The sequence below is a fragment of the Leucoraja erinacea genome, chromosome 18, assembly GCF_028641065.1.
Source record: "Leucoraja erinacea ecotype New England chromosome 18, Leri_hhj_1, whole genome shotgun sequence".
Classification (NCBI taxonomy): Eukaryota; Metazoa; Chordata; class Chondrichthyes; order Rajiformes; family Rajidae; genus Leucoraja; species Leucoraja erinaceus.
In genome coordinates, this window is record NC_073394.1 from 1,776,689 (window position 1) to 1,916,529 (window position 139,841).

Below are 139,841 nucleotides of genomic sequence, written 5' to 3' on the forward strand. Positions count from 1 at the left end.
GTTGTGCAACGATCTATACGGGGGCGAGATTGTTACCAGCGTCAGTAGCACTGGGTTTCCTGTGAACATTCTTTACAGCGCAGTCACGGCATTCACAAAGTAACTTGTTTAGTAAAGTGTTTTTGAGTTGTTTCAATTTGACGAGGGGCATGGAGCCAAGGTCTGCAGCTGTCTTCCTCAAGTCTTTTCAACTTCAACATGTTGTTTCACTTTGCTGCTTTTGTAATGATGTCGGCATGTTAAACATCGTTAGATTGGTTTGTTTCTATTTCCAGGTCCTTTTTGCATTTGGAGAGAGTAAATCTTCAAGATGGTGCCGGTGGTGGGGCCAGAGGAGAGGGGAGGTGATGGTGGTGGGGCCAGAGATTCATTCCGATGGCCGGCTGGAGTGAGCCGCTGGAGGCCCTGCAGAAGCCTGGGGCTCGCCTAGATCAGCCACTGATGGAGGCCCTGCAGAAGCCTGGGGCTCGCCTGGATCAGCCACTGCTGGAGGCCCTGCAGAAGCCTGGAGCTCGCCTGGATCAGCCACTGCTGGAGGCCCTGCAGAAGCCTGGGGCTCGCCTAGATCAGCCACTGCTGGAGGCCCTGCAGAAGCCTGGGGCTCGCCTAGATCAGCCGCTGCTGGAGGCCCCACAGAGGTCGGGGACGAGCGCATGGATCGATCGCGGCTGACAGTGGCACAGATCGGCGGTGGAGGACACCGACAACATCGCCAGGCCAGGCCAACCCCAGCAACTCCCACCCAGTGCAGTCGCAACAACAACGGGCCTTTATGGCCAAGTTAAGACTCTACATTTTTAAACACCAGAACTTGAATGATTGAAGATGGCGCCAGACAGGTGAGGAATGTTGTGTACTGTCAGTGTAATCTACTGTTGGTACACTCTTGTATCAAGTATGATTGTGATTATGTATAGTAAGGTTTTACTGAATGCGATGTAACAAAACAAATTTCACTGTAAGGAGCTACATGGACAATAAAGTCCTGTTGATCCTTTAAGAGACCATTGATATTGATGCTTCCCGACATGTCCTCCCAATTTACAAGCTCTGGACTTATGTACAGCCCATACAACAGAGAACAGTACAGCATAAAAACAGGCCCATCGGCCCACAATGTCCATGCTGAACATGATGCAGACCAACTCTTACAAACTTAAAGCACACGGCATTGGGGGTTCAGTATTGATGTGGATAGAGAACTGGCTGGCAAACAGGAAGCAAAGAGTAGGAGTAAACGGGTCCTTTTCACAATGGCAGGCAGTGACTAGTGGGGTACCCCAAGGCTCAGTACTGGGACCCCAGCTATTTACAATATATATTAATGATCTGGATGAGGGAATTGAAGGCAATATCTCCAAGTTTGCGGATGACACTAAGCTGGGGGGCAGTGTTAGCTGTGAGGAGGATGCTAGGAGACTGCAAGGTGACTTGGATAGGCTGGGTGAGTGGGCAAATGTTTGGCAGATGCAGTATAATGTGGATAAATGTGAGGTTATCCATTTTGGTGGCAAAAAACAGGAAAGCAGACTATTATCTAAATGGTGGCCGACTAGGAAAAGGGGAGATGCAGCGAGACCTGGGTGTCATGGTACACCAGTCATTGAAAGTAGGCAGAGAAGGTTCACCAGACTGATTCCTGGGATGTCAGGACTGTCTTATGAAGAAAGACTGGATAGACTTGGTTTATACTCTCTAGAATTTAGGAGATTGAGAAGGGATCTTATAGAAACTTACAAAATTCTTAAGGGGTTGGACAGGCTAGATGCAGGAAGATTGTTCCCGATGTTGGGGAAGTCCACGACAAAGGGTCACAGCTTAAGGATAAGGGGGAAATCCTTTAAAACCGAGATGAGAAGAACTTTTTTCACACACAGAGTGGTGAATCTCTGGAACTCTCTGCCGCAGAGGGTAGTTGAGGCCAGTTCATTGGCTATATTTAAGAGGGAGGTAGATGTGGCCCTTGTGGCTAAGGGGATCAGGGGGTATGGAGAGAAGGCAGGTACGGGATACTGAGTTGGATGATCAGCCATGATCATATTGAATGGCGGTGCAGGCTCGAAGGGCCGAATGGCCTACTCCTGCACCTAATTTCTATGTTTCTATGTTTCTATGTTTCTTAGCAGCATGTACATAATCCATATCCCTCCATCTCCAAGTGTCTATCCAAAATCTCTCAAATCCCACTATTTCATTTGCGTTCTCCAGAGATGTTGCCTGACCCGCTGAGTTACTCCAGCACTCTGTGAAACGTCACCTATCCATGTTCTCCACAGATGCTGCCTGACCCGCTGAGTTATTCCACCACTATGTGTTCCATGCAAGATTCCAGCATCTGCAGATCCTGACGCCACTATCTTAGTCCCAAATATGTTAGTCAATGTTCTTGCTTGTTTGAGATAAGGTACCATTGATTCATTTTGAATGATTGGGTCCTTCATTGCCACCAGGTAAAAAAATCTGCAACTCCGCACCCAAAGGCATAGGGGATGAAACATAGACAACTGGTGCAGGAGTGGGCCATTCGGCCCTTCGACCCAGCACCGCCATTCAATATGATTACGGCAGATCATCCAAACTCAGTACCCCATTCATGCCTCGTTTAGTTTAGTTTAACGATACAACGTGGAAACAGGCCCTTCGGCCCACCGTGTCTGCGCCAACCACCGATCCCTGCATACTAACACCATTTCACATTTACACCAAGCCAATTAACCTACAAACCTGTACGTCTTTGGAGCGTGGGAGGTAACCGAACATTTTGGAGAAAACCCACGCAGGTCACGGGGAGAACGTGCAAACTCCGTACAGGCAGCGCCCCTGGTCGGGATGCAACCTGGGTCTCCAGTGCTGCAAGCCACCGTGAGGGATTCCCCCCATAATCCCTTGATTCCGTTAGCCCCAGGAACAATATCTAACACTCTCTTCAATACATCCATTCAATTGGCCTCCACTGCCTTCTGTCACGAGGGAGTTAGATGTCAAGAGGGAGTCAAGAGGGAGTTAGATGTGGCCCTTGTGGCCAAGGGGATCAGAGGGTATGGAGAGAAGGCAGGTACGGGATACTGAGTTGATGATCAGCCGTGATCATATTGAATGGCGGTGCAGGCTCGAAGGGCCGAATGGCCTACTCCTGCACCTATTGTCTATGTTGCTATGTCACTGCAGATGGATCCTAGTTAGATAATAAACGCTAGCCTTGCCGACATTGCCCAGATCACCACTCAAGATGAATAGACAGAAAGTTCAAATCTAGCTCTTGGTGCAAAAAGTTAGACGATGTTCTGCATCATGTTTTAGAACATGCCTGCCGGTGAAGCTGGAAATCCCTTTGTAGTTCCCAGCGTGCAACCCAAGATCATGCCCGCAGGCCCAGCTGTGCAACGAGTGTACTTTGGATACAACCCAAAATGCCTCGATGGCGCATCAACAAACAAAGCGATCAAAAGAATGTACAACAAGATTCTACAAACTTCAAGAATGCACTCTGACAATAGAGAAGAATGAGACGTTAACATGAATCTTCTGAAGAGCTGAAGCAAATAATATCACCCTGATGTAAGGCACATTATCATTTGGAATTCACGGCTTGAGTGGGAACCTCTAGTACTAATAACCCTTTAAGAAAGATGACAATGCACCTAGAAGTGGAAGGTGAATCACTCAGACATTTCTTTCTGGACTTTGATCGATTGCTGCAACAAACTCACATATTTGAAATATGTATTTTTGAGAAACATTATGCTTGAAACTTGAATAATCTTTCTTCAGCAGAACTCCAGGATAAGAAATGATCAAAGATTCAAAATGTTTGGCAACTTTATTGCTAAACTCTTCCTGCATGTAAATATTTTTGGCCAGCTGTTGTCTAACCAGCAGCATTCTTACCATAAGTTCACTTAAAAAAAAAGCCCCATACATTTATCACTTCCCATTTTTAATTGAAAACATATCAAATGGCATTAAATGAAAGCTTAGACAGAGCACACCAAGTGCCCTCCCCACGGTCATAAGGAATAGGAACAGAATTAGGCCATTCGGCCCATCGTCTACTCTGCCATTCATTCATGGCTGATCTATCTCTCCCTTCTAACTCAATTCTTCTGCCTTCTGACACCCGTACTAATCAAGAATCTATCTATCTCCGCCTTAAAAAATATCCACTGACTTGGCCACCTCAGCCATCTGTGGCAAAGAATTCCACAGATTCACCACCCTCCGACTAAAGAGACTTTAGTGTTTTCTGTGACTCTCAGGTTGGGCAGTTTGAAAATACTGCTTTGCCCTAACAATGTCTCCACACGGACTCCTCCTGAAGGCAGAACTGTTCGCTGCTGTGCAGACTATGCTGGATTCACATATTCCTTGAAATAAGGCAACAGGAGTTTTGTTGCTGGGAACAAAACACAAGGTGCATCCACAGTGGCGCAGTAGATAGAGCTGTTGTCTCACGCCGACAAAGACAAGGGTTCGATCCCGACTACGGGTGCTGTCTATGCGGAGTTTGCACCTTAGAAACATAGAAAAATAGGTGCAGGTGTTTGCCATTCGAGCCAGCACCTCCATTCAATATGATCATGGCTGATCATCTAAAATCAGTACCCTGTTCCTGCTTTCTCCTCATATCCCTTGATTCCGTTAGCCTTAAGATTCTAGAGATCAATCTAACTCTCTCTTGAAGACAATGATCAGTGAATTGGCCTCCACTGCCTTCTGTGGCAGAGAATTCCACAGATTTGCAACTCTCTGGGTGACCACGTGGGTTTCCTCCGGGTGCTCCGGATTCCTCCTGCATCCCAAGGACACGCGGTGGGCCCTCTGTAAATTGCTCCTCGTCTGTACGGTGTAGAAAATAGGATAAAGTAGAGCTAGTGTCAACAGGCGGGGACTGACTGGGCCCAGTTTCAACGCTGTATCTAATTACTTCAATTACCAATTAGCTTTCAACTAGTGCACCAGTCAATATAATGTAGCCTAATTTGAGGAAGGACATTCTTGCTATTGAGGGAGTGCAGCGTAGGTTTACAAGGTTAATTCCCGGAATGGCGGGACTGTCATATGCTGAGAGAATGGAGCGGCTGGGCTTGTACACTCTGGAGTTTAGAAGGATGTGGGGATCTCATTGAAACCTATAAGATTGTTAAGGGTTTGGACACGCTAGAGGCAGGAAACATGTTCCCGATGTTGGGGGAGTCCAGAACCAGGGGCCACACACACAGTTTAAGAATAAGGGGTAAGCCATTTTGAACGGAGACGAGGAAACACATTTTCTCACAGAGAGTGGTGAGTCTGTGGAATTCTCTGAGGCAGGTTCTCTGGATGCTCTCAAGAGAGAGCTAGATACGGCTCTTAAAGATAGCGGAGTCAGGGGATATGGGGAGAAGGCAGGAACGGGGTACTGATTGGGGATGATCAGCCACGATCACATTGAATGGCGGTGCTGGCTCGAAGGGCCGAATGGCCTACTCCTGCACCTATTTTGTCTAAATAGTCCTTGTTAAAATAAGAGAATACCCAGTCAACCAGACAAAATTATTAACTTATTTAAAACAGGCTATACTCACAAATATTCAACTTGAGCCAGGTGTAGTGAAGATACCTTTGGTGGAATCGATCTGTGAAAAACATTTTTTTTGTCAACCAGCTTCCACAGTTGCCTGTGTCTCTGTTACCCGGGCTAGAGGAGCCCTGTATACCAAAGTTCTCATGACCCTACAATTTGGCAAGAGAAGGGAGGAGGACAAGTCAAGAGAGTTTTATTGTCATGTGTCCCAGGTGGACAATTAAATTCTTGCTTGCTGCAGCACAACAGAATATGTAAACATAATACCGAACGGGAGATAAAAGCTCAGTGTGTCTATATACCATAGACCACATATATACACAATAAATACACAGATAAAGTGCAATAGTAATAATAGACTGTTTTTGTTCAGAGCTTATTCGATGTTGTTTAATAGCCTGATGGCTGTGGGGAAGAAGCTGTTCCTGAACCTGGATGTTCCAGATTTCAGGCTCCTGTACCTTCTTCCCGATGGCAACGGAGAGATGAGTGTGTGGCCAGGATGGTGTGGGTCTTTGATGATGTTGGCTGCCTTTTTGAGGCAGCGACTGCGATAGATCCCTTCGATGGTGGGGAGGTCAGTGTTTACAACTTTTTGTAGTCGTTTCTGCTCCTGGACGCTCAAGTTGCCGAACCAAGCCACGATGCAACCGGTCAGCATGCTCTCTACTGAGCACCTGTAGAAGTTCGAGAGAGTCCTCCTTGACAAACCGACTCTCCGTAATCTACTCAGGAAGTAGAAGCGCTGATGTGCTTTCTTTATAACTGCATCAGTGTTCTCGGGCCAGGAAAGATCTATGGAAATGTGCACGCCCAGGAATTTGAAGCTCTTGACCCTCTCCGCCATCGTCCCGTTGATATAAACATGATTGTGGGTCCTTATCCTACCCCTTCCAAAGTCCCAAATCAGTTCCTTGGTTTTGCTGGTGTTGAGAGCCAGGTTGTTGTGCTGGCACCATTTGGTCAATCGGTCAATTTCACCAATGATGAAGGAGGAATGACTGAGTTGGGACTTGCCCATATCCCTCTAAACCTTTCCAGTCCATGTACCTGTCCAAGTGTCATTTAAATGTTGTTATAGGTCCCGTCCCAACTGCCTCCTCTGGCAGCTTGTTCCGTACACCCACCACCATCTGTGAGGAAAAAGTTGCTTCTCATGCTCCTATTAATTGTTGACCCACTGACCTTAAACCCATGTCCTCTGGTTCCTGCTTCCACTGTTCTGGGTCAGCAATAACATTAAAATATTCTCAACTTAAATGCACCTGGCCAAGCCACAAACTACTTCTGGATTTTACCCAAACATGATGAAATCTTGATGAAGTTGTAAATGAGATTGTTACAGAGATGGAAAGAGTGACAAACACAAACGGTCCACTAGGTGTAAAGATTTAAAGTATTACCAGACCAAGTGGGACCCGTTGGGTCCTGTCCCCTCAACGCACAGTTGCGAGGGGAGGGGGCGGCCTGCAGCGTCACACACACACCTAACCACCCACCCCCCCCACACACCCTCACACATACACACACACACTATCCACCACAATTGATATTATATCAAAATTATTTATTCACTCCTTTTACCCCATGCCCCGCCCTATCCACTCACGCATAGCCCCTAACTCGCAGGCGCGGCTAGAGAGGTAGAGGGATAGAGAGGGTCAGAGGCACAGAGAGGCACATACAGAGGGACACAGAGGCAGGAGAGCTCGCTGCCATTTGGATCTGGAGTTTCCGGATGTCCGCTGCCTTTCGGAGCTGGGGTTTCCGATTTGTGGCGTCTTTTGGGTTAACGTAACGTGTCAGCTGCTTTAATCCAGAGCTGGGGGGGGGGGCTGGGCCACAAGCAAAGGCATTGTGACATCATCAGCTCGCTTCAGCAGTTAGATTTAAAAAATATGTCAGATTGGTGAACAATTTTAGTAGAAAAACTCGGGGAAATAATAAATCAAATTTACAGATGGGTCTTTTGAAATCATGAGGTAAATCTCTTCCGGAATATGTAAATATTTCACCGTTACCGCATCAACTTTTCGAGATGTGAATCGCACGTGAAATGACACACACACCAGGCACGTGCCTACCATGACTAAAATTATAAAATGATGATTATTAAATATAAAGTAAAGGCACGGGAGAATTATGCCTACCTAAGAGATCGATCTCTTAATTCTCCGTGCCTTTCATGTGCAGTACATGTAATACGGGAAAGTGTGTGCAGCCCGCGTGCCGTGGACGCTGCTTCAAGCCGTCAATTTCAAGCGGAGCTGAAATTCTGCCTTTGTAGCGTGGACTGTGTACTGCGCATGCGCAGCTCAAGCCGCTGTAAAGTGGGAAGCGGTTGTAAAAGGACAGCGCCTCTGGGGGTGGGGAGAGCTCCTTTCACAGCGTGTGTGGAGTCTGGCCAGGGGTAAAGTTGCGGGAGGGCAGGAGCGTTGAGAAGGAGGGGGTCGGGATCGTGCCAGAGCAAGCAGCTCAAGAGCGGGTCAGCGGGGGATGGATAACAGGACAGCGGGCGATGGAGCTTACTCCATGTGCCAGTGCGAGTAACCTCAATTGGTCCCATGTTCGCGCTGACACAGGAGTGTCCACTGCCCGCTGTCCTGTTATCCACTGCCCCCTGACCCACAACGCTCTATGATCTTTGCGCTTGAGCTGGTCCCCTCACTGTTTAGATGGAAAGCACTGACAGAGGTAAGCGGGTCTGGCAGAAGGCGCTGAGGTCCCGGCGGCCGCTCGTAGCCACGCGAGCTGCTTCCCTCCCCGGCCACAATGCAGTGGCTCCATGCCCGGAGCGCCGCGGCAGTGGTGAGTTGCTGGCATAATCCCCGACCCCCTCCTTCTCAACGCTCCTGCCCTCCCCGCAACTTTAGCCCTGGCCAGACTCACCACACGCTGTGAAAGGAACTCTCCCCCCAATTGGTCCCTTGAACTAGTATTGTCCTTCAATAAGATCACATCGGATTCAACTTGTCCCGGTGTGCTCCCGTTTTTCCCACCATCTTTCCACCCCCCACCCATTCCGTAATTCAGAATGAAAGAGATTTGGAAGCCTTGGGCAAATTGAATTGTTACTTTCTTTATTTTTACGGAGAGAACAATCTGCGCATGCGCGGTTTAAGATTTCTTTTAAAGCCGACTGACTGCCTACCCTGAGTAAATACTCATTGCACGTGCCTGACACACACCCACACACAGAGTTTATATAGTATATGATATCAATGGGTCGATGGTGGAGAGGGTCAAAAAGTTCAAATTCCTGGGCGGCCATATTTCCAAAGATCTTTCCTGGACCCAGCATACTGATGCAATTATAAAGAAAGCACATCAGCGCCTTTATATCCAGAGTAGATTATGGAGATTCAGTATGTCAGAGGATTCTCTTGAACTTCTACATGTGCAGAGAGCATATTGACTGGTTGCACCGTGGCCTGGTTTGGCAACTTGAACTTCCAGGAGCGGAAAAGACTGCAAAAAGTTGTGACCACTGCCCAGTCCATCACTGGTTCTGACCTCCCCATCATCGAAAGGATCTATCGCAGTCGCTGCCTCAAAAAGGCAGCCAACATCATCAAAGACCCACACCTTCCTGGCCACACACTCATCTCTCCGTTACCATCGGGAAGAAGGTACACGAGCCTGAACATCCAGGTTCAGGAACAGCTTCTTCCCCACAGCCATCAGGCTATTAAACACAACATCGAATAAGCTCTGAGGAAAAACAGTCTATTATTACTATTGCACTTTATCTGTTTATTTATTGTGTATATATGTGGTCTATGAACTTTAATCTCACGTTCGGTATTATGTTTACATATTCTGTTGTGCTGGAGCAAGCAAGAATGTCATTGTCCATCTGGGACACATAGAAACATAGACCATAGGTGCAGGAGTAGGCCATTCGGCCCTTCGAGCCTGCACCGCCATTCAATATGATCATGGCTGATCATCCAACTCAGTATCCCGTACCTGCCTTCTCTCCATACCCCCTGATCCCCTTGACCACAAGGGCCACATCTAACTCCCTCTTAAATATAGCCAATGAACTGGCCTCGACTACCCTCTGTGGCAGAGAGTTCCAGAGATTCACCACTCTCTGTGTGAAAACAAGACAATAAAGTCTCTTGACTCTTGACTTGTCCTCCTCCCTCCTCTTGCCAAATTGTAGGGTCATTAAAACCTTGGTATATCGGGCTCCTCTAGCCCGGGTAACGGAGGCACAGGCAACTGCGGAGGCTGGTTGACAAAAAAGGTACAGGAGCCTGCAAACTGTAACGTCCAGGTTCAGGAACAGTTCCTTCAGGTTATTAAACACAACAACAAATAACTACAACAGATTATTATTATTAGTGCACTATTTATTTGTTATTTATTGAGTATGTGTGCATGTGTATATATATACACACACTGAACTTTTTTTTCCTCCCGTTATGTACTATATTTACATATTCTGTTGTGCTGCAACAAGTAAGAATTTCATTGTCTTATCTGGGACACATGACAATAAAACTCTCGACTCGATGCCTAATGAGATAATAGACACATGACATCCTATAGATTAACTGAGAAAGTACCCAGTCAGATTAAAATTTGTTTATTGGTCGGACACAAGACACTATTTTACAAAAAAAGTTATTTTCTATATACATGCACAACAATCAAGACGGCTTCTAGTGACGATAGCTTTTGAAGGAAATAAATTCCAGCCCTACGTTTTCTACAGCTTCACATTACATCTGATGAGTTGGTCCAGAGATGCAGGTACGAATGAATGTACTATGTGACCTACATCTGTTCAATTGTACTGCCTGGATCTTAAACGCCTCCGTTTGGCAACGTTATTTGTGAGGCCTTTGTAAATGAGGTCTCCGTCATTGACGTGACTGCTTCTGGCCAAGTAGCTGTGGGATTGCCCTGTAAATATAAGATTGCAAAATTAGCACCGGGTTAAAGCAATCCAAAAATTTCACATTAAAAATAAAAAAGTACACACCAAACCTCAGATTCAACATTAAAGCCTCTTGGTTTCACCTGCCGCATTCAAATATGGTTGGTTCTAAATCAGACGTGGATGAAGCATAGTTATTCCTGCTACACACAGAACTAGACCGTGGATACCTTGAACAAAACAATGTATCAGAGTTGAAGAAAGGTCCTGATCGAAAATGTCACCTATCCATGTTCTCCACAGATGCTGCCTGACCCGCTGAGTTACTCCAGCACTCTGTGAAACGTCACCTATCCGTGTTCTCCACAGATGCTGCCTGACCCACTGAGTTATGGTGCAGCAGCATCTATGGAGCTAAGGAAATAGGCAACGTTTCGGGACGAAATCCTTCTGGAAATAGGCAACGTTTCGGGCCGAAACCCTTACGGGTTTCGGCCCAAAACGTTGCCTATTTCCTTAGTGCCATAGATGTTGCCTGACCCGCTGAGTTACTCCAGCACTCTGTGAAACGTCACCTATCCATGTTCTCCACAGATGCTGCCTGACCCGCTGAGTTACTCCAGCACTCTGTGAAACGTCACCTATCCATGTTCTCCACAGATGCTGCCTGACCCGCTGAGTTACTCCAGCACTCTGTGAAACGTCACCTATCCATGTTCTCCAGAGATGCTGCCTGACCCGCTGAGTTACTCCAGCACTGTACGCAATATCCCATCCTCTGCCTTAATTTAACAATGAACATTACAGAGATGCACAATTTAACTGCAGGATCCTTAAACTAGTTAACTAACTTAACTTGGCTTTTAAATGCTGTTCCAAGTCACCCGTATGGAGTTGTGAAAGAATTGGTTACCTTGCCGTGTGGGTTGATGAATGGCAGCAGGAGGCACATCTTGACGCAAACGTTTTGTTGCAGGAAGCCCCAGAATGCCATCGCTTTGCCCCGGGAATCTGCATCAGAGGAGAAGATTGTTAATATAACCATATAACAATTACAGCACGGAAACAGGCCATCTCGGCCCTTCTAGTCCGTGCCGAACACTTACTCTCACCTAGTCCCATCTACCTGCGCTCACACCATAACCCTCCATTCCTTTCCCGTCCATATACCTATCCAATTTATTTTTACATGATAAAATCGAACCTGCCTCCACCACTTCCACTGGGAGCTCATTCCACACAGCCACCACTCTCTGAGTAAAGTAGTTCCCCCTCATGTTACCCCTAAACTTCTGTCCCTTCATTCTCAAATCAAATAATCTTTGAATTGCCCCCGGATATGCATTTCTAAGAAAAGAGGCAGAGAAAATGAAAAACTAGACAGCTAGGGTATCATTTAGTTTAGATTGGAGATATAGCATTAAAACATGCCTTTCGGCCCATTGACAATAGTTAGAAACATAGAAAATAGGTGCAGGAGTAGGCCATTCGGCCCTTCGAGCCTGCACTGCCATTCAATATGATCATGGCTGATGATCCAACTCAGTATCCTGTACCTGCCTTCTCTCCATACCCCCTGATCCCTTTAGCCACAAGGGCCACTTCTAACTCCCTCTTAAATCTAGCCAATGAACTGTGCCTCAACTACCTTCTGTGGCAGAGAATTCCACAGATTCACCACTCTGTGTGTAAAGATTCACTACTCTCCGTGTAAACTGTGTTCTACATTCTCCCAAGTACACACCCACTCAATACACGCTAGGGGTCATTTACAGAGGGCCAATTAGCTTACAACCGTTGCGAGGTACGGGAAAACTAGAGCCCCCGGATAGAAGCACACGCAGTAGTCACAGGGAGAACGTGCAAACTCCACACTGACAGCAGCAGAGGTCAGGATCGAACCCGGGTCACTGGCTCTGTGATGCAGCGGGTCTACCCGCCGCACGCCTACCACGAGACAGGTAGTGTAATTTACAATTAAAATATTGATTACGATTTAAAATTCTCGACTTGCCCTGTAGATTTTCTCTTTCTCCGAGCAGCAGAGGTTAAAGACATATAAGAAGGTTTGCTTTTGGTTTCACTTGTCGACAGCAACGAAGGCAGACCCAGCCTATAATTATACATGAAATACTGATCACAACATGGAAACAAATATATATTTAACTTCAACCAATTACTTTATATTTCATATTTAGAGTCACAGTCATCCAGGCCCTTCGGTCCAACGCCGATGGCAATCAAGATGCCCCATCTACACTAGTTCCACCTGCCCACGTCCCTCTAAACCTTTCCCGTCAATGTACCTGTCCAAATGCCTTTGTTAATTAAATTGTTGCTTATAGTACCAAATTATTTTTACTTTTAGGAAATCAGTCCACGAATAAAACAAGCAGAAACCCAAATTGATATAAGCAAGAAGCAAGAAATAAGATTTTACTTGCAACTTAAAGCAAAAGCAGTTTGATGTATAGTGTCTCCCCATTCTGGTTTGGCTCAGCCACCAAGCACAACATCCGGAGGCTGCAGCGAATCGTCCCATCAGCAGAGACGGTTATTGGCAGCAACCTTCCCTCCATTGATGAACTGTACACTGCAAGGGCCAGGAAGCGAGCGGGCAAGATCATCTCCGACCTGTCTCACCCTGGCCACAAACTCTTTGAATCACTTCCCTCTGGAAGGCGACTCCGGACTGTCAAAGCTGCCACAGCCAGACATAAAAACAGCTTTTTTCCACGAGTAGCTCTACTCAATAACCAAAAATCTGTAGCCTCCTTTTGCTCTGGTATTTTATTTAATTCACATGTTTAATCGATAATGTTTTATTATTAATGTTTTATGTGTCATTCGTAACTGTCACTGTATGTCATGTTGTCACTTGTGGGCGGAGCACCAAGGCAAATTTCTTGTATGTGAATACTTGGCCAATAAACCTATTCATTCGTTCATTCATTGGTGCAGTACAGACATACGTCAGTGTACAAGTGCAGTCTCATTTCTTTGAGAAGGCTGGTCTAAGAGATGAAGAAGCATTTCAAATTTCAACTTGTGCTTCCGACATCTAATGCTGACTGCATTTGAAATTTGGAAATCATATGCACACAAGTGTCAAAATTAATGGACTTATGTTTGATGTTATTTTTATTCAGGATTTTGCAAGTTGGTTGCTCAGCACAAAGCAAAAGAGAGGCTACCATGGACATGCAAACGAGATGCAAATATCACCTTGCTGGGGGTGATCAGTGATGTTAGACCACAGATATTCTGTACTCTCATTCACACTCGACCCGAAACCTCACCTATTTCTTTTCTCTCAAGATGCTGCCTGGCCCACTGAGTTACTCCAGCACTCTGTGGAACGTCACCTATCCATGTTCTCCACAGATGCTGCCTGACCCGCTGAGTTACTCCAGCACTCTGTGTCCACTCTTGTTCTCATCTCCGGCAGAGAAGTGGCTGGGTTGCTAGTGTAAATGCTACGATGCCTACCTGACGACCCTTCTTCAGACTGACGTCGAGACCCTTCTTCAGACTGATGTGGAGGTGGGGGAGGGGCGGGTTCCCGCCCCTCCCCCATCTCCACATCAGTCTGAAGAAGGGTCTCGACCCGAAACGTCACCCATTCCTTCTCTCCACAGATGCTGCCTGACCCGCTGAGTTACTCCAGCACTCTGTGAAACGTCACCCATCCATGTTCTCCACAGATGCTGCCTGACCCGCTGAGTTACTCCAGCACTCTGTATTTTCTGTTTTGGTTTGATCCATACATAACAATTGTATTCCCTAACTGCACTAACAGATATCAGATTCCTAAGCTCATTTGGGATTAGGAGCAGAGTTAGGTCATTCAACGCGTTCCATTTAGGTTCAAAACTTACCGGGAGAAGGCAGGAGAATGGGATTGAGAGGGAAAATAGATCAGCCATGATTGAATGGTGGAGCAGGTGCGATGGGCCGAATGGCTGAATTCTGTAGGAAGGAACTGCAGATGTTGGTTTAAACTGATGATAGACACAAAATGCTGGAGTAACTCAGCGGGACAGGCAGCATCTCTGGAGAGAAGGAATGGGTGACGTTTTGGGTCGAGACTTCTTCAGACTGGCTAGGGATAAGGGAAATGACGTGATGTAGTGGTCGGATTGTGATTTGTCAAGAGTTTTAGGGCACTGTAATCTCTGGAATAGCACCATGCAAGGCTGGAACAATAGACAATAGGTGCAGGAGTAGGCCATTCGAGCCAGCACCACCATTCAATGTGATCATGGCTGCTCACCCACAATCAGTACCAATCAACACATTGAAACAAAGTGTAAATAAGGCTGGAAAGCAAACCTTTGCAGAAAGCTTTTGTGACGTGTGGATTGCTTGCGTGACAGGATGTGATCAGTGACGGTATCGGTCTCACTCGGAAATGGATGTTGAGTTCTTGCACCCAGCGCGGACTGGCGGCTTTCTTCCGAATCGTACGCGACGCTTGTCACATTCTCATCCTTCCCAGGGACAGAGTTTTCCACGTCGCTCAAATCCTTCTCCAATGCCTCAACGTGGCAACCTGCTTTGTGGAACAGCACGCCTGTGCTGGGTAGCTGATAGGGAACGTGATCAGTGTCTCTGCAGGCCTCTGGTGTGTACGATATAGAAGCAAAGCCTTCTTTGATGAGGAGATCATCCTGCTGAGCTGAGCAGGGGGCTGATGTGGTGAGGTCGACCAAACTACTGCATGTTAGCGACTGCTCCAGTCTTCGTCTGGAGGTTTTGCAAGTCAATGTCCTGCCTTCTTTCTTCATTGATGGTGGATTTTCCTTTGATTCTGTGGCAAGGAAAGTGCCAAAAATACATTAGCCATAGGTTAAAAAAAAAAATCTTAGACAGGAAGCTTAAGAATAATTCCACATGGAGCAGCATTAATTTCCCAACATGCTGAAGATAGAAGCAACATTTAGTGCAGTCAAAGATACCCGTACACACAGAGCAACAATCTATCTGCTGGAGCATCCTCTATGGAGGGAAATAGACAGTGGTGATTTGGGTCAGAGACCTTCCTCTGGATTGAAAGAGAAGAGAGGGGAGGTAGCCAGGATATACAGCCATGGTAAGTTGTATAACACGCTGGTGAGGCCACATTTGGAATATTGTGGTGGGTTTTGATCACCTTGCCATGGGAAAGGTGTTGTTTTGCTGGAAATACTGTTGAGATGATTCATGAGGATGTTTTCTGGAGTTGAGGGCCTGAGCCATAGAGAGTGGTTGGGCAGGCTCTAGGACTCTATTCCTTGGAGCGCAGGATGCTATGGGGTGATCTTACCAAGGTGTATAAGATTATGAGAGGAATAGATAGAGTAGATGCACAGTCTTTTACCCATAGTATAGGAATCAAGAAGCAGTGGTCATTTCAGGAGAGACAACAGGTGCAGGAGGAGGCCATTCGCCCCTTCCAGCCAGCACCGCCATTTAATGTGATCATGGCTGATCATCCACTATCAGTACCCCGTTTCTGCCTTCTCCCCATATCCCCTAACTCCGCTGTCTTTAAGAGCCCTATCTAGCTCTCTCTTGAAAGTAGCCAGAGAACCTGCCTCCACCGCCCTTCAGAGGCAGAGAATGCCACAGACTCACAACACTCACACACAGATGAGGAAACACTGAAAAAGTGTTTCCTCATCTCCATTCTAAACGGCTTACCCCTTATTCTTAAACTGTGGCCCCTGGTTCTGGACTCCTCCAACATCAAGAACATGTTTCCTGCCTCTAGTGTGTCCAAACCCTTATATGTTATATCTTATATGCTCCAATAAGATCCCCTCTCATCCTTCTAAATTCCAGAGTATCCAAGCTCAGCCGCACCATTCTCGCAGCATATGACAGTCCCGCCATCCTGGGAAAGATTTAATAGGAACATGAGGACGGTGGGTGTATGGAACGAGCTGCCGGAGGAGGTAATTGGGGGATTACAACAACTATTAAAATAAATATGGACATGTACCAGGCGAGGAACGGTTTAGAGGGATATCGCCAAATGTGGGTAGGTGCTACTCGTGTAGATGGGGCATCTTGGTCGGCATGGGCAAGTTGGGCCGAAGGGCCTGGTTCTATGCTGCACGACTACAAATAACAATGGAAGGCGTGTATCGCGAGGGAAAGAAATGGATCTGAAAGGCGATATGCTCAGATCTAACATGACTTTCTATACTTTCATATTATTTGACTTAAAAAAAAAAAAAAAAAGGTATTGGACTTTAATAAAATCAAACTTCATCATAACATTGGAAACATCGAATCAATTGTTTCAGAAGGAACTGCAGATGCTGGAAAAATCAAAGGTAGACAAAAAATGCTGGTGAAACTCAGCGGGTGAGGCAGCGTCTATGGAGCGGAGGAAATGGGTGACGTTTCGGGTCGAGACCCTTCTTCAGACTGATGTGGAGATGGGGGAGGGGCGGGAACCCGCCCCTCCCCCACCTCCACATTAGTCTGAAGAAGGGTCTCGACGTCAGTCTGAAGAAGGGTCTCGGCCCGAAACGCCACCTATTCCTTCGCTCCACAGACGCCGACTCGCCCCCCGATTTTCTCCAGCACACATCTAATCAATATCAGCCTTCTGCCAGAATACAGCATGTTCTTTGCAGGGCAGACTGGCTGACAAACTATTAAAACGATTTACAACACTCCCTGGGATTGTCTCCACATTTAGTTGGGAACTCATCCAAGTGATGTTACTCGAGTCATTCTCCAGCATATTTCTGATCACCAAAGGATTGACGGGAACCACAATATTAATGTAAACGGCAAGAAATCAATACTTGGCATATGCATGTCACAGTTCAGGTCATAGATTTTAATTCATAAATATATATACACACCGATGCAAGGGATTTGGATGATCGCAAAGCATGGACAGAAATACATTAAGGACTTTTCTTCTTTCCACATTTTGCATCTTAAATTATGCGAGGGATAGATGGGGTAGACAATCAGGACCTTCTCCCCCCTCCGTGTGTGTGTTTGTGTGCGGTGATCGTGGTTGGTGCGGATTCGGTGGGCTGAAGGGCCTGTTTCCGCACTGTATCTCTAAACTAGAGGGCACAGCTGTAAGGTGAGAGGGGGGGGGGGGGGGGGAAAGTCGAATTAAGTTGTGCAGGGCAAGGTATTTAACACAGAGGGTGGAGGTGACATACAGTGCACTGCCAGGGATGATGGTGGAGGCAGGTACGAGTGTGGCGTTTACGAATCCTTCAGGCAGGCACACTGAAGTGCAGGGAATAGAGGGATGTGGATGATGTACAGGCACGTGGTCAATATAACGGCATTATGTTCAGCACGGACATTGTGGGCCAGAGCCCATTCATTCACTGTTCTGTTCTGTTCTATTTTATCGTGTATCAGAGGCAGTATTTCCAGAAATATATGGAACTTAAGAAAAATATGCATTTTAGTTAATACTTTTGAGTACAGTTGATTCTTTATTTTCTGCTCACTTTAAACCAAATGTGGAGATTTAATGAAATCAAATGATTTAAAAGTTCCATCTTGCTTGTCCATGACAGCAGCGACAGGCCTTTACGAACATCTGATCCCTGTTATTGTATAGTTTCCCCAGTGGAGTTGAGGAGGAATTGCGACGATGTTTTGACCCATTGAAAAGTAATGGTAACGCCCATGTCGATGGAAAGAGACAATAGGTGCAGGATTAGGCCATTCGGCCCTTCGAGCCAGCACCGCCATTCAATGTGATCATGGCTGATCATCCCCAATCAGTATGCCGTTCCTGCCTTCTCCCCATTTCCCCAGACATGATATTTTGTATGACATTGTGTCAGGCATGTGGAAGTTCAGCTGATGAGTGTACTGAAAGCAAAGGTTGACAAATACTTGGATGTTAAGGAAACGGAGGTTTGTGTGTTAGTGTGCAGGAAAGAGTCATTGAAGAGGAATATGAACCATTATCTTATTCAAGGACAGAGGCATGCACGAGGCTCCCAACTGGCCCACTCATCCTCTCTTGTTAGAGCCACGGAGCAGAGAACCAAGGAGGTGGGCAACAGAATGAACAAACCTTTCAGATGCATCACTGTATCAAGCAAAGTTAGACCAAAATGCTGGATAAACTCAGCGGGTGAGGCAGCATCTATGGAGCGAAGGAACAGGTGACGTTTCGGGTCGAGAGAAGAAGAGTCTCGACCCAAAATGTCACCTATTCGTTCTCTCCATTGATGCTGCCTCACCCGCTAAGTTGCTCCAGTAATTTTGTCTAACCTTCGATTTTTCCAGCATCTGCAGTTCTTTCTTAAACAGTACCAAGCAATGGAAGTTATATGGTATGGCTAGGATGATATATTTCTAGCAGATGCATTTCCTTCATAGGAAATATCTTGTACATTTTGTAGTTAAAGATGTACCAACATTCCATACAGAATACTGTAGTCTTCCACTTTTAAGTTTTGAATCCCATCGTGAAATTTTGTAATTTCCATGTTTTTGTCTAACGGGCAGTGCCGATACTTTAATAATTGCCAAAACCCTCCCCAAAAAAACTTTGATGAAACAAAGCCATCTTGCCCAGGCGCCATTGCCAGATATGAGCGGGCTGCAGGTTGCTCATTGCTGCCTGTCCCGAGCTGGCATTATTAAATGGGCAAGATGACCACAATGGCCCTCGCCTCACCTCACAATTAAAGGACTTATTTTAGAAAGGAGATGAGGAGAAATTTCTTTAGTCGGAGGGTGGTGAATCTGTGGAATTTATTGCCATGGAAGGCTGTGGGGACAAGTCAGTGGATATTTTTAAGGCAGAGATACATGGATTGCTGATTTTTACGGGTGTCAGAGGTTATGGGGAGAAGGCAGGAGAATGGGGTTAGGAGGGAGAGATAGATCAGCCATGATTGAATGGTGGTTAAATTGATGGGCCGAATGGCCGAATTCTACTATCCCTTATGACCACTCAATGTCAGTGTTAGTACATGATGCAGAGGGCCCGTATCACCGGCTACACACATTTTTTTGAAGTGCCCCAAGAACTTAACGACATGACATGATCGAAAAACTACTTGCCATACAGACCATTTTAGTAACAGATATCAAAGAGCTAATTGCAGTGGCCTTTATATGAATATTAATGTTATGTGGTCAACAAAGACCCGAGTTTATTGCTGGGCTTTATTGACTGATCAAAAAAATGCATTCAGCTACAGATGGCCTGAAACAAACGTGATAGACAACACTGGCACATTTCAAAAGCACTTTGATAAGGTAAAGTGGAGAATTATGGCACAAACTGCAAAGGAAATACTGGCAGTGGACCAAGGTGATGGAGACAATTGTACAGCATTCAAACAGGGCCTGTGATCCACACCGTCTATGCCCACCTACACTAATCCCAAATTAGGACAGTCTTCCTCAAAGCCTTGCCCAAGTACTGTCTACGTTGCTCTTAGACCTGGCAATTATACTCGATTCCTTCTTCGTGATGCAGATATCAAGCACTCTGGTGGGGGGGGGGTGGGAGATAAAACTTCCCCCTCAGAACTGCTTTAAAACATCCCTTCACCTTCAGCCTACGCTGTATTTGTTGTTCGATTCCCCTCTCACAAGAAGTATAGTTTGACTAACTACCATCAACACCCCTCACTCAATCTCAGATCACCCCTCAGCCTTCTTGACTCCAGGGAAAACAAGCCCAGCCTCCCAGTTTATCCCCTTATATATAGTCCTCTAATCCAGGATACCTCCAATGGAGATTTAAGGACAATAGCAGAGCTAATTGTCTGTTTTTCAGCAATAACAGAGCACTAATATTTTTATAAGAGACAGCATGCTGTCAATGGCAATTACAGTGAATGATGTAATGTAAAATAACACTTTCATAACAGTTCCTCTCATTTCATTGAAGTTTTCTATTTTCTTCAAACATTCAGTTCCATAGTGAATTACATGGGAAAAAATTAAAATATGTCAGACATTTTAATTAGTGTCTAGCGGTCTACAATGAGCCATTATGAATTTCACCTTTATTCTGGTGTGCTGGGATTTTCAGTGTTTTAAAATAGGGAAAATTGAGTTATTTAATTGTGAAAAAGTTGACTATATTATGAAAGCACCCAATTATACAAAATTTGCCTAAGGTAGTAAACAGTAAAAAGGGTAGCGAACAGCAGGGGGAAAAACAGCTGTAATGGGAAATGGACACGGAAAGGTACATAAAAAGTCATTTATTCTGCAAGTAGCACTTTAATAAATCAAATTAAACAAAGAGGCTCTAAAGAAGAAAGAAAGCACACTACATTATTAGAAACACATTTCGTGTCGTTGCCACACCAGAAAATATTTGCTGATGTTGTTTATCTTTTTGCTCAATTTATTAAAAATACTTAAAACACAAACTTCTTTCTTGTTCAGTTTCTACAAATGGATGACCTTAGTAAGACGTTGTGTAATTAGAAGCAGGTAAAAAGACATGGAGGAGGTAGCACAAGAAATCAACTCGAAGCCATTCGGTGAAGGTTGTGTAGAGCCAAGATGGAGGGTGTCAGTTTTAATCCCACCCATCGCTTGGCACTAGGTACAACATCACCCCCGTTATTAAACTGTGAGAAATCTGGTTGGATGCCACTATTCACAAATTAAAATTGTATTCCTAAACAGATTTCTGTTAGGGGGAAAGTACTGGTCCACACAGTAGTTCATGACGGAAACTAAACATGAAGGTTTGTTCGGAGCTGAAACATTAACAGTTTCACTTTCGACACAAGTGCTACCTGTAATGTATTCATGCATATTCATGTATATGATAACGAGTCGGTGTTCAATATCAGCAGGGAATGCTGGGTAATAAACCTCTCTCTCTCGTGATCCAGGCAACCTGCGTGCAAGTTGCCATTCGTTCTGTCGTCCGGAATATGACACTACCCGACCTGCTAAACGCATCTAAAAAGGAAATGCTGGAATATCGAAGGTAGACAAAAATGCTGGAGAAACTCAGTGGGTGCAGCAGCATCTATGGAGCGAAGGAAATAGGCAACGTTTCGGGCCGAAACCCTTCCGGGTTTCGGCCCGAAACTTTGCCTATTTCCTTCAGGGTTTCGGGCCGAAACGTCACCTATCCCCTTCCGGGTTTCGGCCCGAAACTTTGCCTATTTCCTTCAGGGTTTCGGGCCGAAACGTCACCTATCTCCTCCGCTCCATAGATGCTGCCGTACCCGCTGAGTTTCTCCAGCATTTTTGTCTACCTTCGATTTTCCAGCATCTGCAGTTCCTTCTTAAACACACTGGAGATGGTTCAGACATCACGAAAGTATGCAGACTGCAATAAAACCAGTGAAAGATTGATTTGGAAATATTAATTACTGAGGAACTCACTTAAAAGGGTGACTCAAGCGGTCCCGTGACCCATGACGAAGATCCAGGGGAAAGCCCCATCCATCTTCCCACTCAACGCCCCCACCCCACACGCAGTTCCCCCAGCAGTTATGATGATCAAAAAAGGCATTAACTTTGCATGTCTGGCTTGCAGCCCAGGGTTTACAGAGCAGCAGAGGTCAACTTGACATATTTAAATGACGCATCACATTTTTTCAGGCTACTGCCTTGCGGTGGTGTTTGGTAGGAGCAAAGTGAAATCCATGGAGTATAGAATATAGTTCTCAGCATTGTAGTGTATCAGTTCCACAGATAAAGTCTATGGGGTAGAGGTGAATCGGACAGTGCCCCAGCTTATGGAGAAGCCTGATAACAGAGCAGAGAGAAGGAATAACCAGGGTGGGCCATTTTTGGCTGGGGGGGGGGGGGGGGGGGGGGGGGGTGGGATGATGATTTAGCAACATTTAAAATAGGTGCAGTAGTCCATTCGGCCCTTCGAGCCAGCACCGCCATTCAATATGATCATGGCTGATCATCCAAAATCGGTACCCCGTTCCCGATTTCTCCCCATATTCCTCGATTCCGTTATATCCAATTCTCTCTTGAAAACATCCAGTGAAATGGCCTCCACTGCCTTCCACAGATGCACAACTCTCTGGCTGAAAACATTTTTCCTCATCTCAGTCCTAAATGGCCGAATTTGAGCCAAGATGGACAGGTGGAATAAGGAACAGCGTGCAAGAACGTGCATGGCGAGAGCAAACCAGCTCTCGGGTAAAGCCATGAAAGAGTGTTTCTGGTGCTCGACTTTTCAATGTTAATTCTATTGATTGCATATTGTACTGAGCTGCATGCAGCATTGCAAGATTTTATTTTTAACCTACAGATTGGATATTTTGGTAAGTGATTTAAAAAGTCAAAGAAATCAGTAATATTAAATGTTAATATTAAAGGGCGGCACGGTGGCGCAGAGTTAGAGTTGCTGCCTTATAGCACTAACGGCACCAGAGACCCGGTTTCTATCCCGACCACAACTAGTCCCTGGGAGTTTGCACATTCTCTCGGTGACCACGTGGGTTTTCTCTGAGATCTTCGGTTTCCTCCCACACTCCACTGGCTTGGTATAAGTGTAAATTGTCCCCGGTTTGTGTAGGGTTGTGTTAGTGTGTGGGGGTCGCTGGTCGGTGCGGACCCGGTGGGGCGAAGGGCCCGTTTCCGTGCTGTACCTCGAAACTAAATTAAAATGTATTGACACAAAGAATATTCCACCTACCTATTGATGGTTTTAGTGGATCAGGGGATGTGTTCTTCTTGACTTCTGTGGTTGCCTTATGTGCACTGCCGGATTTTGTTGAATCTAAATACAAAAAATAACGCTGAGCTAATGATTTCAACCTGGTGTAAATGTTCACTTAGAATCACAACAGTGACTAAAACAGGGACAAAGTCATATAGCATGGAAACAGGCCCTTCGGCCCAGCTCCACCCCACAAACCAAGATGTTCCGTCTACACTAGTCTCAGCTGCCCACGTTTGTCCCATATCCTGCTAAACCTTCCCTATCCATACAACTGTTCCCATCTTGAAAATATTTTGCCATTTATATGCCTGAAATAATGAAATGCTGAGAATTGTACAGGTTTATCAAATGGCAGTTAGATCATTCTTCATTATTGGCAGAAAAAAATGAACATTTGCACTGTCTGAAGGGTCTCAACCCTTCATCTTTCGTATGTACATCCCATCCTCTTGGCTTCACATTTCACAATCATCCATCCTTTTGTCTCACACCTTCATGCTTTTTTCATCTCTAGCCTTTGTCCAACCATCTTAGTAATAATCTTTCATTAGTAATAATCTTTCAAAACTCTTTAGATTCTGGAGTAGTTCCTGAAGATTGGCGGGTAGCAAACGTAACCCCACTTTTTAAGAAGGGAGGGAGAGAGAAAATGGGGAATTACAGACCAGTTAGTCTAACATCGGTAGTGGGGAAACTGCTAGAGTCAGTTATTAAAGATGGGATAGCAGCACATTTGGAAAGTGGTGAAATCATTGGACAAAGTCAGCATGGATTTACGAAAGGTAAATCATGTCTGACGAATCTTATAGAATTTTTCGAGGACGTAACTAGTAGCGTGGATAGGGGAGAACCAGTGGATGTGGTGTATCTGGACTTCCAGAAGGCTTTCGACAAGGTCCCACATAAGAGATTAGTATACAAACTTAAAGCACAAGGCATTGGGGGTTCAGTATTGATGTGGATAGAGAACTGGCTGGCAAACAGGAAGCAAAGAGTAGGAGTAAACGGGTCCTTTTCACAATGGCAGGCAGTGACTAGTGGGGTACCCCAAGGCTCAGTACTGGGACCCCAGCTATTTACAATATATATTAATGATCTGGATGAGGGAATTGAAGGCAATATCTCCAAGTTTGCGGATGACACTAAGCTGGGGGGCAGTGTTAGCTGTGAGGAGGATGCTAGGAGACTGCAAGGTGACTTGGATAGGCTGGGTGAGTGGGCAAATGTTTGGCAGATGCAGTATAATGTGGATAAATGTGAGGTTATCCATTTTGGTGGCAAAAACGGGAAAGCAGACTATTATCTAAATAGTGGCAGATTGGGAAAGGGGGAGATGCAGCAAGACCTGGGTGTCATGGTACACCAGTCATTGAAGGCAGGCATGCAGGTGCAGCAGGCAGTAAAGAAAGCGAATGGTATGTTAGCTTTCATTGCAAAAGGATTTGAGTATAGGAGCAGGGAGATTCTACTGCAGTTGTACAGGGTCTTGGTGAGACCACACCTGGAGTATTGCGTACAGTTTTAGTCTCCAAATCCGAGGAAGGACATTATTGCCATAGAGGGAGTGCAGAGACGGTTCACCAGACTGATTCCTGGGATGTCAGGACTGTCTTATGAGGAAAGACTGGATAGACTTGGTTTATACTCTCTAGAATTTAGAAGATTGAGAGGGGATCTTATAGAAACTTACAAAATTCTTAAGGGGTTGGACAGGCTAGATGCAGGAAGATTGTTCCCGATGTTAGGGAAGTCCAGGACAAGGGGTCACAGCTTAAGGATAAGGGGGAAATCCTTTAAAACCGAGATGAGAAGAACTTTTTTTCACGCAGAGAGTGGTGAATCTCAGGAACTCTCTGCCACAGAGGGTAGTTGAGGCCAGTTCATTGGCTATATTTAAGAGGGAGTTAGATGTGGCCCTTGTGGCTAAGGGGATCAGGGGGTATGGAGAGAAGGCAGGTACGGGATACTGAGTTGGATGATCAGCCATGATCATATTGAATGGCGGTGCAGGCTCGAAGGGCCGAATGGCCTACTCCTGCACCTAATTTCTATGTTTCTATCTTCCTCTCAGCCCCACCCCCAGCTTGTGTTCACATTATCTGCCAACGCTTTGTTCTGTCCCTCCTTTCTTCCAGCTTTCCTTCACCCCTCCCCTACAATCGGTCTGTAAAAAGGGTCCCAACCCGAAACGTCACCTATCCATGTTCTCCACAGATGCTGCCTGACTGGCTGAGTTACTCCAGCACTCTGTGTCCACTTTTGTTCTCATCTCCGGCTGGGTTGCTAGTATAAATGCCACGATGCCTACCTGACGACCCTTCTTCAGACTGACGTCGAGGCCCTTCTTCAGACTGATGTGGAGGTGGGGGAGGGGCGGGTTCCCGCCCCTCCCCCATCTCCACATCAGTCTGAAGAAGGGCCTCGACCCGAAACGTCACCCATTCCTTCTCTCCACAGATGCTGCCTGACTCGCTGAGTTACTCCAGCACTGTCTTTTTTTTTTTAAAAACCTTAAACCAATCATTTCTTTACTGACCTCCAGCCATTGGAAGCTACTTCCCCCTAAATTGTGATGCACTTTAAACCCAAAATTCAATTGTTAACCCCGATGAAGCAAAGTGTGTACGTACTGCAAGGTGTAGCCTGGCAATAGGCAAGTTGCGAAAAGTTCATGATTGAGGCAATATTTAGCCGATCAGATATCGGTTCGGGCAATTCTGTAATCTGATCTTCCCAGACTTTCCCATTCTCGTCTTTTAATAACTGCTCCACCTCTGCAAATGTATCCTGGGCAGTCGCTGTAACAAGTCCAGCTCTTTTCAATGTCTGATATTGCTGGTGGAATGCAGGTAGTAAAATATTCGTAAGCCTGTGAAACGAGAGAAAAACAAAAATACATACTACGGCACTGTACATCACTACACGTGGCGATAAACCAAACTAAGCTTAAGATACAACATCTCTAAAACGCTGCAAGGGTTCGCATACAGCATTTTGAAATTTTGTTTTCGAATATCTATTCCGTTTTTGTAGTCTAGGTCCAAATCGAAGTATAAAATCATGAGAGCACAGATAGAGTAAACAGTCAGAACTTTTCCCCACAAGGATGGAAATGTCAAATACCAGAGGGCATTACTTTAAGGTGAGAGGAGCAATGATGTTAAATATAACTACACAGAGTAGCTAGAACGCGCTGCTGAAGGTTGGTGGTGGAGGTGGAGAGGCATGTAGTACCTATTGGATAGGTACTTCAATATGCAGGTAATGGAGGGGCTATGGATCACGTGCTGGCAGATAAGAGTTGTTCTGGGCATCATGTTCAGCACAGACATTGTGGGCTGAAGGGCCTGTCCCTGTGCTGTACTGTTCTATGAATATAGATCTGCCACTCTTTCCAATTTAAAATCACAAGGTTTGTCAAGACTGTTTCTATAACAGCGAGTTAAAAGGATAAAATGAGATTTTTCATTTGGTTGATTGACTGATTACGGTCATGGGGAGTTTAAATTACTACTGAGTCGACCGACCTCTGCAACCAAACAGGCTGAAAACCTTTTACTGCACTTAATAGCAAATCATCATCTTTAAATACTGATACCGAGGCTTCACTTAAACTACATGTTGCAACACCTAAAACCTTTCCTTTCAAAAGAACACACTGCACTTAAATAGTTCAAAACCCTGTTGAAAATGTGGAAGATACAATCAATTTGCCCACAACAGCCAGAGTGGCCAATCATCCATACTTACTGCTCTATCATCTGATAGCCTGCATTTGTACAGAATAGATCTACTACTGGTTAGAACACACTACTGGGCCCTTCAGCCCACAGTGTTTGTGCCAATCTCATCTGCCACAACCCTCTATCCCCTGCACGCTGTGTTAAACGCGTCGGGCAGTGCGTTCCAGGTCCCCACTAATCTCTGTGTCAAACAAAACCTGCCCTGCACAACTCCATCCTTTTTCTCCAGAGATGCTGCCTGACGCCCCCAGCTCTTCACCTCCCACTCCCCCCCCCCCCCCCCCCCCCCCCCCCCATCCATCCATTCTGAAGAGGGGGCCAGACCCAAAACGCCACCCATCCTTTTTCACCAGGGATGCTGCCTGACCCGCTGAGTTACTACTCCAGCACTTTGTGTCCATCTTTGGTATAAACCTGCAACTGCAGTTCTTTGTTTCTCCATTAAACTTTCCCCCGCTCACCTTATAGCTGTGCCCTCTAGTCTCGGGCATTTCCACCCTAGGGGGGAAAAGGTTCCGACTATATACCCTATCTATTCTTCCCAACATTTTTAATATTATAAATCATCCATAATTTATGATCTCTGCGATCCCTAGAGTCAGCTCGGACCCAATTGGGAAGACACGGTGAGTTAAAGGCGTGAAATTGTGAATTGTAACACAGACCCACAGATGTGGGGAAGTGTTCAAGAAGGAACTGCAGATGCTGGAAAATCAAAGGTACACAAAAATGCTGGAGAAACTCAGCGGGTGCAGCAGCATCTATGGAGCGAAGGAAATAGGCAACGTTTCAGGCCAAAACCCTTCTTCAGACTGACAGGGGGTGGCGGGGAGAAGAAAGGAAAAAGGAGGAGGAGGAGCCCGAGGGCTGCGGGAAGGAGAGGTATGAAGGGGAGGAGACAGCAAGGGCTAACAAAATTGGGAGAATTCAATGTTCAATTTTGTTAGCCCTTGCTGTCTCCGTCCCTTCCTCAGCCTGTCTCCTCCCATCCCCGCAGCCCTCGGGCTCCTCCTCCTCCTTTTTCCTTCCTTCTCCCCGCCACCCCCTATCAGTCTGAAGAAGGGTTTCGGCCCGAAACGTTGCCTATTTCCTTCGCTCCGTAGATGCTGCTACACCCACTGAGTTTCTCCAGCATTTTTGTGTACCCACAGATGTGGGGTTGGTCTTGTGCAGCTCTGTAATTTAAATTAATTATTAAGCAGTAAATTTAATTGAAGATGTCATTATGATCAATGCGATCGAGGGATTTACTTTTCTGTTCTACTGTTCACTGGTTTTTGGAGACAAAACAACTGAGCCATGTGCTGGATTTGATGTTTCAAGTCCATTACTTCCATCTTTAAACGACAGCGCTGTAATTCTTGCTTCAGGACCTGTTAACAAAAATATTTTTCTCAGAACAAATGTGCTATCTGCAGTGTACACCTCTTATCAATCAAAATACACAGCTAGACATACACGGAGTGACCAGCATGTAAACACTTGAGCAACATAAAATGTTTGATTGTGGATATAGAAAAGGTAAAAGGCACAAATACAGCCCAGAACAAGTGCTGATGGACCCTCCACATGAAAGCTAAACAGTCTTTGAGTTTAACAACCAAGTATTTTGTTTAGTTCAGTGATACAACACAGGGCTAGGCCCTTCAGCCCACCAAGTCTGTACTGACCAATGATTCCCTGTACACTAGCACTATTCTACACACTAGTGGCAATTTACAATTTTTACTGAAGCCAATCAAAGCCTGTACGTCTTTGCAGTGTGGGAGGAAACTGGAGCACTCGGAGAAAACCCACGCGGTCACAGGGAGAACATATAAACGTTCAGCACCCTTAGTCAGGGTCGAGCCCGGGTCTCTGGCGCGGTGAGGCAGTATCTCTAATGGTGCGCCTTGATGCCGCCCCACGTACCTCAGTGTCCTATTAAATCTTGCCGCTCTCAGCTTGTACCCCTGGTCTGAAGAAAGGTCTCAAGCCGAAAACGCTGCCCATTCCTTCTCTCCAGAAATGCTGCCTCACCCGCTGAGTTACTCCAGCATTTAGTGTCTACCCTCTCGTTCTTGTTCCCCCTACCCTGGGGAAATGACTGCACTCACCCTATCTGTTCCCCTCATGATCTTACACACCTCTACAAGATCGCCCCCTCATCCTCCTGTGCTCCAAGGAGTCAAGTCCTAGCCTGCCCAACCTTTCTCAATAGCTCAGGCTCTTGATACTTGCCAACATCCTCGTAAATCTTCACTGCACTTTTCCCAGCTTAACGTTTCCTTCCTACAGCAAGGTGACCAAAACTCAACACAGTACTTCAAACGTGGCCTCACCAACACCCGGTACAACTATAACACAACGTCACAACTTCAAACACCCATTTGCAGAAATTTCAGCATCTCCTTAATGCCTGAATGTTATGTGGATAAATATTTGATGCCCTTATTGTCCACTCAACAGGTGTAACCAACTCATTTGCGTATTTTGAATGATATTTGTCTGTCACATGGTGGTTTTCAGGGAGGAACTTCCAACACATGGGCGGCACAGAGACGCATTTGGTTGAGCTGCTGCCTCAGTGCCAGAGACCCGGGTTCTGACTGTGTGGAGTTCGCACGGTCTACCTGTGATTGCGTGGGTTTCCGCCAGTGTCCCACACCCCCAAGCCGGTGGGTTTGTAGGTTAATAGGCCTCTTTAAAACAAGAGATCCCCCTATTATGTAGGCAGTGACTGAGAAAGTGGGATAGCCCAGAATGAGTGTTAACGGGTGATCGATCGATGGTCGACGTGGACTTGGTGAGCCAAAGGGACTGTTTCCATGCTGTATCTCTGAAAAAACATACCTGGTGAACCATGGAGTGGAGAGGGAGTGCAGGGACTGGGGCAATAGAAATCTGATTCTTGACAAGCAAAGATTGAAAGATGATTTGTTTCTGGTTTATTTGGAACGGTTAGCATTGTTTGCTTTACCTACCGCATCTTAAAAACTGTGAGTGGACTGCAGAAAATGGCACAGTGCACTAGTTGATGGGTTTATACGTTTAGAAATTTGGTTAAATGTTTTACATTTCATATTGAAGTCTTCAGTCGAGTATAGTTTAGAGATACTGTACAACATGGAAACAGACTTGTTGACCCACCAAGCCCATGCTACAAGGTAGAACATACTAGGTGCAAGTTACCCCAACTTCTCACTCACACCCGACACATTTGGGGCAATTTACAGAGGGCCAATTAACCTACAAACCTGTAGGTCTCTGGGATGTGGGAGGAAACCGGAGCACCCACAGGAAGAATGTGCAAACTCCACACAGACAGCACCCGAGGTCAGGATCGAACCCGGATCTCTGGTGCCAGGAGCCAGCAGATCTTCAGCTGCATCACCGTTTTTGCCCTGTTACAGTGTGCTCTCCTGAGCTAAGAAAGTTAATGCACATGATGCCAAAACATAACTCTGAAGCAATATTGCCAGCTAATTGTACAATGATACTTCCCACTGTACTACCTATCTTTGTCATTTAGTCCAAGATGGAGCTGTACATCGGGCCTGAGAGGGACACACTAAGTAAAACTTTGGAACCAAAAAAACAATATATTGTGCATCCCATCCTCACAGATCGGCAAATCTTTTGACTTCATAAAGTGAGTAAATAAAGGGCCTGTCCCACATGCGCGATTTTTACGCGACTTGCCGGCACCCGTCATAGTCACAGCAGGTCGGCGAAAATTTTGAACATGTTGAAAATCCAGCGGCGACCAGAAAAAGGTACGACTCTTTGGGTGACTCCTCATGACCATACAGGCGTCATCTCGCATCGCAGGGTGAAGTCTGTTTGGTCGTGAATAGTCGCCCAAATAGTCGCCGGGTGACCTCTGTATGGTCGTGAGTAGTCGCCCAAAGAGTCGTACCTTTTTCTGGTCACCGCTGGATTTTCAACATGTTGAAAATTTTCGGCCACCTGCTGAGACTATGCTGGGAGCTGGGCAAGTCGCCGAAAAAAACTTAAGGCCCTTAAGAGGTGATAATTCAACTCCAGTTCATCCTCCCAGGTAATAGTATAGATTTTAACAAGGTTTCAATATTGCCATCTGAAAACAGCCACTCCAATGTTGAAGATCTAATGTGTAAATAAAAGCTGATAAAGATTATATATTTCATTTCTACCTGCGGTGTTTTACCATCTTGGCCCAATAAACAGATCTCATTTTCAACACGATGCAACCAGTTACTGTTTTCTTCAAGCATCTTCTCCATAGTTTTAATTTTCTGCAGAATGTGGTAGTGTTGTGTTTTCAGTGCAGCAAGCTTGCGTTCATACTTGCAGGATGCCTAAACAGTGGACAAATTAATGCACGTTAATCAAGCGGATGTAATAAACTCAGTGGGATGTAGGAGCCCCAGCCCGAAACATCACTTATTCACCTTCTCCACAGATGCTGCCTGACCCGCTAAGGAAATAGGCACCGTTTCGGGCCGAAACCCTTCTGGAAATAGGCAACGTTTTGGGCCGAAACCCGGAAGGGTTTCGGCCCAAAACGTTACCTATTTCCTTAGCTCCATAGATGCTGCTGCACCCGCTGAGTTACTCCAGCACTCTGTGAAACGTCACCTATCCACGTTCTCCACAGATGCTGCCTGACCCGCTGAGTTACTCCAGCACTCTGTGAAACGTCACCTATCCACGTTCTCCACAGATGCTGCCTGACCCGCTGAGTTACTCCAGCACTCCGTGAAACGTCACCTATCCATGTACTCCACAGATGCTGCCTGACCCACTGAGTTACTCTATGCCTACTTCTATAAATTGTGAACTTGTATTAGAACGGGTGTCAATGGTTATGGGGAGAAAGCAGGAAAATTGGATTAGGAGGCAGAGATCAACCATGATTGAATGGCGGAGGAGACTCGATGGGACGAATGGCCTAATTCTACTCTTATAACTTGTGAATTTACTCCAGCACTTTGCAGCTTTTTTTTTTGTAAACCAGCACATGCACTTCCTTCCTTCTCCACCTATCACTCGACAGACTTTGTCATGCCCGCAACCTCTCTTCCAGCTTTCTCTCCCACCGCCACCTGCAGCCCTGACCCAAAACATCACCTATCCACATTCCCCAGAGATGCTGCCTGACCCGCTGAGTTAGTCCAGCACTTGGTATAAACCAGCTGGGATCAGATTCAGATTCAATTTTAATTGTCATTGTCAGTGTACAGTACAGAGACAACGAAATGCGTTACGTATCCATAAACGTAAATAATAAACCAGCATCTGCAGTTCCTTGCTTCTAAGAAAATGTTGCTTTTTTTTTTTAAATGCAGGGATCTCTAATGCAGACAGATAAACGTATGTGTGTGAAACAACACAAACATCACATAGGGGATGAATATCATGCAAATGCTGTGCAGTGAGGATCATGTTCCACAATGACAATAACAAAAGATCTGACTGACAATAACCTTCCGCTGTTTGTAATGGCAGCAGGTGCCAAAACCATCGCGCAAGAACAGCTTTTGCACCATGTTCCCTCACACACAAAGCTGAAAATGTTTGGGTAGATATAATCTACGGAGAGAAATGGTTCCGACCAATTTGTCAGAAATGACAAATGTTTAAAAAAGCAAGATGTATTTTAACAATACAGATGTAGGAGAGGGGGTGGAGTACAAGAGTACACAGAAAGTAACATGTTATCATGTGGAGTGGAGTGCGTTTCCATTATCTCATGAACCCGTCTTCAATATTAGTGACTAAAGATTCCTTGAAATGACATGAAAATCTGTCACTATACATGCTGCCCGAATGTATATGCTGCCATGTGCTGTACATATTGAAGTCATTCATAACAACTCTCTTGCAATCTGACATGAGCTACAATGCAAAATGAGAAACAGGTCCTAAATCCTCCAGGATCCACTTTCATTGAGATTTTCTCAACTTTGCGCAGGAGGGATATTTCTACTGTGTTCGGTGAGGGAGAGGGAGAGGGAGAGGATGAGAAATTTTTGTACATCAAAAAATTCCAACCCTTAAAGCAAGCCATGTGTGGTGTCCATCAGGACCCAGATTGATCGGCATTAAATGAGAGAATAGCACTATCAGCAGGTGAGTTAATTTGAAGATGTTAATCATCTCGAGACCCCTTGTCTACTATAACTTCCTCATTTGCTATTATGTAATGTTGGCAAAGGAGGTTGAAATGGTTCAGTGAACTCGACAGAACATATGAAAATCAGCAATGCATTTACATCTTACACATGATGCCTGCAGTGTAAAAATAAACAGGGGTCATGCCAAACATAAAACAGCTTTTACATCATTGGCAAAGCAACCTTGCATTCATCAAGTTTAGTTTAGTTTAGAGACACAGCGTGGAAACAGGCCCTTCGGCCCACCGGGTCCATGCTGACCAGCGTTCCCCGCACATTAACACTATCCTACACACACAAGGGACAATTTTTCTTTACATTTACTTAGCCAATTAACCTTCAAACATGCACGTCTTTGGAGTGTGGGACGAAACCGAAGATCTCGGCGAAACCCCACGCTGGTCACGGGGAGAACGTACAAACTCTGTACAGACAGCACCCGTAGTCGGGATCGAACCCGGGTCTCTGGCGCTGCATGCGCTGTAAGGCAGCAACTCTACCGCTGCGCCACCCTGCTGCCCTTACTGTAAATGTGTACAATATGTAAAACTACGAATTTCCCAACATCAAAATTTGCAAGTTTCATTTAAGATTGTGTGACCTTGTGATTTTGTAATGCATTTGTGCTGTTTTTTGATTATCGAGGCAAATCATGTAACATTTTGTCAAAATTTGCAAGCGATGCTTTCTGGAGCAAACGATACAAACACTGTGCACACGGGACATATTATATCCAAAGTTATTAATTGTATTTTAACCGCTATATTATTTCACTAACGTCAAGATAAAGTATTTCTTTGGTGGAACTATTTATGCAATGATTGTATTAAACAAGAAAGTGACAGCATCTTTTGACTTGTGTGGCAATGGATGCGATTAATCAATTGTCACCAGCTCATATTATACTTCATTTTGTCACACTGACAAATCATCTCACCCTTTCTGTAGCAGGCTCACATGGAAACAAGCGAGCATGTTGCTGACACTGTTTGTAATAAAATGTCAGCAGCTCCGCCTCCTTCATTTTCAGTTCCAGATCCAAGCAGCTAATCCTGACTTTCTGTCTTTTGAGGAAGATGTCTTCAAGGACTTCTTCAAATCTGGAGAAACGAAGAGAGTTTGGCAAACTGGATTAAGTACACGGCAAAGGTTCATGGCGACCTAAGCAGAAGCAAGGCACAAAGAATTGTTCTTGATCAACTGTTACTAGAAATTGCAACTCCACCTGACCAGGAGCTCGTGTGACCAAGGGCGTTTTCCTGCACATGCTTTGCCATTGAACTGTGGAAGAAAAGGGAGTCTGCAACCAGATTTCATGGCTGACATTTTACCTCCATGATTCATTCCTGCACTATCCCCATATTCCTCGAGATAAAGACTCTAATATGTAAAATGGAGGTTGGATCATGATCAGAAGGGAGTTCATCACCAGGCAGAGAGCAAGCTCGATAGACGCACGGACTGTGCGCCTGTCCTACAAGCGGTGAATTATGATCAGCAGAGTGAGACAAGGAACAGAGCAAACTCTATAATAGTGTATCAATAAATAAAGGGAATTCAAGGAAAAGTCATAAATAGCTAAAATCAAAGACATTTCACTTCAACGCACAGAGCATTTACAAAATAGTTTAGATGTGCAGCTGGAAGCAAATGGATTAGATGTTGGGAGTTATTGTAAAGATGAGGTGGCCTTGTGATTAATGTCGGCAATTAAATGATCTAGGGTGTCTGACATTTAGAACGCATTAATGATTACATAACAGCTGTAGTGGGGAACGATCTTCGTGCAGAAGAACAAAAGCACATTTGGTGTAGAGATTAGAGATAAAGTGCCACATTAAACACTGGCTGGAGTGGTAAAAGGGCCAAAAAGCAACGGAAGGAAAGAATCAAGTAATCAAAAAATCCCATCACAAAGAAAGAGAATGAGAGGAATAGATCGGGTAGACGCACAGAGTCTCTTGCCGACAGTAGGGGAATCGGGGACCAGCAGATATATAGTAGATTTATGGTGAAGGGGAAGAGATTTAATAGGAATCTGAGGGGTAACCTTTTCCACACAAAGGATGGTGGGTGTATGGAGCAAGCTGCCAGAGGAGGTAGTTGAGGCTGGGACTATCCCAGCGTTTAGGAAACAGTTAGACAGGTACATGGATAGGACAGGTTTGGAGGGATATGGACCAAGCGCAGGCAGGTGGGACGAGTGTAGCTGGGACATTGGGCAAGTTGGGCCGAAGGGCCCGTTTCCACACTGTATCACTCTATGATGCAAGCACACCAAGGGGATGTAGCATATTTTTTTATTAAGGCATTCGATATGGGTCCACAATAGAGGCGGTTACATAAAGTAAGCCGGCCAGCGAGAATTAGGACAGGGATAAATATATTAGTATGAAAATCAAAATTCTCAAAACGATGGAAATCTGAAATAAAGCAAATTCCTGAAAATGCTCAGCAAGTTGGGCAGCATCTACGGAAAGAGATGCACTGTGAAGGGATCTGAAATATGTGGATTAAAAGACAGAAAAAAAATAAAAGGAATATCTTCAGGCTGGCAGACGATTACTAGCGAGACGGCCCAGCCTTGGGATCTAAATAATTCACAATTACATTCACTTGGATGAAAAGATAAACTAATATATCCAAGCTTGCCAACGGTATGTCTCGATGGGGTAGTGAGTTGCGAGAGTGACGGAATAAGTCTGCAAAGAGATGTGGAGTAGACAAAGTGCTAAAGATGGGAAATTGTCAATCTATTACCTCTCGTGAAAAAGAAATAGAAAAACAAATGACAACAGTAGCAGTGGTACAACTGGTGGAGTTGCTGACTGACCGCACCAGAAACACTGGTTCAATGCCGGCCTTGGGTGCTGAACGTGTGGAGTTTGCATGTTCTGCCTGTGACCGCTTGGGTTTCCCCCGGGTGCTCCGGTTTCCACCCCCATCCCAAAAATGTGCGGGTTTGTAGGTTAATTGGCCTCTAAATGGCACCTCGCGTGTAGAGAGTGGATGAGAAAGTGGGATAACAGAACTGGTGAGAACGGATCATCGATGGTCAGCATGGACTCAGTGGGCTGAAGGGCCTGTTTCCATGCTGTATCTCTCCCAATTGTTTTTTCCATGCTACATCTTTAAAGTGATGAGAAATCGGTATAAATTGGAGTACATTGGGGGCTTGCTGCATTGATTCCCGAGATGCAGTTTGTAAAAATGAAGGGGTTTCAAACAATTGAAAATGTGAACACATGAAGTCTTGCAGAGTTTCTACAGTACTTGGGTGTGACCACAGTTGGTGTAATGACTACAATTTCAGTTTCTGGTGCTGCTGCACTTGGTTTGGAAGGCAGCACGATTATTTTCAGGGAGGTGGAGAGTTGTATTAAGCAGGGAGGTGGAGTAAGATTGGTCTTAGAGGTAACCTCATTGAGATAAGAGATGTAGAGAGGGGTTATCGGATTAGATGCTGCAATGCCATGTCCTCCACCAGGAAAATGAAGAACTAGGAGAATCTCAGGATGGTACCCATTTACAGCTCTGAAGAAGAGATATTTGTGTGCAGGAGATTCCAAATCCCTGGTATTCTCAAGGACAAGTGGGCTAATCGATAATAATCTAAGGTGAGATAGATGGGTGTTAGGAAATCAGAGCTGCAAAAGTGAGGTGCTGGATCAACCTGACGTGGCACTGCAGGCTTGTTGGACCAAATAGCCCACTCTGCTTTCGTTCTTAAATGAGGCAAAACGTCAGAAGTATTATGAGGTGCATTTGCATGGTGCTCAACGCCATTTTGCGAGGATGTTGCTAGGACTAGAGGGTGTGATCTATAGAGAGAGGTAGAGTAGGCTGGGACTCTATTCCCTGGAGCGCGGGAGGATGAGGGGTGATCTTACAGAGGTGTACAAAATCACGAGAGGAATAGATCGAGTAGATGCACAGATTCTCTTGCCCAGAGTAGGTGAATCGGGGGCCAGAGAACATAGGTTTAAGGTGAAGGGGAAAGGATTTAATAGGAATCTGAGGGGTAACTTTTTCCACACAAAGGGGGAGTCGTTGTATGGAACGAGCTGCCGGAGGAGGTAGTTGAGGCTGGGACTATCCTAACGTTTAAGAAGCAGTTAGACAGGTACATGGATAGGACAGGTTTGGAGGGATATGGACCAAAAGTGGGCAGGTGGGACTAATGTTGCTGGGACATGTCGACCGGTGTGGGCAAGTTGGGCCGAAGGGCCTGTTTCCACACGGTAACACTCTATATGTCCTGGTGTTTTCAAAGGGTGCTTCCTGTCCTGGAGGGAAAATGATGTACTTCACACAACTTGCGAAAAGTCCAATTTCTTTTTGCTTTACTTTTCATTAATAATAAATTAAGGAGCTCAAAATACACGGATCTACGTAATCACATTTCTCGGTATCTATAATTTGTTTTTCAGGTTTTAATTCAATTCATGATCAATTACACATTTCATGTTGTTTGAAATTATTCAAGTGTTTTTGAGTCGTCGTGCAACACGAATATGAATATTTTTGGCTCACAAGTGATTTATTGCATTATTAAATCAAATTCAGATATTACATCTACAAAGTTGGCTAACATCTTTGAAGCAATGTGGAGTGGGTGAATTCCTGTGGTTTGCATACTGAATACTTCTCGATTGTATAGATTATAACAAATTCTATTGAAAACCTCATGGAATAAGGCTTAACTATGAATATGTTGATATGTTTGCAATTAATTGAACTGGAACATGGTGAAAAACCTCTTTAATCTTATCAGAAAAACTCGAGACATTAATGTTTTATTTTAACTTACACCAGTGTAAGGACTGAAAACTGCACTCTGCGACATTTTTAAAAAGTCAGAGACGTGATTATATTCCTTAATCTCACTCTGACGTACATGGTTTGTTGTTGTTGTCAGATTGTTAAAATATTGATGCAGAGAGACATTTACATCTCTCAGAACCACTGTATGTTCCAGCCACTGATGCAAGAGACTTCCCAGAAACACTATTAATACTTCACATTTTCACTGCTACTGTCAAAGCGATAGGTTGTCTTCAGTTCACAAGTTCTCTACTTGTACAAAATATTATATTTCATATGCCTACAAGAGCCTATCATACTTTATGTATAAACCCAAGTGTATAATTTATGGTATTTTAAAATAAATCGTATCTTTTTTTTATTGGACTGGGGATCTCTTTACTCTCGTTTTATTTAGCTTTATGCAAATTTACAGCAAAATCAGAGGATGCGTGAAATACTTTGCCAATATATTGTAAAATACTGGCTTCCCCATCAGTGTCGAACTATTGGTATTTTAAAATACCTTTGTTCATGTTACCTATTTATTGATGAGAGGCATGATAGCCACTGAGTGTATGTCTCTCTGCAGGATATCTGGTATTGATGCATGTCAAAGTCGTATTCAACAAGACCAACCCAACTTCAAGCTCAACTTGTAAAGTTACATTGAGACACAACACAGAACGCCTTGTGTAATGCCGCATCACTATCCTTAAAAAGCATCACTGTTCCATTGTTTAAGAAAGAACTGCAGATGCTGGAAAAGTCAAAGCGAGACAAAAAATGCTGGAGAAACTCAGCGGGTGAGGCAGAATCTGTGGAGAGAAGGAATAGGCGACGTTTCGATTTGAGACCCTTCTTCAGACTGCCTCACCCGCTGAGTATCTTCAGCATTTTTTGTCATTCCTAATGCTTTATTGTTTAAGAAGTAACTGCAGATGCTCGAAAAATCGAAGGTAGACAAAAATGCTGGAGAACCTTAGCGGGTGAGGCAGCATCTATGGAGCGAAGGAATAGGTGACGGTTCGGGTCGAGACTGTATCTGCGCACACATATACCTCTATTCCCTGCCTATGCAAAGGTTTAAAGCTATTAACATGCCCGCTTCAACCACCACCCCTGGCAACACTTTCCAGGCACTCACCACACTCAGTAAGAAACTTGCCCGCATATATCCTTTAAATTTTGACCTCTCATTGTGAAGCTATGCCCTTTTGTATTTGATTTTTCCATCGTTAGATAACGCTTTAACTTCCACTTGATGTGGGTGTTGCTGGTAAGGCAGGCATTTATTGCTGAGTTTCAGGCTGATATATGGGTGCAACAGCATCAACACCAGCCAGTGCTCAGCAGTCTCCTGTGTGTTCAGTTCTGGGCACCATGTTAGAAGAAAGATATTGTCAAGCTTGAAAGGGTTCAGAAAAGATTTATGAGGAGTTGCCAGGACTAGAGGGTGTGAGCTATAGGGAGAGGCTGAGTAGGCTGGGTCTCTATTCCATGGAGCACAGGTGGATGAGGGGTGATCTTATAGAGGTGTACAAAATCATGAGAGGAATAGATCGGGTAGATGCACAGAGTCTTTTGCCCAGAGGAGGGGAATCGAAGACCAGAGGACATAGGTTCAAGGTGAAGGAGAAAAGATTTAATAGGAATCCGAGGGGTAACTTTTTCCACACAGAGTGGTGGGTGTATGGAACAAGCTTTCAGAGGATGTAGTTGAGGCTGGGGCTATCCCAAGGTTTAAGCAGCAGTTAGACAGGTACATGGATAGGACAGACTTGGAGGGATATGGACCAAGCGCAGGCAAGTGGGACTAGTGCAGCTGGGACATTGTTAGCCGATGTGGGTGAGTCGGGCTGAAGGGCCCGTTTCCACACTGTATCATCACTCTATGACTCGATGACATAGAGATTTCAACCGTCAGTACAAACTTCCACCACCTGCCCCGCTGTAGTGTGTACCGCCGACGAGGGGCATCGAGCAAAGGCTACTTTTGGGAGTAATTCCCAGACTTGAAAACCCACCACCTTGGACAACCACCACAAGAGGTGCAAGGAAAAATCAGCACCTACAACCAATCATCCATCATCCTAACAGGATGCATCACGGATACTGAGTTGGATGATCAGCCATGATCATATTGAATGGCGGTGCAGGCTCGAAGGGCCGAATGGCCTACTCCTGCACCTAATTTCTATGTTTTCCTTCAACACCTGACACTCTACCCAGTTTCACTGCATGGATTGGAAGCGTTCCAGAAGTCAGCCCAGAACCATCTTAGTAAAGACAACCACTATACAAGACATCAGGGAAATAAGTTTCCGTAGTGCCAGTGGGGCCCAGATCTATTCCTCCAATCAGATTTTACAACCGTATTTTCCTTCACATTAAAATTCTGGAATAACAAATTCAAATAAACATGGGGCATAACCATAGAAAAGTATCTCCACTGTCTAAATTCCAATTGTATCCAATGACCAAAATAAAGCACTTGGCCAAAAATAAAAAGCACAGTCACTACTCCATCCCCATTCCCAATTAAAATTAGATATATTGGCGGGCTTTGCTGAGCCCAGGACTAAACCCACCCAGTTGAGGCAGGGATTATCCCAACATTTCACAGTTAGCCAAGTACATGGATTGGACAGAAGATAGACACAGAATGCTGGAGTAACTCAGCGGGTCAGGCAGGATCTCTGGAGAGAAGGAATGGGTGACGTTTCGGGTCGAGACCCTTCTTGGACAGGTTTGGAGGGATCTGGACCAAATGTTTTGCAGGTGGGACTTGTGTAGTTGACCGGTGTGGGCAAGTTGGGCCGAAGGGCCTGCTTCTACGCTGTATCACTATGACTGAACATTTTGCGCCTTGGGTTTTGAAACAAATATTAGCTTGCAAGTTTACCTTTTTATTTCACTTTCTTTTGGATTTATACCAAGTAGAATATTCTCCCTCTCATAAGCCTTCAATTTGTCTTTGAGCTCCATAATCTGTGAAATAGATAAATCAAAGCGGAATAACTTAAAACAAATCTATTGTTCAAACATTTGCTGAAAAAAAAAAAGCTTTCTCAAGAGTGCATAAGATGCACATTGCAGCAGGGTAGCAGTGATGGTTTGATTGCTGTCCTGTTGGTTGTATCCCAGGCTGGGTTTAGAGGAGAACAGCCTGCAGATGCAGTAAAAGCCTCGGATCAAATCTAGAGGAGGGGTGCGTGTAATTGAATAGTTTGGCGTCTGCTGCTTTTGGAGATGAGGGGAGTTTAGGGAGAGGGAAGGGCCTTATGTTGCTTTACGCTACGGATTATAGGTTTATGCTGTGGTCAGTGGGTGGAGAAAAGGTGATGAATTGGACCCAAACTACAGTAAAGGGTGAGCATTGGCAATGAGGAAATGAGGGATTAGAGATAGTCTGAGCTACACAGCACTGAATCAGGCCCTACAGCCACCTTGCCCATGCTGACGAAGATGCTTCATCTATGCTAGTCCTACCAACCCACCTTTGGCCCATATCTCTCAAAGCCTTTGGCACAAAGGGTTTAGGCTTCTGGGGAATTGCTAAGACACTGGGTTTGGGATGGCTTGCAGCACCAAAGAGTACAAGGATTGCTTTGGAAGTCCCTATCTAACATCCTGGGATTGACAAAAGATCATCCCAGGAACAACACTCCAAAAGGAACATTGCATGGAAACATGTATGAAGGAACTGCTGGCGCTGGTTTAAACCAAAGATAGACACAAAAAGCTGGAGTAACTCAGCAGGACGGGCAGCATCTCTGGAGAGAAGGAATGGGTGATGCTTCGGGTCGAGACACTTCTTCAGACTACCAGCATGTGCAGTTCCTTCCTTCATGTTTATAGCAAAGTTACAGACTGCAGGTTTTCAGCTTTTTGTGCCTACCTTCTGCATGGAAACATATCACCCTCTACATCCGACATGCAAGGGGACCAAGGGTGACTCGTGTTGGGAAATGCTCAACTAAACTTCCATTGACACAAAACAACCTGAATATGGTTATTCGCACCCTTCAATCTGGGGGGAAAATCTTTCAATCACGCATGTTGAAAACTGAGCAGCATTACAGAGTCAGAGTTATAAAGTGTGGCAACAAGCTCTACAGCCCAACCAGCCTGTGCTGACCAAGTGTCTATCTGAGCCAGTCCCATATGCCAGTGTTTGGTCCAAATCTTTTCTAACCATGTTTCAGACATTGTAACCATACCTGCCTTCACATCCTCCTCTGCCTGCTGATTCCATAAACACACCACCCAATGTGTGAAAAAGTTGACCCTCAGGGTCACCTTTAAACTTAGAGGGCATAGGTTTAACGTGAGGGGAATTATTTGGATTTCCTTTACCGTGGGAAAGAGACTAACCATATCCCATTTCTCTGCCCTTCATCATTTTATATACTTCCCTCAACCTCCTAATCTCAAGGAAAAAAGTCAGCCTCTCCTTAAATCCTCAAGACCTCCAGTCTTGCAACATCCTTATTTTCTGCACCTTTTCCACCTTAATGGCATCATTCTTAACGTTCGGGCCAGCAGAAGTGCACACATGGACCCACTAATGACATGTACAGTTGCAACATGACATCCCGACTCCTGCACCCACTGCCTTGACCGATGAAGGCAAATAAGCCAAATGCCTTCCTCATCACCGTGCCCACCCTTGTCGCCACTCACAGGGCCAGGTCTATCTATTCTACAACCTTCTCCAGCCTTCAGCATTTACTGTGCAACGTCTGCTCTGGTTTTACTCGCCAAAATGCAACACCTGGCACTTGTCCGAGTTTGGCCCACTTCTCCTGTTCACCAAGATCCTGTTGTAATCTTGGCTAAGCCTCTTCAACGTCCACTGCACCACCCATTTTGGTGTAATCCTCAATCTCAAACAACGTTAACATTGCCATCCAAATATTTAGTATCGTTGAAAAGCTACATCAAGGCTGCTAACTTGCTGACAATGTTAACTACATTGTTATCCACGAGGACTATTTGGATAACAAACACCAGTGGACCAAGCACTGACCCATATGGCACTCCGCTGGTCACAGGTTTCCACCCTCCACAACCACTCTCCCGCTCCTTACCCCAAGCTGAGTTTGAAACTGGATTCCATAATCTTCCAGACTAGATGACCACGTGGGATACTTTCAAAGGCCTTAGGTAATCTGACTGAGTGTCTGGGCAGACTTTAAAGGTAGACAAAACTGCTGGAGAAACTCAGCGGGTGAGGCAGCATCTGTGGAGCGAAGGATATAGGCAACGCTTCGGGTCGAAACCCTTCTTCAGACTGGGTTTCGAACCAAAACGTTGGCTATTTCTGAAGTGGTTTGACCCGAAACAATGCTCATTTCCTTCGCTCCATAGATGCTGCTGCACCCGCTGAGTTTCTCCAGCGTTTTTGTCTACCTTCGATTTTCCAGCATCTGCAGTTCCTTCTTAAACAGACTTCTTTAAAGACTGTTTTTCTGGACTCCAACCTGTACAAACTCCAACTGCCCACACTATTTTATCTTTATTTCTCCATCACTGCAAGACCCATATTGACATAAAAAAAAAATTCCCTCCCATTTCTTTACCGACCTATGGAATGACTTTTATTCTTCATACTTCTTTAATCTCTATTCTACCGTTGCTAAATCTTTCTTTTGTTACCCATCTTAATATCTTTACACACTGAACTATATTTTTGAGTATGCTTTTCATAAGCTTTTTTTCCTCTCTTATAAAAGATTTCTAATGCGCTTGGGACCTCACATACAAAAGAAAACGATCAGAGAGTTAACAGATGACTGAAAGTAGGGTCAAAAAGATAAATTGAGAGGATTATGGAGATGAAATGTAATATATTTGCTATCTTTTATGTTGACAATGGAGAAGTGACCTGCGTGTTAGGTGGGAACTACTTGCCTCTTGCCTTTGGTCTTCACAAATCTGTGCGTATTTACCCACGTGGTAATTCAAATTCAAAACATTGCTCTTTATCTATTTAAAAATGGGCAAAAAAGTACAAATTAGAACAAACCTCTAGCTCAATAATATAAACCAAATGACATCAAGTTAATATTTCATCAAGTGCATTTGTCTGCCGAGCTCTATAATCTGACAACATTCTGCACATTGGAACGCAGCTAGACTGTATGTTGAAGTGAGTTCATATCTTTAATTGGCTGGGTTGTTTGGAACTGATTTAGAGCAACATTCAAAGTAAAGCACTGTTTCTAATGGCACCAACTAAATCACTTCAAAGACTGCAATGCATTAAATTTAATGAGATTGCATTTAATTTGTAAATCACTGATAAAACAAAACAATGCATAAAGACCCAATTTAAACAGTCAGATACACTAAAACGTCTGAGTGTTATAATAAAATTCAATTCAAAATTGCTGATAGATACTGTTTATTGTATGTTGCAAATCTAATTGCTGCAAACACCGTCTAAACAGAAAACCTTATTGTCATGGTTTCGTCACGCTTCATGGTTAATTTTTTCCTCTGCAATAAATTCCTGATCCACATTTATAATGCAAAGTGTCACTGTAAACTTTTCACATCATCATTCAAGCCACCTGTCAGCGGTGCCATGACAGCAGTTTCATTTAATATTTCCTTGCTCACCAACCTGTACAATTAGTACTTTAATTTCGAGAAGCAGCTCGGAAACAGGCCCTTCGGCCCACTGAGTCCACACTGGCCAGCGATCCCTGCACATTAACACTGTCCTACACTAGGGACAACTTTTACACTTATACCAAGGCAATTAACCTGCACACCTCGTCTTTGGAGTGGGGGAGGAAACCGGTTCTCTGAGAAAACCTATGCGGTCATGGGGAGAACATACAAACTCTGTACAGACAGCATTTGTAGCCAGGATCAAAACCGGGTCTCTGGCGCTGTAAGGCAGCAACTCAACTGCTGCACCACCCCACAACATTTTCTGATCAAAATGTTTTAAGGTGTTTTCCTGTTTTATTTTATTCGAACAAAATCAAAAAGTATTGAATTTTAAAAAAGACCACCTCCTTTAAATTAGATCCTAGTCATTTCTGTGCATCGATTCTCGTATTTCACACATGCTAGCAATAAGGATGCTGGTTTACCAAGGGAAGATAAAATATTGGTGTAATTCAGTACGTCAGGTAGCATTCATAAGTGATAGGAGTCGAATTAGGTCATTTGGTCCAACAAGTCTACTCCGCCATTCACCCAGGGCTGATGTATCTCTCCCTCGTAACCCCCGACACCCATACTAATCAAGAATCTGTATCCGCCCATTGACGTGGCCTCCATAGTCTTCTTTGGCAATTAATTCCACAGATTCACCTCCCTCTGACTGTAGGCATTTCTTATCTTCCTAAAGGAATATCCTTTAATTCTGAATCCACGACCTCGGGGACTATACTAGTGGAAACATCCTCTCCACATTCACTCTAACCAGACCTTTCCCTATTCGGTAAGCATGCCAGGAGAACATGGATAAGTGCGTTTCGTGTCAGGACCCTTCTCCAGACTGCTGCAATCAGTCTGAAGAAATGTCCCGACCCAAAATGCAGCGTAGGTTCACCAGGTTAATTCCCAGGATGGCAGGACTGTCATATGTTGAAAGAATGGAGCGGCTGGGCTTGTATACTCTGGAATTTAGAAGGATGAGAGGGGATCTTATTGAAACGTATACGATCTTTAAGGGTTTGGACACGCTAGAGGCAGGAAACATGTTCCTGATGTTGGGAGGAGTCTAGAACCAGGGGCCACAGTTTAAGAATAAGGGGTAAGCCATTTAGAACGGAGATGAGGAAAAACCTTTTCACACAGAGGAATCTGTGGAATTCTCTGCCTCAGAAGGCAGTGGAGGCTTAATCTTTGGATGCTTTCATGAGAGAGCTAGGTAGAGCTCTTAAAGATAGCAGAGTCAGGGGATATGGGGAGAAGGCAGGAATGGGTACTGATTGTGGATGATCAGCTAGGATCACGGTGCATGCTTGCAGTGCCAAATGGCCTACTCCTGCACCTATTGTCCATTGTCTAAAACATCACCTATCCATGCTCTCCAGGAATGTTGCCTGACCCCCTCATTGACTCCAGCATTTAGTGTCTTATCATACACTATAACCCACATAGTTGGAAATCTACAATCACATGCTGAGAGCACATGCCGAAAGTCCAAGACAAAAATAGAAAGTGCTGCAAACTCTCAGCCTCTCGTAGCATTGGTGACAAAAGAAACTGAGGAAGTCCCAAGGAGAGCCAGCTCTCCTCATTTTATATCTGTACTTTGTATAACTGAGGGGCTCTCATCAAATCCAGCAATTCCAGGCAGCTTCTCCTTTTCTGTTTGTATCAGAATCGGTCAGAGGGGATGGGCAAATAGAAGAGAATCATACAGATACTTTGCTCACAGACTGCTTGATCCATCTTCACTGTTTTTCTCTTTCCACGCTCACTGCTTGATTTGCTGGGCAGTTCTTGCATTCTCCTTTTCTTTTCAGGATTCACTCATTTACCAGTCCACCTTCGCTTCCTGCCTCCCTCGAACTGCTCCGATTAATCTATTAACAAAATAGCTCTGCGCACAAAAAGCTGGAGTAACTCAGTACAGGCAGCATCTCTGGAGAGAAGGAATGGGTGACATTTCGTCTGAAGAAGGGTCTTGAGCCGAAAAGGCCGCCCATTTTTTCTCTCCGGAGATGCTGCCTGTCCCGAGTTCCTCCAGCTTTTTGTGTCTATCATTGGTTGAACCAGCATCAGTACACATCACGATTGCTTCAATAACCCTGGTAAACCAATTCTTACCTATCCCTTTCACCCATTTCTCCTCCTTCACTGTCTATGCAAGTTAGTACTAACTTTTCTTACTTTGCCAGTTGTGATGGTCTTTGACCTGTTAACTCTGTTTCTCGTACCCCAGATGCAGCCCGACACGTTGAGTGTTTTCAATTCCAAACTCGATTTCAAATTGCACTGAGAAAGGGAGATGGTTTAATAAATACATACACACAAAACTTACCGAAGATTTGATATCTTTAGCTCGATTAGCATACTTTAGTGTGTTATAAGTATCTTCAAATGATACAGAAGATGGGCTGATGGCTGCTATCATTATTGTTTGACAATTTCCTCCCAGCGAATCCTTCAAAAGTCTGGTTAGTTTACTGTTCCTGTAAGGAATATGCTGAATCTTTTTCTGCAGAAACAAAAGGCACATTGTAATACTGAGTGGGGCCATTGAGAGAAATATCAAATTTCATGCAAAAGTATAAGAGAGTTCGGTATTCCGACTGCACATGCCTAGGTCATAGGTCATTCACAATAAACATGCTCGGTAGCTGTGCTGCTGCATGTATACCGACCTGCATTTCATCCGTAGTCAGGATCGAATCTGAGTCTCCGGCGCTACAAGCCCTGAAGAATTACTACTGGACCATCCCCGTCCCCGCCCGAGTGTCTCATCCCTGTCTGGGGGCGGCCGGAGATGTCCGGGGTGACCCTGGACTGACGGGACCACGGCCCGGAGCAGTGATGGCCCAGGCATACAGCCAGCGCAGAGAAGAAGCGCTAACTCCAGCTCGACTCTGCCTGTCTTAACCGACAGCCCTGGACTGATTGAACACTGGCCTGGAGCAGTGGTTAGTTAGCCCTTCTTCTCCACACTGGCTGTCAGCCTGGGACGCCAATGCTCCAGGCCGGTGTCCCGTCAGTCCAGGGCTGTCAGTTAACCAGACGGGACATGCAGAGTAAGGGAATTTGAGAGGGGGTAGGCAAATGGAAGAGAATCATACATATACTTTGCTCACAGACTGCTTGAATGCCATCAACAAGCATTGCACAGGAAACATTATTGACCTGTGTTTGACTGATGTAGAAAAGAACAGAATTAAATGATTTAATTTCCAAAACATCTGTATTTAGAAAGTCATTTCCCTACAACTTCTACAAATCTAGGACCTCAGTGCAAAGGGCACGCGCCCACATGTTAGCCATTATTTTCCTAAACTAATCAAATTGAAGAACAGCTTACATACACAGAATACAAGACAGAAAATACATGTTGTAAAATTCAATGTCAAATCAAGTACGGAAAGCAAAATTCTCAAAAAGTGCCGCATACATTTTAATACAAGACTCCATACTTGAAAAGCAAATTTTCATTATTAAAGAGTTTGTAAGGCAGTATTCATGACATCATATCCATCACAGGTTATTTGCAACAGAACTGATCTCAAATTTATTGTCAAATTTAGCGAGTCAAGGTACACCAATTTCACACCATTCAGTATATTACACGGTTGAGTATTTGTACAAAATACCATTTTAACATTTCCTCTGGACTAATTTGGACAGCAACTTCCTAATTTCTCCATTAAACAAATCACTCACTCAAACTAAGCATTGCTGTCTAAGAAACACTATTATTGTGTTTAATCTCATCATATCTCAATTCAAAATGCTCGATCCTTAATGTTTTATTGATTTGATACCACTAAACCATTTCAACCAAGTCTGAATCTTATTGTTCACAACCATTGGTTGACTTTAATTAATATCCCCAAATGATTTCTGTGAAATAATCTCGATTCCTAATTTTGTCATCCTGCTCTGGAATTGCAAAATAAGTTATCTGTTAAAATAGTCTTGTGAATCATGAGATATTCTGGTTAGTACATCAGAATATTTAAATCATTGCAATGTCTTAAGCACCTTCATTTCACTTTCTAATTTTAACTGTGCCAACACCAGAGTTCCACTCAATTTAGATTAATTTAGGGTACTTTTAATTAACTGCTCATAAATCATGAAGGTTCTTTTCAGTTACATTTTGCATCACTTTTCATGCAATGCCGAGGAATAGGTCTAATTGCCTGGGATTGAATAGATACAGTATATGGCCCCAAACTAAGTATTCATGTATTTCAGCGTTCGTAATCTCAGCAATTGTTATGATTTTATGCTTATGGGCTAGTAGAATATAAAGATAAATAGAATCTCAAATCAATCTGAAACTTGAAAAATGAACAGTTTAGATTATTTGATCACGGATGACGGAACATTCCTACTGCTGATGAGGGAAAAGAAACTTCCTACAGAGATTTGATGGGCTCTGCGGTATGCAGCTACTTTATCAGTTATAGAAATCTTTGATGTAGGCTTGTGGTGTGGAGCAAGTGATGCCATCTGGCTGGCTGAGTTAGATGTGGCCCTTGTGGCTAAAGGGTTCAGGGGGTATGGAGAGAAGGCAGGTACAGGATACTGAGTTGGATGATCAGCCATGATCATATTGAATGGCGGTGCAGGCTCGAAGGGCTGAATGGCCTACTCCTGCACCTAATTTCTACGTTTCTATGTAAAACTGATATGGATTTTGGCAGACAGAACCAAGACGGAAAGACTAATTATATTATTATTTTAAGATCAAGATTCAAGATTCAATTTTAATTGTCATTGTCAGTGTACAGTACAGAGAAAACGAAATGCATTACAGAGAAAACGAAATGCATTCATAATATTTTTGTAACATTTACAGATAGGAAAATTGTAGTATAAATAATCCCAATTGCTATGGACATTTAAAAAAAATTGTGTTCAGAAAATTAGTCAACATGTTTTATGCCCAGAAAGTCTGTTCAATTACAGCGTCAATCTGAAAAAAAAATATGGTCACACTTCATTTGGCAAAATATTTCAAAGTGAACCGTAAGAAAAACAAAAATAGTTGAAGTTTACGTTCATTTTACTGAGTCTGCATAGACTAATTTGGTACAGACTGCAACAGCACATTCAGTGGAGCAGATAATAGAGAACAAGCACTTCTGAGTTTCCATGTTTAATAGTGCATGACATCAGAAATAGCTGTCAGTCATTTTCACAAGCACTTGTAGTACTGCTATACCAAGACCACAAATTACAGCCTATTACCACTTCATACAGCGTAAACATACTGAATGGTGTGGAACTGCTGTATTTTGCATCATTAAATTTGATAATAAATTAAAGATTATCAATTCTGGTGCAAGTAACCCGTAATTATATGGTTTCATGAAAACCTCTATGCAAACTCTTGAACAATTTACATTTATTTTTCCAAGTATGGAGCAGAAGGAGTTTGTGCTTCTAATACAAATTAAGCAGGTGAGAGTAAAAATAATGGGCCTGTCCCACTGAGGGGATTTTCTGGGTGATGACAGGCGACTGCTACAAAATTTTCACCATGTTGAAACATTTTTGGCTACAGTGGCGACAATTTTTACTGTTGTAGGTTGTCGTGTGTGCTGTCGTACGCTGTTGCAGGTTGTCGCCTAACTGGGACAGGCCCATAAAGTTATAATTTAATAGTTTTAATATCCAACTATTGAGGCATTCTTGAAGCATAATTTCTTGAGCTAGGAGGCTGCTGTTTGGCCAAAGTCATGCGAGCACTCTGAATCATCGTGTCAGCTTCATTCCCCTGCTTATTTCCTTGTAACCTATTTTTCCTTACATGCCCATCCTTATCCTCCTCCCATCCACCTACACCAGGGATACACACAGTAGCTAATCAACCTGCTAATATACATCTTTGGGATGTGGGACAAAATCATAGCACGGGCGCAGGGCTCACAATAACAGAGAACCTGCCAAGTTCACACTGCAAGGACTGGAGGGCATGATATAACTCCGTACTGTTGCAGCCTCAATGGATTTGTAGTAACAATTCATTCTACACCGATTACCCATTCCGTGAACATCTCACCAATTCAGAGCACACATAGTCACACGTGTAATGATTTTCATAACCATGCAAATATTTTCAATACTTGGAGAAAACCAATAACAGCAAATCCTAACCCTGCACACACTCCAATTCAGTCCATTTCAATAAAATGTCATGGACACATTTCATAGTTTATTTCAACGTTCCTCCTGGTTATGCATCATACAATTTTCTCTTGTTTATATACAACTGATACCCTTTCAAATGCAAATACAGAAAAATCGAAGAAAGCCAATAGCTCATATAGAATGCCAACATGTTGCTTCTTTCACCATAATTAATCTGTGTAAAATGTGGTTTGCAGTGGGCACTTTGACACATTTTCTTATACAATATCACATACATCCAATTATAAAAATACATTGGGAAATGAAATGGATTCTACAAGTAGTCTGAACGACTTCAGAGCCAAGGGATTTCTCGACTGTAGTGCTATTTCCTTGCCAAGGCCATGCAACCTCTGACACTTCCTGGACTGCACCACAGGAATGTTCTTCACTCAGGACTGAAAGACCAAGAGAACATATACAAGGGAATCAATTTTACTATTAACTGGAAATTCTCCAAAAAACTAAAAATCATATCTGGCACAAAGTAGATAGAGACTGGAGATATGTTTTTTTGTATTACACTTGATTAATAATTTTGATGCATTAAATTGTAGAAGTGACAATGTGAATTTGTGATGTCAATTGCATGCAAGAATTCCAATTAGAATACAAATAGTCTCTTGTCCTCTTCTGTACCAGTTTCCCCATAGCCCTCAGTTCTTTAGTCTTTTAATAGTCTATAATGCATAGTCTTTATGATGATTGGATAGCATGCAACAAAAATCTTTTCACTGTACCTCGGTACACATGACAATAATAAACTATTGTAACAGTGCTTATTCCCATACAGTAAAGGCACATACTCATCCACAGTACTTTGATTTTCACCCTTCAGGATAACATTTGGTGATGGGCAGAAGGGAGGTGGGGAAGTAGGCAAGGAGAATAGACAATAGACAATGATCAATAGGTGCAGGAGGGGCCATTCGGCCCTTTGAGCCAGTACCGCCATTCAATGTGACCATGGCTGAGCATCCACAATCGGTACCCCGTTCCTGCTTTCTCCCCATATCCCTTGACAAAAGACTTGTATCCTTATACCATTGCCCATTATTTCTGCTCATTGATAACTCTGGGAAATCACATGCACACACAAACTAAGCCACTCTCCATTACAAAATCTAATTACTCCTGATTTCATACAACGCATGGACTCAAAAGCAACTTATTTGAATAGCATGATCTTTGTATTTTTGTCCCTTTTGCCATGTCTGCTTTAAAAAGGTCTTTGTCAAACTACAAACAGATAAAGATCAAAAGTGTTGTATTTCTTTACATTTTAGGCTTTGAAACTTTGATATGTTACTCAATAGTTTCAAAGTGAAAAAAAGCATTTATTTAGGAAACTAGCTGCGCCACACAATAAAATTATTCTTGCAATAATCAAAAGGAGAAACTATACAAGGATAAAAGGATACCAGCCCAATTTTACAAAATTAATTGATCAACATTTCCACTGCGCAAACACACTATTTATCAAAGATCTTTGCTATTTATATCACAATGATCAAGTCAACGAGCAGATTGGGGTCATTTTAATAGGATGAACCCTCCAGCCCACATAAAGCTTCAGATTGTTCTGGGGTTTTTTCAAATATAGATGTGCATATTAAAATAGAGTTCAATCATCGTGTGAATGATTAACGATCACCTCAACACAAGAACAATGATTTTAAAGAGCTGTATTAAACTTCAAATGCAAAATGGGAATTGATAGAATCTCTTGGGGTTGTCCTTAATGCTATCTGCCAGAGCTAATGCCTGGCCCCTTTTTGCCCTTCCGATTCTTTTTTTTTACTTTGCTCCTTAGTTCCCGAAACTGCTCCATGGATACACGTGATCCCGGCTGCCTACATTTTCCCAAATTGACATGTTCAATTCTGTCATTGAATATTACTTGCAAATGCCATTTATAGGAACCTGTACCAATAACAAAGGCCCAGATTCTTCGTTAACAAAATCATACAAGCCACCGTCATTGGTATTTAAATAGATAATGAGGCTGCACTGCACTTGAACGCAGAAATACAAGAGTTGCAGATACCTTGTGTCGGCTGCACTACTGCTGCACTCACCAGGACTCAGCATTGATATCATTGCACCTGCTCTCCAACTCATTTGGAGTGCTGGTCCAGCAAGCTGCACGCTTGCCTTAATTACAAAATGATGAGAGTACAAGAGTGAAAATATCCTGGGGACACAAGCAACTGCAGATGCTGGTTTACAAAAAAAAGGCAAAGTGATGGAGTAACTCAGTGGGTCAGGCAACGTCTCTGTTGAACAGGGGTAAATGACATTTTGGGGCAGGGCATGACCTGAAACGTCATCTACCCGTGTTCTCCAGTGATTCTGCTTGACTGCCCAAGTTATTCCAGCACTATCTTCTATAGTGAAAATATCCTACTGCAACTACATAGGACTTGATTATATGTGGGGAGGCAAAAATAATGCAAATGCTTTAGTCTGAAAGATCCAGACCCGAAACATCACCCACCCTTGCCCTTCAGAAATGCTGCCTGACTTGCTGAGTTACACCAGGACATCTTTGTTTTCAATTATGTACTTGTTTAGACTCTCCATCCAAGAATAGACATACTCACACTAGGAGTTCAGAGGGCAGAAAACAGATAACTCTAGTGCAAAAACCTATACCCTCTATGTATTGTAGCTAAATTAAGTTGCTATTATGCTGAAAGAAGCTAACAATGAATTATTGTCACATTATTCATTTCTGGAAAATGAACAGTGGAAGTAAGAGATGTTTAAGTATCTCTACATTTTCTATGTTCTCACGCTAATTGCCTTACTCCAGTAATTCAACTTAACAATATATACTAAATGTAATTGAACCTGCTAAAAATATTGCATGGAGTAATGTACACATGAGGACAAGAATGTAACATATCATTGCTGACCAATTAGCTGCAAAGCATATACCTCAGTTCCCACATAGTGATTTGTTTGAAGAACATAAAAAGAGAAAATACTGGATGTTGCTGCATCAGTCATTGGGATGTGAATATTGTAATGATCTCAACTATACAAAATATGAATTTTAAAGTGTGTATTTTCCAATTAAGGATTTTACCCATTTATCTCTAAAGAACCATGTGAACGACAGGAGATACTTTAGTAATCATTCAGGTGATTACTGAATGGTTTGTAAGAAATGCTAAATGTGAAGTTATGGTTTTTTGGACAGTAGTTATGTTCCAAAATGTTCAAATTACTCAAAAGTCTAATCTTGAATTGGATCCTGGATACAACAAAATTAAATAAATGAAAAGTAAACTTCTTGTCAATTAACATTGATACGTGCAGTGCTATAGAGTAAGCATTGTAGAGAGCTTAGTAACATGGCGGCAAGAGAACAATCTCTCCCAAAAATGTAAAAACGATAAGAGCTAGTTATTGACTCCACGAAGCGGGCTGTTGAACGCACCCAGTCAGCGTCAATGTAGAGATGGTTGAGTGCTTCGAGTTCACAGGTGTAAATATCACCAACATGTAGGAAGGAACTGCAGATGCTGGTTTAAACCGATAATAGGCACAAAAAGCTGAAGGAAGCAGGACAGGCAGCATCTCTGGAGAGAAGGAATGGGTGACGTTTATGGTCGAGACCTTTCTTCAGACAGTCTGCTTGTGTATAATGTGATTTGAATGGATAGCAAGCAAAGTTTTTGCACATATCTTGGAACACGTGACAACAAAAACCCAATACCAATTGTCGTGCAACTGCTCTACAGTTTGATTTACAACTTCAATCTTATACAGATTTTCAGTTAACATACAATCAGTAAACTGTGCAAGTGATTTTCAATTTACACCATAAAGAAAATAAACTTGTCAATTGTCTTCTGTAATTTTAATTTCAAAATTGCATTCTGGTTTACATGTTGATCGAAATAACTTTAAGTGGGTATCTGTGGAATCATGTCCACATGTTAACAAGACAAAAATCAATAGGGTCAAGAGACTGATGATTACACAAGGTCAAACAGCATGATGCCCAGAACAAGTTTCCCTATTGCACTTAACAAGATTGCCCATTTCATTAATAATCTATTTTGGTGAAAACAGATTTAGTTCCAATCACCCAAAGGGAATTAGAAATATAGTAACAATCATTACTTCAATTTAATGAAATAAATGAAGGCACTGTTCGTTTAATGTTATATAGGAACAACCATTGAGCTATTTTCTGGTACACAGGGAAGAGAAGATAGATTTCAAACTTAAAAACAACTCAAAAAAGATTTTGTCAATAACATACTTTTACAAAAGTTTTCTTTCCTGCATTAAAACCTTTGCAAATGACATATCATTTTATATATTATGGGTTCCTAGAGCTTGGAGACTCAAAGCTTTCCTTCTGTTCAATTGGCAGGAATTCCATAAAGGGATAAAAAGAGAAGTAGGAGCCAGGTTTTCTTCCCAGCATCAGCACCAGCGTCCCCAATCAATGGGAAGATTATTTCCATCATCTTCTTATTACAAGTTTACAGAGAGGGAAGGTGGTAGGACAGGTAAATTTTGGCTCTTAGAGAAGAAGTTTGGGCTTTAATAATTGGAAATAAAATTGGTTAGTCATTTCCTTTTGTCAAACACACTAAAATATATTTATAATGGTGAATCCAGGGGAAAGGAAAAAAGAGATATTTTAATCAAAGATCACCAGGGGAAAGGTTTAGAGTCAATTAAAGGCTGATAATTCCCAAACCTTGGTCTCAAACTTAAGGATTTGTTGGAATTGATTTGCAAAATTCACTAGATTCTGGAATGGATTGTTAAACCGTAAATACAATGCACCCATCCAAGAAAGGAGGAAAGAGGAAAACTACAGGCCAATTATTGGTCATTGAAAAGATGTTGGAATCCACGACTAGAGGAGAGGGACGTGTCATATCATAACAGCGCGTAGACCATGCTTGTGAAATAGTGAGTGAAAGTGGATATACATTTAAAGTTCTGAGGATGCAATGATTAAAGGGCCTGTCCCACTTACGCGACCTTGGCTCGCAAATTACGCTACCTCGTGGTCGCTTGAGGCATACGAGCACCGTATGGTCACGTGGGGCCGGTCCCACTTAGAAGCACGGAGTTGTGCGGGGCTAGTCCCGAGATCGCGCGGGTCTCTGAAATTCTGGCAGTGGCCCAAATCTTCGCGTGCCAACGGCCTGTCGGCACGCAGGCGCATTGCGGGCGTACGCAGCGTCTTGACAGCGTACACCTAGCGCGTGGCGTTGCGTGATGACATCACCGCCCGACGCCCAAATTCAGTCGGCCCGCCTCCTGTCCAGATGATTGGCAAGTATGACGCAAATGATGTCACGCGCGAACTTAGCGCTTATTTAGCACGTACTTAGCGCGAACTTCGCGTGAACTCCGCTTCCGTTTGGTCGCGGCAAACGCATGCAAGTGGGAGCAAATAATCTTCCATCACTGCAGTGAGTGGTAGAGCAGGCACAAGTGACCTATTCCTTCTCCTGATGAAAAATCTCACTACAACTGCGCAGGATATTGGCAAATTAAGATCAAAACTATAAAGTAATCCAGATGTTACTGAAGGATGAATAAACTTGTAATGAAGAGAGTTCAGAGAAAGTTCACTGGCTGGTTCAATGATGAGAGTTTAAACAGGTGGAGGCTGCAGTCAGGAAAAGAGGAAGAGTGATTAAAAAACTTACAAAAAGACTGACATTCAGCAAGATAAATGCTGAGAATGCAATTGCCCTCGTGGGAAAGTGTACCACTCTAGAGCATAATAAGATGTCAAGGAAGGAGTTTCCCTCAGAAAACCATAAATATTTGGAGCAGTCTACCTCAGTGACCTGGGGTACTGATTTTAATGGTCAATTAAAAGCAAAGCAAGTAGCTCAGGGCATGTAGGAAGTTCTGGGCACTTTTGGTTTGAATTATGAGGAACAGCCATGTTCATTGTATTCAAGCACATCAGAAGATGTTTTAGTTTTGCCTGTCAAAAACCTCCCTCGCCTGTTCACCCATTACCTGCCAGGCTTTGAAACACCCGCTCCTCTCTTCCAGCTTTCTTTCCCCTGCCATCTATAATCAGGCTAAAGGGTCCCATCTTAAAATGTCATCAATGAACTCTCTGCCACAGAAGTCAGTGGAGTCCAATTCACTGGATGTGTTCAAGAGAGTTAAATTTAGCTCTTAGGGCTAACAGAATTGAGGGATATGGGGAGAAGGCAGGAACAGGGTACCGATTCTGGACGATCAACCATGATCATATTGAACGGCTCGAAGGGCCTACTCCTTCACCTATTTTCTATATTTCTATGTTCTCCAGGGAAGATGCTCGCTAACCAGCCGAGTTATTCCAGTACTTTGTCTATTTTTGTTACCAGCAACTGCAGTTCCTTGTTTCTAGAGTTTAAAAAAAAAAATCAGAAGAGAGCTCGAATCGAGTATTGTACACAAGATTTACAATTTAAAACCATTAAAATTCACTCAAGGCCTTAGATTTCGGATAGCTGACTGATCTTTCATATTCATAATCCAACAAAAATAAGGAAAATCTTCAGAATTAATAACATTTGTAAACTCTACAGGATTTTACCACCAATAATCTATGAATAGCCTGGTTTCTTACCATGAGGCTTTGTAATACTGTGTTTGTTGTTGCCATGGACAACTGGGGTGGGGGAACTGTCTGTACTAAAACCAAATGGTGGTCAAAATTTTCAAAGCAAAACTGGAAAGTGTAGCTATCCACCTGGTTTAAAAAAAAATTGAAATTTCTGCAAATGTTAAAAAGCCTCCTTTTTACTCTTGTATTTAGTTTTCAATTAATATTCATAGTCAGGTAAAAGAGCACATTAGTATTGGAATTACCCGAGAACTTGATAGACTGTCAAGTGTGGATCAATAATGAAATGAGCTGCACAAACAGACCAGATGCAGAATACAATACATACAAAACGTATTCATCATCAAGTTTGTTTATTTTTTATAAAAGACTAAAACCAATGAATATCCACAAAATAATCCTAATTTATTACTATACAACAATTCCTACTCGATGCTCAAATTCAGCTTTTCTTTATTGATACCCTAGTGGAATAGGACTGCAAGGTAGCAGCTCTCATGAATAAGAATCAAAGCAATCTAGCATTACGGATTTCTTTAAAACAAGATTAACATTTTTCAGAAAATATGATCATATCTCTGGGGTACAGGCAGAACTCCCCCAAAGTGACCAGGCAATGTAAATTTTCTGACCAAGGGAATGATAATCTTGCAGCAAGAACACCTGAAACTACCATTACATATTCAAAGGCACACAAAAATGCTGGAGAAACTCAGCGGGTGAGGCAGCATCTATGGAGCGAAGGAAATAGGCAATGTTTCATGTCGAGGCCCTTCTTCAGATATTGAATATTTGTTTCTACATCTGTGAAACTACACACTAACCCAACTGAGATGGAGATTTTGTCACTATGCATACTTGGCGCAAAGCAAACATAACCACCTTGAATATTAAAAAGGCTAATGTCAGAATGGTCGTGCATCCAGATTCCAACTTGGATTCGAGATTCTACCTTGCAAATTGGCATTTCACCCATAGTTTAACAGAGTTAAGAGAATAGAGGTGCCTCCTGCTGCCAGAGTTGAGAATACACACAGGTTCTGAGCGTTCATATCAACATTAACACCGATGATTAAATGGCATATCTACCAACGGGCACTTCACTGAGAATGAATACATAGTTAAATCACTAAACATAGGTTTTGGTTTATTATTGTCAAACGCACAGAGGTAGGGTGAAAAGCTGTTTTGCATCCAAATAGATCAGACATACTACACATCAATACAATCAAGTCAAACTCAAGTACATTAGGTGGAGCAAAGGGGGAGATAAAGTGCAGAATATAGTTTATATGTTAGCAAAAACAAGTCAGCGGATAGGGTAATCAGTCAGCAACAAGTCCTTGCTTCCTTCATTTGAGGATAATCTTTACCACTGATGGATTTGGAGGTGAAAGAATCACAAGCCTATCCAGTGCAGGTGTACACATTTCCTGGGGAACTGCCTATGGGTGGGATTTTTCTTATCTTTGCTGTCTTTATCAAGGATAGACTGTTTATTCTAACTGCCTGGTGATGGTGATGTGGTGCTTTTGAGGGTGGCAGGCATGACGACAGTCAGAAGACACACTGAAGCATTATCTCAAGGAAACTGCTGCGGACTTCACAAGACAGGAGGAGCAAGTGATCACAGGTCAAGCAGGGACTTGGAGATGAACATCTAGTACCTGCTCACAATGCAGTTCAGTATTGTTATACACCAGGATCACTTCCTCAGTACTAATGACATTACAATGGTTTCACCAATAATCCTGGCATTGATTTAGCCAGCATTCCACTTGTTCCAAAGAATCGTTGAGATATTCTTCTACAGGCATTTGGGCAAGTCACCCAACATATCCTGAGGGGTTGCCCAATTGGTATCTCATCCATTTATGGTTAATGTACCCATTAAAGGCTGTTACCAATTGTATTACAGACCCATTCACACATCCTTCCATTGAGGCTGCACATGACCAATACAGTAGTTTCTTCCAGGGGTAATGCACGCACGCTGGATTTTGTTGCTGAATCTCAATGCTAATCCTTGGACAAATGCTTCTAATATGGTAATGGAAGTGCTCCAAAATCTTCAGGGATGTACTGTCCAAATACATATCCAAAATTAAGAATGTGCACATGCATAGATTTGACGGAATAAATGGCCCGTGAAATATGAAGTAATATTGCAATGATCAATTCTGTCCAGACTTCACTTTAATTTTCTTATTACATAATTTCTTCATCTAGTTTAGAGGAACAACATGGAAACAGGCTCTTCAGTCCCACACTGATCATCAATCACTCATTCACACTAGCTCTGTTATTCCACATTCTCATCAGCTCCCTGCTCACTCGGAGCAATTCAGAGGACAATTAACCTACACGTCTTTGGGATGTGGGAGCACCCAGATGAAAAACCCAAATGGTCACAGGGAGAATGCGCAAACTCTACACGGACAGCACCCGAGGTCAGGATTGAATCCGAGTCTCTGCTGTGGAGGCAGCAGCTCTACCCGTTGCAACACTGTGTTGGCTTGCCTCTTGATCAAGTTCAAAACATTAAAACGCACACCAACAATTGGCCCAATCAAACCAAGACAAATTGCCAGTTCCAACCAAGATTCCTATCATAGATCAAATCCGCAGTGTATTTAAAAACTCAAAATGGCATTTAAAAACTAATCTCGCATAATAAAAAACAGCTTTATGCCAGTGGTGTAAACAACAATCACTTTAAAAAAAGTGTGGCTCAATCAAGTTGAGGACAAACAGGAATAAAACAAGATTTCAGCAGCTCCAATATTAGTTACTCGTTGAGAGGAAAAGCAAACCATTCATTCTTACCTTTGAATCTGTTAAGGCGTTGATGACATTTCCCAAAGCCAAGAGGGACCTGTTAATATTAGCCCCCTCCCTGAAGCGGGCTGCTTTCATATTCATAGAACTAATACGCTCTGATCCAGCCAAATCAACAAGGCACATTTTCGCAATTTTTATGTTTTGATTGATGTTTGCAGTTCTATCTTGCTGCCTTAAATAAATCTGCAAAATGAACCATGTAAGAATCCTGCTATGTAAAGCCAGAGGCTACAGGAACAATACTAAAATTGAAGTAGTTCATATTTACAGCATACATTATTCCCCAGTACCTTTCAGTGAAGCACACAGTAGCAGACCGTATAATAAAGATGGTATTTTGGAAAAAACGCAGTAAAACAAGAAACATTACTGAAGTTCCAGCAGAAACACAATGGACTCGCCAGTTTATACATTAACTCTGCTTTCTGCAAAGCTCAAATACAACTAGCCTATGAAGCTACATTCCAATATTATAATTTACTTGTAATTCATGTTATTTAGATTCTTTCAAAAATGATTCAAATGTATTTCATAATAGAAAATGCAAAGAATAGGTGTATTTGGTCAGATTATTCTGACCGAAAGGTCTGAATGACAATAAAGGAATCTAATTCTAATTATATTTACCCAATTTACTCATTCAGAAATACTGAGAAACTTGGCGAGATGCAAATGATAATTCTTCAAATGGAGGACTTGCATTTATAATTGTTACTGTATTGGCAATGTCAAATTGATGAAAGATAGCATTAGATTAAAGTGGAAAGTCTGCACTAATGTTACATTTCAGAAAATCCTTCAGCAAGCAATATTGAATTACATTTCTATTCATAGCAATACCTGAAAGACAGCATGAGAACGTGAAGAATTGGAGTTGGCGTCAGTGGGATGTTGAGTTCTATTTTTATTTCCATAATCTAACATCTGAAGCAGTTGTTTTGAGGATGAAGGCTGCAGAGGATTGTTAAAAAAAAAGAGGCTTTCAATTTTTGTTACATTTTAGCAAGGTAGTGATTTTAACACATTAATTCCGAAAACACATTCTGCAATATTTCTTTTGCATTGTTAATGTTTCAGTTCTAATAATGCTTTCCCCCAGTAGCATGGAAGATGAGGAGCCAATACATCCACATCACCGGGAAGGGAGCAGCACAGCACGCAACCTTTCTGCCATCTCTCTGGTAGGTAGTAGGGAGGTGATTAAAAAAAGAAAAAATAAACAATGACTAGCAGATCAAAACTCCCAATTTAATAATAAACAGATGAAAATTTGATGAGGTCTCAATTTGCAAAGCAGACAATTTTAGCTACCAGCAACATTTTTATTATATGGCTTACTATGTACTGAATGTAGCACTCATTTTTAATTTCACCAATTAATCCTACAGTAGAAATTAGTTTTAAATTTGAAATGTTAATAGAAATAGATTGTTTGGATTAGATTTTTTTTTCTTTTTAGTGCCTATTAGAAACAAAATGGTCCTTTGTGAAGAATTCAGTGAAAACAGCTCACTGTGTCTTTTTTTTTTACAATTCTAAACTATTCACCTCCATCACCAATGTGGTTCCTGGTTGCCTAGCTCCAGTTGTCTATTAACTTGCTCAGGCATCCCATAACTAACAGAGGAAACATTAGATTGATTCTCACACCACTTTCATGTTCACGCTTTCAGCAGGATGACTGGATGGTGAGCAGCGGTGAAACACAGGCCCATTTTACAATACTTTGGCAAGGACATGGAGGGACAGAAGCAAGACCTCTTGCATCACACCACTTAGCCAATCCGATTGGCGACTTTTGCCACGAGCAGACATTATGTAGATACATCAAGAATTACCACCACTCAGAAATTAGGTGAAAGATACGCAACTTTAGTATTTTAAAGAAATACAGATCAAATTCTGTTAAATTGTTCCAGGACACAGCATTAACACTATTATAGTGATGTACCAAGAATAAAATGATGTCCTTCAACATCCTATTTAAGAACTTGAAGTTCCCCACTATCCTCAATATTAAGGGTCATTTATTGCCCTCACTTAGTCAAATGCAAGTTTGCACTTACTAATAAATTATTTTCTTTTAGAAACATAGAAAATAGGTGCAGGAGTAGGCCATTCGGCCCTTCGAGCCTGCACCGCCATTCGATATGATCAAGGCTGATCATCCAACTCAGTATCCTGTACCTGCCTTCTCTCCATACCCCCTGATCCCTTTAGCCACAAGGACCACATCTAAGTCCCTCTTAAATATAGCCAATGAACTAGCCTCAACTACCTTCTGTGGCAGAGAATTTCAGAGATTCACCACTCTCTGTGTGAAAAATGTTTTCCTCATCTCGGTCCTAAAAGATTTCCCCCTTATCCTTAAACTGTGACCCCTTGTTCTGGACTTCCCCAACATAGGGAACAATCTTCCTGCATCTAGCCTGCCCAACCCCTTAAGAATTTTGTAAGTTTCTATAAGATCCCCCCTCAATCTTCTAAATTCTAGCGAGTACAAACTGAGTCTACCCAGTCTTTCTTCATATGAAAGTCCTGACATCCCAGGAATCAGTCTGGTCAACCTTCTATGTACTCCCTCTATGGCAAGAATGTCCTTCCTCAGATTAGGAGACCAAAACTGTACGCAATACTCCAGGTGTGGTCTCACCAAGACCCTGTACAACTGCAATAGAACCTCCCTGCTCCTATACTCAAATCCTTTTGCTATGAATGCTAACATACCATTCGCCTTCTTCACTGCCTGCTGCACCTGCATGCCTACTTTTAATGACTGGTGTACCATGACACCCAGGTCTCATTGCATCTCCCCCTTTCCTAATCGGCCACCATTCAGATAATAGTCTACTTTCCTGTTTTTGCCACCAAAGTGGATAACCTCACATTTATCCACATTTAATACCTTGTGTAGTGTTAATCCCTGGATAACGACTCCATTTTGAGCATCCTCCCGCACTGCCAGCGATCTGGAGTTGGCTAACAGGTCTCGCACTTCCTCATTGTACACCTTAAAAACAAAGTTATAATGCATGCGTTGACACATTTTTTTTTAACAACGTTTTTTTCTCCACCTAATCTACTAATCAACACTCCACTTCCATGTCAATTATATTTATCACTTCCCAAAGGCTTCAATGACCAATAACAGGATTAATAAAGGGAAGATATGAGAATATATTGTCATATCCTATAATGCAGAGAAAATTATATGCAAATTCCTCAAAAGTCTTATTTACACGTTTTTCCTTCTGGAAAAGGCTAAACCGTTTGGAATTTTAAAAACATCTCATTCCAGGAATCTAACCAGCAATTTTGGCCTGATGCAAGAATCACTAATCTGCTGAAGGATGAAGCCAGAGAATGTAATTTTGGTTCTGGATCACACTCCAAAAACAGTTTAACTCCGAACTGATCAAGCTCAGTTGGCAAACAAACCAATTAATCCAATTTCTTATTCTGCGACTAATATGCAATGTATTGGCAATATATTAAAAAAAACAATTCCAGAATAGACAGAACTTCCAGGTAAATGTCAGATTTGGAATTCACATCTAATGTGGAATTTCTCAACTTGCTGGCATGGCAGCCCTTCGGTGGTGATTCCTCATTCTACTGCAGTTAGAACCACAGAAACAATGCAACTATTCAGTTGAAAGGAGGAGAAGGCAGGTGGGGAAGGCGGTGTACTCTAGTATTAGCCAATTTAGATTTCAACTAATTAAGTTTACTCCTAAAATAATTGTAAACAATTTAATATTCACATATACTAAAGTTCATTTTTGTGTTGATGGCAGAACTATCTTTATGGTTGTGAGAGAACAGGAGGGTTTGTTATGCTTTTAAAGCCCAACTACCTGTAAGAACCTTATCATTTAAGAGTGCCAGCAAAACAAAATAATCTTGATGTATACAACAATTTACTTACCACTCAAGATCTGGCCCAATAACCAATAACTTATTTTTGTATTTCTTTAAAGCGCACTCCCTCCAATTTATATATTGTATTATTTATATTAATAAAACTTACATTCCAACTTATGATCAACTTTCTGCCGTGTCTCTCATGTCACAATGAGAGAGCATAGAAAAACAGGTGCAGTAGGCCTTCAGCCCTTCGAGCCAGCACCGCCATTCAATATGATCATGGCTGATCATCTAAATCAGTACCCCCTTCAGGCGCTCTCCCCATATCCATTGATTCCTACAGCCCTTAGAGCTAAATCTAACTCTCTTGAAATCAACGTACAAGGCTGAAGTGCATTTTGCTTTCTCGCTCACTGTCAGGCTTTGGCCTGGGCTCATGGCTGCTCTATGACTACAACAGCCCACCTCTACATTGTGGGAGATCTTGCCAGATAATTGGGCACAGCGTTTGTCAGATGATTTTGACATGCAGCTGACGTGTTTCAGCCTGCGCAGAAAATCATGGCCACCCAGTATAGTCCATAGGGATCTCAATGATCTGTTGTTCCTTAATGACTGGGAGGGTTTTACAGAAAGAAGGGGAAGCTATTCAGTACAGTGTATTTGGGGTGCGTGATCCAATTTTTACAACTATGACTGTAGAGACAGGCACCAGCCCGACAATAAAACATTTGTGATTAGCAGTTTGTTCTGGTCATGCAAGATAAGCATTAATATTTAGCTGATCTTTGCGCTATATTACAGGTCCACCACCAATTTTCCATCACCCTTGGATCCAGAGCCTTGGGGGGAGGGGGCCCACAAAGTCGGCCATGGGAACGGATCTGCCGGCTCCAACCAGGCTGGAGTTCGATAGCCCCAGCAGCCGGGGGGGGGGCAAATTTGGCGAGCGGATCCGAGTGGAAGTCCCGCTGAGGTCGAGATCTGCCGCCTCACCACCACATTTTCAGAGGGGGTTTGACTTCCAGGAGTGATTCCAAGTGCACTTGAGTGGATTAAAGGAGACGTCAGACCACCAGTTTCGTTAAAAATTGGTGGTGGACCTGTGCTAAGGTTAAGCAAGATTTGAAATAAAATGGTATCTACTCAAAACACCACTGAACAATATTCCTCCTTACCTCCAAGTATGAAACTGCAACATCACAGCTTTTCTCATTTTTCAGCCGTTCTATTCGATCGTACATCTCCTTCATAGTTAGATACATCACCCCAGGTTTCTCAGATGATCCCAGCATCGTGTGGGTTTTTCCAGACCCAGTAGCACCATATGCAAAGACTATGTAAATAAAATAATGTTACTGTAGCTCTCTTAAAGCTGGCATGTTTCCAATGAAATTGAGATTGGTATGCTACAGGGATCAGTGCAAGAATATTTTTACACTCATGACAAAGCAGCAATATCCTGCTCCAACTCCATTTACAATCTTACAGATGGCTAAATCTCAAAGAATGCCCAGATGGAGTACAAGAAAGAGAGAGAGAGAACCTAACAGCATGGTTGCAAGGTAACAACTCGCGCTCAAGGTCAGTAAAACTAAGGAGCTAGTCTTCGACTTCAGTAAATTGGGTGGAATACACATCCCAAGCTGCATCCAAGGTGCAGAGGTGGAGACAGTCGAGAGCTTCAATCTGGTAGGTGTAACTATCACCAACAATTTGACATGGTCCAACCACAATGACAGTATGGCCCAGAAAGAAACTTGGGTCTACTTATAACCATATAACAATTACAGCACGGAAACAGGCCATCTCGGCCCTTCCAGCCCGTGCCAAACACTTACTCTCACCTAGTCCCATCTATCTGCACTCAGACCATAACCCTCCATTCCTTTCCCGTCCATAATCCTATCCAATTTATTTTAAATTATAAAATCGAACCTGCCTCCACCACTTCCACTGGAAGCTCATTCCACACAGCTATCACTTCCTCAGAAGATCAAGGGAATTTGGCATGTCTAAAGAATCAATATGCTGGGCTCAAGATAGATCTTCAGAGATGGGTTGATAGATTCTCAGCTTTCCCCTTCTAAAGTGAATCAACTCCTTGGTCTTGCTGATGTTGAGCACGATTTTTGTTCTGGCATTTCAATTCCCCCCCCCCTATACTCTGACTCATCATTACCCATTATTCGTCCAACAATGGCGATGTCATCAGTAAATGTAAAGCTGCAGTCATGGGCATAGATAGAGCGGCGAGTAACTCTTTCTACATCATAGAGAGCATCTTATCAAGAAGCATCACAGATTGGTACGGCAACTCGTCTGCCAAAGACTGCAAGAAATTACAGTTGTGGATGCAGCCCAGTCCATCACAAACTAGCCTCCGCACCCATTCCCCAGTCAAGGACCACTTACACCCCACTCATTCGCTCTTCTCCTGATGAGACGAAGATACAAACGTTTGAAAGTATTTAGCACCCTGTTCAAGAACAGCCTCTTACTTGCTTAAACTGGATTTCCAAACTGCCTTGTTGCAGCCCTAGTACTTAAAAAAAAGACTTTCCCTGTAGCTGTAATACTAGATTCTACACCCCATTGTTACAAGCAGTCCAATGAAGAACGGTTAAGGTGATCCCAGATATGGAGGCATCACCCTGAGGCAGGATTGAAGAATATGGGTCTGATTGAAATTTAGAAGAATGAGATGCAATCTTATTTGAAATATATAAGGTTATTCAAAGGATTGACAGGATAATGGCTGGGAATAGGTTTCCTTCATGGAAAACTTTAGAGCCTAAGAGCCTTCTGAATTTTGTAGTCGGCAGGGCAGTACTCTGCATATCGCCAACTTGGACAATTTAACATTTTAATCAAGCCAATTCACCTACAAACCTGTACGTCTTTGGAGTGTGGGAGGAAAGCGAAGATCTCGGAGAAAACCCACGCAAATCACGAGAACAACGTACAAACACCATACAAACAGCACCCGTATTCGGGATCGAACCCAGGTCTCTAGCGCTGCAAGGCAGCAACTCTACCGCTGCGCCACCGTGACTGCCGTATTATTCTTACATAATAAGAATTGTTTTCCTCTGAATAAGGGATGACTCGTTAAAACCAAGAGGTGGAACAATTCCTTCCCTCAAAGGATTCCAAGTTCTTGGCTTTCCTTACCCCCAACAGCTGATGAGGTCAAATTCATGAATGTATTTGAAGTATGATAGCGAGATCAACTGTAGCTAGCCAATGACAATCATTATCTTGTCTACAAGTCCACGTCTTGATATTTTCAATCACACCTTTTGCTTCAATATTTCTTCATTACAAATTCTATTCTCCGTATAAAGTGCAATTTATTCATCAGATACTCTCACTACATGGTAGTAGCCCTATGGTACATACAATAAAATTTACCTTCAAAGACAGTCGTGATCTAAAAAGCACCATAACATTTTTACTTAAGAACATTAGAATTACCTGGCCTTGTACATTTGATCTGCATCAATATTAAACAGAGTTGAGGAAAAATCGCATTGCCTACATAGTGCTAACTTTCCGAGGCACTCGTGTCAAGCAGCTCCCTGCTGTGTGAACATGGCAGACACTATGCTGATAAAGAGCAGACGTGTCTTGCTAGTTCAAAACCTTGTCACTCCAGATATCATTAGATCCATTGGGCATAGCTGGAAGGCTAGTTCTTGCTTGTATCAAATGGTTTGAATTGGAAAGAAATTCACATGGCTTCCCACACTTATTAATGAACAGATAAATGGCTTTGTGTTGGCTTGTTTCCATTTACTTGTTATACTTTGGTATAATCACTTTGTTATTAAGTTTAAGTTCAAGTGAGTTTATTGTCATGTGTCCCTGATAGGACAATGAAATTCTTGCGTTGCTTCAGCACACAGAACATAGTAGGCATTGACTACAAAAACAGATCAGTGTTTTTGTAGTCAATGCCATAAATAATATTGCCATGCAATAAGTAATATGCATGGCAATATTACTTATTTTTGGCACATGCAACTTAAACAAGTGTAGCTTTTCATCTCAAGCAGCCTGCGATTGGCCCCTCCTTCTCAATGTTTGCAATAAACTCTGGAGTTCAGATTACATCGAACATAACCGCAGAGCACAGGAACAGGCCCTGTGGCCCACAATGTCTGGGCCAAATATGATATTACTTTAGAGTTTCCTGCACTCACTGTTTAGCCACATGTTCAACTGCACTTGTCTTTAGCAAATCTTTAAAGCATCTTACTCTAAACGGAGCTCAAATTACTGACTAGGTAACGGGCCCTGGATATGTTCTGAAGTAGCTGTGCAACAGCTCCTGTCCTGATCTGAATTCCACCAAACACAAATGTTATTTGAGCCTCTGCCATAGTCATGATTTCAATTTTAATTTCAAAAGCGAATCTTAAAATCTACCACCAACCTCAGTCATACCTTTCCTACAAAAAGAATGTAGTCTACAGGAACCCGACCGGAAACATCACCTATCTATCCGAGACGCAGCCTGACCCGCTGAGTTACTCCAGCGCTTTGTGACTTTAACACAGTAGAGTTGTTCTGTTGTCAAGTTCTATAGGGGGGTTGCACGGAAGGTCACTGGGTCATAGGGCTCGACGCACGGAGCTGCTAAATCCAACTGGAAGACATCCGTCACTTCCGGTACATGTTATTAATGCTAGAAACGCGTACTTTCCTACCTGTTAAAAACCACCAAAATGTTGGATTTTTGCGCTGAAAAAAATTGTGGGAGTCAGGGTAAGTGAGAGACATGTACCCAACTTTAGAATTCCGAAAGTAAAGCGAAATGAAGGTATAGAGAAGCGAGAACTGAAGGGACTACAGCAGCTAAAATGCTTGATCAACATTGGAAATATTGGGAATTATCGCGTTTGCTCACTGCATTTCATCAAGTAAGGCATTATTTGTGTTTTTTCTTGATTCCTTCGGTATCTAAAAATTCTCAGAAGTGATAAATCTGGCTGTAAAATTTTCTTCAGATGCATTTTCATTTTGTATGTAAAAACCCATGAGAACCATGGGCGATTTCAAAAAATTACAGCCAGATTTATCACTTCCGAAACTCTTTAGATGCCAAAGGAATCAAGAAAAAACACAAATAATGCCTTACTGTTGATGAAATGCAGTGAGCAAACGGCCAATGTTCGCCAAGCACTCTGGCTGTTGTTGTCCCCTTCAGCTCTCGCTTCTATCTACCGTCATTTCTCCTCACTTTTGGAATTGTGAAGTAGGCTAAATGTCTCGCACGCTTATCCTGATTTCCATAATTATTTACAGCGCAAAAATTGACAATTTCAGCGGTTTTTAACGGGCCCGCTACGCTGGAAACAATGGTAAGTGCCTACCTGCAGTTCATCGCGTGTAATCCATTTGGAGTAGCGTAGCAACAGTACGGGTCATGGTTCGTGACCTGACTGCCGTGAAACCTCCCTATACAATTTCTTGTCATACCATCTGTCAATGGTCCTGAAGTTCCATATAGACCAAAATATGTACATTGTGTGTTTTGTAAATATTAAAGACAACCTTCACGATTCTGTTCAAGAAGAGAACCTCAAAAGACTCATGATCCACCCGCAGCAAAGCCTCATTCGGAAAGTATGCCTCAATTCCCACGAGGAAACATCACAACATTCTGAAGAAGGGTTTCGACCCGAAACGTTGCCCATTTCCTTCGCTCCATAGATGCTGCTGCACCCGCTGAGTTCCTCCAGCATTTTTGTGTACCTTCGATTTTCCAGCATCTGCAGTTCCTTCTTAAACACAACATTTACCTCATCGAGTCCCCTTAAAAGTTAGCATCTTTCATAGAAACTAGTTTCTTATTCCATATAGAGTACACAAAGGACAAACTCTTTACCTCAACAATCAAACCAATAAATCACATCTGAATCACTTCCGAAGTTAATTTCTCCAAGGCCAAATAAATCCAGACAATTCTTTAATACCTCACCATAATCCTGAACATTTTAGAAAGACGTCCCTACTTTGTACAACAAATTCCATGCAAGGGTGGCCAAAATCTATTTGCCCTCCCATTGACTTGATGTACTTGCAGGCTAACTTAGTTTAATTGACAAGGATCATTCCATTCAACCCTTCACAACATCATTCTGCTGTTTTCTCCATTTCTACAATATCCTATCCCACCAGCACCCCTCCTCCCCATTCGTCCCACCGGAGAATAATGCGTGGTTATCCAATTGTCAAGTTTATATGAGCTCTGAACTAAAAAGTCTTCTACCTGTACAGTTATATCCATTGAAAACACTCTCCAGGATTGATTTTGTCTCTTCAAATATATCCCATTGCGAGGAATTTGCATCAAAAACACGGTCGAAAATAAATTGAAGATCCTTGTTTTTATTGCTCAGATACCGGCGTTGAACTTTAGAACGATAAAAGAAGCCGATTTCCTCCTCCTTGGGATCAAAAATCAACATGTGCTTATCAACCACGTGAACAACTTTGCGGTGCTTCCCATTCTTTTCTCTTGCATTTTCTGGGCGAACGCGGATAAAAACCTTCACATGGTTACACACGTAGTCAGTGGAAGACATGATGTGCTCAAATATCTCTGTTCACAGCAGATGTTTCAAGCGTAGCCCATTCACTTAATTCCTGCAAGATAAAACAAAGGAATATTGGTAAAATTTCAACATAGCAGTGCGGAGTCAGGGTACCAAAATAGTTACGCTGCAGTTTGGATTGGGATAACTCTGCCAGGGTCAGGTCGGGGGGAGTCACCCCCTCCCCCCCCCCCCCCGGCCAAGGGTACCATGTAATCCCTTGCTACCTGCTCCATGGTTGGATAGTCAGCGACTAAACCGTCTCTCCCACCTGGTTTGCCAGGTGAGGAAGGGTCTGTGGGCCCCCAGCAGGACCAAAGCAAGACCTGTCAAAGGGCGGATGAGCTCCTAGTGAGCCAACGGCCATCCACACTTCAGTAGAAGTTGCGATCACTGTCGTATGTAGAGTTTTGTCCGAGCCAAGTTTAATAGCCTGATGGCTGTGGGGAAGTAGCTATTCCTGAACCTGGTCGTTACAAATCTTCAGGCTCCTGTACCTGTAGCACGGAGATGAGTGTGTGGCCCGCTGAGTTACTCCAGCATTTTGTGTCCACCATAGACCTCATCCTCTTTGCTCTTACACTCCAGCTTCCATCCCGCTTACCTCAACCACCCACCCACTGAAGGAGAGTCGGTTTGTCAAGGAGGACTCTCTCTAACTTCTACAGATGCACAGTCGAGAGCATGCTGACCGGTTGCATCGTGGCTTGGTTCGGCAACTTGAGCGCCCTGGAACGGAAAAGACTACAAAAAGTAGTAAACACTGCCCAGTCCATCATTGGCTCTGACCTTCCTTCCATCGAGGGGATTTATCGCAGTCGCTGCCTCAAAATGGCTGCCAGCATCATCAAAGACCCACACCATCCTGGCCACTCACTCATCTCCCTGCTACCTTCAGGTAGAAGGTACAGGAGCCTGAAGACTGCAACATCCAGGTTCAGGAATAGCTACTTCCCCACAGCCAAAAGGTTATTGAACCTGGCTCGGACAAAACTCTGATCATTAATAACCCATTATCTGTGTATTTGCACTTTATCCGTTTATTTATACATGTGTGTATATATGGACAGCCTGATCTGTTCTGTGGTCAACGACCACCCCCACCCACACCCCCCCCCCCCCACCCCCACCACCCCCCACACCCACCCCACCCCCCACACCCCCACCCCCCCCCCACCCCCCCCCCACCCCCCCACCCACCACACCCCCCCACCCCCCCCCCCCCCACACCCCCCCCCCCACACACACACACCCACACACACCCACCCCCCCACACCCCCCCCCCCCCCCACCAACCCCCACCCCACCACACCCCACCCCCCCTCCCCCCACACACCCCACACCACACACACCCCCCCCACACACCCCACACCCCACACCCCCCCCCACACCCCCCCTCCCCCCCCCCCCCACACCCCCCACACACACACACACCCCCCACACACACACACCACACCCCCCACCACCACCCACCCACCGACTCTCCAGGCCCGGCCCGCCGCCCTCGCCGTTGCCCCGGTCCCCTCACGGCCCGGCCCTCCCCCGTGGTCTCCCCCGCCCGCCCCAAGCCCATTGCCCCCTTGCGGCCCCGGGCCCGCCTCGCCTCACCTCACCCCACGGTCACGGTCACGGCCACGGTCACGGTCACGGTCCCGGTCCCGGTCACGGGCCCACCTCACCCCACGGTCCCGGTCACGGTCACGGCCCCGGGCCCGCCTCACCCCACCGTCACGGTCACCACCGCTGGTCCCAACGCCGGATCGACCGCTGGAGCATCTTTGATTCAAACGGCCGTTGGTCCTCCCGCCCATTGGCTCCCCCCGCTTCAATCTCATTGGGCGCTGCCGGGCCCGCGTCACGGTGTCGCCGCTCAACCGTCCGGGCGGCGCCGGCACCGCCGCGTACAGGGCCGGGTACAGGTACAGGTATAAACAGGGCCACGGGTACAGGTACATGTATAAACAGGGCCACGGGTACAGGTACATGTATAAACAGGGCCGGGTACAGGTATAAACAGGGCCGGGTACAGGTACAGGTATAGGTACAGGTATAAACAGGGCCGGGTACAGGTATAAACAGGGCCAGGGGTACAGGTACATGTACAGGTATAAACAGGGCCGGGTACAGGTATAAACAGGGCCGGGTACAGGTACAGGTATAAACAGGGCCGGGTACAGGTACAGGTATAAACAGGGCCGGGTACAGGTACAGGTATAAACAGGGCCGGGTACAGGTATAAACAGGGCCGGGTACAGGTACAGGTATAAACAGGGCCACGGGTACAGGTACATGTATAAACAGGGCCACGGGTACAGGTACATGGATAAACAGGGCCGGGTACAGGTATAAACAGGGCCGGGTACAGGTACAGGTATAAACAGGGCCGGGTACAGGTACAGGTATAAACAGGGCCGGGTACAGGTATAAACAGGGCAGGGTACAGGTACAGGTATAAACAAGGCCGGGTACAGGTACAGGTATAAACAAGGCCGGGTACAGGTACAGGTATAAACAAGGCCGGGTACAGGTACAGGTATAAACAGGGCCGGGTACAGGTACAGGTATAAACAGGGCCGGGTACAGGTACAGGTATAAACAGGGCCGGGTACAGGTACAGGTATAAACAGGGCCGGGTACAGGTATAGGTACAGGTATAAACAGGTACAGGTATAAACAGGGCCGGGTACAGGTACAGGTACAAGCAGGGCCACAGGTACAAGTATAAATAGGGTGTTAAAGAAGGAACCGCAGATGCTGGAAAATCGAAGATAGACAGGCCACAGGTATAAGCAGGGGGCACAGATTTAAGCAGGAGCCACAGGGGTACAGGCTGGGGCACAGATTTAAGCAAGGGCCACAGGTTGAAGCAGGAGCCACAGGGGTACAGGCTGGGACACAGGTATTTAAGCAGATGTACAGGCCGGGCCCAAGCAGGGGCACAGATACAGCTTCCTTCTCTCCAGCAATGCTGCCTGTCCCGCTGAGTTACCCCAGCATTCTGTGTCCATCTCCCAGTGCAGAGGACGGGTACAGGGTGTAGAAAGGAGCTGCGGATACTAGTTTACACAGCAGGTGCGCACAAAATGCTGGACCTCCATGTGCAGTGGCTTGGTACAGAGTGCTGGACCTTTCTACACATAGCCTGTGTACAGAGCTGCTGGGTTCAGGGGGACGGTTAGGTGGGTCACTTCTATAAGTATTAGAAAGTGAACGACAACTTTGCCCAAAACAAATACATACATTTTACTTTCACTAAACTATGAAACTAAATTTTGTTAACAGCGTGGGCAACTCAAAAGTGATGTCCCAAGTGAACACTAATTAGCAACTTTTTAGGCATAATATATGTTACTTACCCCAGCTCTGTGCTTATGTTTATCATGGGGAAGCGCTGTGTCTGTGAGGGAAATAGCTGCCCCAGTACAGTGTATGTGAGTTTCCCCAGCACTGAGTGTGTAGTGTGTGTTCATTGTGAGGGGAAGAGCTGCTCCAACACTGTGCGTGTCTCTCTCCAGCACTGTGCTTGTTTGCTGTGGGGGAGAGCGCGGCCCCAGGTGTGTGTGTCTATCTGTCTATCCCCAGGGAGGGGGGGGAGGGGGTGTCTGTGTGTGTCTTCACCCAGCACTGTGTGTGTGTTTACTGTAGCGCTGCGTTTCCCCAACACTGTGTGTGTGTGTGTGTGGTGGGGAAGAGCACCCGGCCGCGGTGTCTGGTACGCGGGCTTTGGGCGGCGGACCGGCCCTAGTTACCAAAGCGCCGCTGATGACGGACTCGGGCCCCGGGCCTCTCCCCCCCATCCCCTTACACCCAGCCCTAGCCCTAACCCCAGCCTAACCTCCCCCTCACCTCACACACCCACCCAGCCCTAACCCTCCTCTCCCCTCTCTCACACACCCAGCTCCAGCCCATCCCCAGGCTGTATTAACTCATCCCCTCACTCCCAGCCCTAACCCCAACCAGGCCGCAGTTAAACCCCCTCCCCCCCCACTCCCAACCCTAACCCCACACCCCCAATCACAGTTCCAACCCAGCACCGGAGACCCGGGTTCCATCCCAACCACGCGTGCTGTCTGTGTGGAGTTTGCACGTTCTCCCCGTGACCTGCGTGGGGTTTTTTTTCCCGGCTGCTCGGGTTTCCTCCCACACCCCAAAGACGTGCAGGTGTGTAGGTTAATGGGCCCTCTGTTAAATTGCCCCCAATGTGTAGGGAGTGGGTGAGAAAGTGGGATAACAGAGCAGTACTGTGTCTTTGGTCAGCACAGATTCTGTGGGCCGAAGGGCCTGTTTCCACGCCGTATCACTAAACTCAACCAAACTAACCAACCCTCTCCCCTGAGACTTCCATGCACCACTTCCCTGAATAGGGAGCAATCTGGGCGATTGAAGGTTACAGCGTGGGAACAAGCATTGTTTAAATATTTGCTTCAATCAGCTCCAACATGCATTGGGGGTTGGTAAAGCACTGCTTGAAAGCCTCTTCTGTAGTCAGTCGCGGACCATTCGCAGTTAAATGTGAGCAGCGTTGTTGCCCGGTCGGCCCCTTCAACATGCGCTGCCATCAGCTGCCCCTCGCCAGGAACATTGCCCTGTCTGCAGCGCTCGGTGCCCGACACCCCGGCACTCCTCTAACAGCAGTCACCTGCCCGACCAGCACAGCTTCACACCATGAGCTTTACTTGCACAAACCCGTGATGGTTAAAGAGATTGTTCAGCACCTATCACCGAAACCAGGGCAGGTGAGTTCAGATTCTGTTGTGTCGAGCTGCTATATAAAGTTTTATCATCAAACACGATGTTCCCGCTAACAGAAGTTCCCCTTTCACTGCTGACACTGCTAAAACTGCTTCCCAGCTACATTACAGCAGTCTGAAAGTAGGGTCCAGTCCTGAAGCGCCTCCTATCCATGTTCTCCAGAGAGGCTGTCTCACCCGTTGAATTCCTCCAACACTTTGTCTTTTTGTTGTTGTAAACCTGCATCTGCAGTTGTTTGTTTCCGCTCAAGTGGGCCAATTGGCCAGTCTGGCTTGTGCTCAGCATATATTCAGTAAATGATGAATCAACGTAAGCTTTCAAATTCCAAACATTGTTGTTTAATCAGAATTTAGATTTTGTTTTAGAATTATTTTCTCACAGTGTTTCTAATAATGTAAGGATCTTAAATTCACTCAGCGGGTTAGATAATGTTGATGACTTTTGATTAGAAATGGACTTTGTTGGAGTTTATTAAATACAGAATCAAGCATAAATCTTGAAACAGGAGTATGGATCATTGATTTTTTTTTTAAGGCTGAGATAGATGGGTTTTTGATAAATATCGGTTGTGAGGAAGAGGTGGTAAAAGTGAAGTTGAGGTTTGTTCAACCATGATCTTATTGAGGGACAATAGTCAGCTCCTGGATCTTATGTCGTGGCAGAACAATAGTAAAAAAATGTGAAACATCTGATAATATTTACAGGTACAGGTAATATGAATGCAAATAATAATTTATAACTCCAAAATGGAGCTGTATGATTTTAAAATTGGGTTGCATTACAGTATCCTGACGTAGGTGTCTACAGGCAATTACCTATTGCCCATAAGTCGGATATTTGTGACCGCTTTCACTCCTAAACTGTGAATGAGGTTTCAAGTTTGTGATTTCCATGTTAACAATATATTACAAAGAAGAATTTTTACATGGGTTTAGTATCAGTATTTAGTGAACACGCAAGGTTTGTTAACTATCTTCAAACATATACGTACTAACTCCTTTCTCTGAAATATGCAATAAATACATTTTGGATCTTTAAACTTGGACGTCTTTGAATATTGACTTCTCTAAGTAACCCTTGCTTTCCCTCCCTCTCTCTCTCTCCACACTCCACTCAAGGGGAGGGGGGGAAGGTGGGATAATACTTAAAACTGGAAAATTCAATTTAAATTATTGTTGAACTGGGGTTAATTGGAGAAGTGTTTTTTTTTGTGGCTGTTATGTTTTGCTATTGGACTTTACCAGTTGACATCCTGGTCAAATGAGTTATCCAAAGAATGTTTGTTGGCTGCTGGCATGTTATTTTATGTTGTATTATAGTATGTCATCTAATGTAAACTCAGTGGCATGAAAATGTGTAAATTTGGTCAAATTTGTTTGATTGGTGTATCCTTCATGTAGAGTCTTTGAGCCAAATTGTCTGACAATGCAAATAGCAAGGAGTAGCTCTTGATGCATTAAGGTAATGCATTGAGGAAGCTCCTCAAACTGTGGAGCATCCTGGACAATATAGCTCACCCCCTCCATGACACACTGGTCAACCTGAGGAGCACCTTCAGCAACAGAATTGTCCCACCAAGATGCAGCAAAGAACGTCACAGGAGATCCTTCTTCCCTGTGGCTATCGAAATGTACAACTCCTCCCCCTTCTGTCGTGGGCTAGACTGAGACTGACTCCTTCCCCCTCCCCCCCCACCCCACCCCAATCTTTGCACACCCCAATCCTTTCCACTCGTCACTTTAATTTCATGTTTCATGAATTTTGTGTTTTATGAATTGTTGGCAGATCAATTTCCCTCCTGGGATAAATAAAGTTTTATCGTATTGTATCGTAACCAAATGGATTGGAATGCTAATTGATATTTTAAATGAAGGGTGTGATTCCACAAAACATGTGGAATTACTATTTTTCATTTCTCTTAGTTTTTTTCATTGTGAAAATTCTGTGTTTTTTTTTTTTGCACCTATAACTATTTTAAAGTTAATATTCCCTCAGGTCAATATTTTGTTTGCTTTAATTAGTAAAAGTCATTAAACTCAAATGCACGTGAATGCACTTCCAATTTTTAACAAATGATTTCTGACTAATTTGGCAGCAAGTAAACTGGCACTGCAGTTTCTCATAGAACTATTTAGCAATTCAAATTATGTATTTTGGCAATTTGTAATGTATATAGCTTGTGAAAAATGTCACTAAAGATTAGTTTATGCACGTTTATTAATAAAGCATTTGCACTTGAGAATATAGTTCTTGACTTGTTAATTATCATGAAGGATAATCTTAATCAAGAATATAGTTCTTGACTTGTTAATTAACGTTAAGGATATACATGGATGCCCTTTCACTGAATACAGCATATGTACAGAAAGGGCATCCATGGATATCCTTAACGTTGATAATTAATTGTTGGAGGGGTCTCTGCCCTTGCTATCTCCTCGGAGTCCGAGAGTGATGAATTGTGGAAACAGGCCCTTCAGTCCAACTTGCCCACACCGGCCAACATGTCCTAGTTGCACTAGTCTCACCTGCCCATGTTTGGTCCATATCCCTCCAAACATCCCCTATCCAGGCACTTGTCTGTTTCTTAAACGATGGGATAGTCCCAGGCAGCCTCAACTACCTCCTCGGGCAGCTTGTTCCATACACCCACCATCCTTTGTGTTAAAAGGTTATCCCTCGGATTCCTAATAAATCTTTTCCCTTTCACCTTGAACCTATGTCCTCTGGTTTTTAATTCCCCAACTCTGGGCATCTACCTGATCTATTCCTCTCAAGATTTTATACACCTCTATAAGATAGGTTCTATGACAACTTCTCCCCACAGTTCTCTCCAAAGCATGTTTGCCTAAATGTGGCACAGTCATACCGTAACCACCTAAAACACCAGGTGTTTCATGGCAAATTCATTTTCAAAACATTCCATTCTCATTAAAACCCCATAAACTGATTTTGTGATTCATTAGTACAACAACCGCTATGCAAAGTGATATTTAATGTGGCAATTTTACAAAGTTTGAAGAAAGGGAAAACTGATTGCCAGCCATCACTTCAATGTGATATTTCAAGATTCTCCTGATGAGCCATTATACTCCATTGTGTTCAGGGTCACTTTTTCTTATAACAAACTTACAGCAGTCTTAACATTTTTTTTTTTTTACCTTCCGGTGAAAAGTTTGACTGGATGAGTCAGAGGAGTGAGTCATCGCCAACACTGGTTTGAGAAGTGCTGGACGAGCTAATTGGAGACTGTTTAATTAAACCAGAGCTCTCAGTTTAGTTAGTCCGATTGACATGCTGCGGATGTTTTTTTTAACAACTACAGTCATTACATACACTTTCTCCACCCCGTCATCCATTTTGTTCCCTGCGAAGTTACCGATCACAAGGACCGTCTCGAGAAGAGTACACATATACTGTAGGTATATTGGATTAAAAACGTTCCATAATTAGCAAGCAAAAACAGCAATCAATTGAAATTGAGACAAATTTACTGATTAAATTATTTTTAAACTGAAATTGGCAGATGTACCATGTTTTAAGTATGTAATAAAAGGCTTTATAAAGAAGAAAGTGTTCTTTTAAAATAATTTTACAGAACAATGGTTTTGTGGGCATGATCTTTTACAAAATATAGTCCATTGTAGCTCCTGGTCAGAGGATTTCAGTGATGTTTCGGGTTGAGACCCTGCTTCAGTCTGAAGAAGGATCTCGACCCGAAACTTCACCTATTCCTTTGCTCCATAGATGCTGCCTCACCTGCTGAGCTTCTCCAGCATTTTTGTCTACTTTTGTTATTTCCAGCATCTGCAGTTCTTTCTTAAACAGACCATCACCGACCACGCAGGAAAGAGAGAGAGATAAAATACTTGAAGGTGATTTGCTTAAAATGAAAGTTGAAAATGAATAAGAGGTTCCTGATCAGCTGGTCACATTGGCTGAAGAAATCCATAGCTTTGAATTGCCATTGGCACATGAAGCAGTGGGTTTCATGGCTTTCTTGTGCTCATGTTCCAGTGGACTGAAATACAAATGTATTAAGATCTACTATTTCCAAAATGCTGCACCTTGAATATCATTCATAAATTATCCAAATTCTTCAGGAAGCTGGAAACCCACCATATGTGACATTGTCCCATCCCCCACCCACCCATCATTCTAAATGATGTAAAGAGGAACAGCACCTCATATTTCGCTTGGGCAGCTTACACCCCAACTATCTCCAAATATATATGTACTATCACCTTTCTCTGAAATATGGAATAAATACATTTTGGATCATTAGACTTGGACATCTTTGAATATTGACTTCTCTAACTTCAAGTAACCCTAGCTTTCCCCCTCTCTCCATCCCTCCCCTTCCCAGTTTCCGACCAATTTGAATGTCTCCGAATATTATTTTATCTCCTTCGCTCCATAGATGCTGCTGCACCCGCTGAGTTTCTCCAGCTTTTTTGTGTAACCCATTATTTTATCTCTGTTTGTTTTGTTGCTACCTTCTCCTAGCTAACAATGATATATTCTACATGTTCCTTGATCTCTATCCCCTTTGTCCTGTTTTCACACCTTACACTTCCTTATCTATCTCTCTCTCTCTCTCTCTTTCCCCTGACTCGGTCTGAAGAAAGGTCTCGACCCGAAACATCACACATTCCTTCTCTCCAGAGATGCAGCCTGTCCCCCTGAGTTACTCCAGTTCTTTGCATCTACCGTCAGTCTAAATGTCTTGTGCAGGAAGGAACTGCAGGTGCTGGTTTAACCTGAAGATGTGATCAGTCAATGAATGTATCTGCATGGATATAAATATGATTACTTGGCATGAGTCCAGACCTACTGGGTAGAACTTGTCCACCAGAGGGCTTCACAGTTACAGAGTGCTGATAATGCAAATTGTGACACTTCTCGTTTAAATTTCTGCTTCTTCAAGAAATCTAACAACAGCAGGGAACAGTTCACCCGTGAATACAAGATCAAAATGGTTTGGTCATGAACTTCATTCCAAGGGTACCTCGGAACAATTCATAGAAACATCGAAAGCAGATGCAGGAGTAGGCCATTCGGCCCTTCGAGCCAGCACTGCCACTCAATATGATCATGGCTGATCATCTGAAATCAGTACCCCGTTCCTGCATTCTCCCCATATCTCTTGATTCCGTTCGCCCTGAGAGCTAAATCGAGCTCTCCCTTGAAAACATCCAATGAATTGGCCTCCACTGCCTTCTGTGGCAGAGAATTCCACAGATTCACAACTATTCTGGGTGAAAAATATTTTCCTCATCTCAGTCCAAAGTGGCCTACCCCTTATTCTTAAACTGTGGGCCCAGCCCCCCCCCCCCCCCCCCCCCCCCCCCCCCCCCAACACAGGAACATTTTTCCTGCATCTAGGCTGTCTAATCCCTTAAGAATTGTATTTCTTTCTATAAGATCCCCACTCATCTTTCTAAATTCCAGTGAATTCAAGTCCAGTTGACCCATTCTTTCATCATATGTCAGTCCTGCCATCCCGGGAATTAACCTGGTGAACCTACGCTGAACTCCCTCAATAGCAAGAATGTCCTTCCTCAAATGAGGAGACCAAAATTCACTATCTTAATGATCCACGTGCCAACTGAAAAACATAAGTAGAGTTTTAAAAATGTGGCTGGTCATTATAAGTGTCCTTTGGTCAGTAAACTTCCGTCAGTGACATGAGCATCATGTAAGGGAGATAGCTTGACTCGCACTACTCCAGTATGATTCAGCGGCGTAATGGCAACATCTCCCTCTTTAACATGTACACCACAAAACCCCTCCAAAGGCAGTTCTAATTAACTCTTGATGAAGCATAGCATAATGAAAGTCATTAAAACACAATTTCATACAAATTAAACATATCGATTAACCATTGTGTTGAAATTGGCTCAGTTCAATCAGAAGAACTAATTGTGCAGTATATCATCACTGAGTCATACAACATGGAAACAGACCCTTCAGCCCAACTCGATCATACAGACCAAGATGCCTACCTAAGCTAGCCCCATTTGCTGAAATTTGGCACATCCTCTCTCTAAACCTTTCCTTTCCATGCACCTGTCCAAGTGCCTTTTAAATATTGTTATTGCACCTGCCTCAACTACCTCCTCTGGCAGCTCGTCCCATACACCCATCACCCTCTGTCTGAGTAAAGAAGTTGCATCTCTGGTTCTTATTAAATCTTTTCCTGAGTCAAAAACCTGAGTCCTGGTTCACGATTCTGGGTAAAAGACTCTGCATATTTTACCCAATCTATTCCCCTCGTGATTTTTTACACTATAAGATCACCCCTTAAGGGCCTGTCCCACTTGCCAATTTTTTTTGGCGAATGCCGGCGTCATATCAGTGTTGCCAAAAGATTTTGATCATTTCAAAATCCAGCGGCAACAAAAAAAAATGTTGCAACACTTGAAAAAATACGTCGTTATTCCGTGTCACTACCGCATCACACCACATCACACTGCGTCACGCCACATCACACCGCATCACACCGCGTCACGTCACATCACACCGCGTCACGTCACATCACGCTGCAAATGTTTCGGTGACCTAATACGTCAGTCGATGATGCCAGCAGTTGCTGAAACAATCACCAAGTGGGACAGGCCCTTTCGTCTCCTGCGCTCCATGGAATAAAGTTCTAGCCTGCCTAACCTCTCCTGATAAGTGTCAATGCGATGCCCTCTTTACAGATGGGCAGGGGCACTGAATCCTTTGTCCCTCCAAATCACCACTTAGATTGTGATAACCCAGACTGCTGCTTCTAGTGCTTTGCAAAGTGCTGGCAAAGCTTGTTGTTGGTAGGCTACTCACTTCAGTAAGGTGCAAAAATGAAATTCATGGAAGAACTTAGTGGGTCAAGCAACAGCTGTGGAGGTAATGGGATAATCGTCGTTTTGGATCATGAGATCAGATCTCAACAGAGGTGTCGTGGCCTGTTGAAGGTCCACAAACTTGGGATTGTTTTCTCTGGATTGTTGGTGATTCAGGGGAGACCTGGTAGAAGTATGTGTCAGGAAGGCACCTTTAAGGAGTGGTCTTCGTCTTCTTCTCGTGTCTATCTTGTTAAAATGTTGGCCTCGCTGTCATCGTCCGTCCTGAAAAGTCCGCAAGCTTCCAGCGGCAATCAGTGGGAGCCATCTCTTGTCGCAGTAGATGACGGTGGTAGCAGAATTATCTCGGGATAATTCTCCATGTCACAGTTTCCAGCCCTGTGACATGGACGCTTCTGCTATGGGGCCTTAGGGAGTGATTAAAATGTGGAACTGGCTGTCTCAAGGAGTACTTGATATTTATTTCATAAATGTATTCAAAGGGTGACTGGATAAGCAAATGGAGGGAAAAGAAATTGGGGAAAAAAAAAGAAATTGAAAAGAAAAAAAAAAGCATTGAAAGAATTGTATGAAGCTAAGAGGTTTTTGTGGAGTCTAGACACTGCCAACAGTTGTGGGGTAGAGTTGTCTGTTTCTGTGTTATTAATAATTTATAATTCAAATGTTCAGATGTCTAAGATGGGCACAAAGCTGTAGTAACCCAGTGGGTCAGACAGCATCTCTGGAGAAAAGGAATAGGTGGCGTTTCAGTTTGAGACCCTACTTCATGCAGAGTTGCAGTCTGAAAACGCGTCTCGTACCCAAATATCACCTCTTCCTTTTCTCCAGAGACGCTGCCTGACCCACTGAGTTACTCCAGCTTTTTGTGTCTATCTTCAGTTTAAACCTGCACCATTGTTCATATTTCTACCCGAGCAAAAAATAGCTGTTGTACTTGCCCAGTTAGTTGTAAAATTGTGCAAAAATAATTTAATGGGAAAGATAATTAAATTTTCTGGAAAATGCTCTACAGACAATAGGTGCAGGAGTAGGGCCAATGCGACCCTTTGAGCCAGCACTGCCATTCACTGTGATCATGGCTGATCATCCACACTCACTACCGCATTCCTGCCTTCTCCACTCAATACTTTTCCAAACAATGTCGAAATTACTTCATATCCCATCTGGTCAGTTCATTTTAATTTTGAAGAGCGATAAAGCTTTGTTAAGCAAATGTTTAAAATATGATGTAAAATGGAAGGCAAAGGAATGGAGTCACAGATCAGCCAGGATTACACTTAATGGATAAACGAACGTGAGGGGCTGAATGGACTGATCTGACTTTCCATTATCCAAGCAAGTGGCTTCAATATTTGAATGCAGTGTTAATTATTGAATGAACGTGCCGCAGCTGCGCTTGCTGGAGATTGCTGCAGTATTTGTGTTTTCACAATGCAAATTTATCCTGCTAAATGGATTAGCAGCAAGATTTGTAATTATTGCCACTTGATTGCAGAATTACATGAATTATAATGATGTAAATGTACATCTGACAATGATCCTTTGTTGACAGAAAAATAATGTTGTTGGTCTTCAAGGAAAAATATTCTCATTAGCCTTTCTAATGAGCAGATCTTGTCAGCATGAAATCACGTAGATCAGGCAGTATATGCTCTCAAATAATTAGGATGAAATACCTACAAGGTTTCAATTTGGTATGTTGCTATCCTAGTTATTACGCAACAATGTCCAGTAAACTTGTTAATGAATGTGGCCAGTCTCTAGGCTCACGCAATATACCGCGCTAAATATTTGTGTCTCCTGTCTATTTTGCACAGGTGCTTTCTTCCAAATAATGTTGGTTCGTTACCAATAATTCAACAGGTTCGCTCTCCCATTTCCGTTGGAATCCTCACTGATCATTAAACAAAACATTAATTTTCATAGTCTAGTGTAAATTGCTATTCGGCCAAAGTATTCTTCCTCCTCAAGATAAGTGGGAGAAAAATGAAAAGGAATAGAAGGAACTGTTTTGATTTATTGAATGTAATCAACAGTATCCAAACCAATTCGATTCGATATCACAATAGCAGCAACGACTGGTCGGACATTTACCTTATCCTTAATATGGCATATTAGTAGACATTAGGGGCAGCACAGTGGCGCAGTGGTAGAGTGGCTGCCTTACAGAGACCCGGTTTGATTCTGACTACGGGTGCTGTCTGCATGGAGTTTGTAAGTTCTCCCTGTGGGTTTTCTCCGGGTGCTCCGATTCCATCTCGCGCTCCAAAGACAAACATGCAGGGTTGTAGGTTAATTGGCTTCTGTAAAATTGTCCCAAATATGTAGAATAGTGTTAATGTTACGGGGTGCTCGCTGGTTGGTGTGGACTCGGTGGGTCGAGGGGCCCGTTTCCACACTGCATCTCTAAAGTCTAAAGTTGGCTGCAAAACCAAGAGAAAGCAGCATCCAGTTGTTGACCATTAGGATATTGCTTGTCTGGTTTACAAGTGCCACCAGAGTAGATGGATGAAGTAGTGCTCTATATGTTAGTTTCCCTACGACTGCTTTGGGCAGGTCCCTATTATGGCATCAATGACGCTGTCCGGTTGTACGAGGCAAGATGTCAAAAACAGCAGTAGGAGAAGCCGATCTCCCATGAACAGGCAGATAGGAGCCAGCCCTTTCAACACATCACATATCTGCAGCTCTGCTCACTCAGTAATTTGCTGAAGTGCCACTGGCCACGTGTTTGCCACTGCAGCCAATCTTACAGTTATCACAGGCTTAAATAAATCTACATTCAAGGAGTCAATCAGCTCTTTGTGCCCATCACATGTGAAAATTGACCAAATTTAGTGGTGGTGTGTGTGTGTGTGTGTGGGCGGTGTGTGTGTGTGGGCGGTGTGTGTGGTGGGCGGTGTGTGTGTGTGTGTGGGCGTGTGTGTGTGTGTGTGTGTGTGTGTGTGGGCGGTGTGTGTGTGGGCGGTGTGTGTGTGCGGTGTGCGGTGTGTGTGGGCGGTGTGTGTGTGTGTGTGTGTGTGGGTGGGTGTGTGGTGTGTGTGTGTGTGTGTGTGTGGGCGGTGTTTGTGTGTGTGTGCGTGGGTATGGGTGTGTGTGGGGTGGGGGTGGGTATGTGTGTGTGTGTGTGTGTGGGCAATGTGTGTGTGTGTGGGGGCGGGTGTGTGTGTGTGCGTACAGGGTAGTGTAGTCATATATAGTGTAGGTGTGTGTACAGAACATGTGTGTGTGTGTGTGTGTGGGCGGTGTGTGTGTGTGCGGTGTGCGTGGGCGGTGTGTGTGTGTGTGGGGCGGTGTGTGTGGGCGGTGTGTGCGGTGTGTGTGGGCGGTGTGTGTGTGTGTGTGTGTGTGGGCGGTGTGTGTGTGTGTGGGCGGTGTGTGTGTGTGTGGGCGGTGTGTGTGGGCGGTGTGTGTGTGTGTGTGTGTGGGCGGTGTGTGTGTGTGTGTGGGCCTGTGGGAGTGTGTGTGTGTGGGCGTGTGTGTGGGGCGGTGTGTGTGTGTGTGTGGGCGGTGTGTGTGTGTGTGTGTGGGCGTGTGTGAGTGTGTGAGTGCTAGCAGTGAGGGGATGGTTGTGTGTGTGGTGTGTGTGTGTGTGTGTGGCGGTGTGTGTGTGTGTGTGGGCGGTGGGTATGTGTGTGTGTGGGTGTGTGTATGTGTGTGTGTGGGTGTGTGTGTATGTGTGTGTGTGTGTGTGGGCGGTGTGTGTGTGTGTGGGCGGTGTGTGTGTGCGGTGGGCGGTGTGTGTGTGTGGGTGGTGTGGGTATATGTGGTGTGCGTATATGTGGTGTGCGTATATGTGTGTGTGTGTGGTGTGCGTATGTGGTGTGTGCAGAACTTAATGCAAGTCGAAGGAAATGTTGAGAGAGCTGAAGTTTTAACTACCTGTTTCTTTCTCTGAACATCTGGGGCCAGGCTGTCAATAAGTGTGAGAAAGAGCCGCAGATGCTGGTTTAAATCAAAGATAGACACAAGATGCTGGAGTAACTCAGCAGGACAGGCAGCACCTTTGGAGAGAAGGAATGGGTGACGTTTTGGGTCAAGACCTTTCTTCAGACCTGCGTTAATAAGTCAATAAGAGTACCAAGTCTACACATAATTAACAATAATGATTCTGTCAAGTCTGGATTCATGAAACATTTCCTCATTAAAATATTAAAACAGGATGGCGTTTTCTTCTCGGTTCTGGACAAGATTACGCTAGTTACCTGCTGAGACATGAAAGGTCACCCGATCTGTTACACGATAATAGGGTTTCCTTTTTTCTTCATTTTCCATCCCGCCAACCTCCATATTTAATGATTTTCCTTCAAAACTTCTGCCATGCAACAAGATGCCACCATACCTTTCCCTCCTCCATTTTAAGCATCCCGAAGGATTCCCTCAATGTACTTGATCACTGTGCCATTTCCATCGGTACCCCTTCTCCCATTCATACACCCCTCATGCAACTTTGGGTAATGCCACACCTGCCCTTTCACTCAAAACCCTCCCTCCACATGAAGGAGCAACTATAGTGCTAAAGTGGAACCCTCGGCCCAACTTGCCCACACCGACCAACATGCCCCAGCTACACTAGTCCCACCTGGTCCACACCGGCCAACATGCCCCATCTACACTAGCCCCACCTGCCCATGACCAACATGCCCCAGCTACACTAGTCCCACCTGGTCTACACCAGCCAACATGCCCCATCTGGTCCAAATTCTCTTGCTTTTTTATTAAATTTGTTGTGCTGCATTTAGTGCGGAGAATATGGACTTTTCTATGCAGGAGAAGTTAAACATAGATGGGTGACTTGTTCAGCACTGCATCTCCAATCACAATGCAAGGATGGCAGAGCTTCCAGTTGCCTGTCACATTACGACCTCGTCCCCACCATATTCTGTCTTGCCTCATTCTCTTTGGCCTCTAGGTGTTCCAATGAAGTCAAATGTAAGCTCAAGAAACAGCATCTCATCTTTCATCTAGGAAGAGCTTGTAGCCCTTGGGGCTTCACGCTGAATTCAACAAAGTCAGTTTACCCATGTTTTTGTTTGTATCAGGACCGATCAGTTCTGGTGTAAGAGCAGGGCATATGGGGTGGGGGGGGGGAGGGGGTGGTGAGGTGGTGGTGAGGTGGGGGGTGAGGTGGTAGTGAGGTGGTAGAGTTGACATTTTCGATCCATGATCTTCCATGGTCGAGGGTGACTTACTCGGTCATTAGTTCTGTCTCTTCCTACATAGATACTGCTGGGCCTCTGGACTGTTTCCAGCGTTATTTGTAGGAAGGAACTGCAGATGCTGGTTTAAAACGAAGATAGACACAAAATGCTGGAGTAACTCAGCGGGACAAGCAGCATTTCTGGAGAGAATGAATGGGTGACGTCTCGGGTCGAGACCCATCTTCAGACTGAAACGTTATTTGCTTTTCCACCAGTTTTTTTTTTTTTTTAGTTTTACTTTTAGATTCCTGACAAATTGTGAGTTTTCTCCGTATTTCACTCCCCAGTATTTTGTGCTGTCATTTCTAATTGATAGCATCCGCAGTTTTTTTTTTTCTTGCGTCTTGGCATTTCACCCCATCATGTGTAGCTAATGAATGCCTGTGGTCTATTGAAATAGCAGCAAGACAATTGTAAGATCAATACAGGCTAAATAAGATAGAGGTAGCTTCAGCCTAATGTATGCGTGCCCAGAACCAGGTGGTCCAGATAGTTAACTGAGATTTCTAGCCTGTGTCTGGCGAGGATAGGGCATTGGTGCTCACTGTTGGGTCACGTACATGGTCGACACGTGACGCCTGTATGGTCGTGAGTAGTCGCCCAAAGAGTCGTACCTTTTTCTGGTCGCCGCTGGATTTTCAACATGTTGAACATTTTTGGCGACCTGCTGCGACTATGACGGGTGCCGGCAAGTTGCCGAAAAATTGCATAAGTGGGACAGGCCCTTGGACTTAAGACTTTACAGATACAGCAAAGAAACGGGCCCTTCGGCCTACCGAATCCACGCCGGCCAGGGATCATCCCGTACATTAGCATTATCCTGCACGCTCGGGACAATTTATAATTTGCGGAAGCCAATTAAACTACAAACCTGCACGTCTTTGGAGCGTGGGAGGAAACTGAAGCAACCAGGAGAAAACGCACACGGGTCACGGGGAGAACATAGAAACTCCGTACAGACAGCGTCTGTAGGCAGAATCAAACCTGGCTCTCTGGCACTGCATGGCAGCAACTCTACTGCTGCGCCACCGTGCTGCCCATGTCAGCATTTCATGGCTGTAAAAGAACATCCCATCAATTATGAAAACACTTGTTAACCATCAGAACGTTTTCTTACTCTAATTTATTTGACATTTTTGTCTTTTTTTCCCCCCCCACAGGTATTTCTAGATATGACTTTTGGAGCAGGAGGCCATACAAAGGCAATCCTTTCCCAAGCTCCTGACATCTCCGTCTTTGCCCTTGATAGAGATCCAGTGGCATATGGAATTGCTCAACAAGTTTCAGAAACGTATCAGTAAGTACCTCATAGACTAGCCTAAGACAATTACATTTGCAAGCACAAACTCTTCACGAATACTCAACAAATTTATGACTATTTTAAATTACCAGTAGCATTTAATTCTGGTGTTTCTACTTAATTCATTAACAAAGCAACTTCAACACAGTGGTGGAATGTACTAGTTGTAAAAGCAAGCAATCAATAGATATGTCCAAAGCTGCAGTAATTAACTTGCAATGTAGAACTCCAATCTAATCAAACTAAGGAAGTGTGACTAATTTGAGGAAGGACATACTTGCTATTGAGGGAGTGCAGCGTAGGTTTACAAGGTTAATTCCCGGGATGGCGGGACTGTCATATGCTGAGAGAATGGAGCAGCTGGGCTTGTACACTCTGGAGTTTAGAAGGATTAGAGTGTTTCTCATTGAAACATATAAGATTGTTAAGGGCTTGGACATGCTAAAGGCAGGAAACGTGTTCCCGATGTTGGGGGAGTCCAGAACCAGGGGCTACAGTTTAAGAATAAGGAGTAAGCCATTTAGAACGGAGACGACGAAACACTTTTCCTCACAGAGAGTGGTGAGCCTGTGGAATTCTCTGCTTCAGAGGGCAGGGGAGACATGTTCTCTGGATGCTTTCAAGAGAGAGCTAGATAGGGCTCTTAAAGACAGCGGAGTCAGGGGATATGGGGAGAAGGCAGGAACGGGGTACTGATTGGGGATGATCAGCCATGATCACATTGAATGGCGGTGCTGGCCCGAAGGGCTGAATGGTCTACTCCTGCACCTATTGTCTATTGACTAGATGTGCAAAAGAGCAATTTTTAAATGCAATTTTATGAAGTGCTGACATTAATATCACTCCATGGCATGTTTCCAAACCACCGCGATATGCAGAATCTGTGGACTATCAAGAGGAAGCTTTATCGTATAATAAAAGCCATGCGCATGTGTGCTGACTTCTGGTGGTTCGGTATGAAGCAACGTTTCAAGCTGCAGACAAAACGCACTCATAAAGAGTTAGATATAGCTCTTGCGGCTAACAGAATCAATGGGGAGAAAACGGGATTTAGGATGATCAGCCATGATCATATTGAGTGGTGGTGCTGGCTTGAGGGGCTGAACAGTCTAATGCACCTATTGTCTATGTTTCTATGTTAAATGTTATTTTACTTGTTAAGTTCTTCTACGAAAAAATAACGAACGCGATTGCGTTTATTTAAAAGTATTGATTTCCTTTCTACAAGATGCAGCCCAGTTAGATTGCAAGAAATCATCAGCCCTGATACAGATGAACATTTTCAATGCTGACCTCATGGCCACTGCTTGCTCACGTCCATGGACCGTTGTTTTGATGCAATATTTCCCTTTCGGAGAAATTTCAATGGACTGACGATGGAAATTGTTATTATCGCCTACTTCAACTCTAAGCTAGAATTGACTTGATCAATTTATTGACCATTTTGACGTACTTGTCTCTTAGGATAAACTTCCAGAAGTGCACCAGTCTGCTTGTGTGTGCATCAAGCAAGTGACTTTAGTATTCGCCACCCTCCTTGCGTCATATTTTTGTTTCTAAATAATTTGCTAACAGGTCACTGGAAGGTTTGAAATTGATTATTGCATTTGCTCTGATGTTCATCCAGTTCAGACAGTCAGTATTTACTTGGATGCTGGGCAATCTCTTCTTGAAACCTGGGTGAGAAAGATTTCTGTTGTTTGGGATTAGGAAAATATATAAAGCTTTTTGAGGGATGACTGACGAGGGAATGTATTGGTTGGAAATAAGATGGCAGTGAATGGAGAGTTTGATGAAACATTACATTTCAAGCACTTATATAAAGCATTATTGTGAACGACATATTCAGACAGAAGGTAGACACAAAATGCTTGAGTAACTCAGCGGGACAGGCAGCATCTCTGGAGAGAAGGAATGGGTGACGTTTTGTGTCGAGACCCTTCTTCCTTTATTCTTCTGAGGAAGGGTCTCGACCCAAAACGTTACCCATTCCTTTTCTCCAGAGATGCTGCCTTTCCCGCTCAGTTACTCTAGCTTTTTGTGTCTATCTTCAGTTTAAACCAGCATCTGCAGTTCCTTCCTACACATATTGCTGGCTGTTGATGCTCACATATTCATGGTTGAATCTGCTAGAATCCTTGATAGACATTCTATTGGCATTTTTATTGAGTTGTTTGAAAGTTTGAAGCCTGCCTCACACAGCTGCCCACAAGTAACCGTCAGATTTCAATGCTTCCTTTATTATCGTGTGTACTAAGGATTTTTTTTTTTTTTTTTTTTTTAATACGGTTCAATAAGATTATTGCCAGACATAAGTACAATACTCAGTTACCACATAATGCAAGGGAAAAAAATAACTGAATCAAGAGTTGCCAGTTTTTGGACTCCATTGTGGACTCGATGGGCCGAATGGCCTAATTCTACCCCTATAACTTGTGAACTTGTAAATGTGAAGATGAGAATTGCAATGAAGCCCCCCTTCTTCCTACTCATGAATTAATCCGTTTTCTTCATGCTGTTATGTAGTATTTCTGCGTTATAAATAAACTACTTATTCGCATTTGTCAAAGGAAATATCTGGCACCATTATTAATTACTTGAAACTCATTTCACAATCAGTTACAGAAAGTTTAATGTGGTTTGCATAACTACTGACAACTGGCCTATTAGAAGAAATATCCAGCAGTCGAGTGCATGAAGAAATGACTTTAGAATTAATTGGGTTGCAAAATAAATACATTTCAAACCCTACCTTAATCTAAACTAAAAACAAACCAATCCATTGTCCTTACTATCATGTACAATTATTTGAAAATTCATTGGAAAAAAAAAATGTGCCTTGGCTGCTCTGTTCTTCAATGGATGGAATGGCTCCCAAGTAGTTTCTAAATTCCATCTTCAGTTTAATGAATGAAAACCCAACATTTCTATTGGAATTGACGCATCCAGTACCTTGGATTTCCTCCCTCAATTCTTGGGTCCCATCAATACTTGAATTGACATTTTCATTTGGATAACTAAAAATTCCAATTTCTGTTGTAGGAGTGAACGGAGGGATTTGTAACCAGGAGAGCAAGGCAGAAAAGGAACGTCGATGTGTGACTGTTACAATCGGATAGAATAAAACTGCTTAAGCTACACATTAATGCACAGAGTCTTTTGCCCAGAGTAGGTGAATCGACGACCAGAGGACATAGCTTTAAGGTGAAGGAGAAAAGATTTAATAGGAATCTGAGGAGCAACTTTTTCACACGAAGGGTGGTGAATGTATGAAACAAGCTGCCCGAGGAGGTAGTTGAGGCAGGGACGATCCCAACAAGGAGCATTTAGACAGGTACATGGATAGGACAGGTTTGGAGGGATATGGACCAAACGCAGGCAGGTGGGACTAGTGTAGCTGGGACATGTTGGCCGGTGTGGGCAAGTTGGGCCGAAGGGCATGTTTCTACGCTGTATCACTCTCTGACTCAATAATATATGTTTTGATATATACTGAGATTAAATTTCAGAAAAAGCACATGATGCCAAAGATCTGAATTGTCAGCCATTTAGTTCTAGCCGTTCCGTCACTTGACACATCCTTTACAAATTGCTTCCTATTCAAGCGTCAAACTTGGTGAAAGAAAGGGCATGCTTTTCTCAATTGTGAAGGATGTCAGTAATGTGCCATGAATGAGTTTTCCCCTCTGCTAATGCCAACAGTAAACATAGTTTAGTTTAGAGATAAGCATGGAAACAGGCTTTTTGGCTTACCGTGTCCACGTCGACCAGCGATCGCCCGTTCACTAGTTTTATTAATTGTTCTTTATCTCTCCACATCATCGTCTATATCTCTCGTTTCCCTTAGCCCTAACCAGACTGAAACATAGAAAATAGGTGCAGGAGTAGGCCATTCGGCCCTTCGAGCCTGCACCGCCATTCAATATGATCATGGCTGATCACCCAACTCAGTGTTCCCCATAGATGCTGCCTGACCCGCTGAGTTACTCCAGCACTCTGTGAAACGTCACCTATCCATGTTCTCCAGAGATGCTGCCTGACCCACTGAGTTACTCCAGCACTCTGTGTCCACTTTTGTTCTCATCTCCGGCAGAGAAGTGGCTGGGTTGCTAGTGTAAATGCCACGATGCCTACCTGACGACCCTTCCTCAGACTGACGTCAAGACCCTTCTTCAGACTGATGTGGAGGTGGGGGAGGGGCGGGTTCCCGCCCCTCCCCCATCTCCACATCAGTCTGAAGAAGGGTCTCGACCCGAAACGTCACCCATTCCTTCTCTCCAGAGATGCTGCCTGACCCGCTGAGTTACTCCAGCACTCTGTGAAACGTCACCTATCCATGTTCCCCACAGATGCTGCCTGACCCGCTGAGTTACTCCAGCATGTTGTGCCTATCACAGGCCCACAGAATCCACGTTGACCTTCGATCACCCGTTCACACGAGTTTTAAGCTGTCCCACCTCCGCATGCACACTAAGGGCATTTTACAGAGGCCATTTAACCCAAGAAACTGAACCTCTTTGGGATATGGGAGGAAACTGGAGCACCTGGAGAAACCCCATGTGGTCACTGGGAGAATGTGCAAACTCCACACAGACAGCATTTGAGGTCAGGATCGAATCTGCGGCCTAGGTGAGGTCTGCCGTATGATTTGACCAGGTTACTTTCAAAACAAAGTATCTCACCGTACCTAGGTACATGTGACAATAAAATATCATTGAATCATTGATATATAAAATATTTAGCATGCCATTGTGCTGCCTTTTTTCTTGTGTTTTCCGATGAACTGGTTATGGCCAGGGAGTGGACCTTCCTTGTGGCCATGGACAACCCAACCCAGATGTGGACAACCCAGCCCAGATGTGGACAACCCAGCCCAGATGTGGACAACCCAGCCCAGATGTGGACAACCCAGCCCAGATGTGGACAACCCAGCCCAGACGTGGCTTTACCAGGAGGTGTTGTTGTCTTTTCTGCAAATGGAATGTTTGGTACATTCTATAGCAAAAGACATTTCCTTAAACCAACCTGAAAACTTCATGAAGTGTAACTAAGGATTTACGTCAGAACCCACATCACGGCCTCTGAGACCATTAGCAGCATGTTTCATTTGGCAGTTCTTTTTCTGAAGCACTCTTTAAAAAATTTATGGGTGCTGTGACCCTTTGGGTTACAACGTTATATAAATGAAATTGCGTATTATATATATAATTCAACGAGGTGGAAGATTGTGGACCCAAGTAAGCTTTTAGTACATGAGTTATGCATTATGGCCTGATCTCATGTGCAGCATGAATATATAATTTTACAGGAAAAAGTAGTAAATTTACTGCTGCAGATATTGAGGTATTTGTTTCCTGCAAGACATTTTTATGAAGAGATGCACAAGCATTGAATGTTAAAAATAATTGCTGTTGGAGGTAGAAACTTGATTTATAATGGAATATTTGCGGAGTGATACAGCACAGAATCGTCCCGTTTGGTCCACCATGGCCACGCCAACCTTTTTGCCGATTACACTAATCCCAATGGCCCACAACAGGACCATATCATAGTCATGCACCATGGAAACAGGCCCTTCGGCCCACCTTGTCCATGCCAACCAAGATACCCCATTAAAGCTAGTTCCATTTACCTGTGATTGACCCCTATCCCTCCAAATCTTTCTGGTCCCTGTATCTGTCCAAGTATTTTATGTGTAGGAAGGAACTGCAGATACTGATTTACAACTAATATAGACCCAAAATGCCGGAGTAACTCAGCGGGACAGACAGCATCTCTGTATTGAAGGAATGGGTGACGTTTTGGGTCGAGCCCTTAAAGCCTTTCATTCCTTGTCTATATACGAGTGTTTATATACCCCTTAAATGTAGTAACTGTATGTAGATAAAAACGTGCGTTTCAGTTCCCCTTTGAAGCATCTTCATTTTAACATTATCTTCACCCTCTTGTTTTTGACATCTTTCATGGGAGAACAATTTTGGCTCTCCATCTAATCTATGTCTCTCATTTATATCTATATAACTAAAAGTCTCAATTTGACCACTTCCTGTCTTAGAAAAAATGCTACCCTATATTGCTATGATTTTTGGCCATCTTACAGTCCTCCTCCGCTGCGGCAGCCCCAAGTATTTTTCCGATCGATTTAAAAAATAAAAAAAAGTTATGAATGTTTAAAAAATCTTGATCAGCTGGTTGGTCCTCTCGCCTGTCAATCACCATGATGAAGGTAATGCCCCTTCCGGAGGGGGGCAGGACTATAAAACCCCGGTTGCCTGGAAGTGAATCAGTCACTCTGGAAGATTACGAGGGTGAGGCCACAACTCTGATTCTAAGGTGTGAATCAACAGAACTGTGAGTCTGCAATGTACTTGCAATAAATGATGTGTTAGCCCTTAATGAAAACGCACTGTTGTTTGACCTGCCCTGTGCTTGAAACTGTAATGCAAAATGGAAATAGAAACATAGAAACATAGAAATAGGTGCAGGAGTAGGCCATTCGGCCCTTCGAGCCTGCACCGCCATTCAATATGATCATGGCTGATCATCTAACTCAGTATCCCGTACCTGCCTTCTCTCCATACCCTCTGATCCCCTTAGCCACAAGGGCCACATCTAACTCCCTCTTAAATATAGCCAATGAACTGGCCTCAACTACCCTCTGTGGCAGAGAGTTCCAGAGATTCACCACTCTCTGTGTGAAAAAAGTTCTTCTCATCTCGGTTTTAAAGGATTTCCCCCTTATCCTTAAGCTGTGAATTGACAGAAAATGAAATGACAATTCCTTCTCTCCAGAGATGCTGCCTGCCCTGCTGAGGAAGGACATTATTGCCATAGAGGGAGTGCAGAGAAGGTTCACCAGACTGATTCCTGGGAGGTCAGGACTGTCTTATGAAGAAAGACTGGATAGACTTGGTTTATACTCTCTAGAATTTAGGAGATTGAGGGGGGATCTTATAGAAACTTACAAAATTCTTAAGGGGTTAGACAGGCTAGATGCAGGAAGATTGCTCCCGATGTTGGGGAAGTCCAGGACAAGGGGTCACAGCTTAAGGATAAGGGGGAAATCCTTTAAAACCGAGATGAGAACTTTTTTCACACAGAGAGTGGTGAATCTCTGGAACTCTCTGCCACAGAGGGTAGTCAAGGCCACAGTTCATTGGCTATATTTAAGAGGGAGTTAGATGTGGCCCTTGTGGCTAAGGGGATCAGGGGGTATGGAGAGAAGGCAGGTACGGGATACTGAGTTGGATGATCAGCCATGATCATATTGAATGGCGGTGCAGGCTCGAAGGGCCGAATGGCCTCTACTCCTGCACCTAATTTCTATGTTTCTATGACACTATCGCATTGTGTGTTGATCTTTGATTTAAACCAGCATCTGCAGTTCATTCCTGGGCATTGATTGAAATCGTGTTGAAAGATACAGCAAATCCACGTTGACCATTGATCACAGGCACCAATTAACCAACAAATCCGCACGTCTTTGAGATGTGGGAGGAAACCGGAGCACCCGGACGAAACCCACTCGGTCACTGGGGGAACGTGCAAACACCACACTGGACAGCAGCCGAGGTCAGGATTGGACCGCGGTCTCTGGCGCTATAAGGCGGAGGCTCCACCTGCTACACCACTGTGCTGCCTAGGGGAGAAAGTAATTTAAAATATCCTATTCTGCCTGCAAGTGGCATCTTGGCATCTTTTCCTCAGCTCTTCTTCCCATGTGTTTTAAAGAAACCGGTAACTCTGTCAATAATAAACAAAACTGAAATCAGTTACTGCTTGCCGTGGTGATACTAAACACATTACTGGTGTTTTATATGTCATATCATGGGTAATCCAGCAGCTTTTAAAGTGGGGGGGGGGTTGCGTTTTTTTACAGGTCTTAAATGTTCATGACGTGAGAACATGATATGTCAAAGTAAGCACGTTGTTGAATGGTATAATTGATGACCAATTGGAGGTTGCAGCCCCACCCCTTCCAGCTGTAGGGCCAGTGACGAGCTCTTAAGTAGGAGGCAAGGATTTGAAACTCACTCTCGAGAAAGTTTCTGCGGGTGTTTGTTGGTTAGTGAACCGATCTTAGTGTGTACAAGCGCGATGGAAGGCCAGACACATTGACGATTTCAGTGGACTTCCCTGTGTTTGATCAAGGCAATGGCCCTGCTGAGTAGCGGAGGGGGAGATGCAATGCTTCAAGGATTTCACTGGACTACACTGATCCCTGTATTTGACCAGGGTAGTAAGAAATAAGGTGCCTATTTAAAGTACAATAAAATTATACCCGTTATGAGAATAGACGCAAATAATATGGAATGTTTTATGTATTATTAGCAATATTAAAATCAGTACAGCATAAAGAGTTGTTTAATCGTTTTTATTTACTATTGGAAATTGGAAATGTGTAAGAAGGAACTGCAGGTGCTGGTTGCGCTGAAGATAGACACAAGATACCGGAGTAACTCAGTGGGTCAAGCAGCATCTCTGGGGGAAAAAGAAGAGGTGGCGTTTCGGGTCGAGACCCTTCATCAGTGTAATGAAGGGTCTCGACCCAAAACGCCACTTTTTCCATTGCACCAGAAATGTGGTAAATTGTAAATGTTGCACTCATTGATTTTATAGAGTTCAAGAATATTCAAAAGTTAACCATTTAGGATAGTGCTTTTGTTATTCATTTATTCTTCAAGGCTGAGTTTGTCTGTTGGTAAATTTACGTCTCAAAACTCAAAAATGCTCTTAGATCGCGACCAGAATTTAGGATTGAGATCGAGATGATTTGTGCTTTATTTGTTTCACTAATTAAGCTGACCTCCTCTTTAGGCTATTTGTCCCTGTATTTCTGTCACATTGCGTGCCGACACGCTATACCTGCGATATATAAAAAGGCGAGTTCAACATATTGTGAAGAGAAAATGTTAAATATTACCACTTAGTTCAACAAAAGCTATGAAGAATGTCATTTTTAATGATAATCTTTACATTAATTGCCTGTTTTAAACTCTATAATAAAAGATAGTGCTTTTGTGCAGTGTTAAATCACCCAGCTAAGGATTGAGGAGTTTGAGGCTGTAAATGAATGATTGTCAAATTCAAATTTGCTTTTGGATATACGCATGAACTCAATTCAATTCAATTCAACTTTAATGTCATCGCACAAATACAAGTATGAGTACAACGAAATGCAGTTTTGCGTCAGTCTGTAGTAGTTGTACATAAAGAAAAAAAAATAGAAAGAGAGAAGATACAGAATAATCAAGAAATACAGAATAATTAAACAATGGGGACGGAGGGACCGGAGAAATCTATCGGCGGGACTCCGAGTTCAGCAATGTAATTGTATTGTTTTTGTTACAGATTTCCACTTAGTTTCGGAACAAAATATAGGCTACAGATATTATCCCATTCCCAGTGAAGAAAACTATGCTAGTGAAAATATTTTGACCAAATATGATGAGCGTGCTGTAGAGTTGAGGGTACTCGCCATTAGTTTAGGTGATTTGTTTTTGTTAAGGATATTGAAAACTAAGGCTTAGAATACCATTTTTGATCATTAGTGCTATATTTGTACTTTTATATCGATCACTAGTTGTTCTTGCCTCTGGATATTTGGAAACAAATGGTTAAAGTACAACTTGAAGGTAGGAAGAAATGCTGGAGGAACTCAGCGGGTGAGGCAGCATCTATGGAGCGAAGGAATGGGTGATGTTTCGGGTCGAGACCCTTCTTCAGACTGATGTGGGGATGGGGGAGGGGCGGGAACCCGCCCCTCCCCCACCTCCACATCAGTCTGAAGAAGGGTCTCGACGTCAGTCTGAAGAAGGGTCTCGACTCAAAACGTCACCTATTCCTTCGCTCCATAGATGCTGCCTCGCCCGCTAAGTTTCTCCAGCATTTTTGCCTACCTTTGATTTTTCCAGCATGGTGCAGTTCTTTCTTAAACAAAGTAGAACCTGAAGTAGTTTAGATCATTTTTTTGTAATGTGAGAGCCTTCGTTTGCGTTCTATCCATTCAAAGAAAATACCATAGATGGCTTATGGAGGGGAGTAGGGTGGATCTGCTACTACAATGTCCATTTAGTACATGGTCAGAGATGACTTTCAGCACAATAGGTTCTTTAAGTCAGTTTAAAATTTTCATTGAGCAAATATATGACCATGTAGACTTGAGAAAAGGTGACAACATGCACTAAGAACTATTGCATATTTCTAATTACTAGTTGAAGTATAAAGTACATTAAAATATAAGAGCAACAAATGGCTATATGATAAATAGCTGAAGGTCTTTGTAAAATTTGTAAATAAAGTCTGAGTCTTCTGTAGATAGTCAATAATAATAATAATAATAACTTTATTTATAAAGCGCTTTTAGACAACATCAGTTACCACAAAGTGCTGTACATGGGAAGTCAACAAAAAGTTATTACAAACTTCTATAGATATAATGTCTGTTTTTGTTTATGTACTTTTAAAATACGACTGCTTGGAAATAAATTTTGAAAAGAAAAATAACTTTTATGTATTGCAAAAGGGTTGAAACGTCCAAACTCTAGCAATATTACTATTTAGGAAATGCTTTAACATTGTCATTCCAATTGTCCAAACTGTGCAACTGGTTCCAATTACCAATCGGGCATGGGTGGGACATTTTGATTTGTAATTTGAACCGTTTCTCGACCTGGGTCCATGTTTGTACAATCAGCACTGAATTCCTTTTGGTTTTTCTGTCTTATGTGAGTCTGAATAAATCTGCACAAAGCAACACGTTTGGGCCAAAAGAGTAGGTGAAAAACCTGCCAGAAGGCTCTGGTCTTAATAATTCAGGAAGAATAAATCTAGAGTTTGGAAATATGATTTCTGACTGAATGAAAAATGTGTTGGTTGCTGATGGAGCTGATTACTTCGTTATTCACAGTGAAGCGATCGCCTTTATCAAATAGGATGGGCTTGAATTTGCAGTGATGGGTGAACAATTCAAGTCAAGTTTATTTGTCACATACACATACGAGATGTGCAGTGAAATGAAAGTGGCAATGCTCGCGGACTTTTGTGCAAAAGACAAACAACAAAACAACCAAACAAATTATAAACACAATCATAACACACATATTCTCACTTAACACTGGGTTCTGATTACATTTTTAACTTTCCTGGAGCAATATGAACAGTGACAGGTGTTTAACATGCTTGTTGTGGGACTGGTGCCTTGCTGTGGGACTAGTGATGTGCTGTGAGACTAGTGATGTGCTGTGGGACTAGTGACTTGCTGTGGGACTAGTGACTTGCTGTGGGACTAGTGACTTGTTGTGGGACTGGTGACTTGCTGTGGGACTAGTGACTTGCTGTGGGACTGGTGACTTGCTGTGGGACTGGTGACTTGCTGTGGGACTAGTGCCTTGTTGTGGGACTAGTGCCTTGTTGTGGGACTAGTGCCTTGTTGTGGGACTGGTGACTTGTTGTGGGACTGGTGCCTTGCTGTGGGACTAGTGATGTGCTGTGAGACTAGTGATGTGCTGTGGGACTAGTGACTTGCTGTGGGACTAGTGACTTGCTGTGGGACTAGTGACTTGTTGTGGGACTGGTGACTTGCTGTGGGACTGGTGACTTGTTGTGGGACTGGTGACTTGCTGTGGGACTGGTGACTTGCTGTGGGACTGGTGACTTGCTGTGGGACTAGTGACTTGCTGTGGGACTAGTGACTTGTTGTGGGACTGGTGACTTGCTGTGGGACTGGTGACTTGCTGTGGGACTAGTGCCTTGTTGTGGGACTGGTGCCTTGTTGTGGGACTGGTGCCTTGTTGTGGGACTGGTGCCTTGTGTGGGAGTGCCTTGTTGTGGGACTAGTGCCTTGTTGTGGGACTGGTGCCTTGTTGTGGGACTAGTGACTTGTTGTGGGACTAGTGCCTTGTTGTGGGACTGGTGCCTTGTTGTGGGACTAGTGACTTGTTGTGGGACTGGTGCCTTGCTGTGGGACTAGTGCCTTGTTGTGGGACTGGTGACTTGTTGTGGGACTGGTGACTTCTGTGGGACTAGTGCCTTGTTGTGGGACTGGTGACTTGCTGTGGGACTAACTTCAGTCTAATATTTGTGCCTCTTCCCCACTAGATGTGAGAGGGAATTGCACCATTTTTGGGCTCCGGCAAATGTTTTACTGAAATATCCAAACATCCAGATTCTTCCATGGTTACTATTCAGAGCAGAGAAAATTGTGTTTACATGATCATTCCAGTTATCCAACCCTTTCAACTGGTTCCAATTACTAATCCTACGCGGTGGGACATTTTGAATTGTAATTTGAACCACCTTTTGGGAGTTTGAGATTCCATGACATATACCTGCAAAATTCAGGCTGAATATATGTAATTTGGATAAATGAGGAAGCTTGGGCTGTCACCGATATTTACATTCACAACCAATGTATGATCTAATGCAATATTCAGGAATAGAATGTTCCTAACTCCCTGGACATCATGGATAAAGTGATTACATTTTGGAAAATATTCCATTAAAGACTGATGAACAACATTCTTGATGTAAAATCTGGAACTACTCCCTTTCTCTGGCTGCCTATCGACTGATTGTTTCATTACAGCACGTTTCTCTGTTCATTTCTTTTGACCACAGCAATCTATATTTCCAATTAAAGTTTCCTTCTAAGCATCATGGACCAAAATATGCATCTTACTGGACTGGGCGTTTAAAGCTTACAGCTAATTGATTTTTGTGTTTGTGATAATTAGAAATGAATGAATTCACTTTTTAATGCAGGGCTGATATTACTATGTAATCATCCAGCACATGTTTCTCAGCAGATGTGGAAACTCACTTGTGAAACTCTAATGGAAACGATGAAATTGAACTTCCTGTTATAAACAATGTGGTCACATTTTTCTTGCTGGCAGCTTACAACCCAGCGGTATGAACGTTGAATGATCTAATGTCAAGTAACCCCTGCGTTTTCTCCCCTTCTTTCTCTTCCCTCCCTCCTTTGTTCAATTAGTTCCACTGGTCGCATCCTTGTATCCCTCTTGTTAAGGGCCTGTCCCACTTGCGCGATTCTTTTTGGCGACTTGCCGGCACCTGTCATAGTTGCAGCAGGTTTACGAAAATCCAGCGGCGACCAGATCAAGGTACGACTCTTTGGGCGACTACTCATGACCGTAGAGGCTTCACCCCGCGACATGTCGCCTGTACGGCCGTGAGTCGTCTCCTCAGTCGCCCAAAGAGTCGTAGTGTCTTTCTGGTCGCCGCTGAATTTTCAACGTGTTGAAAAGTTTCAGCGACCTATGATGACTGGTGCCGGCAGTCGCCGAGAAAGTTGCGTGAATGGGACAGGCCCTTTATCACACTTTCCCCAGCCTACAGTGGGCCATTATGGGCTTCATCCTTCCTGAGGTCATCTGTTACCGACCCTGTTTGTTTTGCCATTTTCCCCCCTCAATATTATTCCCCCTCCCCACTATTACTTTCAGACTGAAGGAGGTGTCCGACCCCCAAGACGTCACCTATTCTTTTTCTCCAGAGATGCTGCCCGACCCACTGAGATACTACAGCACTTGTGCCTGTCTTTGGTCACCTCTACTTTTAGATTGATTTTAGTTTAGAGATACAACGCAGAAACAGGTCCTCGGCCCACCAGGCCCGTGCCGACCATCGATCCCTGCATATTAACACTATCCTGCACACACTCTGGACCATTTTTACAGTTGCCAAGCCAATTTAGCTACATACCTGTATGACTTTGGAGTGTGGGAAGAACAGAAAGATCTTGGAGATCTTGCAGGTCACGGGGTGAACGTACAAACTCCGTACAGACAGCACCCGTAGTCGGGATCGAACCCGGGTCTCTGGTGCTGTGAGTCAAAAAAAAATGAAAAAATGAAATGATTCAATTAGTTGTCATTGTCAGTGTACAGTACAGAGACAACGAAATGCATTTTTAGCATCTCCCTTGAAAGGGAGACACAGGGCGTCGCGGTGTGCCCGCGCCTGCCGCCGTAATTACATTCCATTACACACAGGCAAAGGTGGGTGAAGTGTCTTGCCCAAGGACACAACGACAGTATGCACTCCAAGCGGGATTTGAACCGGCTACCTTCCGGTCACCAGCCGAACTCTTAGCCCATTGTGCTATCTGTCACCCCCAAGAGTCAGCACCTCTACCGCTGCGCCATCATGCTGCCCTAAACTAATCCAAGTTTATTTAACCTTGCATGCACATGGCATTTGCTGGCACCAGACGGGGAAAGAATCAAATGACAGTAACATTATACACATTGATCTTTGGATCCTATCCTAGATCCATGTAATGAATGGATATAAGTAAACTATGTAGACACAAGATGCTGGAGTAACTCAACGGGACAGGCAGCATCTCTGGAGAGATTCTTTCTCTCCAGAGATGCTGCCTGTCCCGCTCAGTTACTTCAGCATTTTGTGTCTACCTTTAATTTAAACCAGCATCTGCTGTTCTGTCCTAAGTAATCTGTGTCTTGATGGACAAACTTCAAAGTAAGGTTTCATGCACAAGTATTGTATAATTGTTGGTATTAAATCTGCTCTGTTATTTATGCTGCATGAATTTATTTATTGATATTAAATATTTAGTTGTTGGAACGAAAATAAGACAAATAGATGAGGTAAACTTTGTACATAGCAAGCCTGTGTTAGAGGAAAGCCTCTTCCACTATCTGATCTGAATAGCATGGAAAATAAAGCTTTTCACTGTACCTAGGTACACTTGGCAATAGTAAATTTAAAGGTAAGGTGGACACAAAATGCTGGAGTAACTCAGTGGCAGAAAAGGAATGGGTGACGTTTCGGGTCGAGACCCATTCCTTCTCTCCAGAGATGCTGCCTTTCACCCGCTGAGTTACTCCAGCATTTTGTGTCTACCTTCGATTTAAACCAGCATCTGCAGTTCTTTCTTACACAAACCTAAAGGTAAACCTATCTCAGTATATTGATCTTATACCCTGCTTTGGTTATCACTGGTTGTTCATCTGGGGATATGATCATTCTCATCCTCCTTTCCTTCCCTACAGCCAGTGTTCTACATTCAGGGGCTGAAATAGATTGTTGCAACTCTAGTGTGCCCCTGACTCATGAACAATGAACACCACTTCAATGTCTGAAGGAGGGTCTCGACCCGAAACGTCACCTATTTCCTTCGCTCCATAGATACTGCCTCACCCGCTGAGTTTCCCCAGCATTTTATCTACCTACTTCAATGTTGGATCATCTATTTTCATCATTGCTTTAATTAATGTGTGTTTTAATTCCTCACCAGTTAGCTGGGGCATCTTGGTTGGCACGGACAAGTTGGGCCGAAGGGCCTATTTCCATGCTGTATGACTTCTGACTCGGTTGTAAAGACCATATATGGTGACAGGTGATATCTTGCTTTGTGAAGTTCATAAATAATATGAGCGGAATTAGGCCATTCGGCCCATCGAGTCTACTTTGCCATTTAATCACGGCTGATCTATCTTTCCCTCTCACCCCCATTCTCCTGACTTCTCCCCGTAACCTTTGACACCCGTATTAATCAAGAAAACAAAAACTGTACATAAAATAAAGTTGTAATGGGGTGAATGTGTTCTAAAATGAATCTTCAGGGGATCTTTTCTCCTCGTGAACATCAAAAAGGTGGAACCAAGTGGTTGTCTTCACCATTCTTCTGTTCAAACAACACGCTATCTTAATGCTGCCATTGTAACCCTGTCTTTGTCATCGATGCTGCCTTTGGCTCTAGTGTGAACCTTGGCTGCTGACACTCCTGTGAACGATACTGGAATCATTGCCTGCATTAAAGGTGTTGTGCAGCAGTGAAGTGTTTACTTTTCAATGCTTGGATATTTGCAAAGAATAATCCCTCGCCTTTGTCACTTTTGTATCTTTCAGTGGAAGGATTCAACCCCTTCTCGGGAGGTTCAGCCAGCTGGCAGACTTGTTAGCGGCATCTGGAGTGGAGGCCAATACGTTTGATGGGATTGTTATTGACGCAGGCTGCTCCTCCATGCAGTTTGACACACCATGTCGTGGCTTTGCTTTGAGCCAGGATGGCCCTCTCGACATGAGAATGGATGGGAACAGGTTGGTACACAAAGTACAATAATCCTCCTGACAAAACATCTTTACTTTGACATGTCGGAACTGGCAACGAACACCCCAGTTAATCCCCCTTCTGTAGGTACTGATTAGAAGCAAAATAACACCATATCATAAAAATCTTCCAGCCTTGAAAGCAAAACACAATGTCACCATTAAAAGCTTAAATCTAGCTATTTTCTGACTGTGTAAATATGAAGTAATGGTGCTTTACTAATTCAGTGCTTTAACAGCAAGGGAAATATTGAAAATATGTTTCCAGTAAAGGACTTCTGGCTGCCAGCTGTAACAGCACAACACAATACTTATTCTTGTCAAATACAATTGAATAATGGTACGGATTGATGATTCAGTGCCCTCCATAATGTTTGGGATAAAGACCCATCATTTGTTTATTTGCCTCTGTACTCCACAATTTGAGATTTGTAATAGAAAAAAAATCACATGTGGTTAAAGTGCACATTGTCAGATTTTAATAAAGGCCATTTTTATACATTTTGGTTTCACCATGTAGAAATTACGGCAGTGTTTATACACAGTCCCCCCATTTCAGGGCACCATAATGTTTGGGACACAGCAATGTCATGTAAATGAAAGTAGTCATGTTCAGTATTTTGTTGCATATCCTTTGCATGTATTGACTGCTTGAAGTCTGCGATTCATGGACATCACCAGTTGCTGGGTGTCTTCTCTGGTGATGCTCTGCCAGGCCTGTATTGCAGCCATCTTTAGCTTATGCTTGTTTTGGGGGCTAGTCCCCTTCAGTTTTCTCTTCAGCATATAAAAGGCATGCTCAATGGGTTCAGATCGGGTGATTGACTTGGCCACTCAAGAATTGACCGTTTTTTAGCTTTGAAAAACTCCTTTGTTGCTTTAGCAGTATGTTTGGGATCATTGTCTTGCTGTAGAATGAACCGCCGGCCAATGAGTTTTAAGGCATTTGTTTGAACTTGAGTAGATAGGATGTGTCTATACACTTCAGAATTCATTATGCTACTACCATCAGCAGTTGTATCATCAATGAAGATAAGTGAGCCAGTACCTTCAGCAGCCATACATGCCCAGGCCATAACACCCCCACCACCGTGTTTCACAGATGAGGTGGTATGCTTTGGATCTTGGACAGTTCCTTCTCTCCTCCATACTTTACTCTTGCCATCACTCTGATATAAGTTAATCTTCATCTCATCTGTCCACAAGACCTTTTTCCAGAACAGTGGTTGCCGTTTTAAGTACTCGTGTAATTTGAAATTGCTAGTTAGTAATTGGACTTGGTGGTTAACCTTCTGGCGAAAGAAATCTCTCCTCGTCTTCATTTTGAATATACGTCCCTTTTATTCAGAGACTTATTTTGGTCCTAGATTCTCCCATTGCTGGAGACATCCTTTCCATGTTCCCCCCCCCCCCCCCCCCCCCCCCCCCCCCCCCCCCCCCCCCCCCTCCCCTCATCCTTCTTAACTCCAGTGAGTACATGCCCAGAGCCTTCAAATGCTCCTCATATGTTAACCCAATTATCCCTGGGCGGGATTATCTTCATCAGACTAATCTCCAAGATTTGGTCGAATTGATGATACTGACTTCAATGTCAGAAGGTTGAGCTTTATATTGTAAGTAATTTTTATGTGCAGCAGCAAAATCTAAGTTTACATTTTTAAATGACTCTGTGCTGAAGTATTTACATTGCTATTCGGATCTGCAACACATACATTTTTTGGCTTCATTTAAAATTTATTAGCAACTATACATTGAGTATCCATACCTATTTAAGATGTTTTACTTCAGGTCTAATATTCAGTTTTTTAAAAAAGCACATTTTTATTAAAGAACTGCTGAGTAATATTTCTATAATTTGTTAGATATTAAATATGTTTAGTTATGAGACTAAATTAGAATTGCAATTATTTTTTGGAGACTTTAAACAAAAATAGGTTTAATTAAGTTCAGATCAGAAGAGTTGAAAGAATGAGTTGCAAAATATCTAGTTTCATGTTTTATTTTAACCATCTGTTACTAAAAAGAACCTCAAACATCCTCGTATGCCGTGTGCGTTTCAGCTCTGTCTCTCTGCTCTATGAAGCTTCACCCCTTGTCAATGAAAATGACGTCAAAGAAATTAATTGGCTGCTCTTGTGCGTAGGTACCCCGACATGCCCAGCGCAGCTGACGTGGTGAATGCCTTAGATCAACACTCACTTGCGTCCATCTTACGGATCTATGGAGAGGAGAGGCACGCAAAGAAAATAGCTGCAGCAGTTGTACAGGCACGCAGTATCTATCCCATCACCCGCACTCAGCAGCTCGCCGGTATAGTTGCAGGTACCCTCATTAATTCCAGCCAGTATCTGGAAGTAAAATACTAATCTGAAAAGTCCCAGTGGGATCTATTTGTACCGTACATCATGCAGGGAGTCACCCTGTGCATTATGCCTCTGATGTCAGAGTTTTATTTTGGAAGTGGGAACAAGTCAACAAATGAGACTGACATTCGGAAGTTAACTCACAGTAGCCATGGGATCAGTATGTAATATGTTCTTCTAAATCAGGGCTGATGATTTCTTGCGATGTTTGCTGGGCGGCATCTTATTAAAAAAAGATGAGTGTTTTCAAACAAACACATTCTCATTCATCACCTTTTTGCAGCAGAAATCAGCACGACCTACCAAGTAAAATAGCATTGATGTCTGCAGCTTAGAAGACGGCTTGATACACAGCCGTCAGAAGTTGCCACACATGCGTGTGGCTTTTATAATACGATAACGCTTTCTCGTGCTAGTCCACAGGTTCTGCATATCCCGACCCTTCAACTACTTGCAAACTTACCACTTGCGTGACATTAGAGTCTGCGTTTTATGAATCTGCATTTGGAAATTGCTTTTGCAGATCTCGTCGCCCACGTCTTCAGTTTGAGTAGATTTGAGTTTTACATTTCAGGTTAATGACTGCAGATTTCCACATGTCCATCGACTGCTTGTTCTTGCGACTTGTCTATCCCACCACTGTGTTGGAGTTCTTTAGTTGAAGGGTTGAGCAGAATTAGATCAGAATTTGTTGCTTCTTGTTAATTTAAAATTGTCACAAATCTGTCGACTATTCATGAAGTATTTGCGTTTGCAATGGGATGTAATTGTCTGTGCTTTTGCATTACGACCAAGGTGTCCAAATCCTTAAATGTTAATGAGTTCTGGACATAGATGGGGGGAAAAAACATTATTGTTTTAGTGAGGGAATAAATATGTTCAGTCGGTAAGTTATTAGTTTTTAATAAGACTGTGGAAACTCAGCATATGCTAGGGGACTAAACATGAGTCATAAACTTAATTTCCACAACATTTGACAGTATGCTTCCTTTTCCTGCCACTTCAAACCCCATGAGCCCAGTGCTTCACAGGCTGTGTGATCCTTTACCATTCATGCACAAGCTTGTCGATGTTAGGCGACAATGGAATCGATAAGAATCCTCTATGGAAGCCTGGCACTATTTTGTCTGCTTAGAAAATCTCACAGACTGTTCGGTATTTTTTTTCTAACTGGAAAAGTCAGGGTTAAATCTTATATAACTTTAATCTTCCCTGTGCATTACTTGAAGATTTCCAAAGTCATAAAACACAACAAGATACATGAAACATGAAATTAAAATGATGAGTGGGAAGTCCAGGATTGGGGGTGTCCAAAGATTTTGGGGAAGGGGAGTCAGTCTACCCCATGACAGAAGGGGGAGGAGTTGTACAGTTCGATAGCCGCAGGGAAGAAAGATCTCTTGTGGCGTTCTGTGCTGCATCTTGGTGGAACCAGTCTATTGCTGAAGGTGCTCCTTAGGTTGACCAGTGTGTCTTGGAGGGGGGTGAGCTATATTGTCCAATACAGCTTCCCCCCCCCCCCCCCCCCCCCCCCCCCCACTATAGAGCCAATATATAGCCCACTATATTGCTGTCTTGGATTTGTACCTCAATCATTCATTGTGGATTATCACAACACATAATTTGACAACAGGACGTGCATGCAGTGCCTAATAGTCACAGCGTTTGATGTCACTTGTAAACTGATATGAAATCTGTCATGAAATTTGAAAGCATGAGAATAAGAGTGAAACTAATGAAGAGAAGGAATGGGGGACGTTTCAGGTCGAGACCCTTCTTCAGTCTCAGTCTTGACCCAGAGATGCTGCCCTGTCCCGCTGAGTTACCCCTGTATTTTGTTTCTACCTTCGATTTAAACAAACATCTGCAGTCCTTTCCTCCACACAGTGCATCTATGAAGTTAGCCATCTATTTACAGTCTGCAATATAAACACATGCATGTAGAACTGGCCCTTCATTGGGAAGATGGTTAGATATTCAGCTAACATTCAAATGATAGAAAAGCACATCAGATGCCGTGTGTTTTGGTGAATATTTATGACAATGCCATATGTCCAAACATTTTGTTTACAAGTTCTGAAGGAGAACTGATTCAAACAGTGTCATTAAATCTCTAGGTAGCTTCTATGAGTCATCAACCATAGAGTTACTGCAAGATGCTGCCACTTGTAACTGGGAAGAAAATGTTGTCTTCTTGTAGAAACCTTCCCATAGCTCCTCATCTCGCCTGGTTCTCTCTCTTGTCTTCTCATTGGAACAATCAGATATATTAAGATGAGGTTCCATGTGAATCACTTTATCATGAGATGTGAACCAGCAGAGAGAGAGAGAGAGCTGCACTGTTGAACAGCATAGCCACAGTGCACTCGTTTTATTCAATCCATTTAATAATCTGATAGAGAGCAAGCAGAGTGAATTTGTTCCCTGATTCAAGATCAAACTTTAAGACAATTTCCCCTGCTATTGATATTATAGGAAAGATGTCAACAAAATAGAGAGAGTACAGAGGAGATTTACTAGAATGTTGCCTGGGTTTCAGCAACTAAGTTACAGAGAAAGGTTGAATAAGTTAGGTCTTTATTCTTTGGAGTGCCGAAGGTTAAGGGGGGACTTGATAGAAGTCTTTAAAATGATGAGAGGGATGGACAGAGTTGACGTGGATAAGCTTTTTCCATTGAGAGTAGGGAAGATTCAAACAAGAGGACATGATTTGAGAATTAAGGGACAAAAGTTTAGGAGTAACATGAGGGGGAACTTCTTTACTCAGAGAGTGGTAGCTGTGTGGAATGAGCTTCCAGTGGAAGTGGTGGAGGCAGGTTCGATTTTAACATTTAAAAATAAGTTGGATAGGTATATGGATGGGATAGGAATGGAGGGTTATGGTCTGAGTGCAGGTAGATGGGACTAGGTGAGAGTAAGTGTTCGGCACGGACTAGAAGGGCCGAGTTGGCCTGTTTCCGTGCTGTAATTGTTATATGTTATATTGAGAACTCTAGAGTGATATAAAATGGGGATTAATGAGCTTCACGGCTTTGGACATTAACACTCAATTCTGCGGCTCCTCATGTATTTTATTCAATTTGAGTAAGAGTTCACAGAACCCTGGTATTGACTTTTCCAACAGGAGTACAAACGATTACGTCTGTTAGCACGACAACACTGAACGTTTAAATAAGCATAGATTTTATTTGCATCAGTCACTCCCATCTTGTACCAGTAGGTACTCCATGTATATGTGGCTTGTGAAGTAGGGATTGGTTCCAATGGATAGACACAAAAAGCTGGAGTACCTCAGCGGGACAGGCAGCATCTCTGGAGAGAAGGTATGGGTGATGTTTCGGGTCGAGACCCTTTTTAGGGGGGAACTCAGCATTGTGGAGCATCAGTTTCTTAGACGATACGATACAGTAGAACTTTATTAATCCCAGGAGGGAAATTGATCTCCCGACAGTCATAAAACACAAAATATACATGAAACATGAAATTAAAGTGACTAGTGGAAAGGATTGTGGATGTGCAAAGATTGGATTGGGGAGGGGGTGGGTCAGTCTCAGTCTACCCCACGACAGAAGGGGAAGGAGTTGTACAGTTTGGTAGCCACTGGGAAGAAGGATCTCCTGTGGCGTTCTGTGCTGGTGGGACCAGTCTGTTGCTGAAGGTGCTCCTCAGGTTGACCAGTGTGTCTTGGAGGGGGTGAGCTGTATTGTCCAGGATCCTCTGCAGTTTGAGGAGCATCCTCCCCTCCAAGACCATCTCCCAAAGTCCAATGTGAATAACGGTACCCTAGCTTATCTTCTTCTTCTTATCGAGTCCATGCATAAGATTAGAAGTTGTTGAGCCAGAGCTGGACAAACTTCTCGGCATCTGCACACAATGGTGTCTTGTCTTGTCGCTTCTTGTGAGTGGTGGTGGAAACAGGGTCGTGAAGTGAACGTTTTTTCCTTCCTTGACCCCACCCTAGCTTACGGGTGGGTGTTTCAGGACTCTGTTACAGAGGGGAAGAAGCTGTTCCCGAGTCTGGTGGTGTGCACTTTCAAACTTCTGAACCTTCTGCTGTAAGGGAGCAGGGAGAAGGGAGAAGAAGGAATGTCCGGGGTGGGACAAGTCTTTGATTATGCTGGCCGCTTTTTGAGGCAACGTGAAGTATAGATGGAATCGATGGTAGGAAGTCTGGTCTGTGTGATAGGGGCCAAGCAAGTCTTCAAGCCAAGCAAGTCTTTGCCACCGAGAAGCGGTTAATCCTCAAGCCAGACAAACTGTTTGTGGTAAAAACATATGTTCTGGGCCAGCTTTAAGTGATCATTCAGACTGGAACATTTGTAGAACATTCTCAGTGGCAACCCTACAAATTATAGGTAAAGAAATGTGATGGAATGCCAGGTAAATTACTGCTGAAACATATCCTGCTAACCTTCATGTTTAAGAAAGAACTGCAGATGCTGGAAAAATCCAAGGTAGACAAAAATGCTGGAGCAACTCAGCGGGTGAGGCAGCATCTATGGAGCGAAGGAATAGGCGATGTTTCGGGCCGAGACCTCTCCAGCATTTTTGTCAACCTGCTAACCTTTATGCTCATTTTATTTTGAAATGGAAAACAGATGTTTTGCAAAAAGGCTCACTACTTTTACAGAATCCTTTCATTTTAGTGTTTGCTATAGTTTAATCAGAGTCATTGATCTTTTTCCATAAAAGCAATTATTGAAAGGTGTAACAGCATTTAATAGGCATTTAACAACTTTAAAAATACTGTTTAATAGGTACATGGATTGGAAAGGTTTAGAGGGATATGGGCCAAATGCAGGCAGGTGGGGCGAGCTTAGATGGGACATCTTGGTCAGAACGGATGAGCTGGGTCAAAGGGTCTACGACACAATGAGTATGATCAGCCCTAGCATCCTTGCCTGTCTGAAGAAGGGTCTCGACCAGAAACATCACCTATCCATGTTCTGATTCCTGGGATGGCAGGACTTTCATATGAAGAAAGACTGGATAGATTTGGTTTATACTCGCTAGAATTTAGAAGATTGAGGGGGGATCTTATAGAAACTTACAAAATTCTTAAGGGGTTGGACAGGCTAGATGCAGGAAGATTATTCCCGATGTTGGGGAAGTCCAGGACAAGGGGTCACAGCTTAAGGATAAGGGGGAAATCCTTTAAGACCGAGATGAGAAAAACATTTTTCACACAGTGAGTGGTGAATCTGTGGAATTCTCTGCCACAGAAGGTAGTTGAGGCCAGTTCATTGGCTATATTTAAGAGGGAGTTAGATGTGGCCCTTGTGGCCAAAGATCAGGGGGTATGGAGAGAAGGCAGGTACGGGATACTGAGTTGGATGATCAGCCATGATCATATTGAATGGCGGTGCAGGTTCGAAGGGCCGAATGGCCTCTACTCCTGCACCTAATTTCTATGTTTCTTCACAGATGCTGTCTGACCCGCTGAGTTACTCCAGCACTCTGTCCTTTCTTTATTTGCTTCTGTTCTTAATCAGCTCTGCCTTATGCCGTCATCACATGGCCTCATGGGCCTTTACTGAGCTGCGAAAGATGGAGGGAACTGAATCAATATTCACAGTTGAACATGAATCATGCCGCGTCTATGGCTGTCTTTCAATCAATACCTTCGTTTTATCGCAATGAGTAATTCTTCCCAGAACCAGTGGCGGAATGTTGGGTTCCCAGTATTCAAATACCTGTAATTCCGCTGCCCTCGGTTGGCAAGAGTTCATGATTTATAAGCCATGTTATAACAGCTATGTTATAATAGGGGAATCGAGGACCAGAGGACACAGGTTCGAGGTGAAGGGGAATAGATTTAATAGGAATCCGAGGGGTAACTTTTACACACAAAGGGTGGTGGGGTGTATGGAACAAGCTGCCAGAGGAGGTAGTTGAGGCTGGGACTATCCCAACGTTTAAGAAGCAGTTAGACAGGTACATGGATAGGATAGGTTTGGAGGGTTATGGACCAAACACAGGCAGGTGGGACGTGTTGGGCTAGTTGGGCCGAAGGGCCTGTTTCCACATTTTATCACTCTATGACCGAACATTCAATATTTTGGCTATTTTAGACTGGTAATAAGTTAATACTTTCGAGGAGCAGAATTAGGCCGTTCGGCCCATCGAGTCTACTCTGCCGTTCAATCATGGCTGATCTATCTCTCTATCCTAGCCCCATTCTCCTACCTTCTCTCCATAACCCCTGACACCCGTACTGATCAAGAATCTATCTATCTCTGCCTTTAAAATATCCATATCTAATAGTGGGAGAAAATAAAATCACCTCTGAGATTGTGACCGATTTGGTAAGTAATTCTCCTGTTGGTTCTGGGGTGCAGCTCAGAGACATCTGTGGAAGATTTGACAGCAAAAATCCCGACCCTCACAAATGATGCAGGATTTAGATTGAAACCAGATGAAATGCGTAAATTCAATTTATATCCAAATGTTTTATGGTTCTACTGATAAACGATTTCAGTGAGATACTGTACATGTCATTTTTCTAAGTTGTAGAACAAAAACTGGGAACAAGTGACTGTTTTTCACATTTTAATTATTCTTCATAGAATTCATTGAATTTCAATTCAGTCAACTTCAAACCCAACAGATGCCTTGTGGCACTGACTAATGCTAATGATCCAGAGATGGGAGAGAGGGGGGGGGGGAGCATGTGGTGGGACTCAACCAAGGCCATGGCCAGCTTGTGGAATGTTAAATGTGTTATCCTTAACATTTTTTAATCTTGTGTTTAAATGATAGAAATGATTTTGAAATATTTAATGGATCCCACGGCAAGCCTATAGCATGGCTGTCGGATTTAATAACCCGACTGCTCTCAATACCCCAAAAAGCATTGGTGAACCACGTCAAGACATTGATCATTTTTGAAATTTTACACAAAGGGCTCTGTCGGTTCTACGGCAGAATGCCTAAACATTCCTCTCTGGACTGAATTAATCTTTTAGAAGGTACCGTTTTTAGCTACTTGGGAGATTTGAGTGTTTCAGACTCGAGAGCAAAGCAAATTACAGCTATAATGGTGCAGTAATTTAGATATTGAGTAGACCCAGTCTAAAGGGACAAGGAATGTCAAACAGTTTTCTTTATTCCTTTTATGGATCAGCTGCAGTTTTAGATTTTACAGAAATACTTAAGTTATTTTCCTTCAAACAACCTAACTTTTGTTTGAAGTCAAATGTCCACCCGACTGCAGTTCCAGAATAGGCTTTCACAACTGTCAAATCTTTAGAGGGATATGGGCCAAAGGAGGGCAGGTAGGACAACTTTGGTAGCATGGCCAAGTTGGGCTGAAGGGCCTGTTTCTCTGCTGTATGACTGCAGGACTCCAACTGCACTCTGTATCATCCCTTTTACTCTACCTGTTGTACTTGAGTTTGACTTGATTGTATCTAAGTTCTATGTAGGAAGATTGTTCCCTTGTTAGGGAAGTCCAGGACAAGGGGTCACAGCTTAAGGATAAGGGGGAAATCCTTTAAAACCGAGATGAGAAGAACTTTTTTCACACAGAGAGTGGTGAATCTCTGGAACTCTCTGCCACAGAGGGTAGTTGGGCCAGTTCATTGGCTATATTTAAGAGGGAGTTAGATGTGGCCCTTGTGGCTAAGGGGATCAGGGGGTATGGAGAGAAGGCAGGTACGGGATACTGAGTTGGATGATCAGCCATGATCATATTGAATGGCGGTGCAGGCTTGAAGGGCCGAATGGCCTACTCCTGCACCTAATTTCTATGTTTCTATGTATGGTATATCTGATATGTTTGGATAGCATGCAATCAAAGATTTTCACCATTTTGGTACACGTGATGATAATAAACCTAAAACATTAACTGACATGACAAAAGTTGCTTGGGCAGCTTACAGCCTAGTGGTATGAATATTGATGTCTCTAACGTCAAGTTACCCCGGCATTCCCTCTCTCTCTATCCCTCCCCCGACCAAGTCGCACCAGCTTCTCGTTCTCACCCAACAAACCTGTTTCCTTTATCATCATTACTTTTTTGCATATCTTTTATTCATTTGTTCTATATCTATCTACATACCTCTCGTTTCCCTTTTCCTTTTCCTCGACCTGAAACGTCACCCATTCCTTCTCTCCAGAGATGCTGCCTGACCCGCTGACTTACTCCAGCATTTTGTGTCTATCTGCACGACAAAAGTCATCCGTTTATCAGACCTTCATGGCAGAGTTAGAAATGTTTGACCAATCCCATCATCTTCCAATAGCCCCCTGTTGTCATCCAGCTGGTCGAGATACTATTATTTTTTGGTTTTGTTCTTTTTTTTATCCTTTCATAGTTAAGTTCGTCCTGGGTGCTCGGGCTTCCACCCACACCTCAAGGACACGCAAGGGGTTTGGTAAATTGGCTAATGTCAATTATCCCCAGGGCAACTGGCTGATGAGGCAAAATCAGAGTATCAGTAAGATACTGGACGGCATGGTGACGCAGTGGTAGTTGCTGCCTTATAGCACTTGCAATCGTTCAATCCCAACTACGGCTGCTGGCTGTACGGAGTTTGTTTCTTTCCATGAGATCTTCGGTTTCTCCCACGCTCCAAAGGCTGTATGTACGTACAGGTATGTAGGTAAATTGGCTCAGTCAAAAATTGCCCCTATTGTGTGTACGATAGTGTTACTGTGCGGGGTTAATCGCTGGTCGGAGCAGAGCCCGTGGGCCGAAGGGCCTGTTTCTGCGTTGTATCTCTAAACTAAACTAAAAGAAAGAAGATGGACTCAAAAAGCTGGAGTAACTCAGCGGGACAGGCAGCATCTCTGGAGAGTAGGAATGGGTGACGTTTCGGATCGACCCAAAAGTCACCCATTCCTTCTCTCCAGAGATGCTGCCCGTCCCGCTGAGTTACTCCAGCACTCTGTGTCTATCTTCGGATTAAACCAGCATCTGCAGTTCCTTCCTACCCAGTAAGAAAGAAGATGTTGCAGCAAAACTATTGGGGGATAGGATTATACTGAGAGGCTGAGTGGCCTCTTGTGCTGAAAGGAAGCTGCAAGGACAAAAGGACTAGTTATTAAATTACAGAATAAAAAATCTCCCGACTCTTCAAGATGTTTCACGGAGCTGATGTGTTTCATTTTATTCAGTTGATCAGTACATAATGATACACTGCAAAAGAATGAGTGGTTTTGTCAAACGTAGTATTTTCAGTGAGTTTCTTATCCAGCCAGTCTTGGGTTTTATCTGATTCAGTTCCTGCCAGTCATAATAATGAGTGTGTTATATGTCTCATTGCAGTGAGCTATCACAGAGAGTAAAATTGCTCGTAATAATCCACAGTTGGCATCTCAACCTTGCCTGTCGACAGGAAATTAATGGCTGTTGGAACAGCAAGAATATTATTATAAAATGACACAGAGTGCTGGAGTAACTCAGCGGGTCAGGCAGCATCTGTGGAGAACATGGATAGGTGACGTTTCACAGAGTGCTGGAGTAACTCAGCGGGTCAGGCAGCATCACTGGAGAGAAGGAATGGATGACGTTTCGGGTCGAGACCCTTCTTCAGACTGATGTGGAGATGGGGGAGGGGCGGGAACCCGCCCCTCCCCCACCTCCACATCAGTCTGAAGAAGGGTCTCGACGTCAGTCTGAAGAAGGGTCGTCAGGTAGGCATCGTGGCATTTACACTAGCAACCCAGCCACTTCTCTGCCGGAGATGAGAACAAAAGTGGACACAGAGTGCTGGAGTAACTCAGCGGGTCAGGCAGCATCTGTGGAGAACATGGATAGGTGACGTTTCACAGAGTGCTGGAGTAACTCAGCGGGTCAGGCAGCATCTGTGGAGAACATGGATAGGTGACGTTTCACAGAGTGCTGGAGTAACTCAGCGGGTCAGGCAGAACTCATGGATAGGTGATGCTTCCTCAGACTGAAGAAGAGTCCTAACTGATGGAGTACTCCAGCACTTTGTGCCTTTTTTGTGTAAACCAGCATCTGCTGTTCCCTGTCTCGACAAGAACACTATCATGATCAGAGTGATGAAACTTGTTGAACCTAATATATTCTGAGGTAGACAAAAATGCTGGAGAAACTCAGCGGGGGAGGCAGCATCCATGGAGTGAATGAATAGGTGACGTTTCTAGTCTCGACCCGAAACGTCATCTATTCCTTTGCTCCATGGATGCTGCCTCACCCGTTGAGTTTCTCCTGCATTTTTGTCTACCTAATATATACTGAGGTTTGTTATGACTGTGTCATCTATATTACTAAAAGTCTGATCTTGACCAGTTCCGGTTGTTCTGTATATGGAATTTAGAAAAAAACGCTGCCACGTCCGGCTGTGATTTTTGGCCATATTACTCAGAGTCTCCCTCCGCTGTGCAGAACAAGAGGGTTTTTCCCATCTATGAAAAATAAAAGAGTTATTAGTGTTTACAAAATGTTGAGATTCTCTCTCCTGAAGGCCACACCCCTTCCGGAGGGACTATAAAACCCGGAAGTGTGGAGGTGCCTCAGTTCTCTGCAAGATGGAGGAGCGAGAGGTTGCAATTCTCAGTCTGAGCAGTGAATAACACTGAACACATGTCTACGAAACTGTGAGTGGTTTTACTGACCTGGCAGTGCCCTTGTATAGGGCTCTGGTGAGACCACATCTGGAGTGTTATGTGTAGTTTTGGTCTCCTGATTTGAGGAAGGACATCCTTGTGATTGGGGCAGTGCAGCGTAGGTTCACGAGATTGATCCCTGGGATGGCGGGACTGTCATATGAGGAAAGATTGAAAAGACTAGGCTTGTATTCACTGGAATTTAGAAGGATGTGGGGGATCTTATAGAAACATATAAAAGGACTGGACAAGTTAGATGCAGGAAAATTGTTCCCAATGTTGGGCGAGTCCAGAACCAGGAGCCACATTCTTAGAATAAAGGGGAGGTCATTTAAGACTGAGGTGAGAAAAAACTTTTTCACCCAGAGAGTTGTGAATTTATGGAATCCCCTGCCACGGAGGGCAGTGGAGGCTAAGTCACTGGATGGATTTAAGAGGGAGTTAGATAGAGCTCTAGGGGCTAGTGGAGTCAAGGGATATGGGGAGAAGGCAGGCACCGGTTATTGATAGGGGCCGATCAGCCGTGATCGCAATGAATTGTGGTGCTGGCTCGAACGGCCGAATGGCCTCCTGCACCTATTTTCTATGTTTCCATGTTATTGTGGTTTGAAAACGTATTTCGAAAATGCAAAAGTGTGTTTTGGTTTGAAAGTGCTAAAGCAAGCTGTGTTGCCTTTGGTTTTGAAAGTGCTAAAAAGCACGCTGCCTTGCCCAATTAGAGCTGGCTTGCCACCTATATAATTATCAGTCTGATCTTGACCACTTCTTGTTTACGCTTTATATTGATTTTAGAAAAAACGCTACCACGTACGGCTGTGATTTTTGGCCCTCTTACTCAGAGTGTCCTTTCGCTCATCAGGTGCTGAGGATGAAAAATAAAAGAGTTATTAGTGTTTAAAAAATGTTGAGATTCTCTCTCCTGTCAATCAAGCCATGAGGGCCACGCCCCTTCTCATGGGAGGTGGAGGAACTATAAAACCAGGAAGTGTGGGCGTGGCTCAGTCTCCGCAAGATGGAGGAGAGAGGTCACGACTCGCTGTCTTTAGTGGCCTTGCACCCTGCTTGAAATGGAATTTCCCACAATATCCATACAAGCCCTCTGGAAAATCAGTCCCTTCAGTGCACAACACCCATACTAGCGCTCCAGAAAGCCCCTCCCCCCCCTCCCACTGGCCACCAATATTGGAATTGGTGGCGAGGTGGAATATTGCGTTGGGGGACCAGCCCTCTTGTGTGATGCTGGGACCCAACGGGTCCCACTTAGTCTAGTAGAATTATAAAGCCAAGCAATGCAGAAAGATGTCTTTCTGCCCAACTTGTCCATGCAGACCAAATGCCCCATCCACGCTAGTCTCACCTGCCCGTGTTTGGTCCATATCCCTCTAAACCTTTCCTATCCATGTACCAATATGTGCAATATATTCATTTTGCAGCATGTGCAAGATATTTAATTTAAATTTGTAAAATAAAGATCTCTTTTTTTTTTACGTCACATATTACATACTTTGTTCCCCTGTATATTTTTAATAGAAATATTTTATGGAGAAGTTTATTTTTGCTGTCATGTGAATGGAAAATGCTGAAAATCCGCAACGGATCAGATAATGAAAAGTTATCGTAGTAAATTGTCAATCTGTCTCCAAATAAGCTGCCTGACCTGCTGAGTATTTCCAACATGTACTGTTTTGATATCCAGATTTCAAGCACTAATAGCATTTTACTTTAGGTTCACTATATTTACATGAACAAATACTAGAGGAATGTAAACACTGTCCATGAGTTGCCTCGCACACCAGCTCTCTGGGGTGGAAGATTGTGACCTTCACGTGGCCCGCCCTGTTTCGACAAATACAATGCTGTCGGAGGGCGGGTACACCAGCTCTCCGTCCTGTCATTTGATGACGCACTTGAATGAATAAGTTTATTGGCCAAGTATTCACATACAAGGAATTTGCTATGGTGCTCCGCTCGCAAGTGACAACATGACATACAGTGACAGTTAGGAATGACACATAAACCATTAAACATTAATTATTATTATTATTTTGTTTTAATTTATTTCGAACAGAATAAAAGAATAAAAAGCAAGTGTGAAACAGCATACCAAAAACAAAACAAAAATATTTATAAAGTATCTATAATATCTATAAATAAATGAAATCATGTGTCCGAAAAGGAGCAGGAAGAAGCCAAAGCTTATAAATTCCCACCCCTTATTCAACTGCTTGTAATTATCTCATACACATTTAGCAGCTATATGTACACCAGCCGCTATATGTACACCAAATTATTTACATTTGAACACTAATTAAATATTTACCAAGCCATACAAAAAAGAAAAAGAAAAGAAAACATTATTGATTAAACATGTGCATTAAATAAAATACCGCAGCAAAAGGAGGCTACAGATTGTGTCATTTGACGACTCGCTTATTGGGTTCGATACTGTGGTGGAAATCTTTTGGGGGGAGAAAACCGTTCCTGAAACTTTTTTTTGTGCTTGGGTTCTCAGGGGCATTTCCAGGTGCAGCAACGTACGCACGTAAAGACCTGCTTCATCGCTCGGCACACGTGGCGACCAAAACCTTCCAGGCTCTGCGAATCTTCGTCAACGACGAATTGAATGAATTGCTCCAAGGGCTGAAGGCAGCCGACACGTTCCTGAAAGCCCGCGGCTGCCTGGTCGCATTGACGTTCCACTCACTCGAGGACCGCGTGGTCAAACGTTTCCTGCACAACATCGATTTTTTCCGAGAGCCCCAACCTAAGCGCCAGGCAGAAGATCCGGCAAGGGCTTAGGAAGGAGAAGGATAATGTTGGAACCTGCCTCCCGCAGATGAAAGCTTTGGGCTGGTCTAGCATCCAGAAGAAAGTATTGACTCCCGACTCGGAGGAAATCCAGGAAAATCCTCGCGGGCGGTCGGCAAAGCTCCGAGCTGCCATTAAACTATGAACCTTACCCGTATCATGTCTCTATCTCCCTTTCCCTCAATCCCAGTCTGAAAAAGGGTTCCGAACCAAAACGTCACCCATTCCTTCACTCCAGAGATGCTGCCTGTCCCGCTGAGTTACTCCAGCATTTTGTGTCTATCTTCAGTGTAAACAGCATCTGCAGTTCCATTCCACACATCAAACCATGAAAACAGAGCCGATGAAGGAATGCATGATGAAATTTGATTTGCTGGAATCTTTGTAAACTGTAATGAAACAACTAATAAATAAGAATATTACCTCATGGTCAGTGATACGAAATTCAAATATAAAGGTGAGATGTAGTCTGGTGAACCTTCTCTGCACTCCTTCTATGGCAAGAATGTCTTTCCTCAGATTAGGAGACCAAAACTGTACGCAATACTCCAGATGTGGTCTCACCAAGACCCTGTACAATTGCAGTAGAACCTCCCTGCTCCTATACTCAAATCCTTTTGCTATGAATGCTAACATACCATTCGCCTTCTTCACTGCCTGCTGCACCTGCATGCCTACTTTCAATGACTGGTGTACCATGACACCCAGGTCTCGTTGCATCTCCCCCTTTCCTAATATGCCACCATTCAGATAATAGTCTACTTTCCTGTTTTTGCCACCAAAGTGGATAACCTCACATTTATCCACATTATACTGCATCTGCCATGCATTTGCCCACTCACCCAGCCTATCCATGTCACCTTGCAGCCTCCGAGCATCCTCCTCACAGCTAACACTGCCCCCCAGCTTCGTGTCATCCGCAAACTTGGGGATGTTGCATTCAATTCCCTCGTCCAAATCATTAATATATATTGTAAATAACTGGGGTCCCAGCACTGAGCCTTGCGGTACCCCACTAGTCACTGTCTGCCATTGTGAAAAGGACCCGTTTAATCCTACTCTTTGCTTCCTGTCTGCCAGCCAGTTCTCGATCCACATCAATACTGAACCCCCAATACCATGTGCTTTAAGTTTGTATACTAATCTCTTACATCCTCGAAAAATTCTATAAGGTTCGTCAGACATGATTTACCTTTCATAAATCCATGCTGACTTTGTCGAATGATTTCACCACTTTCCAAATGTGCTGCTATCCCATCTTTAATAACTGACTCTAGCAGTTTCCCCACTACCGACGTTAGACTAACTGGTCTGTAATTCCCCGTTTTCTCTCTCCCTCCCTTTTTAAAAAGTGGGGTTACATTAGCTACCCTCCAATCCTCAGGAACTACTCCAGAAGCTAAAGAGTTTTGAAAAATGATCACTAATGCATCCACTATTTCTGGGGCTACTTCCTTAAGTACTCTGGGATGCAGCCTCTCTGGCCCTGGGGATTTATCGGCCTTTAATCCATTCAATTTACCTAACACCACTTCCCGGCTAACCTGGAGAAACTCAGTGGGTGAGGCAGCAGAAACTTTGCCTATTTCCTTCGCTCCATAGATGCTGCTGCACCCGCTGAGTTTCTCCAGCATTTTTGTCTACCTTCGATTTTCCAGCATCTGCAGTTCCTTCTTAAACCTAATTGATAGAAACTTAGAAGCAATGTTGGAGGCTTCCTTGCCCAGTGAAATCTGTCACGGCAGACCTCAAAAAAAAAAATCAGTACCTATTGAATTGCAGGGCATGTTTGCTTCTAAATAGCTCTGGGAATGCGTGATGCGTGTGTGTGCCAAGTGTGTTGTTTAATGTGAGTGCATTCTGCCTGATGTAGGTGGAGCTGAGTGGGAAGGACTGGGTATTGATCTGTGACTCATCTGTGCTCAGTGTCTGCACACTAAACTCTGATCAATAACCCCGTATATACCTCACTGGGTGGAAATAAATGGATCTATTTTTAAGCATTTTTCTTTCTCCTTCTTCACCAGTTGTTCCTCACTCGGAGAGTGGTGGGAGCTGCCGGTGGGGGTGGTTGAGGCTTCGAGGGATATATGCGCCAAATACAGTCAAATGGCACTCGCTTAGATGGGGCATCTTGGTCGGCATGGGCGAGTTAGGCCGAAGGGCCTCTTTGTGTGTGATGTAAGACTTCATGATACGGTGTGAAGGATGAACTCAGAAGGTGGAATAACTCAGCAGGTCGGCCGGCATCTCTGGAGAGATGGAATGGGTGACATTTTGGGTCGAGGCCCTTGTTCAAGATGGCGTCTGCATTACACATCACCATCGCACAGTTTAAGAAGGAACTGCAGATGCTGGAAAAATCGAAGGTAGACACAAAATGCCGGGGAAACTCAGCGGGTGAGGCGGCATCTACGGAGCGAAGGAAATGGGCGACGTTTTGGGTCTCGAGACCCTTCTCCAGACCGACGAGTGATAATTTTTCAAAACTCTTTAGATTCTGGAGTAGTTCCTGAGGATTGGAGGGTAGCTAATGTAACCCCACTTTTTAAAAAGGGAGGGAGAGAGAAAACGGAGAATTACAGACCAGTTAGTCTAACGTCGGTAGTGGGGAAACTGCTAGAGTCAGTTATTAAAGATGGGATAGCAGCACATTTGGAAAGTGGTGAAATCATTCGACAAAGTCAGCATGGATTTATGAAAGGTAAATCATGTCTGACGAACCTTATAGAAGGATGTAACTAGTAGAGTGGTTCCCGCCCCTCCCCCATCTCCACATCAGTCTGAAGAAGGGTCTCGACCCGAAACGTCACCTATTCCATAGATGCTCCATAGATGCTGCCTCACCCGCTGAGTTTCTCTGGCATTCTTGTCTACCATCAAACGGTTAATGTTATGGAGGGGAGGTCTGGAGAGGTAGGGAGAGCCAGCAGAATATGCTAGATCTATCTGAAATAAAGTTTTGACAATCAATAATCACAAATTATGCATTCACTGTGTATCTCACTTTTCAGACGCAGATCTAACAATTGCAGCGTGGGATGACGCAAATCATCATATCGGATGATGCTGTTTAAAATTAGTGGCCACTGGAATAAAAACGTCCTCTCGTACGTTTTGTAGGCAATGCAGAGATGCATGCAGTAAAAATATTTCATCGAACATAGGGGGGACGACAGTGGGAGAGCTGCCCAGCCTCACAGCGCCAGAGACCCTGGTTCGATCCTGACTGCAGGTGCTGTTTGCATGGAGTTTGTATGTTCTCCCTGTGACCTCGTGGGCTTCCTCCAGGCACTTCGGTTTCCTTCCTCATTCCAAAGACGTGCGGGATTGTAAGTGAACTGGCGTCGGTAAACATTGTGGATTGTTCCTAGTGTGTAGGATCGTGTTCGGCGTGGACTCGGTGGGCCGAAGGGCCTGTTTCCATGCTGTACCTCTAAAGGCCAAACCTAGAATGTAGACACAAAATGCTGGAGTAACTCAGCGGGACAGGCTGCATCTCCGGAGAGAAGGAACGGGTGACGTTTCGGCACGAGACCTTTTCTTTGTGCTGAGGCCAGGTGAGAGGGAGATACATAGATAAGGAAAGGTAAGGTGTGAAAACAGGACAAAGGGAATGGAGATCAAGGAGGAGGTAGTAAAGCAAACTGATAGAAAACAGGCCCTTCGGCCCACAATGTCTGTGCTGGACGATTTCAGAATTAAGGGACAGAAGTTTAGGGGTAACATGAGGGGGGAACGTCTTTACTGTGGTAGCTGTGTGGAATGAGCTTCCAGTGGAGGCAGGTTCGATTTTATCATTTAAAAATAAATTGGATAGTTATATGGATGGGAAAGGAATGGAGGGTTATGGTCTGAGTGCAGGTCGATGGGACTAGGTGAGAGTATGTGTTCGGCACGGACTAGAGGGGCCGAGATGGCCTGTTTCCGTGCTGTTATTGTTATATGGTTTTATGCCAATAAATCCTTATCAGCTTACACATCCATATCCCTCCTTTCCCTATATTTCCATGTGCCTATCCATAAACCTCTTGGATGCCATTGTTGTATCTGCCTCCATCACCACCACAAGCAGCACGTTACAGGCACCCACCACCCTCTGCGTAAAATAAAAACTTGCCCTGTACATCTCCTTTAGACTTTCCCCTCTCACCTTAAAGCTGCGCTCTCTGGTAATTAATATTTGACCATTTCTTGAACTGGAACTTGCAGTGAGATGCTGGAAATGTGAAAAACATGAAATGGAATTCTTCCCTCTCCTTGCTTCTCAAAAACAGTAGCTGTTAATAAAATAAAATAACAACAATACGAGTAGCAAATTGAGCTGAAATTCTCGGGAAGATGAAACCTTATTTACTTACAGACTGGAGTTCACGGGAATAAAATGGATTCACCATGGTGACCTTACTGCCGTGCTACTGAGAGGATATATAGGCTTGGCAGACAGACCAGTCCAAATAATCAAATACTATGAGACAAAGGGAGAGGAGGGGAGGGGAGGGGGAGGGGAGGGGGGGGAAGGGGGGGGGGGAGGGGGTGGAAATCAGTCTTAAAGTAACTGGTGGAAGGGTTGAAGGAAACATAAGAAAGCACAGTGGTAGGAGTCTCGAGCGTACTGTCAGAATGAACTGTAGAGGCAAGAAACCCATCGCAGTTTAATCATAATCATACGTTATGTTTTGCAACATACGAGGAATTTGATTTACCAGGCAGTCATACCAATAAAAAGCAACAAAACACACAAAATACGTTTTAACATAAACATCCACCACAGTGACTCCTCCACATTCCTCACTGTGATAGAGGACAAATAAAAGTTCAACCTCTTCCCTTCTTTGTTCTCCCGTGGTCGGGGCCTTGAGCCTTCCGTTGATGGGGCGATCTTGGCTCCCGTAGCCAGCAGACAGGCCGTCCACGTCGTGGCGATCAAGCTCCTGCATCGGGGGGAATCTCAGCTCCCCCCCACCGGTGATCGGACCCCGGGTCGGGGCTGGTCAAACCTTCTGCATCGTTGGAGCTTCCCGACATCTACGGTCTCTACCCGAGACTGCGAGCTCCTGGATGGTGAAATCCGCAGGCCACGGTTGGAGTGTCGAACCCGGGCAATACTGTAGGATATCTCACTTGGGAGGCATGTCATTCAAAAATAAAGACACAAGGAAGTGCCTTTTGCAATAATGGGGGGGGGGGGGGGGTGAGGAGGATGGAGTGTGTCATTGTCGATTGTCCGCTGTAACCAAGTGAGGGGGGGGGGGTGGGGTGGGGTAAGGCTTCACCCAAGGGCTGGGAAGGATGAATCATGGGGGGGGTTTAAACCAGGGGAGATTCCCAGGGCGGGCGTGGGGGAATCCTCGATCGGCTACAAACAAATCTTGCTACATAGAGGTCCCTTATTCCAAGGGCTTACTGTTACTGGTTTACAAAACATGGACACAAAGTGCTGGAGTAACTCAGCGGGTCAGCCCGTATCTCTGGAGGACGTGGGTAGGTTAGGTTTCGGGTCAGGAAGGTCAATATCCAAATCCTCCAGAGATGCTGCCTGACTCACTCCAGCACTTTGTGTCTATGTTTTAATTCAAAAGTAATCCCGCATTCACTATATTTTTTAATGTGGACATTACCATTTTTTGGCTATTGCAAACAAATATCCATCATTGAGGAATGGGTGGGTTAACCAATGATAAGCGTTTGTCGGCACTGGGCCTTTACTCGCTGGGGTTTAGAAGAATGAGGGGGGACTTCATTGAAACGTACAGAATAGTGAAAGGCCCTGGATAGAGTGGATGTGGAGAGGATGTTTCCACTAGTGGGAGAGTCTAGGACTAGAGGTCACAGCCTGAGAATTAAAGACGTTCCTTTAAGAAAGAGATTACAACGACCAGGTTCAGGAATAGCTACTTCCCCCACAGCCATCAGGCTATTAAACCTGGCTCGGACAAAACTCTGAACATCAATAACCCATTATTTGTTATTTGCACTTTATTAGTTTATTTATTCATTTGTTCTGTAGTCAATGCCTACTATGTTCTGTTGTGCTGAAGCAAAGCAAGAATTTCATTGTCCTATCAGGGACACATGACAATAAACTCTTGTGAACTCTTGAGGAGAAATTTCTTTAGTCAGAGGGTGGTGAATCTGTTGAATTAATTGCCACAGAAGGATGTGGAGGCCAAGTGAATGGATATTTTTAAGGCAGAGATAGATAGATTCTTGATTAGGACGGGTGTCAGAGGTTATGGGGAGAAGGCAGGAGAATGGGGTTGGGAGGGAGAGATAGATCAGCCATGATTGAATGGCGGAGTAGACTTGATGGGCCGAATGGCCTAATTCTACTCCCATCACTTTACTATTAACATTATATTTTAAATCAATCTGGTTAAAATGGTGCTATGAAACATGAGACCTTTGCAAGACAGAAAACCTTGGACATCTGAGAGACAAATCATCATCTTCCTTTGCCAGGGATTGTTGCCATTCTGCTGCTAGGCATAGAATGTACAGCACAAGAGCAGGCCCTTCGGCCCAAAACACCTGTGCCTGCCCAACACGATACCAAGACTATCTCTTATCAGCCTGCATGTCATAATGGTGAGATCGCTCTGCTGGTTCCTCATATTTGATTCCTTGCTCAGAGTCCGTCTCTGAAGAGCATGCCGATCACATTCATTTCCATTGAGTTTATAGTTACATGTATCGAGGTAAAGTGAAAAGCTTTTTTGTTGCGTGCTATCCAGTCAGCGGAAACACTGACGCGATTACATTCAAGCCGTCCACCGTGTACAGGAGCAGGATAAAGGGTGGCATGTTTGGTGCAAAATAAAGTCGGATTAAAGATAGTTTCGAAGGTTTCCAATGAGGCCGAATGGGAGGTCAGGACGGCTCTCTTTACATTATGCCACATCTTTACATGCCAATCAGTTCTCCCCCGAGGAACCTATTGAACATCGTGAAGAAGAGGAATTTTAGAAACATAGAAAATAGGTGCAGGAGGAGGCCATTCGGCCCTTCAATGTGATCGTGGCTGATCGTCCCCAATCAGTTCCCCGTGCCTGCCTTCTCCCCATATCCCTTGACTCCACTAGCCCCTAGAGCCCTATCTAACTCTCTCTTAAATCCATCCGGTGACTTGGCCTCCACCTGTGGCAGGGAATTCCATAAATTCACAACTCTCTGGGTGAAAAAGATTTTTCTCACCTCAGCCTTAAATGGCCTCCCCTTTATTCTAAGACAGTGGCCCCTGGTTCTGGACTCGCCCAACATTGGGAACATTTTTCCTGCATCTAGCTCGTCCAGTCCTTTTATAATTTTATATGTTTCTAAAAGATCCTCCCCTCATCCTTCTAAACTCCAGTGAATACAAGCCTAGTCTTTTCAATCTTTCCTCATATGACAGTCCCGCCATCCCAGGGATCAATCTGGTGAACCTATGCTGCACTGCCTCAATCACAAGGATGTCCTTCCTCAAATTAGGAGACCAAAACTGTACACAATACTCCAGATGCGGTCTCACCAGGGCCCTGTACAACTGCAGAAGAAACTGCAGAAAGAGATTTGGAATTAACTCTGGATGTTTCTGCGATTCCAGGTCCGTCTGTGACTCATGCCCTCCCTCTCTTAGTCCCATCAAACTGTCCTTCTGTTCCTCTGTCCCTTGTGTATTTATTACACTTCTTCTTGAATTTATCTACGCTAGTCATGCCAATGACTTCTTATGATATTAAATTATGCATCCTAGTCATCCTCATGTAAGCTAGTTTTCCTGAATCTATAATGATTTGCGTTACTGGTTTGGCTCTTGTCCATCAGTGGAAATGTTCCCTCTGTGTCTCCCCTGCACAAGTCACCACTTCATTTATATTTAAACAGAATATTCAGTCTTTACTGATGTGTTTCTCTCTTGTGTTATTCGGGTAATTTTTTTCACTTTTACCACAGTGCCTTGATATCCTTTCCACAACATGGAAACCAAGTTTTCTCTGGAACGCCAGAGGTTCAGGGAGACCCGATAGAAGTAAATATCACTGTGAGAGTCAAAGATAGGGTAGACAGTCACAACCTTTTCCCCCAGGATGGATGAGTCGAATGGTTTTAAGGTGAGAGGGACAAAGTTTAGAGGAGATTAGTGTTTGTACACAGAGGGCGGTGGGTGCCTGGAACGTGCTGCCAGGGGTGGGGGTGGAGGCAGATACGATAGTGGTGTTTAAGAGGCTTTTGGACCGGCACATGGACATGCAGGGATACAGATCATGTGCAGGTAGATAAAGATGGTCTTGGCATCATGTACAGCACAGGTATCGTGGGCTGAAGGGCCAGTTCCTGTGCTGTATTGTTCTATGTAAGGCATGGATCCAAACCGCATTGATAAAACAATTCATGCTGCAGTCAAACGAAGAGTGGACTAGCAGGGAACTGATCACCATTTGCACACATTTACAGCTGTTAAATCGGAGTGGGGCAAGGAATATATCACATGACTGAGTGCGGACACATTTCAAACCATTTTCCTTCCATTTGGACCCCTACGAGCAAAGTTTTTACATGAAACTTCTGGAAGTTTTTATTGTTATTTGAAAGACGAGGTTGACATTTGTGATGCAGAAGAGGCCAAGCGGGGACTCTCATGCTAATCCATGAGTCACCATTCTTTGCTCGCTGCCTGCATAAACAAACTCATGATCAATAAAATCTCCGGCCCTCGCCAACTGCAGAAAATTAAGACAAACTATTATTTTCAGTCAAAATCTTAATTTCCAACGGGGACAATAATTTGCTAATCCACGTTAACAAATGCACAAATAAATAGACCGCAGGTGTCGTCATTGAGTTGAAAGTGAAGCGGTCCTCGAGAGAGAACTGATGATTTATTATTGAAACAATTAAGGTCACCAGGTCTACTGCGTGTTCATTTTGATGCTTGGAGAAACAGGTCGACTTGCGTGACTCAACATCGAATGTAAAGAAGGAAAAGCAAATGTTACTTTGGGTCCATGCAGAAGTCTATGGGTTATTGAGGCAAGCGGAATAAGTGGTGGTTCAGTAAAAAGCTAATACAATGTCAGCGGTAATTTTCAAAGCGGTGAATCCAATCTGATTTTTGCACCTTTTGTAAATGTCAATGTCTAAGTGGTCTGCTTCAACAATGTTGGGGATTTTGCATCACAGCGTTGGCGTGGCAGCGCTATTGTTGCTGCCTTACACTGCCAGAGATCCAGGTACAGGTGCTGTCTGTACGGAGTTTGCACGTTCTCCCCCTGACCGCGTGGATTTCCTTCGGGTGCGTCGGTTTCCTCCCACATTCCAAAGACGTGCAGGTTTGTAGGTAAATTGGCTTCTGTAAATTGTCCTTAGTGTGTGCGGGATACAACTAGGTGTATGGGCGATCGCTGACGGTCACGGACTCGGTGGGCCGAAGGGCCTGTTTCCATGCTGTATCTCTGAACTGAACTCAAGTGCTGGATTAACCTCGCGGTTCAGGCAGCATCTCTGGAGATCTGCAGATTGTAAACTTGCATCTGCAACCCCTTGCAGCTTCATGTATCAAATACACTGCATTTGGAAACCGTGAATGTGCATTGCTTCAATTGTTTTACCTGCCTCTTTATTTCACCAAACACGACCATTTTACCGTGACTAATTTATTATTCTCTTTGTTAGTTCCGATGAATAATCCCAGACTTGAAATGTTAACTGCTCTCCATTCCACACATGTTGCCCGACCTGTTGGGTTTCACCATCAAATTTCCTTTCTCATTTCAGCTTTTCACAATCTGAAGATTTTATTTTTATTTTATTTATTTTTTAAATAATAATGAGCTCAGCGTTGCCCCACAGCGCCCGAGACCCGGGTTCAATCCTGACCTCGGGTGCTGTCTGCGTGGAGTTTGCATGTTCTCCCTGTGACCGCGTGGGTTTCCTCTGGGTGCTCTGGTTTCCTCCCACATCCCAAAGCCGTGCGGGTCTGTAGGTTAATTGGCCCGTCTGTAAATTGTACTTGGTGCGTAGGGAGTGGATGGCAAAGTGGGGTAACATGGAACTAGTGAGGACGGGTGATCGATGGTCAACGTGGCATTGATGGGCTGAAGGGCCTGTTAGAATAGAATAGAATAGAATAGTTTCTTTATTGTCATTGTAACATGAGCCATGTACAACGAAATTTAAAAATGTCAGCCAGTCAGTGCAGCATTCAAACATTTCTAAAAGCTAACGATACATACAAGGTAAAATATTAAAAGATAAACAACTAAATAAATATCACGAAAATAGCACGCATACACCCCCAACCCTCCATCCTTCTGTCGATTTCACAGTGTACCACAGTCCCTTAGTATGTCTCGCCCCTGCGTTCCTTGGCGGCTACATTTAGTGCTTTTATAGCAGTGGGGTAAAAACTGTTTTTTAGTCTGTTCGTCCTTGTCCTTGTAGATCTGTACCGTCTGCCTGACGGCAACAGTTCAAACAGGGAGTGTCCGGGGTGGGAAATGTCCTTTATGATGCTCTGGGATTTTTTGGTGCAGCGGGAACTGTGTAAGTCCTCCAAGGTAAGGAGAGGGCAGCCGACAATCCTCTGGGTGTTGTCAATGGCCCTCTGGAGCGCTTTCCTCTGAGCCGCTGTGCAGCTGGTGTACCACACGCATACACAGTATGTTAGTATGCTCTCCATGCTGTAGCTCTAAACTAAACTTAACTAAATTAAACTAAACTAAACTAAACTAAACTAAACTTAAACTTCTTGAAGAAACTGTAAGCTACAGTTATAAAGTTAAGCATTGTATTCCATAAGAAATACATAGGCTACATGTAATCAAGCCTTGAAAACTGGTACAAGATATACTAATGCAGATTTGCAGAACCATTTTAATCTTACTTAATGATGGAGTAACCACCTACATTTCCTGAGCACCCTATCTCTCTCTCGTGCTGACACTACCCCCCGTGGCGTGGTAACTAGCCGTGTACATAGTGCACAAGTTATAGCTTGCTCCCAGTGCAGTTAGACTTGCATTATAAATTTGCCATGGCCACCTGAGTCTATGTACAGTTTGTACAGTATAGTTTGTTGTCAAAAATGCTGGAGAAACTCAGCGGGTGAGGCAGCATCTATGGAGCGAAGGAAATAGGCAACGTTTCGGGCCGAAACTCTGAAGGAAATAGGCAACGTTCGGGCCGAAATCCTGAAGGAAATAGGCAACGTTTCGGGCCGAAACTCTGAAGGAAATAGGCAACGTTCGGGCTGAAATCCTGAAGGAAAGGCAACGTTTCGGGCCGAAACCCTGAAGGAAATAGGCAACGTTTCGGGCCGAAATCCTGAAGGAAATAGGCAACGTTTCGGGCCGAAACCCTTCCGGGTTTCGGCCCGAAACGTTGCCTATTTCCTTCGCTCCATAGATGCTGCTGCACCCGCTGAGTTTCTCCAGCATTTTTTGACTACCTTCGATTTTCCAGCATCTGCAGTTCTTTCTTAAACATAGTTTATTGTCACATGTACCGAGGTACAGTGAAAAGCTTTGTTGTCTGCTAACCAGTCAGCAGAAGGACTCTAGGAGCCATTTATGTTTAGGCTAGCTACTATTGACATGTTACATTATTTTGTCTAGATATATCTTGCAGTATTATTTTGGACGCTTGGGGCGGTCATTAGATGCACAGGGGGTGTGTGTGTGTATATATATATATATATATGTATATGTGTATATATATGTGTATATATATATGCATAGGGGACAGGAAGTGACAGACATGGGAAGGGAGGACATACAGTTCTCACCAGATCAGGAACAGAACAGTCAGGTACAAATTGCATGCAGAATAATAATAATAATAATAATAATAATAATATTTTATTTTCGGGCGCCTTTCAAATCTCAAGGTCACCTTACAAAGATTAAACAGAAGAGAAAAAAAAACATATAGTCGGAGAAAAATAAATAATAAGGACATCATCAATACACAAATTAAAGATAGAAATCGTTCCAAAGACATAAAATCAAAAAATCAAAAAACACACAGTGTGAAGAGAGAGCAGCGGCAGCTAAAGCGTGCCAGCGTCCACTCTCCCTTCCGACAGCCATCTTGGACACAGACTAACATAGTAACTTATACAGTGGATACCACTGTGGGGGAAGGCACAAAGTCCAGTCCCCAACCCCAGTTCACCCGAAGTCAGGCCTATTGAGGCCACCGCTGTTGCCTCTACGGAGGCCCGATGTTCCTGGCCGTTCTGGCCGGGTGGAGTTGCCCCGACGTCGGGAGAGTCCACACAGCGGCTGGGCCACCTGGAACGGCCGCTTCCTAGCAGGGGATTGTCGGCTTCCGAAGCCGACAGGGCCGCGCAGGGTTGGAGCTCCCGGGCTCCCGATGTTAATGTCGGCGCTGCCCGCTCCGCTCCGCAGACCCGCAGGTGTTGATCTCGGCGGTCACAGCTCACCGGAGCTCCAGCGCGTCGATCCAGCGCGGCGACCCAGGCAAGGCATCGCCCGCTCCGCGATAGCGCTCCAGCGCTGCGCCGCCACCGAAGCCGAGGTGCTGGGCGGTCCCCGCCAGGAAACGGCGCTCCAAGTCCGCTGGTAGGCCACGAGGACGGGTCGACGGGCAGCCCAGAGAAAAAAGCTGCCTCACCGACCAGGTAGGGACCTAGAAGTATCATTACCTCCTCCCCCCCACAATAAGACGTCCATTTCTCTGAAAAAACGACAAACAAAACTAACTAAAAACTGAAAAAAAAATGAATTAAACGGACAGCTGCTGGTTAGCGGCCGTTCCCCAAATGTTCCCCAAGATGGCTCCTCCTCCTGGTCTTTCATGTCTTTGTTTGTACATCTACTTCCATAAACAAGCAATGATATAATGAGTGGGAGATGTGTTCTACTTGGTCTGTGTACGATCACTCCGACTTACCTGTGTAGTAATGGCAACGGGAAAGGATATTTGCCGCTACAAAGACAATACGTGATTACAATCGTGCCATTTGCAGAGTACAGATACATGATAAGGGAATAGTGTTTAGTGCAAGGTAAAGCCAGCAAAGTCTGAAGAAGGGTAGTCCGAGGGTCACCAAGAAGGTAGATAGTAGTTCTTATGCATGCACTGAATTAATTGTTTCCTGTTTTTTTCTGATTAACAAACTTAGAATACATGGTGCATGGCACAGGTATGAGGATTGGACAGGTTTGGAGGGGTGTAGACCAAACGCGGGCAGGTGGGACTAGTGTAGCTGGGACATTGTTGGCCGGTATGGACAAGTTGGGCCGAAGTTCCTGTTTCCATGCTGTATCGCTCTGTGACTCTAATACATATATAAAAGCAAATAGTTCAGTCCACACGCTGTCAACAAAACCTGGAAATAGCCTTGTTTAGCACACCAGGTCAAAAGATTAGCAGCCCTGTTTAATTTTCCAAAATTGTCTGGAGCTTATTTGTCACAATTCTCAGTAATCCATTGCTTCCAAGATGGTTGAGATGTCCCTTGCAAAGTGGTAAGTGCTCCATTATTGCAACCGTTTTCCTTGCTTGTCAGGTAGATGATTTTAAATTGCCTGAAAAGCAGAATTGCGAGTATCATTGCAGATTAAGCTAGTTTGGCCAATTTTACTAACAAGCCAAAAAAATGGACTCACCCAGTTTAAAAAAAAAAACTGAACTAGTTTCCTGAAATTTGACATTCTGGTGAAATTGATTCCCTGCCATTCAATAGCAGAAAACAAACCTTTCAGTTTCTCTTCTTACAAGTAACTGAAACCTAATTTAAAGCCCCAACTACAAGAATCCTAAATAGAAACATAGAAAATAGGTGCAGGAGTAGGCCATTCGGCCCTTCGAGCCAGCACCGCCATTCAATGTGATCAATGCTGATCATCTAAAACCAGTACCCCGTTCCTGCTTTTTCCCCATAGCCCTTGATACTGTTAGCCCTAAGAGCAAAATCTAACTCTCTTGAAAACATCCAATGAATTGGCCTCCACTGCCTATCTGTGGCAGAGAATTCCACAGATTCACATTTCTCTGGATGAAGAAGTTTTTCCTCATCTCAGTCCTAAATGGCCGACCCATTATTCTGAAACTGTGACCCCTGGTTCTGGACTCCCCCAACATTTACGAATGTTATACGTTTCTATAAGATATCCTCTCATCCTTCTAAATTCCAGTGAATAATCTGGTAAATTGACACTGTACTCCAAGGAGATGATGTTTCTGAAGGTTCTTGCCACGGAACGTTACCCCTCCACGCTAGCCGGAAATGCTTCCTGACCCGTTAATACCAGACTGATTCCTGGGATGTCAGGACTGTCTTATGAAGAAAGACTGGATAGACTTGGTTTATACTCTCTAGAATTTAGGAGATTGAGAGGGGATCTTATAGAAACTTACAAAATTCTTAAGGGGTTGAACAGGCTAGATGCAGGAAGATGCAGGAAGATTGTTCCCGATGTTGGGGAAGTCCAGGACAAGGGGTCACAGCTTAAGGATAAGGGGGAAATCCTTTAAAACCGAGATGAGGAGAACTTTTTTCACACAGAGAGTGGTGAATCTCTGGAACTCTCTGCCACAGAGGGTAGTTAAGGCCAGTTCATTGGCTATATTTAAGAGGGAGTTAGATGTGGCCCTTGTGGCCAAGGGGATCAGGGGGTATGGAGAGAAGGCAGGTACGGGATACTGAGTTGGATGATCAGCCATGATCATATTGAATGGCGGTGCAGGCTCGAAGGGCCGAATGGCCTACTCCTGCACCTAATTTCTATGTTTCTAAGTTGCTCCAGCACTTTGATTCCTTTTGTGTATTGACCAGCATCTGCAGTTCCTTGTTTCTACGAGAGTCTATTTTATAGTTTACTGAGTGGCAGTGGTAGACACTTTAAATATAATGTTGAAACAAAACCAGTTCGTTTGAAAGAACAATGTTGACACATGGCTGGATAAGTTAAATAACAGACTGGAGGATGCTCAATAAATATAGCAAATGAACAGCATAAAATCACAGCCATCCACTTAAACAGCAAAATAATGGACTATATTTCACTCACATGCCTTGTTTAGACTGCTCTACAGTATATACGCCTTCTCCAGAAACCACAAGGAGGTGTTTTATGGCTTTTGAAAGATATAAAGTGTGTTGAGGAATTATTGTGATGTTTGCTTTGATTTCCATTGGCACGAAGGTAGCAGGAATAAATTACCCCCCCCACGCCCCCCCCCCCCCCTCAAACCAAGACATTCAAGTTGGCAATGTTTAAGTTGACCGAGAAAGCAGATTCAGATTCAGATTCAATTTTAATTGTCATTGTCAGTGTACAGTACAGAGACAACGAAATGCATTTAGCATCTCCCTTGAAGAGCGACATAGCAAACGAGAAAGTCACAAGTTTGATCCTTTTTGTAGATACCAACAGCAGTCTATCTTTGGTTTAAACCAGCACCTGCAGTTCCTCCCTACACGTGTTAACCTGCAAAGCTTCTCCAAAGGAACAACTAACACAAGGATTGAAACACGAAAGACAAAATGGCCAGCAGCTCTCAGCAGGTGATTGATGTGAAACATTGCGGTTACGTCTCCCTGAACAGGTGCTGCCTGTCGTGATGGCGGCCTCTGGCATTCTCTGCTCTTGTTTCCGCTGCTGGCGTCTACAGAGAGAGTCAACCTTGTGCTTTTCCTCGTCTGCATCAGCTCAGGTGATGATAAGGCACAAAAATGCTGGTGTAGGCTCATCAGCGTCTCTTCTTCCTGAGGAGACTGAAGAAGGTCCATCTGTCTCCTCAGATCCTGGTGAACTTCTACCGCTGCACCATCGAGAGCATCCTTACCAACTGCATCACAGTATGGTATGGCAACTGCTCTGTCTCCGACCGGAAGGCATTGCAGAGGGTGGTGAAAATTGCCCAACGCATCACCGGTTCCACGCTCCCCTCCATTGAGTCTGTCCAAAGCAAGCGCTGTCTGCGGAGGGCGCTCAGCATCGCCAAGGACTGCTCTCACCCCAACCATGGACTGTTTACCCTCCTACCATCCGGGAGGCGCTACAGGTCTCCCCGTTGCCGAACCAGCAGGTCGAGGAACAGCTTCTTTCCGGCGGCTGTCACTCTACTCAACAACGTACCTCGGTGACTGCCAATCACCACCCCCCCCCGGACACTTATTATTATTTATTCAAATCGTTTGCTATGTCGCTCTTCCAGGGAGATGCTAAATGCATTTCGTTGTCTCTGTACTGTACACTGACAATGACAATTAAAATTGAATCTGAATCTGAATCTGAGTAACTCAGCGGGACAGGCGGCATCTCTGGGGAGAAGGAATTGGTGACGTTTCAGGTCGAGGCCCTTCAGACTGAAGGACGAGACTGCAATGAACTCGTCACGTCCTCTGAATAGCATTGCCTTTTAAGATATATCCATTTGAGAAGGCAGACCGATGAAGAACGTGGACATCAAATAATTCAGTGAACATTCAGTCAAAATGATTGAACAAGGAAGAGAGTAATACAAGCCTTAAGTACAATCTAAAACAACCAAGCCTTGATCTTTTCATTAATAAATCAGAATTTCATTTAGACCTCGAACTGGTATCTTCTCAATGAAAAGCTTCAATTGACATCTGGACTATGGTCAGGACGGGTTTAGACGGCTATGGACCAAATGTGGGCAAATGGCAATTGAAAATAGTTGCAGGATAAGGCCATACTCTGTGAAACGTCACCTATCCATGTTCTCCACAGATGCTGCCTGACCCGCTGAGTTACTCCAGCACTCTGTGAAACGCCACCTATCCATGTTCTCCACAGATGCTGCCTGACCCGCTGAGTTACTCCAGCACTATGTGAAACGTCACCTATCCATGTTCTCCACAGATGCTGCCTGACCCGCTGAGTTACTCCAGCACTCTGTGAAACGTCACCTATCCATGTTCTCCACAGATGCTGCCTGACCCGCTGAGTTACTCCAGCACTCTGTGTCCACTTTTGTTCTCATCTCCGGCAGAGAAGTGGCTGGGTTGCTAGTGTAAATGCCACGATGCCTACCTGACGACCCTTCTTCAGGCTGACGTCGAGACCATTCTTCAGACTGATGTGGAGGTGGGGGAGGGGCGGGTTCCCGCCCCTCCCCCATCTCCACATCAGTCTGAAGAAGGGTCTCGACCCGAAACGTCACCCATTCCTTCTCTCCAGAGATGCTGCCTGACCCGCTGAGTTACTCCAGCACTCTGTTAAACGTCACCTATCCATGTTCTCCACAGATGCTGCCTGACCCGCTGAGTTACTCCAGCACTTTGTGTCTTTCCTTGGTAAAGCAGCATCTGCAGTTCCTCGTCTCTCCACTGTATACAATGCCTGAGCATAATAGTTGCCAGAAAGACCCTGCAACATCTGGCCCCTGCACAGAACTATTTACATCTGATTTAATCCTTTCTCCAAATTATCAGTGGTGAGAGACTTTCATTGTTTTGCTATTGGGAGAACACATGTCAGAGGCACTTTTATTAAAAACAAATGGATTTATTTCTTTGGAAAATATATATATAATGTTAAATAGTGGAGTTGTCAGTGTTGTGTCTTGTTCCCTTTGATTAAGTGTTTCTTAGAGGGAACCTAAGATTTCAAACAGTCCTTTATGATACTGAAGTATGTAGGAGTGGAGAGCTATTGCAATCTTTGTTGTGAATTACAATGATGAAAGTTAAAGTAAATGTTAACTCACTCGGTAATGCATTCTTTAAACCTCTGACCATTTCAACCGGTTTCAGCTTTGTCCTTTGATTATTGCTCTTGATCAGTTTTGAACTGTAATCATTTACAAAAGTTTAGCATCTGTCGGATATGTGTCGACTGATACTTCCATGCCAACTATTTTAAACATTTCTCCAGTGTTTATCAGTTCTTTCTTAATTGATGCAGGATTTTGAAACTCAAATGGGTGTGTGCGTGCGTGTGTGCGTGTGTGTGTGTGTGTGTGTGTATACGTGTGTGCGTGTGTACGTGCGTGCGTGTGTGTATACGTACGTACGTACGTGCGTGTGTATGTTTGTGCGCGCGTGTGTATACGTATGTACGTGTGTGTGTGCGTGTGTGTGCGTGTGTGTGTGTGTGTGTGTGTGTGTGCGTGTGTGTGTGTGTGTGTGTGTGTATGCGTGTGTGTGTGTGTGTGTGTGTGTGTGTGTGTGTGTGTGTGTGTGTGTGTGTGCGTGCGCGTGTGTGCGCGCGTGTGTGTGTGTGTGCGTGTGCGTGCGTGTGTGTCGAGGAAGGAACTGCAGATGCTGTGTTAAACCCAAGATTCTGCTGGTTTAAATCAAGGTAGACATAAATGCCCTGGAGGCAGCATCTCTGGAGAGAAGGACGTTTTGGGTTGAGACCATTCTTCCTTTATTCTTCTGAAGAAGGGTCTCGACCTGAAACATCAAATTTCATCATGCATCATGCATTCCTTCATCCGCTCAGTTTTCATGGTTTGATATGTAGGAAGGAACTGCAGATGCTGGTTTACACTGAAGATAGACACAAAATGCTGGAGTAACTCAGCGGGACAGGCAGCATCTGTGGAGAGAAGGAATGGGTGACGTCTCGGGTCGAGATCCTTCTTCAGTCCCTGATATGTATGTATATATATGACAATAAAATGCTCTTGACATGCTATACAGTGTAGACTCCTAATATGTTTTCCAAACTCTATTAAATCTCTACACTGCCTCTCCTCTTGCAAAGGGAATAACTGCAACTTGGACAACCTTTTGTCATAACGTAGTTACCCAGTGCTCACTGCTTCCTGCATCCTCTCCTGTGCTCTCCACTAATGCAGCAAGCAGCACACATGCAGCGATGTCATCACGTTACTGCAGATGCATGGATTATCCGTAGAACGCTTCTAATATGAATGAATTAATGAATGAATACGCTTATTGGCCAAGTATTGACATACAAGGAATTTGCCTTGGTGCTCCGCCCGCAAGTGACAACATGACATACAGGGATTAATACACCCCATGTTGATGACGTCCAAAGAAAACCATGCCAGTTTAAACTGGGAGACCTTTGTGACGAAACACGAGCGGACTATCTAAATGACAAGCTAGCCAGGTGGAGACACCACCTCATACTTCCAATTTTCATCAACGGTAAAATATATTTCAGCTTGTGATGTAAATTGACTGCAAAGGTTTTCTTATTTATGTAATTAATCACTTATAGAGCAGGCAGGTGGGATTAGTCAGTGTTGCAGATACACCATCCAACATCAGTCAGGGGGTAATTGTGTTTGAGTGGTAGATTTCAATCTGCACTCGGCAATGTAAAAAGCAGAGTGAGTTCAAAGCTAATGCAGTATGTAGCGAGTTCATGATGGGCTCTG

The 139,841-nt window shown here is 43.9% G+C and overlaps 2 protein-coding genes across 3 annotated transcripts; one reads left to right on the forward strand and one right to left on the reverse strand.

Moving 5' to 3' along the window:
* Nucleotides 1-10,141: 10,141 nt before the first annotated feature.
* Nucleotides 10,142-74,131, reverse strand: kif18a (kinesin family member 18A). 2 transcript variants are annotated; one of them, XM_055649146.1, is made up of 18 exons: nt 73,930-74,131; nt 70,249-70,625; nt 65,150-65,307; nt 63,010-63,114; nt 60,945-61,055; nt 60,090-60,287; nt 46,803-46,979; nt 43,706-43,780; nt 40,695-40,780; nt 33,924-34,086; nt 31,004-31,168; nt 28,101-28,222; nt 25,737-25,975; nt 23,080-23,163; nt 14,784-15,261; nt 12,466-12,564; nt 11,365-11,462; nt 10,142-10,477 (listed from the first exon to the last, which is right to left on the reverse strand). In XM_055649146.1, exons 2-18 carry the CDS (start codon nt 70,562-70,564, stop codon nt 10,359-10,361), a joined length of 2,793 nt encoding a protein of 930 aa, XP_055505121.1. In that variant the 5' UTR covers nt 70,565-70,625; nt 73,930-74,131; the 3' UTR covers nt 10,142-10,358. The 2 variants fall into 2 exon arrangements, with proteins under 2 accessions (XP_055505121.1, XP_055505122.1); XM_055649147.1 differs by lacking the exon at nt 73,930-74,131 and adding an exon at nt 72,187-72,267.
* A 431-nt stretch (nt 74,132-74,562) lies between these two features.
* mettl15 (methyltransferase like 15) lies at nt 74,563-121,622 on the forward strand. The gene is given in 6 exon segments (XM_055649149.1): nt 74,563-75,309; nt 88,529-88,665; nt 104,566-104,757; nt 106,910-107,088; nt 120,217-120,449; nt 120,451-121,622. Coding segments are annotated over 6 exon segments (1,245 nt in total). The 5' UTR covers nt 74,563-75,012; the 3' UTR covers nt 120,658-121,622.
* Nucleotides 121,623-139,841: the final 18,219 nt, after the last annotated feature.

Excerpts from the sequence above, each read along its gene's own strand:
- kif18a (XM_055649146.1), bottom strand. The coding sequence starts at position 70,564 with ATGTCTTCCACTGACTACGTGTGTAACCATGTGAAGGTTTTTATCCGC. Across the intron at positions 63,115-65,149 it reads TTGCAGTTTCATACTTGGAG|GTGTACAATGAGGAAGTGCG; the intron begins GTAAGGAGGAAT and ends TTTGTTTTTAAG. Across the intron at positions 12,565-14,783 it reads CACAAAAGCTTTCTGCAAAG|GCTGGGTCTGCCTTCGTTGC; the intron begins GTTTGCTTTCCA and ends GTATAATTATAG.